The following is a 144,179-nucleotide window of genomic DNA, read 5'->3' on the forward strand; positions in this document are numbered from 1 at the left end:
CAGAGCAGTGTGTGGTACGTGTGACATTTCCTAATATCCAGCAATCAATACTGTACCTTGGTCTGGAATGCAAAGTCTGCGTGGACAAGGAAGGGGCTCCCAGATGCCAGCTGTAAAACCCGTCGCTCCACCATCACACGCTCATCACCTTCAGCAAGCAGGGCTCTTTTGCCGATGATCTTAACAGCAAAATGTTTGCGGGTAGATGAATCTTCCGCCAGCAGGACCGTCCCAAAACTTCCCTGGCCAAGCACATGATGGAATAATAATCTCCTCTTGATGGTATCAGTATCAGAGACTGTGCTTTTGGAGCCGGTTGGCCGAACACCGCTGCTTCCTTCAGCTTCTTCAGCTTTCTGGTTTAGATCCATGGCTTTCTGTCCTGATGTAATCCTTCTTCTTTTCTTCTCCTTTCTGTCCCCCGATGAGATGAAGATGGCTCCTCTCTTCTTGGCTCCCATCATCTGACTTTCTACCTCCTCCTTTTCTTCCACTTCCTCTTTCTTCTGGACTGGTTGTTTGACTGAAGACTTCCTCTCATCATCAGATGTGTCATGGGAAGGTCTTCCAGTCTTCAGTCCTTCTCTCCTCACCACGTTCTCCTCTACTTCTTCTTTCTTCTGGACTGGTGGTTTTGTCCTGTTGACTGAAGACTTCCTCTCATCATCAGATGTGTCATGGGAAGGTCTTCCAGTCTTCACTCCTTCTCTCCTCACCACAATCTCCTCCTCTTTTGCATCCATATTATTGCTTTGCTTTGGGTCAGACGACATCTCCTCCACTGTCGCTGGGCAATTCCAACTGTCTCTTCCAACTGTCACTCAGTGCAATTCATATGGAATCATCATGCATGCACCACCGCTGGTCATGTGATCACACACTGATGGCACACTGATCACACACTATGGCACACTGATGACAGTAATGGCACACTGATAACACACTGATAACATTAATGGCACACTGATTACACACTAATGATACTGATGACACACTGATCACACACTATGGCACACTGATGACAGTAATGGCACACTGATAACACACTGATAACATTAATGGCACACTGATTACACACTAATGATACTGATGACACACTGATCACACACTATGGCACACTGATGACATTAATGGTACACTGATCACACTCTAATGATACTGATGACACACTGATCACACACTGATCGCACACTGATGGCACACTGATCACACACTATGGCACACTGATCACATACCAATGACATTAATGGCACACTGATGGCACACTGATCACACACGGATGACACACTGATCACACACTGATTACACACTGATGACACACTGATGGCACACTGATCACACACTGATGACACACTGATGACATTAATGGCACACTGATCACACACTGATGACACTCTGGTCGCACACTGATCACACACTGATGGCACACTGATCACACACTATGGTACACTGATGACAGTAATATCACACTGATCGCACACTGATGACACACTGATGACATTAATTGCACACTGATTACACACTAATGATACTGATGACACACTGATGGCACACTGATCACACACTGATGACACACTGATGGCACACTGATGACATTAATGGCTCACTGATCACACACTAATGATACTGATGACACACTGATGGCACACTGATCACACACTGATGACACACTGATGACATTAATGTCACACTGATTACACACTAATGATACTGATGACACACTGATGGCACACTGATCACACACTGATGACACACTGATGGCACACTGATGACATTAATGGCTCACTGATCACACACTAATGATACTGATGACACACTGATGGCACACTGATCACACACTGATGGCACACTGATCACGCACTATGACACACTGATGACATTAATGGCACACTGATCACACACTGATGACACATTGATCGTACACTGATGGCACACTGATCATACACTATGACACACTGATCGCACACTGATGACACACTGATGACATTAATGGCACACTGATCACACACTGATGGCACACTGATCACACACCAATGATATTAATGGCACACTGATGGCACACTGATCACACACGGATGACACACTGATCACACACGGATGACACACTGATCACACACTGATGGCACACTGATCACACACTGATGACTTTAATGGCACACTGATCACACACTGATCACACACTGATGGCACACTGATCGCACAGTGATGGCACACTGATGACATTAATGGCACACTGATCACACACTGATGGCACACTGATCACACACCAATGATATTAATGGCACACTGATGGCACACTGATCACACACGGATGACACACTGATCACACACGGATGACACACTGATCACACACTGATGGCACACTGATCACACACTGATGACTTTAATGGCACACTGATCACACACTGATCACACACTGATCATACCCTATGACACACTAATGACACTGGTGACACACTGATCGCACACTGATGGCACACTGATCATACACTATGACACAATAATGACACTGGTGACACACTGATCGCACACTGATTGCAAACTGATCACACACTGATGGCTCACTGATGACATTAATGGCACACTGATCACATACTGATGGCACACTGATCACACACCAATGACATTAATGGCACACTGATGGCACACTGATCACACATGGATGACACACTGATTACACACTGATGACACACTGATCACACACTGATGACACACCAATGACATTAATGGCACAGTGATGGCACACTGATCACACACGGATGACACACTGATGACACACTGATGACACACTGATGGCACACTGATGGCACGCTGATCACACTATGGCACACTGATCACACACTGATGACACATTGATCACACACTGATCACACACTGATGACACACTGATCACACACTGATGACACACGGATGGCACACTGATCACACACGGATGACACACTGATCACACACTGATGACACACTGATCACACACTATGGCACACTGATCGCACACTGATGGCACACTGATCGCACACTGATCACACACTGATTGCACACTGATGACACACTGATGGCACACTGATCGCACACTGATGGCACACTGATCACACTATGGTACACTGATCACACACTGATGACACACTGATCGCACACTGATCACACACTGATTGCACACTGATGTCATTAATGGCCTAAGTGCAAGAACCCCAACAAGGACCTGTGATGACTTTGATTTGGATGTCAGAATTGATAGAATCCCTTTAATTTAACTTCTAAATTCCAAATTCCAATAATGTTTTGCAGGATAATCTCCACCAGCTTTGATCTTACTTTGCCTGTCACTTTACTTGCCAACACATTATACTGTGCCACTTACGGCTGGACTTATATTTTGTGACTTGTAAAGTGTATAATACCTCGGTGATGATTCGGGGGGCCGGCTCCATGCTGTTTTATAAGGACTGTGTGCAATCATTTAACACTCTGGCATTGTTGCTATTGACCTGTTGACCCATGGGTGATCGTGACTCATTAGGAAGCATCTGACTTTAATGAACAACTATAACTACGCATGACCTGTTACGCCCAATGTGGTTTCCTACCTGATGGCTTCCCTCTTCCCAACATACCAAGGGATCCCATGATCCCGTCCCTGAAATAAAGACTCTACAACCTGTTATTCGTTGAATAAATTTGGCCACAGCGGCCGTTTATTAACAAACAACAAATAACAAACAAAATAACAATGGAATATATATATATATATATATATATATATATATATATATATATATATATATATATATATATATATATGGAGGGAGGGTTCTTGGAGCTAATAGATCTGGCTTTAAATTAACTTAAAAAATCAACCGCCATGTTACCCTCAGCCGTTCAGCACCAGCTCAAGGGCACCAAAAACTTCCACATTCCGTGAAAGACCAACCAACTAAATGCTCCCGAGGTAAAACCCCGTCCAGAGCCCAGAACCGACTGCCAGATCACCCCCCACTCAATTTAAACGACCTGGAATTTTCCCAATTCCTTCCACCGACAATTCGGTACCAACTCCAAGAACCCCACCCCCCGCCAACCACAAACAGCCCTGAAACCTTAGGCTCGTGAGTGCCCCAAAGCTACCAACACCCTTCAATCCCCTCCTGTATTGCAAGGGCCCAAAGATCAATACCGATATCATTGAGATGAACACCGTCCTTCAACCAAAAATTACCAACCCCCGATTCCAACTCAAAGTGCCTAAAACTTATCCCACCATTCCTTGACACAAAGCTAGACACGGCCCTATTTAATTTCACTCTTGCTCTATTTATACCTTTTTCTGATCTGACCACCCGCCATTTCTTCCTGGGCTCTATATCTGACCAAACCGTCAGAACCCCCGGGAACGAAGTCCACAATCTCAAAAAATCAAAACGGATATCCCGAATTAACTCTCTCACGGGCCTTGCCCCCAAATCGTTCCCTCACAACTGCACAACCAGAATATCCGGTGTTCTGTCCAATCTGGCCGCTTTATGAAACTCCGACAAAAAACGGCTCCATACCATCCCTCTAAAACCTAGCCCCCTTATAACCACTTGTACCCTCGGAAAGCCCAACTGCCTACCGTCACGCCTTACGTCAGCATGCAGCGCCCCCCAATGCACGTACGAATGTCCGAAAATCCAAGCTAACACGGGGAAGCCACCTAAAAGAATAATAAACAAGCATATTCAACAACTCACAAATGAACAAAGTCCTGCGTTATTTAACGGCGAACATACGTCAAATAACGGTCCGAACTCCACCTTCCAATCCGCTTTATCACCTCCGCCCCCAAACCGCGCCTATCAGCCTCATACACTGCGCCAATCCTAAAGGAATGTGAACCATAAACACCCGGGCTAAGGCCCAACTCCTGCACCCCCTTTTTTAGGACCACTATACACTGGAAACGGGAAAGAAATGACCCGTTGCAATGACGTAACAGTAGGCCGGATCTACACGACCACACTTGCCAATAAACCTCCAAGCACCTTCTTGGACACATCAGAGCCCCGTCCACTCTACCTCAAACGACGCGCTTACCTCTACCCAACTGATCAGTTTTTGCGCGTCTAATCCAAAAATCGATACCCCAGGCCCAGCAACTCGTGTCTTCGGCTAATAAACCTCCCGCCCTATTCCTGCTGGGGGCGACCAACTCGCCTACTCTCATCGCCCCAAAAAAAGCTAAGGAAAAGGCTAACGTAAACAGAGCCGCCTCAAAAGTAGAACAACAAATCCTTTCCAAAACCAGACCTAACCTTTCCAACATACTAAACGTGACTGGCCTACGCTTATCCAAACTCTTGCTACCTTTTCGAAAACCTCTAAGTGCCTGATTGACCAAAAAGGATTTAGTAACATCAGTCAAACCCTGTAACTTGAAATTGAATGCGAGCCCAGCAACAAATTTACTAATTCTAGATGCCGACCACCCTAAGTCCGCAGCCTTACCAACCAAAAACAAGACTGCCAACGTCCTATCCTCGTCACTCTCTATCACCCCCCAATGCGACACCCAAGTTACCACAGACAAACGAATCTGGGGGACCTATGAACAAAAAATCATCCAGGTAATGAATAACGGACTGCACACCTGCAACATCCCTGACCACCCATTCCAGAAAAGTACTGAAAGTTTCAAACAATGAACATGAAATAGAACAACCCATAGGCAAACACCTATCTAGGTAATAACCTTTGTTCCAAAAACAACCCAATAGCGGAATGCTAGCCGGGTGAACCGGAAGTAGCCTAAAAGCTGATTCAATGTCAGTTTTCACTAACAGTGACCCAGGCCCGTACCTACGAACCCATGACACAGCCGCATCAAATGATGTGTATTCAACTGAACATAATTCCGGCGCTATACCGTCATTGACCGAACAACCTTTTGGGTACGACAAATGCCGGATCAGGCGAAATTTATTTGGCTCCTTCTTAGGCACTACCCCCAAAGGAGAAATGATCACGCCTTCAACCGGTAGACTATCAAAAGGCCCTGCCATACGACCTAACTCAACTTCCTTTACTAACTTAACACCGACAACCTCTGAATGCAACAAAGCAGACCTCAAATTCTTAACAGAAAAAGGAACCGTATGGTCAGGAGGCGGGATCCTGAAACCCTCCAAAAAACCATCATTAATAATCCTGGCCTTCGATTGATCGGGATATCTACTTAGAAAGGGGGCCATCCCTAGCAGATTCACTGGAGTCACCCCCTTGACCGGTACCCACGACATCCTTCCTTTTCCTTTTTTGAAGCATTTTGCAGCCCCATGGGAGCTCCAGTTGCAATGGGAACAAACGTGCTTGAACTTACAGCCGTTCTCTTATTTGCACTAGCCATCATTAAATTGCCAGAACGTTCCCGACTTTTCTTTTCCTCCCTGTGCTCCCTGACTACCTCCCCCCTGTCCCGACGATTGACTCCCGCTTCCCCCGCTCCGGTGAAAGGACTGCCCGTATCTAGCAGGGGCCATCACTTTTAACCAAAGGCCAATATCTTTCTGGTCCCACTTAATCTCAGGCCGCACCGCCTTCCTGTGCCTGAATTGCTCGTCGTACCTCAGCCATGTTTGTCCCCTGTAAGTACGATGCGCTTCCCCAATCGCTTCTAAGTAACAGAATAGACAATTTTCAGGAAACTTTTCCCCAATGACACCAGCCAATATAGCGAATGCTTGAAGCCAATTTGCAAAAGTCTGAGGGATCAAGCGCCACCTGCGCTTCTCCTCCTCTTCCTTTTTGCTATTATCCTTCCTCCCCTTGTCTAAATTAAACTTCTCCAAGGGAAGGAGGGAGAAAATTTCGACATATTCATCACGCCAAATTTTCTCCTTCACCTCTTTTTTTAAATGTGCCCCCAGTGGCCCCTCGAAGCACACATACACCTCACCCTTTGCCCTATCATCCAGCTTCACCGTATCGCCCTTGTCCTTTTCCGTCTGAACCGATACTGAAACGCCCGTAGATGCTACCTCTGTGCCCGCCGCAGACCCTACCGTAACGCAACTGGGTTGCAGCAACACCTCCTGGCCTGGTAACCAAGCTCCTACGGGGGATGGACTTGCCCCACCCGCTGCACCGCTCTCCATTCTAAGCAAAATCTGTGACATGCTATGCAAGATATCCCTAATCCCCGATACCTCTGCACCCCCGGGACCACCTAAACTCCTCCCCCCTGGCCCTAGAAACTGACCGCTACCTCCCCTTAGCAAAACAGCCCCTGCGGGCGACAAACAAGACATAGAATCATACTCACGCAGTTGCGCAGGTGCTGTGTCCCCGCCAGCCGGAATTCCTGAGTCCTGACGATCACCTCTTCCGTCACGATCACTCCTGGAATCGGATCCTTCTGTGTCCATTCGCCACTCAAGGCCCGCGCCCCTGGCCTCCGCGTCACCAGGGGGACCTGAATGGTCACGGATGCTGCAGACTGGCTTCTCCCTGACGATCGCCTCCCGCCAGACCGTCTTGCACTCCTGGATGCAGCTCTGGGCCTCCTCCGGCAACCAGACCCAGACGCACAGGCCTGGACGCTGCCAGGCAGAGCGGTGTCGCTACCCGCCGCTCCTTCCCTTCCGCGTCGTCCATGTGAGCCAGGCAGCAGTGGTTCCCTGGACTGCTGCCTGCCCGCAGATGCTTGCCTCCCTGGTGTCATGGCGACGTCTCTGAGCTGGCCCACCAGGGATTCGACGGACGCCATTTCTGGGTAAATCACTCTGCTGCTCCTCAGGGAATGGCGGTTTTCCCACACTTTTCCCTATATATGCGCCTCTCCCACTACCCACCCCCCAACTTCCCATTATCCAATCCCCAAGGCTGCCTCATTCAAAAGGGGGGGGGGGGGTGAAACCTCTAGACCAATCCCAGTCATGGGTGGCTTCCCCCTAGCTGTGCTGTCTCCAGCCCCCTCCTTGCTGATAGTTTTTGGTTTGCTTTCTTATTGCCTGTAGCATTTTACAAGATATGGGTATATTCTGTGAAACAGGACAAGTTTATCTTGGGATATGAGTTTTTGAATGCAAGATTGTTGTAGATATGTGAAAGCTGACATTGATTTTGAATTTAAGGCTGCATTCACACTTTGCTTTTGCAGGGTTTTCTTCGTTTTTTTGTTGCTGCAATCGAGATAGAAATGGCAAAAAAATGCAATGCAGCTGCAACATGTGAACTTTTTTTTTATTTTACTTATAGAGCGTCATTAATTCCACAGCTCTTTACAGACATTATCAACACTATCCACATTGGGGGCTAGCAATCTAGATCCCCTATCAATATGTCTTTGGGGTGTGGGAGGAAACCCATGCGAACACGGGGATGTGGCGCCCCTGAGGGTTCGACCGCCACAGGAATGCTGCACTTCTCTAATGGAGTGTAGTGTTCCTCCTCTGAGGTAAGAACAGTGTGATGGTCAGGACCCTTCCTTCACATCCAACACCACACTTCTCCCACCAGAGGGGGCTAGAATGCACTATGTGCTGCCCTCCTGGTTACAGGGAGATTGGGGAACCAAGAGTTAGGGGAACCATTTAGTGGGTGAGGGTGGAGGACTCACATTTTAGTGACACTTTAAATTTCATATTTAATAAAAAGCCATCTTGGTTCATGGTCTTTTGGGAGGTCCTTTGGTCTTTGATCAGTCTTGGAACTGTGAACACTGTGATCTCCCACCCTGAGTGTGGATCCTGTGTGGACCTGCAGCGGATGGAGACACAGCCCTCGTACCTTGGCCTTGGGACGAGGGGCTGGCTGGAGATGATGAACGTCTCAGCCCGGTCAAGGACCATGACCAAGAAGGCCCGGAGCTTAAGAGTGTAGCTCCATAGCAAATGGATCCTAGGGAGGATGCAGACGGAGCGGTAGATGCCACCTGTCCTCGCCCACCTGATATTTTCAGAGGGATTCCGGCTGCAAGAGGGGTACCGGCCCCCGACACCCGACCTTGCTACTCCACGTCCTGGTCGGTAAGCCCGGTAGGCCCTGAGGATCCCACCGGGTATCAGAAGGAGCGGAGCTGCCACCCGTACCCTTTTTCTGAGAGGAGCTCAGAGGGAGACCCGGCCTATCCACACACACACAGACGGGAAAGGACCCGGTCTGAAGTCTAGGAAAACTCTGGTGCAGAATCCTGATTTAACACTGGACTTGCTCGGAGGTTGTCGGACCCCCGTCCCTGGTGGCCGCAGAACTCCGCGAGGAGCAGGGAGTCGCCTTCCTTCTGCCATCTCTTATGTGAGTAAAGCCTTGGAAGTTCACCCCTATGGCCTCCGGACTTTCTTTAATCGGCGCTACACCGCACGACACAGACTTTCTAGACTACTACCCCGCCTCCGTCCTGTCTCTCTGCCCTGAGGCCTTGCTCCGCCTGTGGGGAGTAGTAACAACGCCAGCTGCCCTAACACCAGGCCTCAGCGGACTGCGGTAGCGCTGGTGGCCTTCACCAGGTGCCACAGGTGGCGTAGTTGTAATCAGCCACTCAACCCGGATAAGCCCATACCATCCCTTTTAAATTGTGACGGCCCTGAGCACGGAGCGGGTCCGGGCCACGGCTGCACCCCATCTCTCCATCTTAGGACCCGACTCCGAGTCCCCCATCTCCCAGGGTAAAGAAAAGGGCTTCCGAGAAGAGGCGTCACAGGGAGAACATACAAAATCCTACATTCATGCAATAATGAACCCTTTAAAAATGTTTTAAAATATAGCATCAACCACAAGTATTAACTTCTATCTATTTTAAGGGTTATTCCCATCTTCAAAGTCAGGTATAATTGGAAAGCGCTTGTAAAAACAAGCAACTTTCTAATTTACTATTTATTTAATGCGGCTCAAGCTGACAATATAAACTTAGCACATAGACGGGTAGATATATTTAGTGGTACAAATCACTGCCTCTTTTCTTGAGAAACTGAAGTTTAAAGGGAATCTGTCACCTGTTTTTGCTCTGTAATTTGAGAGCAGTATGATGTAGGGGCTGAGAGCCTGATTCCAACGATGTGTCACTGTCACGGGTGTGTTGCCACGAAGATCGTCACGAGTACACAACCTAACTTCTCGCAGCTGACTTGTTGGTGCTTTGTGTTTCTCGGCAGTGAGGGAGTTAATTCTCTCTCTCTCTCTGGGCTAGATGAGGTCCAGCCTCGCCCAGCTGCAATCAATACTTCTGTAGTGAGACTCCTTCATATACCTGCTGGTCTGTTTGGGAGGTGTCGGTGAAAGCATTTCATTCAGACTGACAGAGCGGATCGTGGTGTTTGGAGTTGCTGAGATAAGTGTATTTGGAAGTGTTTTTTCCCTTTCCTCGCTTTATCATTTATCTCCTTTCCCGTTGGTTTTCCCTCTGTTGTAGTTGAGTAGTTGTTTGTATGCAAGGTGGTTTTGGTTTTTCCCTTGTACTGTCTCGTTCGTCTAAATACTGTGTTTGGGCATATTATTTCTTGTTCCCTTTGGTTGTGATCGGGGTCCTTCTCAGGACTAGATTACTGAGGTGCAGGGATCTTCAGGAGGTAGGGGTTACGCTGGCGGCCTGGACCTCTGTACCTTTAACAGTACCTCCAGGTTGAGGGATTAGTCAGGGCCCCAGCTTAGGGTCAGCTTAGGCCCCCTACCTCCAGTATACAGAGACAGCGTGACATTTTCACCGACCCACTTAGTTTTTCTCCAGCTACTATGGATCCAGTAGCCGGTCTAGCTCGGCAATTGCAGAGTTTGTCCATGGAGCTGGCGGATGTTAGGTCCAAGGTTTGGCATCCTCAGGAGCAAGCCGGACCAGAACCTAAAGTAGCTCTCCCTGATAGGTTCACTGGGGGGCGGGACAAGTTTTTTGTTTTCCGGGAGGCATGTAAATTGTACTTTCGGCTGCGGCCTCGGTCATCGGGGAGTGAAGAACAAAGGGTGGGAATTGTCATCTCGCTCCTACAAGGGGACCCACAATCTTGGGCGTTCTCTCTTCCCCCGGGTTCCCCGGCTCTCCAGTCAGTGGATAGGTTTTTCGCTGCCCTGGGACTCGTATATGATGACCCAGATCGGATCTCCCTTGCTGAGTCTAAGTTACGTAGGATCCAGCAGGGAGATCGTCCGGCAGAGGAATTCTGTTCGGAGTTCCGTAGGTGGGCCACGGACACCCAGTGGAATGACCCGGCTCTTAGGAGCCAGTTTTGTCATGGTTTATCCGACAAATTACAGGATGTGTTGGCACAGTATGACTCTCCCGTGTCTCTGGAAGCCGCTATGGCCCTCGCTATTCGCGTGGACAGACGGCTTCGGGAGAGGTGCGGGATAACTCTACCCCCTGTGATGACTCCACCTCCTACAAGGTCCCCTCATATGGTGGTTCCCCTGGTCAGTCCAGAGGAGCCTATGCAATTAGGAGGGACATCATTTCGGGGGAGGGGACCGGTGGTGCGCCATAAGGCAGGAAGGTGTTTCTTCTGCGGGAGAAAGGGACATTTTATTGGGGGGTGTCCATCCCGTCCCTTGCAGAGTGAAGAGTCGTCGGAAAACTGTTGATCCCAGGTTGTGTGGTGGACGGCAATCTGGGAGTAGGTATTTCGTCCCTAGGTTCGTCTCAGTTTCTCGTACCGGCGGAGGTGGTGGTGGGTACGAGAACTGAGAGGATATCTGTTCTTCTGGATAGTGGGGCCGGGGCTAATCTGGTTGATGCTCGGTTTGCCCGGGTTCAAGGTATGCGGTTGAGTGAGTTGGCTAAACCCATCCCCATATTCTCGATCGATGCCAGGCCTCTCGGGCAGGGAAGTTTTTTGCAAGTTGTGCATGACGTAAAACTTCAAGTGGGGGCAATACATAAAGAACTGTTGTCTTGCTACGTGTTGGAGGGTCTTCCCACTCCTATTGTGTTGGGCCTTCCTTGGTTAGCTAAGCATAACCCGGTTATTAATTGGCAAACCAGGGAGATAAGCCAATGGAGTAAATTCTGTAATAAAAACTGCATGAACACGGTCATTGGTGCGGTTACTCCTTGGGTCTTACCTCCATTTCTGGCGGACTTTGAGGATGTATTCTCGGAGAAAGGGTGTCAGGAACTACCTCCTCATCGCGTGTATGACTGTTCTGTAAAACTGCTCCCTGAGGCCAAGTTACCTAAAGCTAGGTTGTATAACCTTTCTGGTCCTGAGAGGCAGGCCATGAAGGATTATATCTCAGAAAGTCTGGCTAAGGGGCATATTAGACCTTCATCTTCACCGGTGGCTGCGGGGTTCTTCTTTGTTAAGAAGAAAGATGGAGGCCTACGCCCTTGCCTGGATTTCCGTGAACTTAATCGGATTACGGTCCGAGATCCATATCCGCTCCCACTTATTCCCGATCTCTTTAATCAGATCGTGGGCGCCAAATGGTTTTCTAAGTTGGATCTCAGGGGGGCGTACAATCTGATTAGGATGAAGGAGGGGGATGAGTGGAAGACGGCGTTTAACACTCCGGAGGGGCATTATGAGAACCTTGTCATGCCATTCGGTCTGACTAATGCCCCGGCGGTGTTTCAACACTTTGTTAATGACATTTTTCGCCGCTTGGTGGGACAGTTTGTTGTCATATATCTGGATGATATCCTAATTTACTCGCCGGATCTGGTGTCTCATCAGGAGCACGTTAGGCAGGTGTTACAGATCTTGCGGGATAATAAACTGTATGCCAAGTGGGAAAAGTGTGTGTTCGCCGTACAGGAACTCCAGTTTTTAGGCTTCCTGGTTTCAGCGTCCGGTTTTCGTATGGACCCTGGGAAAGTGCGGGCAGTTCTTGAGTGGGATCGGCCAGAGAATCTTAAGGCACTACAACGTTTCCTGGGGTTTGCTAATTATTACCGGAAGTTCATTCGTAATTTCTCGTCCATGGTTAAGCCTCTCACTGACATGACTAAAAAGGGGACGGATTTTTCTAGGTGGTCTGACAAGGCTTGTCAAGCATTCTCCTCTTTGAAAAAATGTTTTGCCTCGGCGCCCATACTCATTCAACCTGATGCGTCTCAGCCATTCATTGTAGAGGTAGACGCTTCCGAGGTAGGGGTGGGAGCAGTATTGTCACAGGGTTCGTCCCCTGGTAAGTGGCATCCGTGCGCCTTTTTCTCTAAAAAATTGTCGTCCGCTGAGAGGAATTACGATGTCGGCAATAGGGAACTCTTGGCCATTAAGTTAGCTTTTGAGGAGTGGCGCCATTTTCTGGAGGGGGCTGTTCATCCGGTCACCGTCATCACCGATCACAAGAACCTGCTATATCTGGAGTCCGCGAAACGTCTGAATCCCAGACAAGCTAGGTGGTCATTGTTTTTTACCAGGTTTAATTTTGTCGTTACATATCGTCCTGGGTCAAAAAATGTAAAGGCGGATGCCTTATCTCGTAGTTTCCCGGGGGCCGGGAATACGGACGACCCGATTCCTATCCTTCAGGAGGGGGTGGTGGTTTCGGCAGTATGCTCTGAGCTGGAGGAGGAGGTATTGGAGGCTCAGGGGGACGCCCCTGTTGGACCTCCAGGGAGATTGTTTGTTCCAGATCAGTTGCGACAAAAGGTGATCGAGGCACACCATAACTCAGTTTTTGCAGGACACCCGGGGAGTAAAGCTACTGTGGATCTCCTCTCGCGTCGGTTTTGGTGGCCTAATTTACATAAGGAGGTGGTAACTTTTGTCTCGTCCTGTGGGGTTTGTGCGCGCTCTAAGACCTCACATACCCGTCCGTCTGGGGCCCTCTTACCTTTGAAGATCCCGGAGCGTCCTTGGACTCATCTGTCTATGGACTTTATTACGGACCTCCCTCCGTCTTCGGGTAAAACGGTCATACTCGTTGTAGTGGACAGGTTCAGCAAGATGGCACATTTTATCGCTCTTCCGGCTCTCCCTAATGCTAAAACTCTTGCGCAAGTGTTCATTGGGGAGATTGTGAGGCTTCACGGGGTACCCTCCGAGGTGGTGTCTGATCGGGGGTCTCAGTTTGTGTCTAAGTTCTGGAAGGCGTTTTGTGCACGGCGGGGGATGCAGTTGTCATTCTCATCGGCTTTTCATCCTCAGACCAATGGTCAGACGGAACGTATGAACCAGAGCTTGGAGACATATCTCCGGTGTTTTGTGTCAGAGAACCAGGAGGACTGGGCTTCTTTCTTACCTCTGGCAGAGTTTGCTCTTAATAATAGGCGGAGCGAGTCCACTGGTAAGTCCCCGTTTTTTGGGGCATATGGTTTTCACCCCCAGTTTTGTACTTTCAGTGGGGGGGGCTCTTCGGGGGTTCCTGAGGAGGAACGATTTTCCTCATCACTCGCTTCAGTATGGAGAGGGGTGCTGAAGAATCTGAATACTATGGGGAACCGATACAAACGTATGGCTGATAGGAGGAGAGTGTCTGGTCCGGACCTAAGTGTGAACGATCGGGTATGGTTGTCTACCAGGAATATAAAACTTAAGGTTCCCTCCTGGAAACTGGGTCCCAGGTTCATCGGGCCGTACAGAATCAGTTCTATTATTAATCCGGTGGCATTCCGTCTTGACCTCCCCCCTACGTTTAAAATTCACAACGTGTTTCACAGATCATTGCTTAAGAGGTATGTGGCGCCGGTGGTACCGTCACTTTTACCTCCCACTCCAGTGGTTGTCAATGGTAACTTGGAGTTCCAGGTATCGAGGGTCATTGATTCACGCTTTAATCGCCGGTCCCTTCAGTACCTGGTTCATTGGAAGGGGTATGGTCCTGAGGAGAGGATGTGGGTTCCTGCGTCGGATATCAACGCAGACCGATTAGTTCGGGCCTTCCACACGACTCACCCGGATAAACCTGGCCCTGAGGGTCCGGAGGCCCCTCGTAGAAGGGGGGGTACTGTCACGGGTGTGTTGCCACGAAGATCGTCACGAGTACACAACCTGACTTCTCGCAGCTGACTTGTTGGTGCTTTGTGTTTCTCGGCAGTGAGGGAGTTAATTCTCTCTCTCTCTCTGGGCTAGATGAGGTCCAGCCTCGCCCAGCTGCAATCAATACTTCTGTAGTGAGACTCCTTCATATACCTGCTGGTCTGTTTGGGAGGTGTCGGTGAAAGCATTTCATTCAGACTGACAGAGCGGATCGTGGTGTTTGGAGTTGCTGAGATAAGTGTATTTGGAAGTGTTTTTTCCCTTTCCTCGCTTTATCATTTATCTCCTTTCCCGTTGGTTTTCCCTCTGTTGTAGTTGAGTAGTTGTTTGTATGCAAGGTGGTTTTGGTTTTTCCCTTGTACTGTCTCGTTCGTCTAAATACTGTGTTTGGGCATATTATTTCTTGTTCCCTTTGGTTGTGATCGGGGTCCTTCTCAGGACTAGATTACTGAGGTGCAGGGATCTTCAGGAGGTAGGGGTTACGCTGGCGGCCTGGACCTCTGTACCTTTAACAGTACCTCCAGGTTGAGGGATTAGTCAGACAGCGTGACAGTCACTTACTGGACTGTGTTTTGCTGTTTCAGTACAGAGTTTTATCAGCAGGAGATTATCACTATAGGACAAGCTGCCCGCATGCCTCCTAGGCCATCCACACACCCCAACATTGAATGGCAGCTTTTTGTCAATATACATTGGCAGCTTTCTGTGTACAATCAGTGGTATGGGCTGGATTACATAGGGCTCAACATTTCAAGGTCTGCTAGACCTTTAGCAGAGAAAATTGTGACTCTATCATAAGTGCTGGACCCAGTAACTAAGTTATACATTGCTGGAATCAGGGTCTCTGTTCCTACATCATGCGGCTGTCACATTACGTAGCAAAAACCTGCTGATAGATTCTCTGTAATCATATATGCTTATTATAGTTCACTGTGCACCCTTAGAGTGGTCTAGAGGCTCAGTGCACCGTTCCGTACACTGGTTTTGCATGCCCCGCCTCCCTCATTAGTGATCGACAGCGCTGCCTTGCCTGGAGCTAGAACTGTCTGCAGAAAAAGCTCAGGCTGACAGTCACCAGTGAGGGTGCAAAATCAGTGGGAGATCGGTTTGCAGAGCCTCTTGGTCACACTAAGGATGCATCAAGCTTCCTAATTTGCTTATTTGATTAAGCTTCAATTACTGCAGAATAGAGGCAGGATTTGGAACTATAGGTGTAATTTTTCGAGTGACTATATCCAGTACAGGGTTTTGTTTTATAATGTCAGATTGGGCTGACAGATTCCCTTTAATACCTGCCCCCTGATAATTAAAATTGCATTTTTTTATTGTTTACTGTTCATAGCCTAGACAGTAGCAGTGGCTAAAGATGCATTTACAAGCTCTTACATAGTGAGCTTGCAAGCACTGCACTGAAACTGGACAGGATCTTTGGAACTTGCTATTAGTTCCGATTCTGGCCAGCTTCAGTACCACTGCACTTCTTTAATGCTGCCTCATATAACATCAGGGAGCGCTAGATTCACATCTGGCCTGAACTGTCAATCAAGCAGGAGCGCACTGCTTCTTAGCAAGTAGGTAGCTGTGAGCCTGGAGAGCGGTGCGCTCCTGAAAATAAATCACGGGACAAGCCCTTTAATTCAATTTATGTTGTGCACCATTTTATTTGACCAATAAATAACAGATTAGCAGAATTTCGGGTGCTGCTAACACACCCTCCAGGAATGCATTAGGGCAAGCATAACTAGCGGATTGCCAGATATAGTGGTGCTCATCTTGAGATAAAACAGTACAAAATTATGAGCAAAAACAGCATGAAAAACTGAATGAGAGCGACACTCACAATTGATACGTGAAAATACAGCACAGTATTGTGGTCGTCATATGAGGAGACATAAAGACAGTGTCGGACTGGGGTGCCAAAGGCCCACCAGTAACATTGACTTTGGGGGACCCACTTTTCAACTGCATGCAAATATTACACTACCCTTGTTCACAAATTTCCCTATACCTCTATATAATAATAAACTGTGTATTTTGGTGAATGAATGATGGTATGCTGCTTTTTTTTCTGTTCCAAGTGAATTATGCCTAGTACTGCCCATATAGTGGAGTTGGGGCCCACCAGAGGATTTCCCTGCTGCCCTATGGGCCAGTCCGAGCCTGAATAAAGAGGAATGTAAGCGACAGCTGTTTCGCATAAACTACACTTCTTTAGGCTCAGCCGGAAAAAGCGTAGTTTACGTGAAACAGCTGTCGCTTATTTATGTCTTTATGTCTCCTCATGTGACAACCACAATAAAGTGCTGTACTTTCATGTACTAGTGGTGAGTGCCGCTCTCATTCAGTTTCAATCTGTTTTTGCTCACCATTTTATTTGCAAATTCTTATGAATGGCAGTAAATCACGTCTTATAAAAGTGCTTTGTGGTTTTTAGCCCACTGAAATTGGCATCAGAAACTGTTGGCCAAATGTAAAATTCTGCCTTTTTTTACCATCCTTGGCCATTTATTGGCTGTGTTCTTTTGTGCAAAGAACTGGGTAGATGGGACAGATAATAAGTTGAAATTTCGGCATGTGATGTATTTTAGTCTGTGTTGGTCATCGGTAGCCCAGCAGTTATAGATTAACGTACATCATTACAACTAGAAATCCTATTTATACAAGCAATACATATAAAAACCCAGGATACAATGATTAGAATAGTGTAGAAGCTTCATGGCAGTAGATCACTACGTTGTGGGAAACCTCTGCTCCTGAATGGAGTAAATCTATAACACGAGGCCGATCTCATCATAGAACAGAAGTTCCTCCTGGTTCTTTATATTTCTGGGGAAGTCGACTGAGTACTTATAATACTGATGAAAAGAATAAATGGCCGTGTATAAGACAGAGAAGCTGTTTGACCGTATCCAACTTGAAGAGAAAGAGATGTCACTTAGTTGATAGATTTGTTGCCATATCTGTATTTTATCTTTTAGATGTTGAAGGCTTTGATTCCCTTGTGTCAACTGGAGAGAAACTTAGTCCTCCTACTGCTTCAAGGCCTAAATCCAGCGGGAGACGTCCACCTTCCCAGTCTCTGACGTCGTATGTATGTGCCGCAATTCATGCTCCACACAACTAAATGCTGCTCATGACTAAGGGACGGCCTATAATGCAATCTACAGAAGTGTCCTACAGAATAGGAGACCTGAGCGGCAGGGATCACTTTACACCACTGACAGACCCAGCCTTACACATTCTTCTCATTATTCTGTTTGTCCTGGTTATAAGTCGTCACTCTCCTGAACCCAGCTGGTAAATGTATAGACACGTGCAATTTTCAAGGAGTGTAAAGACTTCTCATGAGTACAGATGCCTTAAAGGGAAGGTGCCATCAAAAAAAAATGTTTTCAAAATTTGCGAAAACGTAAAGTATTATTGTTTTAATTCGTTTCTCCAATATTATCATATTTTTTTAATGGAGTAAAATATGAAAAATAATTTAAAAAGTTTGACATGTTCCACTTTGAAACACTAGGGGGAGCCGCTACTGAAATTTGGCATGAAAACCTTGTGTAGAGCTGGCATGCATTACGACTGCTGAAAATCTGGGCTGGATTTGCTCCATGTCTGATGTCTCTTCCTCCCCCCTCCCTTTCTGGGTGTTTACAAATGGATAAGAGACAATGAAGTTTAGGAATTAGGATCTCTCACAGTGAGGAGCCATTTTGTTGTAGACACAAAGTGATACCAACACACAACTACATGCAGATCCTTATGCAGCAAGGTCTGATATTAGGCTATGTGCCCACTTTGCGTAAATTAAGCAGAAATTTCTGCATCATGTCCGCATCCCCCTGCTGCGGGAAAGCACAAGCCTAATTCACATGCGTTTTCCCGCAAAACACAAGCGCAAATCCAGCGTTTTTGCATGCATTTTAGCATGCACATTGTCAAGAGCTTTCCAAGCGATATTAGCATCACTTGGAAAAGTGCTTGACAGGTTGGTCACACTGCATAGTGCTTGACAAGTGTGACCAACTTTTTACTATTGATGCTGCATATGCATGTAAAAAATAATAAGTCTCCTCACCGCTCCTCCCCGGTAGCTTTGTTCCCATAGATACAGAGCGGCAGGACCTGTGAGGACCTCACGGTCACATGACCGCAGCGTCATTGCAGGCCGTTGCCGCAATGCATCTCTGGGTCCGGAGGCAGCGGCGGTGAGGAGATTGTGGGCTGACAGAGGGTAAGTATATTGATATTTATTATTTTCATTATTTTTTTACAACAGGTTTTATGGTACCTGGGCCTGGAGGTGAGTCTCCTCTCCTCCAGACCCGGGTACCATACACATATTGAAGCGCACAATATACACATGGTGGGCATGGACATACGCATAAGGCGGCGATTACACCGCGTAACCGCAAAATTAATGGACATGCTACGTGTTTTTACGCAGCGATAATACGCAGCATGTGCTCATGACTTGCGTTCTCACATAGGGGACCATGGGGGGCATATATACTAGCGTTTTTCAAGTGTTTGCGCTGCGTAATTTACGCGGAAAAAACTCTTAAGCGCTATGTGGGCGCACAGCCGTAGACACATAGTGATACCAACACACAACTACATGCAGATCCTTATGCAGCAAGGTCTGATATTAGAGCGTCAGCTCTGCGGCCCAGGCCTGGATATACAGGAGTATATAGTACAGAGCGGTCACTGAGGTCTGATATTAGAGCGTCAGCTCTGCGGCCCAGGCCTGGATATACAGGAGTATATAGTACAGAGCGGTCACTGAGGTCTGATATTAGAGCGTCAGCTCTGCGGCCCAGGCCTGGATATACAGGAGTATATAGTACAGAGCGGTCACTGAGGTCTGATATTAGAGCGTCAGCTCTGCGGCCCAGGCCTGGATATATAGGAGTATATAGTACAGAGCGGTCACTGAGGTCTGATATTAGAGCGTCAGCTCTGCGGCCCAGGCCTGGACTGAATATTGTCCTTGTGTTCTTACTATTTATTTTGTATATAATGTATTTAAATGTTTCAGTTTTATTTAGTAATTTCTATTTTCATTATTAATGCAAATATAAAGGGACCTCTCATGTTATGGATTAGGTACCAGTGACAAGTAACAGTAGAATAGTGACTGCAGCTCTGGAGGTGACTAGAGAATAAGACGTGCTGTCTTATTCTTCAGTCACCTCCAGATCAGAATTTACTATTCTGTTACATGATGACACAGAATAGTGAGCGCAGCTCTGGAGGTGACTGGAGGATAAGACCAGATGTAACAGCAGAATAGTGACCGCAGCTCTGGAGGATAAAACCAGATGTAACAGCAGAATAGTGATCGCAGCTCTGGCAGATAAAACCACATGTAACAGCAGAATAGTGACCGCAGCTCTGGAGGATAAAACCAGATGTAACAGCAGAATAGTGACCACAGCTCTGGCAGATAAAACCAGATGTAAGAGCAGAATAGTGACCGCAGCTCTGGAGGTGACTGGAAGATAAGACCAGATGTAACAGCAGAATAGTGACCGCAGCTCTGGAGGATAAGACAAGATGTAACAGCAGAATAGTGAGTGCAGTTCTGGAGGTGACTGAAGGATAAGACCAGATGTAACAAAAAATGAATACAAAAAAAACAAAACTGCGGCACCTTCACTTTAATGCTGTGAAAATAAGAAGGAAGCTGGGGATGGAGGAAACTCAAATGGTCCCAAAGGGTAGACTATAATAAAAAGCGCAACACAGCACTTAGCTAACATATTAGTGTTGTTCTCTAGTCAATTCATTTTCACTAAAGAAGGGGGCTGGAGGCAAGGAACCTAGATGGAAGCCCCACATGACCGGGAGGGGACAGGAGGGTGTAATTTGAACTTAAAAGGATAGGGATTGGATATAGGTTGAAGGGCGGGCATTTGAGGGGGGGGGATAGATAAAGCAGAAAGGGTGGGGTGAGAAACGGTCAGTTCAGAGAAGAAAGCATTGGAAAAGTCCCAGAGACAAGAACATTGGAGAAAGTCCTTTTGTGTGAAGACACTTACCAAGAATATGGAAACTGTAGATTCCTTGATCGCCAGACTGAGGGAGGCTGCAAGATCCAGAAGTGGAGGGTGGCTGGAGTCCCAGCTGTCTGGATTGCTGGGGAGTGATGGGGCAGAAGTACCTCCATCGAGATCTGGAAGGGCCAGCAGGAGGACGAGGCCCCCCGTTAGGATTTCTCCGGACACGGTTAGTGCGGGCAGCAGGCGCAGGCCGCGGAGCCCCTCAGGGGACCCTGCGTCCGGTGAGCGTGTTGTCGGAACTCCCCGTCAGCATGCCCGCCGCGGCAGGAATCCGCCTAGCCGCCCTGCGGGCTCCATCTGCAGTGTATCGCAGTCCTCAACTGAAAGAACCCCGTCGGCTGTGGTGCGGCCTGCTCCGGTGTCACGCCGCAATACCAGGGCCCGGGCCGCGCTGGAAGCAATGCCCACGATACAGCCACGTCAGCTTCCGGTGGGCGGGACAACACCGGAAGTGCTAGCAACGTCACTTCCGGAACCGGCATCACGTGACGGGGCTACTCAGGAAGTCTTCGACGGAGATATGCACACGCCCCCCAGTTCAAGAAAAGGCGCCAATTCAAAGCGCCGTGACCACAGAGGACGCAGAGCGGGGGGGAGCAGCAGAAGGACCATTTGCACGGCAGGTACGCCTGGCGATGCTCCAGTCGGGGTGCCTGCTAGAAACAACGGGACAGGGATGCAGCAGCGGAATTTCACAGGCAGGCAGCGGCAATTTGAAGATCTGCTGCCTGGCTCGATGCAACACATTCAAGGCGGTGGAGCGGCGGGCATTAGCACTGGGATGCCTGGCAGTCAAACTTGGAACACGACAGGCCGGACACGAGAGTCGGGGTCTGGAAATCAAGGAAGGTCACGGACGGCAGGAAGGACCAGAGCCAGGATTGACAGAGGACGAGCAGCGGAGACGGCAGCGAGTGCTCAGGTCCCCCTGGTGACGAGGAGGCCAGGGGCGCGGGCCTTGCGCTGCAGCAGGAGTCGGACGGATCGGAGAGTGGGGAGGATAGAGGTGAATCCAGGCCTTGGCAGGACACAGGAATTTCGGCTGTCAGGGACACAGCACCTGCGCAGCTGGGTGAGTTTGCTTCTATGTCTTGTTTGTCGCCCGCTGGGTCATTACTGTATGAGGGAGTTGATAGGCAGTCGGCGGGGCCCAGCGGGCAAAATATTAGGGGAGGTTGCGGGTCAATTTTTGGCTAGAATAGATAGTGGGGGGAGTTAATCAGGGTGGATTGGCACCCGCGGCAGCGACGTGGGTGCCTAGTCAACCGGTGTCTTTGCAGGTGGGAAGCTAGATGGGCAGGTCGGGGGTCAGTGCAGACATTATACCTTCTGGGGTATCGGTTTGTGTGCAGACAGAGAAGGACAAGGCGGATAATGTAAGACTGGACGATAGGGCAAAAGGGGAAGTTTATGTGTGCTTTGAGGGGCCGTTGGGGGCACACCTAAAAAAAGAGGTAAAGGAAAAAATTTGGCGGAATGAGTACGTAGAGATTTTTTTCTTCTTCCATTGGAAAAGTTTAACCTGGATAAGGGAAAAAGGGATGAGAGTAGAAAAGAGGAGGAGGAGAAGCGTAGGTGGAGGTTGATTCCTCAGACGTTTGTAAATTGGTTACAGGCTTTCGCAATATTGGCTAGTGTTATTGGGGAGAAAACTCCTGATAATTGCTCAGGCTTATTCTGCTACCTTGATGCTATCGGGGAGGCCCAGAGGACTTACGGGGGTCAGGCGTGGTTAAGATATGATGAGCAATTTCGGCAGAGAAAAGCAGTCCGACCGGAGATCAGATGGGATCAGAAAGACATTGGGTTGTGGTTGAGGGTTATGGCTCCAGTGAGGTATGGGCAGTCCTTTCACGGGAACAACAGTAGCGGGAATCAATCAGCGGGACATGGGGAAGGTAGTCAGGGGGCGCAAAACATTAAAAAGGAAGCGGGAACCTGCTGGCAACTTAATGATGGCCAATGCAAGTACGGGAACTCCTGTAAATTCAAGTATGTGTGCTCCCATTGTAATGGAAGTTCACATAGAGCATCAAAATGCTTTAAGAGAGGAAAAGGAAAGCCGTCGGTGGTTACCAGTCAAGGGGGTTACTCCGGTGAGGGTTCACGCGATGGCCCCCTTTCTAAATAGGTATCCGGATCAGTTGAAGGCTAAAGTTATTGAGGATGGGTTTTTGGATGGTTTTAGAATACCAGCTCCTGATCATGTAGTCCCTTTTTCGGTTAAAAATTTAATGTCGGCTCACCGTTATCCAGAGGTGGTTAAGACGAAGTTAGCTAAAGAGGTTGAATTGGGCAGGATGGCGGGACCGTTTCAGGAATTGCCTAGCAACAAGGTGATTATTTCACCGTTAGGAGTTGTGCCTAAGAAAGAGGTGAATAAGTTTCGCTTGATTCAGCATTTGTCATACCCTAAAGGGCTTTCAGTGAATGATGGCATTGCGCAGGAGTTGTGTTCGGTCCAATATACATCTTTTGATGCGGCGGCACAATGGGTACGGAGGTATGGGCCAGGCTCGTTGCTAGCTAAGACTGATATTGAGTCTGCTTTTAGGTTGTTGCCAGTTCACCCAGATAGCATCCCGTTGTTGGGATGTTTTTGGGAAGGGGAGTACTATGTTGATAGATGTTTGCCAATGGGTTGTTCAATTTCGTGTTCTTTGTTTGAAACTTTCAGTAGTTTTTGGAATGGGTAGTGAAGGACCTGGCTTCTGTGAAGTCGGTCATTCATTATTTGGACGACTTCTTGTTTATAGGTCCCCCGCAATCATTGTTGTGTAGGAATTTGTTAGGTACTATGGAGTGGGTGGCACAGCATTTTGGCGTACCTTTGGCAGTAGAAAAGACGGAAGGCCCTTGCACAACCCTAAGTTTCCTGGACATTGTAATTGATACTGAAAGGATGGAGTGTCGGTTACCAGATGATAAATTGATTTTGCTTAAACAGGAGGTCGATAGGATCGGGAGATTGCGCAAGGTGACACTGAAGGAGTTACAGTCACTGTTAGGGCGTTTGAATTTTGCGGGCAGGATTATGCCAATGGGCAGAATATTTTGTCGCAGGTTGGCTGGAGCGACAGCAGGAGTGCGGGCTCCGCATCATTTTATTCGCTTAAATAAAGAACACAAGGAGGATCTGAAAGTTTGGAAGTTGTTTCTGCAAAATTATAACGGAAGATCGTTAATACAGGAGGAGTTTTTGAACAGTTATGATTGTCAGATATTTACAGATGCTGCAGGAGGTGCTGGTTATGGGGCATACTGGAAAGGACGATGGAGTGTAGGTGAGTGGGCGAATATGTGGAAAGAGAGGGGTCTTACGAGGAACTTGGCATTTTTGGAGTTGTTTCCTATTTTTGTGGCGGTGAATATTTGGGGGGAGTGTTTTGCCAACAGGAGAATTCGGTTTCACTGCGATAACATGGGAGTGGTATCGGTCATCAACAGTTTGTCGGCCTCGTCGCCGCCTGTGATTAGGTTGCTGAGGGAACTTGTACTTTGTTGTCTTAAGTTGAACGCTTGGATTACAGCAGTCCATGTGCCAGGTGTAAAAAATTCCATAGCAGATGCCTTGTCTCGTTTTCAGTGGGATCGTTTTCGGGCACTAGCACCAGAGGCAGAGGACGTGGGTCAAGAATGCCCTTCACGGTTGTGGCAGATGGTTATGGAGGAGCGGGACGGTTAATACAAGAGTCTATCACAAGGCAGACCTGGGCATCATACGAGGCATCGTGGCGAGTATGGCAAAGTTGGATTCGGGAGTGGGGTGGAGTGGAGAGTGAGGTAGATAGAGAGACGGCTGTGTTGTTTCTGCTGGGAAGGGCGGCAGAGAGCGGATGGTCGGTTTCAAAAGTTGGCAAGTTTGTGGCAGGATTAGCATTTTGTTTTAAATTGCTGGGTACGAAGGATGTTACGAAGGCCTTTTTGGTGAAGCAAGCTTTGAAGGGCTTTAGGAGAGGAGGTAAAGTGTTGGATAAATGTAGGCCGGTAACCTTTAGTATCTTGGAACGTTTGGGTTTGGTAATGGATAGGATTTGTTGTTCATTTTTTGAGGCCACATTGTTTAGATTGGCTTTTGCATTGGCATTTTTTGGTGCACTAAGGGTGAGTGAATTGGTGGCACCAAGCAGGAATAAGATTGGGGGTTTGTTTGCTGAGGATATGAGCGGTCGATATGGGGCATTGAATTTTGGATAAGACGGGGGAAGACAGATCAATTGGGCAGAGGAAAACGTGTGGTCTTAGGTGAGGTTAAGGGATCTTTGGTTTGTCCTAGGACATGTTTAATGGCTTACTGGCAGGTTTGGTCAGGGAGGAAGGGCCCATTATTGTGTCATGAAAATGGTGAATGTTTATCGCATTTCCAGTTTATAGCAGTGTTTAAGAAGGGTATTGCTGAGTTGGGCCTTGGCCCTGAGGTATATGGGTCACATTCTTTCAGAATTGGCGCGTCGTCGGAAGCGGATGGTTTGGGGTTAGGCAAGGAAGTGATAAAACGCATTGGGAGATGGAGTTCCGATCGATACCTGTCTTATGTAAGGAATTAGGCATTCGGTCTAATGTAATTATCTTTTGGATTTAAATATTTTTGGTTGTCTTGTTGCAGGTGGAGTCCCGTTGTTAGTGTGGATTATGGGGCACTCTTTTGTCCACTGGGGGGCGCTGCGGGCGGACGTGAGGCCCGACGGTAGGCAATTGGGCTTCAGCCGAGAGCAAGCCGTGGTTCAGTGGTTGGGTTTCCGAGGGATGGTGTGGAGAAGAGTACTGCCAGAGTTCCATAAAGCAGCTCATTTGGATCGGGCACCAGATATTTTAGTGCTGCACATGGGAGGGAATGATTTGGGGGCTCGACCGGTCAGGGAATTGATGAGGGACATTAAAATTGATCTTTTAAGGCTATGGACATCGTTTCCTGAGGTGTTGACTGTTTGGTCTGAGGTGGTGCCCAGAAAAACATGGAGGGAGGCGAGATCATTGAAGGGAATTAATAGGACACGTATAAAGTTGAACAGAGCCATATCAGCTTTTGTTAACAGGAATGGGGGAGTAAGCGTACGGCATCTTGATCTGGAAGCGGGAGTTGGAGAATTTTGGGCAAAGGATGGCGTGCATTTGAATGATATAGGCATCGATTTATGGGCACTGGCCATACAGGGGGGGATTGAAAGGGCTTTGGCGGCGTTGGGACGCTCACGAGCCTGAGGTGGTCAGGTCTGTTCGTTTTGTGGCGGGGGGGGGGTTGTGGCCAAATTTATCCAAAGAGAAAATTACTGGTGCAGTGTTTTATTTGGCATGGGTGAAAAGGGGAGGGGGAATGTGAACAATGGAACCCGGGTTGGCCGTACACGGTCAAGAAGGGGGCTGGAGGCAAGGAACCTAGATGGAAGCCCCACATGACCGGGAGGGGACAGGAGGGTGTAATTTGAACTTAAAAGGATAGGGATTGGATATAGGTTGAAGGGCGGGCATTTGAGGGGGGGGGATAGATAAAGCAGAAAGGGTGGGGTGAGAAACGGTCAGTTCAGAGAAGAAAGCATTGGAAAAGTCCCACCCACCCCTTTTTTCGGTTGTTTGTTAGTTTCTTTTAAATTGCATTGGAAAAGGGCGGCTTTTGTAGGAAGAAGAACAGGAAGGTCTAATTAATAGGGTGTATTAGGAGGGGTTATATATATGTATATTAAAAAAAAAATTTTTTAGTGATGTGTTAAGATGTCTTTGTCGCAGTGGCTGGTGGGGGGGGGGTTGGGGTTCTTGGAGTTGGCACGGAAGTGTCGGTAAAAAAGGAGATTATCAAGTTACAGGCATTGGCTTGATTAAGGGGGGTGATCTGGCATTTTGGTTTTGGGGGCTCTGGACGGGGTTTTACCCTGGGAGCTTTTGGTGCCTTTAAGCTGGTGTGGTACGGCTGAGGGTATCATGGTGGTTCAAGTACTGTTTGGTTTATGCCAGATCAATTTTTTAACTCCAAGAACCCTTACCCTTGTTATTATAATGTTTATATGTTTAATATTGTTGTTTGTTAATAAAACGGCCGCTGTGGCCAAATTTATCCAAAGAGAAAATTACAGGTGCAGTGTTTTATTTGGTATGGGTGAAAAGGGGAGGGGGAATGTGAACAATGGAACCCGGGTTGGCCGTACACGGTCAAGAGTCTCTTTATAGCTGTGCTGGTAATAATGGAGATGGCTGGCTTATTACGCATCTTCTTGTCATGTAGGAAATATTGCTACATTCAGTATACTTTTATTCACTACGATCTTTTGTAGTCCTCCCTTTCCAGTCCTGATTTCTTTGACTCTCCAAGTCCAGAAGATGACAAGGATGATATCAATCACCTGTCACAGAGACCTATAGACTCATCCAAGAAAGCCCCACGTAGTCTTACATCACAGGTAAGTAAGGGGAGCGTGCTCTCTGTTGTGGATCAATACAATTAGGACTGGGAGGGTTAAAAGTCAATCTGTAATCTTACCATGGAGGAAAGGTGTAGATGATCCATGCTTATCGGGGAGTATAGCAATATAGCTGCCTACTGTAGCTGCTCTATTTCCTGCTGCGCTGATGGTCCCTAATGTCACGGGTGTACTCTCTTCCCTTATAAAAGCTAAATAAGTAATTGTGGGAAAACCTTTTTCTAGAAGTAGATTTTTACCAGTTTATCATAGATTGCATCCTTTAAGGTATTGTCCAACTTGACTAAGTTATTACCCATACATAGAATGGTGATAATTTGTTGATTAGAAATTATCAAAAAGATTTGTAGGACCCTAGTCCAGCTGCCATATTGGTAGTCCATGACTGCCAGAGCAGAGCCCTGTGAACCTCCTCCTACCTGCTGGTGTTCCCAGTGTCTCTTCTGATCCGTAGACCTGGCTCACTGTCATTGTTCTGGTGCAACGCACACATGACGCTTAGCCAGGCCTGCCAATCAGAACAAGGAGGTTCACAGAGCTCTGCTCCGGCGGCCATTGACTACTGAAGTAGTCGTTGAATAAGGATCCCGCAAATCTTTTTGATCATCTCTATTGCAGATTGCTTGAGGTCCCACTGCTGTGATTACCACACTCTCAAGATATGAGCACAGCACCACTCCATTCATTGTCTGTGGAACTCTGGCAGGCCATAGAAATTGAATGGAGCAGCAGTGCACATGCACAGCCATCACTCAAATCCTGTACATAGGTGGTAACTTGCTACTTGGGACAACTCCTTCAAAGGAATTATCCTACAAACAAGGTGCGGACATATCATTGGTGCAACCAATGGGGCCGCACAGGGGCCCAAGAGATAAGGTGGCCCATTTCTACCTCCAAAGCAGGTGCAATTTTGCATTCTTAGGAGCTCTTGGACTGCAAAGGGCCCATATATTGTTCTTGTACCCGGGCCCTTTTCTGTCTGTATACACCAGTGCTACAAACAACAGGTGATTATATGATGATACAGGGTCCAACTGCTGGGAGTCCCACCAATCCTGAGGACTGTATTTCACATGTGAATGGAGCATTAGGGCATATGCATGACCGCTGCTCTGTTGACTGCCTATGGCACAGGTGGTCACACATACTGCTGTTCCACAAAACCATAGAAGTGAATGGAGCTGTGGTCACACACTGTGGTGCACTGCTGCTCCATATTGCAGAAATAAGACCCCTGTTCTCATGACTGGTGGAGGTCCCAGCGAACAGACCCCCAGTAATCTTACATTTATCCCCTATCTAATAGATAGCTTATGCTGCATTAGCCAAGTCAGCTCTGTACCATCTATGGGGGTCACTGTATACATTAGAATATTAAATGAAAGTGTTTTTTTTGTGTTTTTTTTCTCGTTAATCAGAGCATTGCCTATGACTGAGCTGTAATTGTGGCTGCAGTTGTGCCTGCATTTTCTTAATATCTTTCAATAATGAAGACCACCTAATAGCACATATAATACCGCTGTATTTAGGCAATGATTTACCAGCATATGGGAAATATTCATTTATGATTACTACATGTGTCCTTTTAATAATAATAGTTTTCTGTACATATTCAGTTTATTCCTGTCTTGTAGGTACCAGAGAACAGAGCTGCATTGCCCCCCAAACCAGGAGGCTTGATTTCAAGTGTTAGTTTCTCACACGGCGCTCCTGGAGCCCCATCAGCATTTCACATTGTCACCTCAAGTAGTCACAGGTCAAACTCTCCGTCCTTTGGTAGCTCCGATGCAAGACACACAGTTGAGCATGGCCAGTCATCACTAGAAGAGCTGCAGGCACAAGTCAAGGAGCTTCGAAGCATCATTGAGACAATGAAGGACCAGCAAAAGTAAGCTTTATTATACCAGATGCCGGCAGCCGGGAATTAAAGGACTTGTTCTGATTTAATATTTTTGTGTAAAGTTTCAAAAATGTCATGGATGACTTTTTTATAATGTGCAAACCAAATGAATGGCTATCATGTCATACATAGATAGCCCGAGTCCACAAGATGGAGAGCCACTGCTTGTCAGGGCTCAAAAAAGAGGTTCCCTGGAGGTTGTCCTCTCTAACAGGTTTTCCTGATGAAAGAAACTCTTAAAATGTCATGATACATTGTATTATTTATGGAGTATTTGTTTATTAATAATTAATCCATACCATTTTTTCCCTCAGCGTGAATTCAGTCGGAGCTTATTTTCATCAGATCGGTGCTAAGAGACACTATAATTGTCACAGTCAGTGATTTCCATCTGGCTAAAAGAAGAATGTGCAAAAGACCAAAAACAAATCTGCAATTATGTTCAAAATATCAATTTAGCAGAGAATAGGAAGTAATTAACACAAACTATTCACACTCATCTAATAACAGCCTGTAATGGATGTTATAAGACTTCATTCAGCACATTGGAAGCAGACAATTTTGCTATACGTTCAGAAAATGGACCTTTTCTCTAGATGGATCTAAAGGTGCAGTGAGCAAATGTACAGCCATATACTTAGGTCCATTTACTATTAGCTTCCAGCATTAAAAGAAATGAGTTGAGATGCTGTTTATGACAGGGCAGAATAAAGCCTCAGACTGTGTGACTATATGACTATATTTTTGCTATAGTTTTTCATACTTTTTTACATTTAGTACATCACAGTTTGCAAGTTCCGTGAATGTACCTATCTTTCTTCTGCTTGTATATAGTGAGATCCACTGGGAATCTAAAACATTGGGACAATGCTCTAAGAGGAGAAAAAGAAAAATTACATCTTGTACAGTACAAGGTGTAGAAAAGGGCTCCCCAACCTGTGGCTCGCAGACCTATAATGTGTGGCTCGCGGCTGTGTGTCAGCTTGTTGCCTTAGCACCATGTCTAACAAACAGATATGAAGAGCAGGTCTCTAGTTCCTGACGTTTGTGAATAGCCCCATACAGAAGAGCAGGTCTAGATGCTCATATATAAGAGGTTGTCCACTACTAGGACAACCCTTTATCACTCTGAATGTTTGCCCTCGTTAAAATAAAAACCCCTGTCCTCACCTCCCGTGCTGGCGCAGTTCCAGTGGTGTCGGCACTCACGTTCTGGGGCTCTCGTGCGGTTATGTCACGTGAGCCCTGCACCATATCAATACTGGTGTCCTAGTCCTAGTAGTGGACAACCCCTTTAAGAGTTGGAGAGATAAATGAAGTCTGGAGATGAGACTGGAGATAAGATGATACTGCTAGTTAAAGGGTTGCTTGAAGTTGGATGCAATAATGTGGTGGGAGTGCCTGCTGCGAGAATACCGAATATGAGTGCGGTGAGAACCCCTGTATGTAAGCACACTGCCTTGGTTTTATTTCTATGGGGAAGTTCTGGCTGTTATTATACCAGTAATGGGGCTCTGGATGTAACTACTGTGGGATAGGGAGCGGGATCTGGATGTCACTAGTCGGGGGGCTCTGGATGTTGCTCTTGACCCTCTCTCAGAGCTGAATGCGATTCCCAAGGTAAGAAATGTTGGGGATCACTGATCTAGAATTACTCAGGCCTGAGTGCAAAGGGGGGGTAGATTTCTTGATGGTAGTGACTGTAGACGTCCCTATGGTGGAGCATTTGGGACAGACTAGTTCTTTCTTGGTAGTGAAACTCTGGGATGCATGATATATTATAATCTATGCAATCTGTGAGTTCTATTTGCCAACGATAGGTAGCACCAAAGTAATTAATTTCAATAATTTAAATGGATGGTCAGTGGAACAAAAACGTCTTTATATTTAGTGCCATATTAAAAATGCGAGAAGGATGGAGTAAATTGAAATATAAGACAGTGGAGTCTCTTGGCTAATGTGATGTAGTGTCTGAAGCAGGTCGTATAGTCACTGAGCATATCACCAGAGCAGCAATAAGGAGCCTGGTGTATCTGGCAGCAGAGTAGAGGAGATGATAGGGTAGCACATGTAACTATGGCACAGCAGGGATTGACCTAGGTGTGATTATAGTGGACGCACATAAATACATAACTGATTGGTTCAGTTGATTCTCACTTGGTTGTCTGAGTCTCTCCTGGAGATGAATACTGTGTCGCATCTCCTCCTAGGGATCCAGTACAATCATCATAGTGGGTAATCCTTTTGTGGACTGTCACTGCCATGTCTCCTCAGAACCTGCCCCCTTGGGTATTTCCAGCCTCAGAGGTCTCGCAAGCCAAACAAACCAAACTCCAACCCAAAGATGAAGGGTTTTTTAGGTGGTAGGTGTAGGTTGTACCACTGGTATCTTGCAATGGGGTGAGAGCTCAACTATGAATTTGAGGCTTCAGCATCAGAATTATTCAGATCCTGTCCAGACTAGGCTTGAAACATTGGTCCATGCGTAAGCAGTAAATTCATGGGCTCTATGCTTAAACATATGTAGGCCTAGGATTATTAAGAGGCTCGATGTGGAACCCAGGATGATGTGTCCACATCAGCTGACTGTTTTTTTTTATATATATTTGTTTTTTTTTGCAAATGAGCATTTGTCATCTGAACATTTGTTGCTTTTCTGGTAAACATTTGTCTGTGTCCAATATAAGCACAGGGTGATATATTAGATGAAAATTATCTGAAAATAAGATGCTTCTCCCTATGTATTATTCAGTATATGCAAAGAAGACTGTGAAATAGATAATCTGTGGAGCACATATCATCTCAGATCTCAGCACAGCTTACCCCAAGCAGTATTTCAGGAGTCAGATTCCTACTCAAACTATTTGGTTATTCGGATTCTCCACATGTTTCATTGTCCTTGTTCTTCACTTTGCTGCCTTTTAAAGTATAGTTTAGTATACTCGAGGTTACCCCAGAAAATTAATTCCATCGTTCTTGTATTTTTATTTTAGAAAAGAAATAAAACAATTACTGTCCGAGCTGGATGAAGAAAAGAAGATTCGTCTTCGATTACAGGTACACAATATTTGACTTGAAGCCCTTCCGAAATAGTAGTTTGGAAATGTATGCTGTAGTTGTGCTCTGACCACAGGTTCCAGTGATATGATAAAAGTCTGAAATTCTCAGAGTCCTGTTAGTACATCATCAATCATAGGCTTACTCATTAAAACGGTGTAAAGAAAATCCAGTTGTCTTTTTTCAATAATATACTTTTTATTAAGGGATGTTTTACAAAAGAAGGGAAAGGGAAAATAAAATATCATAAAGACAGTATAGTAGTATTACAACAGTTACATCATCCTAACAAAACTTTTAACTTGGAGGAAAAATCTGGAAAAGGATAGCTGGAGAGGAAGAAAGGAAAGAAAGGAAGGAAAGGGAGAGAGGAATGGGATGGGGAAAAAAGGGAAGGATGAATGAGGAAAACAGGGGAAAGGAAGGTGAAAACAAAATAGATCATCTATAGTATAAATCCTTGTTATGGCATCACAGGATTTCAGTTTAATTATGTTAAAATAATAAATGATTTGTATACTTTCTGGCTAAAAGATGTTATTTGTTTGGAGACGTATTCTTATTCAGGGAAAAGTATCCAGTATCCAGATCCAGAAAGACCATATAGAATAGTATTTCTTAAGAGAGCTGTTTCTTAACGCATAGGAATGTTCTAAAGAATTGTGAACTAACATTTTATCTATAATTTCTGAGATAGTAGGAACATTAACTGACTTCCATTTAGATTCAATAAGTAGCTTTGTTATAGCCAATATATGAATGGAAATATGTTTTATCTTCTGTGGGAGTAAATTTGAGTCAAGAGATAGAAGGGCTAGTTGTGGTGAAATATTAACTGTAGAGTTGTTGATTTTATTCAACAATTTAAAGATCTCTTTCCATATTAATGCAGCTTTAGAACATGTCCAAAAGATATGAAATACCGTATTTTTCGGACTATAAGACGCACCGGACCATAAGATGCACCTAGGTTTTAGAGGAGGAAAAAAAAAAAAATTAAGCAAAAAATGTGTTCATGATGCACTTTTAAGGGGGAGGGGGTCTTCTGCTGACACTGGTATAGGGGTAATGTTCCCCAATTCTGACAATATCCCCCATCCTGGTATATATGTCTCTCCCCTTCCTTTTATACGTGGTCCCCATCCCCATCCTGGTATGCCTGGCATCCCTCCATCCTGGTATGCATGGCACCCCTCATCCTTATCCTGGTATGCATGGCACCCCTCATCCCTGTCCTGGTATGCATGGCACCCCTCATCCCTGTCCTGGTATGCATGGCACCCCTCATCCCCATCCTGGTATGCCTGGCATCCCTCCATCCTGGTATGCATGGCATCCCTCCATCCTGGTATGCATGGCACCCTTCATCCCTATCCTGGTATGCATGGCACCCCTCATCCCTGTCCTGGTATGCATGGCACCCCTCATCCCTGTCCTGGTATGCATGGCACCCCTCATCCCTGTCCTGGTATGCATGGCACCCCTAATCCCTATCCTGGTATGCATGGCACCCCTAATCCCTATCCTGGTATGAATGGCACAGCAATCCCCATCCTGATATGCATGGCACCACTAATCCCTATCCTGGTATGCATGGCACCCCTCATCCTTATTGTGGTATGTATGGCCCCTCATTCTAATCCTGGTATGTATGGCCCCCTCATCTTTATCCTGTTATGTATGCCGCCCTCAGCGTTATCCTGGTATGTATGGCCCCCTCATATTTATCTTGTTATGTATGGCCCCCTCATATTTATCCTGTTATGTATGCCCCCCTCATCCTTACCCTGGTATGTATGGCCCCCTCATCCTTACCCTGGTATGTATGGCCCCCTCATCCTTACCCTGGTATGTATGGCCCCCTCATCCTTATCCTAGTATGCATGGTACCCCTAATCCCTATCATGCTGCACATTAAAAAAAAAACACTCCTACTCACCTTTCTTCTCTCCTCCAGCGCTTCGTCCTGCCTGCCCACACTGATCTCTCCATGTGAGCCGCGCATGGCGTCACTACCATGCGCAAGGAGAGATCAGCTGCCGGAAGTCACTGCTCCCAATGCCGGTACTGTGTGCACGGGGAGCAGTGACTTCATACTCCTTCATAGCCGACACACAGCGTAGCCGTGCTGCGGCTCCTGCTGCTGCCGGGCTACCGCGTGATCCTGCTTATTAAAGGGCATGAATATTCACCCCCTCTCATGCCCATGGGCGTGGAGAGAGGTTGAATATTCATGCCCTTTAACAGCGGGCACAGGCGATTCCGGCAACAGCAGGAGCAGCGCTGCGTCTATACTGTGTGCTGCTATTAAGGAGCGTGGGGAGCACTGAATATTCATTTTCTTTAGCAGCCGGGACAATGTAGGCTGCAGCGGGCGGCTGCTGCCTCCTGTTCCCCGCTCATCCACCGCTACTGCTCCCCCCACACCCCACATATATATACAACCCCCCTCCTCCAACATTCGGACTATAAGACGCACCCCCCATTTTCCTCCAAAAGTTTGGAGGAAAAAAGGGCTTCTTATAGTCCGAAAAATACGGTAAGTTGGCTTTTTGTCCACAGTATCTCCAACATGAATCAGAGTAGTCCACAAAGGCTTTCTTTAGTCTGGCTGTACAATTCCTCTTCTGGAAGATTATGAAAAGTTTTTAGGGAGAGGAAGTCTATAATTGATTCGTTTTCTGCTATTTTCTGCTTTGAATAATAATATTCGCTTCAGAAGAAGCCTGTATATTTGGTAGGGCAATTCCCCCTTTTATTTTTGAATAGTAACATTTTTGCAATTCTCTGAAACTTTTTTTGCCATCTATAATTTGACAGTTGTTTATGAAGAGATTTAATCCATATTTCTGGGACTAGGATAGGAATTGTTCTGAAAATATATTGTAATTTTGGTAGTATAATCATTTTGTAGATAGTAATCCTACTCATCCACGAAGTGTTAGATTTATCATAGTTGCCAATGTTTATTTGGATTTGCTTTTGCAATATTTTTAAGTTCTCATCTAGGATTTTATGTAAAAGGTTAGTGAATTTGATTCCAAAATAGCGATTATGGGATTTTTCCATTAATTTTGTAAATTGATAATCTAAGAAAAAAATTAACATTTTAGATTTTTTTGGCATTTATTTTATAATTGGAAGCCGCTGAAATTTCTTTGATATTTGGGGTAATAACTCTTAGAGAGTTGATAGGGTCAGTAATGGAAATGAACGTGTCAACCGCAAATAAACTAATTTTATGTTGTCTAAAATTAAGTGGGATTCCCTTTATGAGGTCGTTGGTTCTGGTAATTTCAGCAAAGGGTTCCATTATGAGATCAAATAAGGGTGGAGATAATGGACTTCCCTGACGTTTACCATTAGTAATAGTAAAGGTTTTAGAGAGTAAATTGTTAATTTGGATCTTTGCTGAAGGGCATGAATAAAGAGCAGTAATAGTTTTAAGAATTTGTTCTTGAAATCCAAATTCGTTTAAAGTGGCGACCATGAAATCCCAGTTGAGGCGAACAAATGCCTTTTCGGCTTCTAAAGATAGTAGTATGGAAGACAATTTTTGTTTTTCCACATATATAAGTAAATTTAAAAGTCTTCTTGTGTCATCTGAGGCTTGTCTTCCCTTAATAAAACCCTACTTTATCAGAATGAATTAGTATAGGCATAATTGTAATGAATCTTTCAGATATTAGCTTAGCGTATATTTTCAATGTCTGTATTTAGAAGAGATATCGGCCTTTGGTTCGACATCTCCTCAGAATTACTATTTTGTTTAGGTATAACAACAATGGTGGCTATTAGGGATTCATTTGAGAATAGGCCATTGTTGGTCGCTTGATATAACAGAAGTTAGGGGGTTAGAGAGATGATGTCTAAATAATTTATAATATTCGGTGGGTATTCATCAAGTCCGGGGGATTTATTTTCCTGCAATTTCTTGATGTCAATATCAGTTTTGTTAGTAGAGAAAGGGGAATTTAATCATTTAATTTGCTCTGAGTTAAATTGCGGGAGTTCTTCTGAAAGGAAATTATTTATTCATTTAATATTTAATTGGGTAGTTTCTTTGTCGTCTTTCAGATTGTATAGAGAAGAATAAAATGTAGCAAATTGTTCCACTATAGCTTGCGGGTGTATGTAGTTGATTCCATCTTGGATTTAAGTTCAGCTCTAAGACTTATTATGGCAAAGTGAGTTTTTTTCCGTCGGATTTTGTTGTTGTTTTGCCACTGCCTTGCTAATCTTTTGGGTGATTTTTTTTATATATTTTCTTTTGTTTTCCTTTTGTGTTGTGCATTGAGTTGGATAAGGATCCCTCTAAGTACTGCCTTATGGACATCTCAAATACTAGTATTTGCGCAATAAAATAATGATGTAGCCACTTATGGTTAGACCTTTAAAATGAATTTACTCTGAGGGTCTACTTTTCTTCCTTGTTCTGGATTGTGACCATTCTCGGACATATTCCGTCCGTCCTTTGGGTCTTGAATAAGGTTGGCTTTTCCATTGAAGAAGACTATGAGTCTAGCAGAAAAACACCACTATACGAAATGTTATTCGCTCTTAAGATGCTAGTTATGCCAGCAAAGGATTTTCCTAGCATATCTCTTTTGAGAAGTCCAGAAATATTTTTATTGACTGGTAAGGAGGAGGTAGATATTAATTTTTCTTTAGATAGTCCAGAAGGCGACCGGTCCTTAGTCTGGAAGAAATGTATTCTCGCAATCGCTTCTCTTGAAGTGTCTCCTGACAGAAAACTAGGTTTTGGTAGCCTATGGGCTCTGTCTGTTGTCAGTTCTGCATTAGGAACCGATGGTAGTGTTTTATATATTAAGTCTTTAATATATGGAGCCATTTGTGACGGGGAAACATTCTCAAGTATTCCCCTACATTTCAGATTGTTCCGCCTGTTGCGGTCCTCTAAATCTGTAAGTTTTAATTTTAATGTTTTAACTTTGCTTTTAAGTAAACAATGATCCTTTTCCAAAGCGTATTGTGTGCCAGATATGGGGATTTTACTTTTTTATTTGTGTCATTGATTTTCTGATTAATATCTTTTCAGTATTGTATTTAGGCTTTGGAATCCATTGACCATAATTATGTTCAGTTGTTGAATGAAAGATGAATGGAGGTCTAGCAAGTATTTTTCTGATGGAGAAAGATTAACAGGTTTCTCTTTTATTAAAATTGTGTTTGTGTTGTCACTATATCTATTAATGGGTATCAGAATAGGAGACATATCAGGAGAAGTTGTATGGTCCCTTTTAGCTCTATGTTTAGAGGGGGTCAAATTGGGAGATATGTCCTCTGAACCATCATCTGTTTCAGATGAGTGTAAGTCCTTTTTATTATCATTGTTACCCTTTATGCCACTTGCCTGCTTCTTTCTTTTATTCCTTGTATGAGATCCACCTAATGAGAACGATGTGTCCATATTAATAGGGGCAGTACTGGAAGTATATGTAATAATATTATCAGACAGTTCCTCATCTTTGCCTGTCATCATTTATCTTGGAGCTGCGCTGTATGCTCAGTATCCAGAAGCTCTGCTATTAAACAGCGTGATTGCGGCGCGTTGCTAGTGTCTGTCAAGAGGGGATTCTCCAAGTGCAGGGACTTCTCCTGAGCTGGTAAGTAGCCCGGCTTCTGAATGACATTGGCGCTGCCCGCTCTGTTGCTGGCACGGCGCTCCGTGTCATTAGTGAGGCGTGCGGTGCTGCTCCGGGGTAGAGGGAGTTTACTCACTGCTGCTCTTCAGTGATTCCTGTCAGCGCTGGGCTTTTGCTTCCCACGGTGAGTTCCTTTCTTTTTACCTCAGGTGGAGGTAGTGGTCCCATTGGATCTTGATGGTGGGCCTCAGAGGTGGGTCCAGGACTATCTTGAAGGTCCAGGGGGTTCTTCTTTTCTTTGTACAAGAAACAGTTGTTGCTCTAAACATTCTCTATCCATTTTTATTCCAGATGGATGTCAATGAAATTAAGAAATCTCTACAATCCAAATGAGAACAATGGACATGTCACAGCCCACATCAGAAGTCCTACAATCATGAACTTTTCTTCCCTCCAAGGCCAAAATACGTTTGGTGCCAAACGATCTAAAATTTGCCTCAAACGCGACAAGCACAACAGCCGTTCACCTACCAAGGACGCCCTGGTGACTTTTCTAGCTCTCACCCACGTGAATATCGGTGGACTCCACGTTGTGCTCAAGTGTTCCTCCTCGAAACTGCGCATGAAGGAAACTCCGGCAGTTTTACTTCAGAGTGGTACTTTTTTATGATATTTTTCCATGAATAAAGAGTATTTCCAATTGTCTGTTTACAAGCTTTATAATTTTATGGTTGTTTTTTCTTTCCTTTTTTATTACGTCTTATATCTTGGATTTTCTGAAATCTCTGTGCAGCTGAGTAACCCTTTCCTGTCCTTTCTGTTACCTTCTGAGACATACTATATGGGTTTGGATCTCTGACTGGAAACGTTCATGTGTAAAGTACTGTTCATACAATGTGATGAAACGCTTTGCTTTTCACTGTACTTTACGAATGTGTTCCCTAAGAGAGAAAAGTATGGCGTTTACAGATAATTTGTGCCTTTTTTAATTCTTGATTCCTGCAGAAACATAGTAGTTACAAGTTGGCCCTAACTACACTGGTGATCGGACCGGCCAGACGAAGCTTGTAGGGTAAGAACGCCCTTCTCCGGACGTCACCTGAGACAGGAGGTTCATAGGACTATTATAATAATAGAAAATGCAATAAAATAACTTAAAAATAAACTTTATCATTTAGGAAGTACGGTTACATTTATTTTAAAGAGACAGGATGCAAATTAAAAATACAAAAAAAAACGATTATCATTCTAGTAATGGAGGAAGAATTATAGATTTATGCTAAAAGTAAAATAAAGATGCAAATGGTTGGTGAGAAATAAGTGACCACATTGAATATTTCTTTAGATTCAGTAGTAATGGAATTCTAATTGGACAATACTTTACAATAGTTAAGTATGCATTACAAGGGATAGTAAATGTATTTTAGGATAGGGCTTTGGATTAGTTTACATTATCTTTCCAAGTAATGAAATAATAAGAAGCAATGAAGAAAGACAATGATTGTGAAAGCCAAGGCGTCCCTTGTTTACAAGCAGCTGAGATTTCTGAATTTCACTCTAGTGGTGACGTTTGGTACTGCGTGCAGCGTATTTGAAGCCACTGGATAGAGTACAACAGAGACCTCTAGTGGTACAAATTGTAAAAGACATGTTATACGAATGACTATATTTTTAATTGCATGGTGCGCAAATGTTTAAATCAAAAACCGCAATATAAGTATATACTGTATTGATGTCCAACATGTTATAGAAAAAATGTATAACAAAGCCCAAAAATAAGCATTAATAATCATATTCGTAGACAAACTGGTTAAGATTCTACTCAAAATAGCTTCTTGTGTTGGAGGCGACAATTGTGTGGATTATCGGTGTTGCCATGAGGTCGGTTGCTGCACTTGTATTATTAGACTTGCCTCTTTAGGTTGCAAGAATGAAGAAGATGCTGAATATGTCTCATTTTCTGTCATCCTCGAGTGAACGCAAGTGGGAAAGTATAGAAGACAAATCTAATGTGACATGTCCCTCCCATATTTATATGTGACGTTGCCCTTTCTCAAGCTGCACCCCACATGGGGTCTAAGAATCAAGACAAACCCCTAGAAATCTGGGTGCTTGAGTGTTGTATGTATATATACAATAAAATGTCTTTAATTCAGCTTTGATGGGACCTGAGAGGTGACAGATGAACTAATACACTGGATTATTGGACTGCCATGTATATGTTGTGGATGAACTCTACCTAGAGAATCTCTAGGAAGAAAGTCCAATGTACAGGTCAGATGCCAGATAATCAGAACTTCTGAACTATCGGATGCCCGATTAAAGGGATTTTGTTGTATGTATATATTTAATAATTTGTATGTAAAGTTAATGTGCAACCAAGTGATCTCAGTGAGAGCAGTGCATGGGGTTATAAGGAATTGGTGACATTTATATAGATGTGACCCATTTTGTATATCACGGTATAACGACGCACTGGTTTTTGCCGTCACTCGCTGTTTCCGTAATTGGCAAATACCACAAGTCAGTGCAGACGATGTGAAGAGGTGGAAGATGACATTACTGCTGAGAGAGTTACGCTAGTTTGTCATAGCATGGAATGAATGTCCCATCATTACAACATGTTATACTTACAGGAACGTCATTGTGTTACCAGTGTATGTTCCTTATTATAAGTTACCACTTCACTGGAATTTATACTCATCACCCAAAACTAAGTGTGAATTATGTTTTACATTTTTTGCTCCCCTTCTCCTATTTTGAGCAAATAAAAATACAGTCTCTTGGCTCGTACAATCGATTCCCTGCATATTTAGTGATGCTGTTTTTAACTTGGATTTTGATAATATCTCTGGTATTTATGTCTTGTCACTTGCCACTCTGTTGTAAGCTTCATAATGAAACAGAATGTTTTTATATGGATGTGCTGTCATTGTGTGATTTATTTCTTCCATGAGCCGTGATGTGTCCAAATAGAATATCCAAACTATTCAGAAAGTGGCCGGACAAGGGGATTTGGAGGATGGTTACTAATGCAAAATGTAGATGATAGATAGATTAACAAAAAAAGGAGCTGGAAAAGCCTAAAGAAAGGCTCCAGCACACAGACTGCAACCCACCAAGCTATGGCACATAAGTCAGCGAAAAAGAGGGTAGCACTTTATAGAAAATTACATCAAAAATGGTGTATTTATTGGCCCGTGTGAACAGGTGGAAATGCTTCAGCTCAAAAGCAAGTGGATTTTCAACGTAACTAAACAAGCCTCATCGGGTCTAAGAAATCTATGTAATAATGTGAACAGCTTGTATTGTGGAGTCTGCTCCACTTCAGAGTTATCACATATATTGGGAATAACCCTTTCCCGTCTAAGGTAGTTTTCACCTTCCTGACCAGGCCAAATTTTTTAAACCAATGTGCTATTTTATGTGGTAATAATTTTTTTCTTGACACGTTGTATTTTATGTTAGTGGTAGATTTAGGTTAATATGATTGGCATTTATATTAAAGAAATAGAAATTTGATGCATATATTTTGAAAAAATCTCCATTTTTGAACTTTGAAATTTTTATGTCCCTAAAAACTTTATTTTTGTGCCATACTGCAGAATTTTTTTAAATAAATAACATTTACCATATGTCTACATTAAATACGCTCTATTTTTAATTGATATTTTTTTGTTAGGATTTATTATAAGGGTTAAAAGTTTAGCAGTAATTTTTCTTTTTCTCAATGAGATTTCCAAATTCTCTTTTTTTAGGGGCCCTTTACACATTTGAAGTGATTTTGAGGGGCCTATGTCACGTGTACCCCTCAAGATATTCAAAACTGTATTGAGAAATTTTGTATACCCCACAGGGCTTCATGCTGTTAAATGAAAAATTACTTTTTATGCACAAAAATGTTACTTTAGCTCCCAATATTGTCATTTCAGTAACGGAGCAGAAGAAAATAGACAATTAATTTTGGGCCAACACCCCACATGTGGCTGGAAGATACTTTTTGGATAAACGGCAGGGCTTGAAAGGCAAGAAGCAAAATTTTACATTGGAGCACAATTTTGGCTGGAATAGATTCCATATGCCATGTCACATTTGCAGAGCTCCTGAGGTGCCCAAAGAACGGAAAGTCTCTAGAAAAGGCCCCATGTTAGTTACTGCATTCCTCAAGGAATTCAACTAAGGGTATGCTGGCCATTTTAGATCCAAAGATGCTTCACAAAAGTTTATAACATTGGAACAAGAAAAATGTTTTCTATGAAAATGTTACTTTAGCCCCAAATGTCTCAGTACACTGAAATCCCATAAGAGGCTGAAACCTATTTTTGGGGCCCATAGCTGGGTTCAGAAGGAAAGGAGCGCTATTTGGCCTTTGTTAAGCTATTTTGGAAGAGATAGACTATAAACATCATGTTACATTTGCGGAGCTCCTGAAGTGCTAAAATCCAAAACCTCCCACAATTACCCAAATTATAAAAACTACACCCACTATGAATTCATTTAGGGGTGGGGTGAGCATCTTGAACCCACAGGCATTTCAGAGAATTTTATAACACTAGGCCTTGAAAAAGAAAAAAAAAATTTTTTTCCACTAAGATGTTGAAGAAGCCACAAATTTTCATTTTTACAAGGGTAACGTTGAGTACATCAATACTCCATATGTGGTCGGAGACTACTCTTTGGGCTCAGAAGGGAAGAAGCGCTATAAAACTTTTGGCTCACAATTTTACCTGGAATAGATTGCAGATGACATGTCACATTTCAAGAGCCCATAAGGTGAGAAACCCACAAAAACTCCCATAATTGAACCCATTTTGGAAACTGTATCCCTCAAGGAATTCATTTCTGGGTGTAGTGAGCATCTTAAGCCAGGTGACAAGTCACTAAACACTTGGAGGTGAAATTGAAGGATGACATTTTTTCAACCAAAATGTTGGTTTAGCCCCAACGTTTTGCAAGGATAACAAGAAAAATTGGACCCTATAAATCATAATACAATTTTCTCCTGAAAATACAAATCTCCAGTATGTGGCCAGAATGGTTTGGGGTGCCATGTCACATCAGCAGAACGCCTGATGTACCAGAAAAGCAGAAACCCCCAAAGTGACCACATTTAAAAAAAAAAGTGTACCCTTCAATGAATTTAGAGGTATAGTGCACATGTTGACACCATATGTGTTTCACTGAATTTTATTAATTTATCAGCAGGAGATTATCACAGCCTGACTAGGTCTCATGTGCAGGCCAGTCAGGTTAATCTGTGTAACCCCGCCCCTACCACTGATTGGCAGTTTTCTGAAACTGTACAGTGTACATAGGAAGCTGCCAATCAGCGGTGGGGGAGGGGTTACATCGAGCTCAGCATTTATAGCGCTGCTATATCAACAGCAGATAAAGCATGGATTATATCAAAACTGTACCAAGCAGTCCAGTCAGTGATACATTGCTTGAATCAGGCTTTCTAGCTCTATATTATGCTGCTTTCAGATTACATAGCAAAAACCTGCCGTCAGATTCCCTTTAATAGTGTATATAAGTAATAAGTTGCTTGTAAACTAAAATTTGGTTATACTTTTTTGTTGGTGCCTTAAGTTTTATTCAGTTGAGGTTTCTCTGTGTACATTTAGAATCACATTCATTTAGACTGGCGTTACGCACATAAGTTTTAATGAAGGGGCTTGCTGGAGTACAATGTGCCTTATTCATTAAGTAGAGTATGACTCTTCATGGACTAGGTGTATCTGATAACCAGCATGCGCTGTAGCCAAACGTGTCCTCCAATTAGTGACTGGAGTACACTTCTGGAGTAAGTTACACCACTAGAGTGGCATAATGTATCATGATTTGAGTAGCCACGCCCCGTCCATATCCTGCACATTCTATCTCATAATAGTGGAGCTGGCGTTTATGCTAAACATTGCAACTTATTAAGGAGTAGTGATGAGCGAGCACTAAAATGCTCGGGTTCTAGTTGCTCGAATCAAGCAAATTGGAATGCTCGAGTGCTCGACCCCAGCAACGAGCCTAATTTAAGTCTATGGGAAACTCAAGCATTTTTTCGGCGGCACCCCCTCCACCCCGGAGGTCTGCAGGGGGCCAAAAACTGTCCATGCTCAAATGGCATGGGAACAGCATGGGGAAGACCCCTGGAAGCATCTCTGACTCCCAGGTCACTGCTGTGAACAATGTTGTCAGAGTATTACCCCACTTTTACGGATTCACAATGAAACATACAAAAACTAAACCAAAATGGATTTTCGTGGGAAAAATGTCAAGGAACATCCTTTCCAAGGTAATGACTTGTATATAAAGCAAAATAAATAACCAAAAACAAAAATGCTCCTCAATGCGCCCTTGTGAAGAGCTTCACTGACACACTGCTACAAACTGTAAATGGAAGACAATATTTTACACGATCGCTACAAATGGCTGGATTTGTACCGCAGTTATATGTGATATGTCTGATGGACGCCTACTGTTTTAAATAGCGGGCTTGTAGTTTCCTATTATTCACAGCGACCACGTGTGAATAGCTTCACTGACAAACTGCTACAAACTGTAAATGAAGGATAATATTTTCCACGTTCACTACACATTTCTGAATTTTTATCGCTGTAATATGGGATCACGTCTGATGATGGAAAAGATCTGGCTGTATTCTGCAGTGCTAACAAGCAAATGGAGAAGTAAAATGGTGTACTCTGGATTGCTTTTTTAAGCAAATGATCAGGATTAACATAAAAAAAAATAGCTCTGGCCCCTGATATCTGGGGCTATGTCTACGGATATCTGTAACAGCAGGAGCAGACAGAACGTGCAGTGGACCCTCTTGTGCTGTGTACACTGCCACAAACCCTGCCTGCCTGCCTAACTCGTGCTATCAGGATTAATATATGCAGCTGGATTAGTCCTCAGAAGAACTGTTAGTTCAGATGGATATATATATATACATACTCCTGGAGTACCACTACCTATATGTAACTATTACACCGCCAATTCTCTCCCTCACACAGCAGGACCTCTCCTTACTCTGCCTGTTTCCGGGATAGGCTTTGATGAGCATAGCGGCGCCCGGTCTTATATAGACTCGATGACGCTATTCGGCCAGCCAATCACTGTAATGCCACAACCAACATGGCTACGACATTACAGTGTGTGGCAAACAATCCCTGCATGGTCATTGGCTCTCTAAAGAGAGCCAAACATGCATGGCGGGGAACAGAGCTCCCGCCCGAGCAACCCCGAAAATACTCGCCGAGCATGTCGAGCAGGGTGATGCTCAGGCGAGTACCGAGCAGTGGTGAGCACGCTCGCTCATCACTGTTAAGGAGTTTTACACAATTCCAACATAAATCCCTTAATGAATCAAGCCCTTAGTCTATATAAGGGTTGTCCACTACTAGGACCAACCCTTCTCAATTACTGTTTCCACGAAGTAAAGTAATAGCAGCTATACTCACCTCCGGTGGTGGCGCCATTCCAGCTGGATCACTGAGGGGCTCCTGCAGGAACTGAGCAGTCGATGTCTTTGATCCTAGCTGTAATCTTTAATTTACCTCTTTGATGCCACAACCTATAGTAACAGTGGCATCTAGGTTGCTAAATAAAGTTAGGGGGCTTTCTTAGTCAATAAACCTACACAATGGCCCCCACAGCTGCAATGTTAAATCATGCCTCGCAGCATCGCGCAATGAAGCAACCAGGTTCACGTTCTGTATAGGGACTACAATAAAAAAAGTAAAACAATAAAATAAAATGTTTATAAAAAAAATAACATACATCCCTGTTCTTTGATGTGGACTTGGGAACTGAGCTGGCAGATGACGGCTGTGTTATTCAGCTATCATCTGCTTCTAACAGTAGTGAATGGAGGGAAGCTCCACCTGCGGCTGCTACACCCCCCCAGCATCTTAGTGCACGCTGCCTTAGATCTTATCTTTATGGCACAAGGTAATGGAAATCTTTGACAATGACGATATCTTTTATAATGTAACCTCTGAATCTATTGTCTATTATTACCTTTTCTTGTTACATGTTATACCTACTATTGTCACTGACTTACCTTATAAGGTTATTACCTTGAAAGCCACATGTTATACCTACCTTTGCTATCAATGCTCCTTATGTGAAGGTACCTTTTGATACGATCTATGCTGGGTTTTTTACCATTATATTACCTGGCCGGCAGCTTACACTCACATTTGTGATACAATCTATGCTGGTTTAGGGATGTTAGTCTCCTTGCAGGATCTTTACCATCTCATCCTGCCTCTGTAGCTGTCCTCTCCTATCCCCAACCCCTCCCCTCCTTTCCTTATTTATTGTCTTTGTATAACTTTAAATATCATTCAATAAAATTTATATTTTATGATACAAAATCCCTTTTATGTCATTTTGGGTCTACCAACAGGCGGATTAAGATACAAATAGGGGAGATTCTCCCCCTATATTTAACCTCTTCTTCCCAAAATAGATGACACATAGGGTTGCCTTGACAGCCTTGGGTCTGCTGAACACGCCAGTGCTTGTCATGACAGTACTCCTTTGAACACCAGCCTATGGAGAGTAGGAGACTGTGATTTTTGATATATAAAGAAGCAGGGCTGTCATCAGGAATTTCAGCACCCCATTCTGGCAAAATTTTCGAGCCCCCTTGAAACTCCACCCCAGCTCCGCCTCCATCTCTTGAATCTTCCACACTCCCACCACCCAATCTTGGAAAAACTCCACTTCTGCACCACGTCCTTACCAATCACACATTAACAGTTCCCATCAAACACTATATCACATACATAGCCAGCAGCTTTTGTTTTGGCCAAAAGATTTTTTAAGCCTGCCACCACGACAAGGTAGACTCCTTTGGCAGGGCCCTACTCTACTCTAACCTATTAAACATTTCTTAAAATATCCAATACTCTGTTTAGTGATATTTTTCTTTATTTTTCTTTAAGGGAATGTGTCACATACATTTTTAAACTAACTGAAATCAGATTGTGATAATTTTTTATAATCTGTATTTCTGATTGCAGATTATTGTATTTTGTTTTCTGTACATTTATGGAAGCTGCTCTCTTGCCTATTTGGAGATATGGACATTAGACATTATAGGGGACTCTATGTATTTCCTTGGGACAGTTTTCTTTACATGTTCTTATATTTAGTGACATGCAGATGTTATTGTGCAGGAAAGGGGAAGAGGTGAGCTGTGACACTACCTAATGTGAATGGTGGATTCTGTTATCTCTCATTGTAATCCTGCTTGTTATAATAATGAGGTGACTGATGAAAAGGGATCTCTTCTGGATGTGTCAGTCTATTAGAAAAGCAGTTTCTGGATATTTATTATTTTGTGATATAAGGGGTGACAAACTTTAAAGTAAATTCTTCCAAAACTTTAAGCTATGATTAAAAGGATTGGCCATTTTCTGGTTATTGTTGACCAATGTGTTTGAGAGGATGATAAGGCACTTACTAATCTGGCCTTTCTTGAATTTTGGCACTAAACATGAGATATGGGAAATAGAAATATAGTCTATGTTGAATTTTGTCACTAAGTGCCTTTTATTCCTCTCACAAACACATTGGTTAACAATAACCAGAGAGTGGTCAATGCCCTTAACATAAAAGCTTCGGAACACATTCCCACTAAACATTTCGCTCTTTTTCATAAGAGTCATTTAGTTAAATCCTTTGGTCAATTATGTAAAGTGCAAATTATAGTGTCAGTAACAAAACAAACAGAAAACAAAACAATGACAAGATGTATAACCAATTAATACAATGAAAATAAGGTCATTTTGTGAGGTCAGGAAAATGCAATATAAAAACAACAAACTGAACCATAATAATAAAGATGTATTTCCATAAATCTAAGAACAACAGACAATAGTGCACTCTATCCTTAGAACTGAGCCCTAATAATAAATGGGTATTCCCATCTGGGGCACTGATAGTACATCGCTGGGTCAGTCAGGTGCAGGTCCCACAACTGAAACATTACTAACTGATCTGTTACATCTCTCTAATACTAGGACTTTGGGTCAGTAATCCGGCAGTCAGGCTAGGATACTCATCCATAATACAGGGGAACATTCATGGCATAAATACACTAATGTAAAACTGGCTGCAATGTGGAAGATGTGAAGATGCAAATTGACATATGTGGAACAGGCAGTCGTCTTACCTTCTGGTTAGCAAAATCATTAATCAGGTCTTTAATATTCAGGCGTCTGGAGAGCTCATGCTCAATTGATAGAAGGGCTAGGCTGTTCAACCGTTATTCTGTCATTGTAGGACGCAGATAGTTCTTTACCAATGAGAGATTGCTAAATGCTATCTGTACTTCTGCTACTGAAAGTGGTAGGATGCTAAAAATTCTGAGTGCAATACACACCTCTCCATATATTCCTTGAAGCTTGAATTTGTAGATGGCGTTTAGTAAATCCAGTGGACCCATATTTTCTGTAAATGTACCTTCATAAACTTTCCGAAGATGTTGCAGCTCAGAAAGTAACGATGATGTTTAGATCCTTAGGGTATGCAGAGATCAATTCTTCAGTGGATGCCACCAGATTTTTTTTCACTAATTGTCCTCACCTTAAGAGCTGGAGCAAACAACTTGCAGACATATTCCATTGATCTGAGGCGCTGGTGAAAATGAGAAATTATAGTGTCCATTGCCACAAGAAGGCCATTAGCTTTGAAGTGCTCTTCAGGATTTGCAGCTTCATGATGCTTTGACTTTCTTTGGCACTATTGTTGAGCATTCAATAGGTCCTTTGCAATCTGGAATCTGCTACCAAACCAGCTTCAGAAAGCAGAGTGGGACACTTTTCCCTGAGTAATATCGTTTCTTCAGAGAGAGGTTTAAGGTTGGCAGCTCCAACTTCCAAAAGAGACAGATCTAGATTGTAGTATTTTTTTTCTCTCCTCAAAAGTCGTAAGAACTTTTACCCAAAATGTTGCTAAAATCACTGCCCTGAAAGACAAAAAATAGTCTTGGACATCTTCAGCTTCTGAATGTGCATCATTTGTAAGTTTTCCGTAAGAAAGAACTTCATCAAGAAACTTCAAAATGCTTGGCAGCCTCTATTCTTGAGCTCCACCGGGTGTCACTTAGACCATGTAAAGGCCTTCCAACTGCATCAAGTTGGAAGACCGTTGCTAAACAGAATGTATAGCCGGTTTAGGCTTCCAAAAAAGTCTTCATTTCAGGACAGCTTGCAACAGCATGAACACCCACAAAGTTTATACAATGGGCAGTACAAAGACAAAAGAGAGCCCTTGGAAATTTCACTAGAATTTTGGCCCTTACACCTTTAATCCTACCAGACATGTTTGCTCCTTTATCATATACCTGGCCTCTGCAGTTTTTAGGTCAATGGCATGCTCATTCAGTCTTGATATAACCATGTCCTCAATTTCTTCTCGTGTCTTCTGAAAAAAAAATGTATGTCTCTCTGGAGACATACCTCAAAAGTACAACGCTCTGTTCAGTGCGTGAGACATCTGAAGTAGCATCACAAATAAAAATAAATAGCTTCTTTCCTATCTGAAAATATGGCATCCAGGACATGTTTTCTATAAATATTTATAAATTTATTTTGTATTGTCCAAGATAGATAATGAGCTGGAATTTTTTTGCTTTTCTTGACTAAACTTGAATTTTCTAGATGCTCTTTTAGTACACTGTCATATTGTGATTTCCAAAGTTCCAAGAAAATTGCCGTTATGTAGATCTCAAATTCTCTGCAATATTCCCCTGAAAGCCATGTTGCATTAACCTAATTGCAGTGTCGCATCCAAAAGTCTTTCTAGAAGAGTCACGAGCTTCTCCACTTCCTTCGCTAAACTTCATTGCATCTCAAAGTCAACAGCATGGCCACCTAGGGCATTTTGGAGGGTTCTCCAACTCCAGTAGTGCTTCCTGTTCTGTGCAATATGTTCATGCTCTGGTAACTTGAGGTACAGGCGATTTCATTTGAAAACCAAAGGATTAAAACCTTCTTTCCGATAAAGTCTGCTCCCAGTCTTGATTCTCTGATCAACAGAAAATGCCATGCACGCTACACAATACATTGCTTTCTTACTTGGGCTCCATGTTAGCCAATCCCTGAAAAAATGTTCATGCCCATTAGATGACTTGGCATATAGGAGAAAGTCACTAAAAGAACGGTCATCAACATCCTTAGGCAGAGATTGTACTATCTGCTTCAATACTTCGTTATTAGAAAGCCCTGAAAATACAATCTTCTCCCTTTCCTTGTCCATGATGACATCTGGCCACATTGCTGGGTCTTTCCAATCGATTTCTTCTCCTTGTAATGTTACATGAATGCACTCCTCTGAAGAAAACGACTCTGTGTAGTAGAGGCGAGAGAGCCTTTAAGAGAACTCTTACATGATGCTTCAAAGATGGAGAGAGATTGCCATCTGCTGTCCAGACACAGTCAAGCGGAACCAAGATATACAAGAGAAGTTGAAGAGAGAGCAGATTTAGATGCTGGACCCGGTCAGGTGACTTCCAGGAAGGAGTTCCTGGAGATAAGAGGCCAGCGCGCCAAGCCTGAGGAGTTTTTGGCGCCAAGCAGCAGAGAGGAGCAGACGTGCTCCCTGCATGCTGAGAAGACCTGCGTGGCAGGCCTAAGCCGGAGGCCTGCCAGGTGCCATAGCCGGGCAGCGGTGGATGAGCTCCGGATCCCTCACAGATGTGACCCAAGTGCTGTACCTACTGAGGAGAGTCGGAACCTGCTTGCGGTGCTGAGTGAGTTCGCGGAACCCGACGTCGCCCGCCGACAGACGAGATCTGGACCCCCCTATCCCCGGCTTGAGAGACTGCCTCCAACGGCCAGGAAGAGAGGAGTTGAGAGACTGCTGAGCCAGGAAAGTCACGCCAGTAAAAGCAGAAGAGCTGCATACGTGAACAGGGCCGTCACTTCTTCTGTTCACTCACGGTACCGGGGCCAGTTGGGTTTAGGTACTCAGGTTGGGAGGGGAACAGTTGGGGTGGAAGAAGCTAAACTTGCTTTAATTGATTTTGTCCGGAAAAGACTTGCGGCCTAGCGGGAATAACCGGTGACCCCCACTAGAGCCATATACAGAGATAAAGAACTGACGTGGTGACTCCCCTGACTGGGTGCACTACATTACTTTGAGAGACTTCGTATTTTGCTAATATTTCAAATTACCGTTCAATACCCTTGTTGCTATCCCCTTGCTCAAAATACCTGTTTTATATATACATAAACTGTTTATAATCATCTCTGACTGTCCCTGCCTTGTGTCTCTGTGCGTTGCATTCCGGCAACTGCATTACATCTGCACTTTGGCAGCAAGATTGTCCTTCATATACATGTTCTAAAATGGAACATGACCATGAAGGCATTGGCTCTTCTTCCATCTCCATAAAAACAGTGGGAGGGAGTATTTTGTGAGAAGGACTCTTTGGTGACATGGTACTGGACCGTGTTTCCGCAGATTCTTCTGTTACTGCACCAGTTGGCATAGCTGCACCCTCTTTTTACAAGTGGGTGTGTGCGTGCACCTCATCACTTTGGGGCTCTCAACTCCTATTGTGCCGCAAGAACCAGGGTGCGCCGGCAGCTTGGGAACAAAGAGCGGGTCGGCAGTGTCTGACGTCACTGATGTCAGATGAGGCCAGCCCACTCTGCTGCGGCCATACAGTGTAAGTAGCTGCGGCTGTGAGTGACTGGGGCCCAGATCTTAATAAAGCCGACGCGGCTTCAGTCACTGCTCAGTACATAGTAATCGGCTGCTCTAACCGCGCACTGGCACTGACTGACAGTGTAAAATGTTCTGCGTATAGCTATGATTATAATGGAGTGCAGATATTGTGGTGCATATACTTACCGCCAGTTTATGAGTAGATCTGCTGACTCCTTTATCTTCGATGTCTTCCATTGGGATCCGCTGTCAACTTGATGCTCAGCTGCATAAAAAAAAAATCCGGCCTCCTTCCTCCCCTTAATAGCCGGCCATCACACACCTTTTCCCAACACCCATGACAGCTTTTTCATGAGTGTGAGGAAATCTTACTACCGGTAATGGTAAAAATGATCATAGACATGTGCAATGATGTTTGTTTAAAAAAAAAAATCCGGCCTCCTCCTCCCCTTAATAGCCGGCCATCGCACACCATGTTATTTCTTCTCAGCCCAAGACAGCACCGAAAGATGGAGCTGTCATGAGCAAGAAGAAACCCAATTACCGATTAGTGTAAAAAGTTCTGCACATGTCTATGATTATAGTGAAGTGCAGGTGTTGTGGCGCTTATACTTACCGCCAGCATATGAGTAGATCTGCTGGCATCTCTTTCTTCCACTGGGATCCACTGTCATCTTTATGCTCACCTGTAAAAAAAAAAAAAAAAAAAAAATCCGGCCTCCTTCCTCCCCTTAATAGCCGGCCATCACACACCTTTTCCCAACACCCATGACAGCTTTTTCATGAGTGTGAGGAAATCTTACTACCGGTAATGGTAAAAATGATCATAGACATGTGCAATGATGTTTGTTTAAAAAAAAAATCCGGCCTCCTTCCTCCCCTTAATAGCCGGCCATCGCACACCATGTAATTTCTTCTCAGCCCAAGACAGCACCGAAAGATGGAGCTGTCATGAGCAAGAAGAAACCCAATTACCGGTTAGTGTAAAAAGTTCTGCACATGTCTATGATTATAGTGAAGCGCAGGTGTTGTGGCGCTTATACTTACCGCCAGCATATGATTACAATATCTGTCTTCTCCATGTTTAGAGTCTGTCTTTGGGGTCCCTCAGTGTTGTGTCCATGGTTATCTTCATTCCAGCAGTTTTTCCAGATGATCAGTGATGTTCACTCTTCGGTTCTTCAAGGTCTTCTGGAGGCTGAGGAAGACAGCTCGCTCTGGTGACTATGGAGCTGGTGTCTTGTCAAGGGTTTCCATGTTGACAAAAGAAAATCCCTTGAACATGGCCTGGTCCTTTGCTGATAGAGGTGACTTTTTGGCCTCCGCTGCTTCTAATTTCTCCAGATGGTGTGGTCGAGAACGGTGATGAGCTTTAGTTGGCTATAAAACAAAAAAAGAATCATAACATTAAGAATATGACTTTTTATCACATTCCTGGTTTTAAACTGCACTAAAATTACCAAAATCTTAATCCTTCTGGAGAAGGATGATGTCCACATTAACTTGAAAGTGAAAAGTGAAATGATCTGAACCATCAGACCAGGACCAGCAGCTCTGGATGATGTTGGTTTAACAATGTTAGTGTCAGCGGTAAATAATACTCAACAGAAAGTCAACACCAAAAAATGATAGAAACAACTATCAGCTTTCAATAAGTGTTCTCTACCCATCATTGTTTCCCCTATGCAGAGATGATGGTGCAATGTGATCTGGACATATACTTACTACAGGGATGTGTGGTGGAGGCACTTTCAGGGCTTCCACAGAGACCCAGTCAATACACTGGAAAAACACCTGCTCTCTGATGTTACCATGGACTCCTAAGCGTCTGGCTGGATCTTTCTGTAGGAGCTAAAAACAATAAATTAAAACCCATGAAGGTAAGTGGTAGAGACAATAAAACATTCTCACGACATCACCATTTAAATGAATATTATACAACCCCTAGTACTAATAACTTGGAGTTATACTGACCTGTTTAATGATGTCATCAATGCCGGAGGATGCCTCATCGAGTGTCAGATGGAACGTACACTCACTGGTAACCATATCTTTTAAGATGACACCAAAAGAATACCAGTCTACTCCGGCGTTATACTCCTTGCCAGGAAAAATCTATCATGGAAGAGAGAACAGAAAGGTCAAAATGTTAACACCCCATGGACTATAATTTTTGTGAAAATTAAATAGGAAAGCACTATTGTCTGCACCTCAGGAGCCATGTAGCCCGGTGTTCCAGCGTATTCGGTGGCTGTTCGGTCTCCATGCATGTTGTCAATTGCGAGACCGAAATCTGTGATCTTAATATGGCCCGTTTCAGCCACCAGGATGTTCTCGGGCTTGAGGTCTCTGTGGATGACGCCCTTGGAGTGGAGGTACTGGATTCCACAGACCAGTTCAGCGGCATAGAATCTGACAAAAAGACATGAATGAGTGTAGCTTCCCGAGGAGAAGACAAGAAACACCAAGATCCAGCCAATATTATCCACATGATCAACCAAAACAAGATGACTATATACAGGACATACAACAAATCCTGCCAGATCCCACTGATGAATAATGAAGCCACTCAGGTTTCTGTCGCTGCAGTCTACAATATTTTTGATATAAAAAGCACCAGAACCCAAAGGCATATAATACAGCACCGAAGTGAACAGAACCAACCCTAGACATTTATGTACAGTTATAATCAGGATTGTAGGTAACATAAAATGTACCTTGCGCTGTGTATGTCAAGCCGCCCCTTCGTCAGTAGGAAGGTGTTAAAGTCCCCGCAGCTCACGTATTCCAGACCAAGCAGCACATAGCGCTGTAGCACAGAAAAACGTATAAGTATATTTATATGCAGGTAAAGTTGCCAAAAGATTACAATATCTACACACATACTACAGAATAGGTCAGTATAACTATAGGCAACAGGATAAATGGAAGGTTGATAGTATACATTTCCCATTTAAGAGGGATTACATTTCAGATGTCCCAACATTTTTTCAATGTTCTAGCTGACGACCATATGAGGCACCTCTAATGACAAATGACACCTTAGGGATCATAATTGTGCTCCTGTGGAGGGTTATTTAAATATGCGGTTATGTATAATGATTTTCTTTAGAGTGGCATACGGAGATTTAAAGGACTGCTGTACATTTTGTTTAATTAATATTCAATGTAATTTTATTTCAGACATTTACAGGGGATGCCCTGTTATTACTGAGGCTCGGGTCAAGCATGGTGCCAGTCAAAGGTTTACTGCCTCAGAGGGGTTTTACTGCAGGGGGATATTTACTGCCTGGGGGGTGTATTTACTGCTTGTAGGGGGGGTATTTGCTGTGTGTGTGAGGGCATTTACTGTGTGTGTGAGTGCATTTACTGTGTGTGGGGTTGGTGCAGACACAGTATGGTTAGTGGGGGGATGAGTGTGGACATAGTATGAGGAGCAAGGGGAAAATGTATGCGGACACAGTATTGGGAGCGAGTGTCATGGGTGTGTCAGAGGTGACAGACAGTCGCCCTGCAGTTGGTTGCAGGAGATCTCTACATTTGGCATTACAGACAACTTGCTAGAGGCTGGCTGTCTCTAGGACCCAGCGGCTACCTCCCTCTGGCTAATTATCTCCCTCGTGTGGGTGTATAATTAACTGCTGTGTCTGAGAGGGAGGTGCCGGCGATATTCATTACTACTTGTGAGGCTTTAGCAAGAGCAGTACTTCATCCTCTCTGGAGCTTGAGGCCGTGTGTTCATTTGTCTGGAGTCGTCTAAAGCTAAGAATCTGGGCTCCCTTTTCCTTTTGTGTTGCACTAGTCTTTCCCACACCAGGCACGACATTATCACCGGCCGAGCACGTTTTGAAAAGGAAAAAAAAAATCTGCCTTTTTTTTTTCTTTCTCTGTGTGTTTTTGGGCGTGGACCTTTTTTTTTTCCTTTCTCCCTACGTACGGGTTCAGTTGCAGAGCTCGCAGAGCAGTTTCACAGTCTGCCTCTGGAGGTGAATGACTTCCGCTGTGAGGTTTAGCAGCAGCATCAGCGGTTACAGGTCGCCAATCTGAAGGTCTCTGCAGGTAGGCCGGTCCAGCCTGAACCCAAGGTTGTCCTCCTGGACAGGTTTTCAGGAGGTAGGGATACGTTTTTTTGTATTTAAGGAGGCATGCAAATTATACTTTAAACTTCATCCTTACTCCACTAGTAATGAGGAGCTACGGATTGATATTGTGATATCTCTATTACAGGGAGATCCTCAGTCATGGGCGTTTTCTTTACCGCAGGACTCTGTTTGTGTCCAGTCTGTGGAGGGGTTTTTCGAGGCTCTGGCCCTCATTTATGATGACCTTGACCGAGTCGCCTTGGCTGAGTCTAGGCTACGTCGCCTTAAGCAGGGAAATAGGTCAGTGGAAACATTGAGTTCGGAATTCCGCAGATGGGCAACGGATTCCAAATGGAATGACTCAGCCCTTAGAAGTCAATTTTGTAAGGAGCTTACTGAAAGGTTGAAAGATGCCTTGGCAGTATATGAAACCCCTCAGTCCTTGGAGGCTGCCATGTCTTTGGCCATACGTCTTGATAAACGCCTTCGGGATTGACAGGTGAGACCACCTTCTCCGGGGCCTTCTTGTTGGGGTTGTGTATCTCTGCCAGGGGAGCGGTCTGGGGGTGAACCAGTATTGGGGGAGGTGGAAGAACCCATGCAGTAAGGGGGTGTATCTGCATCATACATCTCCCCGGAGATTCACAAGAAAAAAGGCATGTTTTTTTTTGTGGGGAAAAAATTTCTCTGTTTGCTGACAGTGGAGCCGGAGTCATCATTTTGGATGCTGAGTTTGTGAAAACTCATGGTCTTGTTTGCTGTACTTTAGATAAACCTATTTCCATTTTCGCCATCAACTCGATGACCCTTGCAGAGAGAGCATTTACTCAGATTGTACATAATGTAAAAGTGAGTGTGGGGTCAGTTCATTGTGAAATCATCCCTTGCTATGTTCTGGACAATCTTCCCACACTGATTGTCTTGGGTATCCCTTGGCTTGTTAAACATAATCCGTTGGTTGATTGGAAAACTGGGGAGATTATTGAATGGGGAGATTACTGCCATGACAACTGTCTAGATATTTCCCTTGCTACTGTCTCTACGGAAATATTACCTGCTTTTCTGTCTGGTTTTGAGGATGTTTTTTCTGAGAGGGGATGTCAGGATTTGCCCCCTCATCTTGCTTATGACTGTCCTATTAACCTGACCCCCGGAGCTAAACTACCGAAGTCCAGACTGTATAATCTTTCTGGCCCTGAGAGACAAGCCATGAAGGATTTCATTGCGGAAAGTCTGGAGAAGGGACATATCAGACCCTCATCTTAGCCCGTGGCTACAGGTTTCTTTGTGAAGAAAAAAGATGGCGGTCTACGTCCCTGTTTAGATTTCCAGGAATTAAATCAAATTACCATCCATGATCCATACCCTCTTCCTCTGATTCCTGATTTGTTCAGCCAGGTTGTGGGAACTAAGGTATTCTCCAAGTTGGATTTAAGGGGAGCCTACAACCTGGTTAGAATCAGAGAAGGGGACGGATGGAAAACAGCGTTCAATACCCCGGAAGGACATTTCGAGAGTCTGGTTATGCCTTTTGGTTTGGCCAATGCACCTGCGGTATTCCAGAATTTCATAAATGATATTTTCCATCATTTGATAGGGAGGTTTGTGGTGGTCTATCTGGACGATATTTTGCTTTACTCCACTGATTTTGAGACTCATCAAGGGCATGTTAAGCAGGTACTCCAGATATTAAGGGATAGCAAACTTTAAGCCAGACTAGAAAAATGTGTTTTCGCTGTTCAGGAGGTGCAGTTTTTGGGGTACTTGTTGTCATCTTCGGATTTTCGGATGGATCCGGAGAAGATCCGTGCAGTCCTTGACTGGGAACGTCCCGAGAACCTGAAGGCTCTACAACGTTTTCTGGGCTTTACTAATTTTTACCGGAAATTCATCCAGAATCACTCTGTTACTGTGAAACCCCTTACTGACATGACTAAGAAGGGGTCTGATTTTTCCAAATGGTCGGATTCTTCCATCCAGGCTTTTTCTTCCTTAAAGAATCATTTTGCCACTGCACCTATACTCATTCAACCCGATGTTTCTCAACTCTTTATTGATGTGTCTGATGTCGGGGTTGGGGCTGTGTTGTCTCAGGATTCGTCCCCTGGTAAATGGCGTCCATGCGCCTTCTTTTCTAAAAAAAAAGTCTTCGGCTGAGAGAAATTATGACGTGGGTAATAGGGAACTTTTGGCGATCAAACTGGCGTTCGATGAATAGCGACATTGGATGGAGGGGGCTGTCCATCCTATTACTGTTATTACTGACCATAAGAACGTGTCATATATCCAGTCAGCTAAACGTCTCAACCGTAGGCAAGCCAGATGGTCCATGTTTTTTACTAGGTTCAATTTTGTTGTCACTTTTCATCCAGAGGTCAAAAATGTTAAGGCTGATGCTTTGTCCCAGAGTTTCACTGGTGGTGGTGACCATGAGAACCCTGCCGCGATATTATAGAAAGGTGTATTCATTTCGGCACTTTATCCTGAACTGGAGGGTGAGGTGCTGGAGGCACAGGGGGACGCCCCTGCCTCCTGCCCTTCAGGAAAGTTATTTGTACCATCCAATCTGCGCTGCAAAGTAATTAAGGAACATCATAACTCTGTGCTTTCTGGGCATCTAGGTGGTAAGGCAACGGTAGACCTCCTCGCTAGTAGTTTTTGGTGGCCGGGGTTGCATCAGGATGTAATTGAACACGTAGCTGCTAGTAGTATTTGCACGCGTTCTAAGGTTTCGCATACCCATCCGTCTGGTACTCTTCTTCCGCTACCTATCCCTAGTAGGCCATGGACACAATTGTCCATGGATTTTATTACTGACCTACTGGTTTCTGCAGGCAAAACGGTGGATTTGGTGGTAGTAGATAGGTTCAGTAAAATGGTTTATTTTGTCGCATTGCCTGCACTTCCAAATGCCAATACACTTGTTCAGGTGTTCATAAATGAGATTGTGATGCTTCATGGGGTTTCCTCCCATGTGGTGTCAGATCGGGGGACCCAGTTTGTTTCCATGTTCTGGAGGGCATTCTGTTCTCGACTGGTGGTGCAGCTGTCCTTTTCCTCTGCCTTCCACCCTTAGTCGAATGGACAGACCGAGCGTGTCAGTCAGAATTTGGAGACCTACCTCAGGTGTTTCGTTTCCGAAAATCAGGAGGATTGGGCATCCTACCTACCGCTGGCAGAATTTGCCATTAATAATCATCGTCAAGAATCCACTGGCATGTCACTGTTCTTCGGTGCATACGGTTATCGCCCACAGTTTGATACCTTTAGTGGGGGAGAAGCTTCAGGAGTTCCTAAGGAGGAACGGTTTGCCTCATCGCTCTCCTCAGTATGGCAGGGTGTGCTGAGTAATTTAAAGATCATGGGAGACAGGTATAAATGTATGGCTAACAGAAAAAGCATGCAAGGTCCGGACCTGAATGTGAATGACTTTGTGTGGTTGCCTACCAGGAATATAAGATTGAAAGTTCCTTCTTGGAAGCTGGGACCTAGGTTTATTGGTCCCTATAAAATAACCGCCGTCATTAACCCAGCAGCGTTTCGTCTTGAACTTCCTCAGGCCCTTAAATTCCACAACGTGTTCCATAGGCCCTTACTTAAAAAACATGTGGAACTTCTTGAACCCTCGCCTCTACCACCGCCCCCAGTAATGGTTGATGTTAATTTGGAGTTCCAGATTTCGAGGATTGTAGATTCTCGTGTCCAACGTCATTCTATACAATACTTGGTGCACTGGAAAGGCTATGGTCCAGAGGAGAGGATGTGGGTTTCAGCATCAGAGGTGAACGCTCCCAGATTGGTTCGCTCATTTCACACCTCTTTTCCTGAGAAACTCGGTCCTGAGTGCCAGGAGGCCACTCGTAGAGGGGGGGGTACTGTCACGGGTGTGTCAGAGGTGACAGACAGTCGCCCTGCAGTTGGTTGCAGGAGATCTCTACGTTTGGCATTACAGACATCTTGTTAGAGGCTGGCTGTCTCTAGGACCCAGCGACTACCTCCCTCTGGCTAATTAGCTCCCTGGGCTGGGTGTATAAATACCTGGTGTGTCTGAGAGGGAGGTGCCAGCGATATTCATTACGACTTGTGAGGCTTTAGCAAGAGCAGTACTTCGTCCTCTCTGGAGCTTGAGGCCATGTGTGCATTTGTCTGGAGTCGTCAAAAGCTAAGCAATATCCCCCTGTTTGACTACCCTTGTTGTCTATAGAGTTTAGTGGAGATCTACTAGTGCTCATCTCCTCCCGTCCCTAGCCTTAGCCATACGCCAGGGAAAGTCAGGGCGAGGCACCCGTGTAGCGATTGATGAAGAGCCAATATAGGGAGGGTAGTTGAGACAGGGTGACACTAGACCAGACTAGCAGGTCTCCCCTTCCCCCTTTTCCCTAGAGTCTGGACTCCCTTTCCCTTTTCCCTTTGTGTTGCACTAGACTTTCCCACACCTGGCGTGACAGTGAGGGTGATGGGATGGGTTCAGACACAGTTTGGGGAGTTGAGGAGATGTGTGAGGAGGCAGTATTGTTTAGTGGGAGGGTAAATGTATGAGGAGGAAGGGGTAAATGTGTGAGGAGACTATTGAGGGGAATAGTGCGAGGAGACAGTAAGGGGGGGATAAAAGTGTGAGTGGGCACAGAATAGAGACTGAGTAGTGTAGGGGGTACCATAGGGGGACAGTGTAAGAGCACAGCCAGGTGGGGACAGTATACCAAGGAGGGGATGAGCAGTGTGATGAGAAGGCACAGAATAGAGATTGAGTAGTTGGGGGTAAGCATTGGGGAACAGTGTAAGGACATAGCCAGGAAGAGATAGTAAGCCAAGGAGGGGGAGAGTATGGTGCAGGGGCATAGTATAGACACTGGGCCCTATAAGGGGGACACAGTGTGAGAGGACAGTGTGAAGAAGGGGCCCAGTATGGAAAGGAGAGTGCAGTGTACAGAGCATGTACCATAGGAGGGACAGTGTGGGGGTGATAATTCATGCCGGGAATATAGTGAGGGGCAATTATTTATTCAGGGGTTCAGCATAGGACACATATTTTTATTCAGGAGCATTATAATGCCATTGTTATCTTTAAGGGCATCGTGTGGGATGTGCTGCAGAAGATCAGAGAAGATAGAAGTCTGCAGAGACGAGCTTTGGATGAGAAAACTCATCATGGAGTCTGGACAAGATGAAGAAGAAAAGAAAGAGAACGACTAGAAACAACATCATCTATAAGGTACCTGGATGTAAATGTTATTTGTGATACTAACTCAGTACTGATTCTCATATTTTTATTTATGTTAGAAGCATTAAAAGGATTGTCCAAGTTTGTGGTGAGTCAGCAGTCACTCTATGTGACTGCAGGCTTCTGAATTCTAACAGTGCACTGCACACTGTCAGGATTTTCTTGTGCTGGCGATTTTCATACATGCGGTCACATGCCGACTAGACATGTGTGGCCTAACTCAATGAAAATGAATTGAGTGAGGATGGATACGTCTAGTCAGAATGTGGCCAGAAGTATACAAATCGCATACTTGTGCAAGGGAGACTCCTAAAAGTGTGTACTGCATGTGCTGTGACTGCAGACTTTCATCTCAAACCTGAACAAACCCTTTAATTATAAAATGAAGCCCTGTAGCATGCCAATCCTAACAGTGTGTAATATACTCACTGTCAGGATTCAGCTCTGCTTGCAGGTTCCAGCAGTCATCACACAGTCACTTCACTCATATGTGAGCAGGGGAGGGCTGGGTCAGGGGGTAGAGGGGCATATGCCCCCTGGGCCGGTCATTAAGCAGCTGATTAAGGCCACTGGTGGGTTGATGCTGTTGTATACAGTAAGTGCAGACCGGTCGCATCACAGTGGAGCAAACACGTCCACTGAATGGTGTGTGCGTCCGTCTGCTGAAGTAGAGGGAGCGTGGCTGCATCTTCTTACTGATGGAGAGGAGCATGTGGGCGGGACAGACAGGGGGCATCTGTGAGTAGGAACTTCAGCTCTCTGTGTGGTGAGGAGATGGCAGGACGCTGCTCACCTGCTGATAAATACAGGGCCGGGACCTGTATTGTGTGGGGTCCTGGATTGAGTCTGTGGCCGCTCTGATGATTTCCCCTGAGATTTATTGCAGGAGTCTGAACCCTCAGGGTCGCTCTGTCAGTGCCAGCTCATCGGCTCCAGCGTCATCAGATCCACAGGAAAGTTCAGTCTGCTGCAATAAATCTGTGTCCCTATACCTCAGAGTGACCAGAGACACAATACAGAATCCTGCACTGGACTGATCAACCCTGAGTATGGACACTGGACATCACATGTTATATACAGGTGCTTCTCACAAAATTAAAATATCATCAAAAATGTAATTTATTTCAGTTTTTCAATGCAAAAAGTGAAACTCATATATTAAATAGAGTCATTGCAAACAGAGTGATCTATTTCAAGTGTTTATTTCTGTTAATGTTGATGATTATGGATTACAGCCAATGAAACACAACAGTCATTATCTCAGTAAATTAGAATAATTAACAAAAAAACACCTGCAAAGGCTTCCTAAGCGTTTAAAAAGATCCCTTAGTCTGTTTCAGTAGGCTCCACAATCATGCGGAAGACTGCAGACTTGACAGATGTCCAGAAGGCAGTCATTGACACACTCCACAAGGAGGGTAAGCCATAAACGGTCATTGCTAAAGAAGCTGGCTGTTCACAGAGTGCTGTATCCAAGTATATTAATGGAAAGTTGAGTGGAAGGAAAAAGTGTGGTAGAAAAAGGTGCACAAACAACCGAGATAACCACAGCCTTGAAAGGATTGTTAAAAAAAGGCCATTCAAAAATTTGGGTGAGATTCACAAGGAGTGGACTGCTGCTGGAGTCATTGCTTCAAGAGCCACCACACACAGACGTATCCAGGACATGGGCTACAAGTGTCGCATTCCTTGTGTCAAGCCACTCATGACCAATAGACAACGCCAGAAGCATCTTACCTGGGCCAAGGAAAAAAAGACCTGGACTGTTGCTCAGTGGTCCAAGGTATAGTTTTCAGATTAAAGTAAATTTTGCATTTCTTTTGGAAATCAAGGTCCCAGAGTCTGGAGGAAGAGTGGAGAGGCCACAATCCAAGCTGCTTGAGGTCTAGTGTGAAGTCTCCACAATCAGTGATGGTTTGGGGAGCCATGTCATCTGCTGGTGTAGGTCCACTGTGTTTTATCAAGACCAAAGTCAGCGCAGCCGTCTACCAGGACATTTTACAGCACTTCATGCTTCCCTCTGCTTTTTGGAGAAGGAAATGTCATTCTCCAGCAGGACTTGGCCCCTGTCCACACTGCCAAAAGTACCAATACCTGGTTTAAAAACAACAGTATCACTGTGCTTGATTGACCAGCAAACTCGCCTGACCTTAACCCCATAGAGAATCTATTATAGAGAATCTATGGGGTATTGTCAAGAGGAAGATGAGACACCAGACCCGACAATGCAGACGAGCTGTAGGCTGCTATCAGCACAACCTGGGCTTCCATAACACCTCAGCAGTACCAGAGGCTGATCGCCTCCATGCCACATTGCCGCATTGATGCAGTAATTGATGCCAAAGGAGCCCCGACCAAGTATTGTGTGCATTTACTGAACATACATTTCAGTAGGCCAATATTTCAGATTTTAAAAACATTAAAACATTTTTCAAGCTGGTGTTATATAGTATTCTAATTAACTGAGATAATGACTTTTGTGTTTTCATCGGCTGTAAGCCATAATCATCAACATTAACATAAATAAACACTTGCAATAGATCACTCTGTGTGTAATGACTCTATATAATATATGAGTTTCACTTTTTGTATTGAAGAACTGAAGTAAATTAAATTTTTGATGATATTCTAATTTTGTGAGAAGCACTTGTACAGTATATCCTGTGCCAGGTGCAGGAATGATCAGTCCAGTGCATAGTTCATTGTATATCTTTGCACATAGTATACCACTATAGTATAAAGAATAATACAGACATCAGCTGTTATACAGTATACACATTGTGATATATCTGTATAAACATGCAGCAATGTATATACTGTATAAGTCATATATTATCCTGTGTGTTAGGACCTGTGCACACATTGCAAAATTATGACAGATTTTTCTTAACATATTTGTCACAAAACTTGAAGGGCAAAATATCTGCAGCATGTAAATTTTTTAAGTATTTTTGCTGCAGATTTCACCCATACTAATGAGTGTTGAAAAATCTGCAATAAAAACGCAAGTAAAAAAAACACATCAAAAACGTGTCTACTATATGCAGCATTTTTTCTGCCAAGAGATGCAGAAAGGGTGCAGAAGTTTCTGCACCAAATACTTAAAGCACCACTCCAGCATTTTTTTATTGCATTGCTGGAGTGGTGCTTTAAATGTAAGTCCCCTGCCCCCTGTCTGATACCCACCTGTAGCCTTCATCAGTTTTCGACACCGCACCCGTTTGTTTCCTGTGAAAAGTGACCTGCTTGCAGCTCCTGTATTTCAAGGAGTGCGCTGGAGGTCACAACTTAATACAAGTCTATGTGAGCCTCGTTCTGGCTCTCATAGACCTGTATTGAGAGCTTGTGACGTAACTTCTGACTTCCGGACACTCAGAAGCTGCACTCACAAGATGGCGCCGCTGGACCGGAGCGGTGTTGAAAACCGGGGAAGATGCTGGAGGATGAGTATATGACCAGGGGCAGGGGGCTTACACTTAAAGCGCCACTCCAGTGCTGAGAACAAGCAAACGCTGGAGTGGTGCTTAAACGTGTGCACATACCCTTATACTTTGTGTACAGACATGAGATGTTATACAGTATACAGTATCCGTGGCCGGACCAATTAGCGACGCGGGATTTCCTGGACAGACAGACAGACGGGATAAGCCGATTATATAGTAGATGGATCCTCTGTCCATGTCATGGAAATTAAGTAGTGCACTTTAAGATTTATCCTTCTATGTGGCATGATTTCGAGCAAGCAAAAAAGATTTTAAAAATGGATCCATGTTATGCGCTTTGATGATATTCATGCAGCCTTCTGTATCTGTGGTCAAATTGTACTGATCAGGGCTACAGATATATAAAAACTTTTTGAGTATTTTTTGCATTGTTTCTATTTGTCACAAGAAACTGTGTGTTCTCCACTAAGAATCCCTGTACCCCACTGGCCGTCAATATAGGGTGTTATAGGGATCCCAGGGAGAGTCATCGTTGAGCGGGGGCGCCATTGCACAGGAAAATAGGGTGCCAACCTCCGCGGCAAGGTAGGGTGAGATAGGGCCTAAATAGGGTGAGGCACTATCCCCTCCTCTTATTGTGCACTGATGTTGTGGTTTGTTATTTTATGGCTGTCAATATTTTAATACAGATATTAAAAGTTATATTTTATAATTTGTATGGAAGAGGTACGAGCTCTAAAAACACATTATACTCACTACTCACCTGTCCAAAGTTGAAATAATCCAGTGTCCCACGCTGTAATCCATCTGACCAACATTTCTTCATCAGTGTGATCGGTAGCTTGAGGCGACCGCACGCGCTGAGGAGCAGAGGAGAATGACTCTCTGCAGCGAGCGGACCCCTGAACTGCGCTGAGCTTAGTGAGTGACAGGACACTGGTCAGTGAACTCAGCGCAGTTCAGGGGCCCGCTCGCTGCAGCGAGTCATTCTCCTCTGCTCCTCAGCTTGTGTGATCGCCTTAAGCCATCGATCACGCTGATGAACAAATGTCGGTTAGATGGATTATATCATGGAACACTGGATTATTTCAACTTCGGACAGGTGAGTATAATGTGTTTTTTATTTTATTCTTATTTTTACACTTGTTGGAGACAGAAGGAGCAGAATACTACTCTTAACATTGTCCCCTGCTGGCTGATCTCAGCGCAAGCAGGGGACAATGATGAGAGATGCCTCCAGCATCCGGCACTTCGTAACAGCGCTAACTGTACGCTGATTCCCAGGCGCCGGTACGTGTCATACTTATGACACACAGATGTGTGCGAGTGTGTTGGACATCTTCGACCCGTACGGTGTGCAAAAAATGGACATTTCAGCATGTTTTGCCTATGGACACATGGTCCGTGGAAACACACTGACATGTGCACAGGCACATTCATTTAATGGGTCTACATGTGTAAGTGTCTCCAGTTCGTGTGAAAACTGTCACCACACATACCGGACACACGTGTGAATGAGGCCTTATACTTTGCGTACAGACATATGGTGTCTGTTCACATTGTGTATCACACACCAGTCACATATTCCTCTGTATACTGTATGCAACATACTAAGTGAACAGACATTAGATATTATATATAGATAATATGTGATAGTGTAATATCTGATGTCTGTTGTCATACTATAATATATACCAGACATATATCCTGTATACTGTATGTGCAATACTGATATATACTGGTATATACAGCATAATAAGTTAGTCATATATAATATACTTTTACCCGTTTCATGTTGTTGAGTTCAATTGTGACTTGCTTGAGTGTGTAGATTTGCAAAAAAACACAAACAAAAAAAAAGCGACATTTCTAGGTAACTCTGTAGTACCCCTATACTTGTGTGACCACCATTACTCCTGGCATAGGTTTTTCTCAGGGGTGTAGAACAGCACAGCGTACCTTGCTTTACTGCACCTCTAAAAGCGTGTGCGCTGCCTAAAGCTAGTCATACATAAGGCTAGGTAACACTGACTAGTGCAGTGTATGGCTCTGCAGAGCGCAGCCTCTCAATTCCTTCTGTGGTTTTTCTAATGTGCACTCGTTTAGCTAATGCTTAGATTTTAACAAGAACAACCACCTTAAGGTATGTGCACACGTTGCCTTTGTGCTGCGGTTTCCCCACTTTTTTGCTGCAAAAAACGCAGCAAAGTGATTGAGATATCTGAAATCTCATGCACACGTTGCTTATTTCTTAATTGCAGATTTGAAGTAGTTTCATATCTGCTGCATGTCCATTCTTTCAGTGTTTTCCCCCATTCCAATGAGTGGAGAAAAACGCATAAAAAACTTCAGCAAAAACGTGTGGATTTTATGCAGCGGTTTTCCTGCCAATGGACACATTTTTGGTGCAGAAACATCTGCAGCAAATACTTAACGTGTGCATATAACCTTAAGTTCTGTGCAAACATTCAGGATTTGCAGCAGAAAATTCTGTTGCAAATCCTGATGTCTTGGCAGGGAAAACTCTTCATAAAATACACCTGTTTTTGCCTCGTTTTTTACTTGCATTTTTGTTGCGTATTTTTCCTCACTCATTAGCATGGGTGAAAAAAGCTGCAAGAATTGACATGCTTCAGGTTTGAATCTGATGCAAATCTGCTAGGAAAAAATAAGCGATGTCTGCATTCACTTTGCTGGGACAGCAAAACGTTGCATATTTTCAGTGCCAAATTTGTGCTGAAAAAGATGCATCAAACATGCAACATTTGCACATGACCTTAAACAAAATTTGCACCACATTTTTAAATGTATCTAGGTCTACTACAAAGAAAGGACATAACCAGAGGTGAGCGGATCGATATGTGGGACTCTGGTCCAGCATTCAGTTAATTGATACCTGGCTGCTGAATCTCTAATCTGACATCACTTGTGGGGGCGACACTTGTCTAATTTTTTACTTACAATGTGTAATGACAGTGCACTCTGTTACCGTCTCATTACTTCTGACCACAGCTGGTGAGAGAGCGCATTGTCACTGTGCACTGAGAAGATGGCTGACTCTAACCGCATGCTAAGTGCATAGTGGGTGTATATAGATTGGACTAGGACTACGTTTCCTAGCATACACTGCATCCTTGAACTTCCTGTTTCCCTAGATGTGGTTTTATGTGGCTGCCGGGGAATACAGTTTCGTACTTGACAGGGAGATGTGGGAGACAGAAGTGTAATATTGTTATTACATAGGGGTGTGGTGAAGATTAGGGGTGGAGAGCAGAGCTACAAGTCCCAGCATGCAGGCAGCTCTGTCATCATGCAAGTACAGTAGGAAGGGGTTAGTATATAGAGAGGGGCTATAATGTGCTGTTATTTACCGGGTAGGATCGGGCACTACAAGTCCCAGCAGCTCTGTCATCAGGCAAATGGAAGTAGGAAAGGGTATGGCACTACAAGTACTATTACTTTTTTGTCATCATTAGTATTAACATAGTCTTAGTGAGGAATAAGGATTACAAGTCTCAGCATTTGGGGGCTTGCACAGGGTAGGAGGTCATGTTGGGGGCTTTCAAAGGGAAGGGGGTCATGTTGAGAGACTTGCACAGGGTAGGATGTAATGTTGGGGGCTTGCACAGGAAAAGGGTCATTTGGGGGCTTGCACAGGGATTTCTCTGCCATATCTGTGGGTCACGTATCATGGTATGTGTTAAAGGAGCCCACTGAGACTCTTTGGCCCGGGACCTGCGAAAACCTGGAGCCAGCCCTGGGAATAAGAAATGGTAAATGGGTGTGGCCAGGGGCACGGCCAAATTTGCCGATCTGTCCTTCTTTCTCTTCTTCCAAAGTTGGGAGGTATGCCTGTACACACCTGTTTTCTGTTTGGAAGTGACGGTCAGTCTTTTGATAGTCATATTTCTATATTGTGCACTGACATTAGATCATATATGCCCTGGACTGATCCTGCACCGACTACAAGACATCACTTTGTAGAGATGGCGGTATATATATATATAATCTGTGTTGTCCTGTAGTCGGTGCAGGATCAGTCTGGGGCAGGGGTCTTTATAGTCAGGTCTGCAGGGTCTCTATCTCGGGTCCGATGTGATTTGAACATTCATACAGATGAGGGGCGATAACCTCACACTGACAGCGCGACCCCAACCTGCATGAAGGGTCCATCTGCTACAATAAATCTTTCTGATCATCAGCAGAACGTCCATAGATCACATTCAGGATCCGGCCTCTGGACTTGTCAGGAGGTGAACAGCGTCCTGCCACTTCCACACTCTACAAAAAGCATAAATCTCCTGTCCCAGCGCTATCCGGAGCTCAGACTTATAGGAATCAAAGATGTCTGCTCTCCGGTACTGCTCAGCGGCTGAAGCTTCTCTCCGGCAGGCAGAAGAATGTGAGCAGTGCCTGCTGTGCTGCGCTGCAGACGCCCGGCCGGCACATGTACACATTTACATATACAGGGCCGCCCTGCGTTCTCTAAAGCAGCAGATGGCTGGGCGGCCCTCAACAGCTGCTTGGTGGCCGGCCCGGTGAGCATGTGCCCCTCTGCCCCCTGGCCCAGCCCGCCCCTGCTCAATATAATACCATTTTTTCCATTAGTTGGTTAAGTTAGAAGAAGTTTCACTCAAAGACAGTGGATTTGGTACTTTATTACAGTATATTCATACATAGAAAACATGGTGACGGAAAAAAAAGTGACCCCAAGTACATAACATTGTCCCACCATTAATTAAAAAAACTTTATTAAGATACAGATAATACTTGTATACAAAAATAACACATTTTCAAATTGTATATAAAGTGCACAAAAGTCAATAGCCCTGACATATAGTGTACACAGGGTCCCCCACATGGTATACACAAAATGCAATGCCATCCAGGAAATAACAAACATTAAATACATTTAATCTATTCTGAAATCCCATGTCTATACAAGATAATAATATGCAAAATTATAGTGTCAAAGAAATGGCATAGAGTCCAAAAAAAACATATAAACACATTTTACTTTATACAAAAAATTTCCTTCAGAGCAATGTATAAGTCATATCAAGAAGGTGATGACGGCAGGAAGAGGTTCTGCAGCAGCAGGTTGAATATTACAAAGAATATCGAGCCTCTTTTGTAACAGCCCTGATCACAGAGTGGATATAAATGTCCATAGACTACTACATGGCATTGATGCCTACGAACGAGATAATGCCCAGCTAATACTGTAAATGATACAAATATTACCAGTCACCCAATTAGAATCATGAGGTCCGGGGGAAGTGAATTTTTACAGGTCATTGACCTCTGTGATAACATCTGATATTTTCAATAATTTATAGTGTGGGGTACATTGGGCCTCATTAATAAATCTGCCTACTAGAAAACTAGTTACCCATACTAACCAATTAGAGATCAGCTAAGATTGTTTTAACTGACCTGGAAAAGTAAAAGCTTTTAATAAATGATTCCCAATGTACCGCGCCCCACAATGAATTATATTAATAACAGTAGGGGCCACAATATCCCATGTGTATAAGTGTCACATTAACCTTATATTCTGTGGTTACCTTGGGACATGCTACATTGAGATGTAAGAAGATGATATCAGTGGGGTCCATGAGGCAGAGCAGTGTGTGGTACGTGTGACATTTCCTAATATCCAGCAATCGATACTGTACCTTGGTCTGGAATGCAAAGTCTGCGTGGACAAGGAAGGGGCTCCCAGATGCCAGCTGTAAAACCCGTCGCTCCACCATCACACGCTCATCACCTTCAGCAAGCAGGGCTCTTTTGCCGATGATCTTAACAGCAAAATGTTTGCGGGTAGATGAATCTTCCGCCAGCAGGACCGTCCCAAAACTTCCCTGGCCAAGCACATGATGGAATAATAATCTCCTCTTGATGGTATCAGTATCAGAGACTGTGCTTTTGGAGCCGGTTGGCCGAACACCGCTGCTTCCTTCAGCTTCTTCAGCTTTCTGGTTTAGATCCATGGCTTTCTGTCCTGATGTAATCCTTCTTCTTTTCTTCTCCTTTTTGTCCCCCGATGAGATGAAGATGGCTCCTCTCTTCTTGGCTCCCATCATCTGACTTTCTACCTCCTCCTTTTCTTCCACTTCCTCTTTCTTCTGGACTGGTTGTTTGACTGAAGACTTCCTCTCATCATCAGATGTGTCATGGGAAGGTCTTCCAGTCTTCAGTCCTTCTCTCCTCACCATGTTCTCCTCTACTTCTTCTTTCTTCTGGACTGGTGGTTTTGTCCTGTTGACTGAAGACTTCCTCTCATCATCAGATGTGTCATGGGAAGGTCTTCCAGTCTTCACTCCATCTCTCCTCACCACAATCTCCTCCTCTTTTGCATCCATATTATTGCTTTGCTTTGGGTCAGACGACATCTCCTCCACTGTCGCTGGGCAATTCCAACTGTCTCTTCCAACTGTCACTCAGTGCAATTCATATGGAATCATCATGCATGCACCACCGCTGGTCATGTGATCACACACTGATGGCACACTGATCACACACTATGGCACACTGATGACAGTAATGGCACACTGATAACACACTGATAACATTAATGGCACACTGATTACACACTAATGATACTGATGACACACTGATCACACACTATGGCACACTGATGACATTAATGGTACACTGATCACACTCTAATGATACTGATGACACACTGATCACACACTGATCGCACACTGATGGCACACTGATCACACACTATGGCACACTGATGACATTAATGGTACACTGATCACACTCTAATGATATTGATGACACACTGATCACACACTGATGACACACTGATCGCACACTGATGGCACACTGATCACACACTATGGCACACTGATGACAGTAATGGCACACTGATAACACACTGATAACATTAATGGCACACTGATTACACACTAATGATACTGATGACACACTGATCACACACTATGGCACACTGATGACATTAATGGTACACTGATCACACTCTAATGATACTGATGACACACTGATCACACAGTGATCGCACACTGATGGCACACTGATCACACACTATGGCACACTGATGACATTAATGGTACACTGATCACACTCTAATGATATTGATGACACACTGATCACACACTGATGACACACTGATCGCACACTGATGGCACACTGATCACACACTATGGCACACTGATCACACACTGATGGCACACTGATCACACACTATGGCACACTGATGACAGTAATGGCACACTGATAACACACTGATAACATTAATGGCACACTGATTACACACTAATGATACTGATGACACACTGATCACACACTATGGCACACTGATGACACACTGATGACATTAATGGCACACTGATCACACTCTAATGATACTGATGACACACTGATGACACACTGATCACACACTGATCGCACACTGATCACACACTGATGACATTAATGGCACACTGATCACACTCTAATGATACTGATGACACACTGATGACACACTGATGACACACTGATCACACACTGATCGCACACTGATGGCACACTGATGACATTAATGGCACACTGATCACACTCTAATGATACTGATGACACACTGATCACACACTGATGGCACACTGATCACACACTATGACACACTGATGACATTAATGGCACACTGATCACACACTGATGACACACTGATCACACACTGATGGCACACTGATCACACACTGATGACACACTGATCGCACACTGATGACACACTGATCATAAACTGATGGCACACTGATCATACACTATGACAAACTAATGACACTGATGACACACTGATCGCACAGTGATGGCACACTGATCGCACACTGATGGCACACTGATGACATTAATGGCACACTGATCACACACTGATGGCACACTGATCACACACCAATGATATTAATGGCACACTGATGGCACACTGATCACACACGGATGACACACTGATCACACACTGATGACACACTGATGACATACTGATAGTACACTGATCACACACTGATGGCACACTGATCACAAACTGATGACATTAATGGCACACTGATCACACACTGATGACACACTGATCGCACACTGATGGCACACTGATCATACACTATGACACACTAATGACACTGGTGACACACTGATCGTACACTGATTGCAAACTGATCACACACTGATGGCACACTGATGACATTAATGGCACACTGATCACACACTGATGGCACACTGATCACACACCAATGACATTAATGGCACACTGATGGCACACTGATCACACACGGATGACACACTGATCACACACTGATGACACACTGATCACACACTGATGACACACCAATGACATTAATGGCACAGTGATGGCACACTGATCACACACCAATGACATTAATGGCACACTGATGGCACACTGATCACACACTGATGGCACACTGATCACACACCAATGACATTAATGGCACACTGATGGCACACTGATCACACACGGATGACACACTGATCACACACTGATCACACACTGATGACATACTGATAGCACATTGATCACACACTGATAACACACTGATGACATTAATGGCACACTGATCACACACTGATCACACACTGATCACACACTGATGACACACTGATGACATACTGATAGCACACTCATCACACACTGATAACACACTGATCACACACTGATGACATTAATGGCACACTGATCACACACTGATGACACATTGATCGTACACTGATGGCACACTGATCCTACACTATGACACACTAATGACACTGGTGACACACTGATGACACATTGATCGCACACTGATGGCACACTGATCACACACTGATGGCACACTGATGACATTAATGGCACACTGATCACACACTGATGGCACACTGATCACACACCAATGACATTAATGGCACACTGATGGCACACTGATCACACACGGATGACACACTGATCACACACGGATGACACACTGATGACACACTGATGGCACACTGATCACACACTGATGACACACTGATCACACACTGATGGCACACTGATCACACACTGATGACACACTGATGGCACACTGATCACACACTGATGACACACTGATCACACACTGATCACACACTGATGACATACTGATAGCACATTGATCACACACTGATAACACACTGATGACATTAATGGCACACTGATCACACACTGATCACACACTGATGACACACTGATGACATACTGATAGCACACTCATCACACACTGATAACACACTGATCACACACTGATGACATTAATGGCACACTGATCACACACTGATGACACATTGATCGTACACTGATGGCACACTGATCCTACACTATGACACACTAATGACACTGGTGACACACTGATGACACATTGATCGCACACTGATGGCACACTGATCACACACTGATGGCACACTGATGACATTAATGGCACACTGATCACACACTGATGGCACACTGATCACACACCAATGACATTAATGGCACACTGATGGCACACTGATCACACACGGATGACACACTGATCACACACTGATCACACACTGATGACACACTGATGGCACACTGATCACACAGTGATGACACACTGATGACATTAATGGCACACTGATCACACACTGATGACACTCTGGTCGCACAATGATCACACACTGATGGCACACTGATCACACACTATGGTACACTGATGACAGTAATATCACACTGATCGCACACTGATGACACACTGATGACATTAATTGCACACTGATTACACACTAATGATACTGATGACACACTGATGGCACACTGATCACACACTGATGACACACTGATGGCACACTGATGACATTAATGGCTCACTGATCACACACTAATGATACTGATGACACACTGATGGCACACTGATCACACACTGATGACACACTGATGACATTAATGTCACACTGATTACACACTAATGATACTGATGACACACTGATGGCACACTGATCACACACTGATGACACACTGATGGCACACTGATGACATTAATGGCTCACTGATCACACACTAATGATACTGATGACACACTGATGGCACACTGATCACACACTGATGGCACACTGATCACGCACTATGACACACTGATGACATTAATGGCACACTGATCACACACTGATGACACATTGATCGTACACTGATGGCACACTGATCATACACTATGACACACTAATGACACTGATGACACACTGATCGCACACTGATGGCACACTGATGACATTAATGGCACACTGATCACACACTGATGGCACACTGATCACACACCAATGATATTAATGGCACACTGATGGCACACTGATCACACACGGATGACACACTGATCACACACTGATGGCACACTGATCACACACTGATGACTTTAATGGCACACTGATCACACACTGATCACACACTGATGGCACACTGATCGCACAGTGATGGCACACTGATGACATTAATGGCACACTGATCACACACTGATGGCACACTGATCACACACCAATGATATTAATGGCACACTGATGGCACACGGATGACACACTGATCACACACGGATGACACACTGATCACACACTGATGGCACACTGATCACACACCAATGATATTAATGGCACACTGATCACACACGGATGACACACTGATCACACACGGATGACACACTGATCACACACTGATGGCACACTGATCACACACTGATGACTTTAATGGCACACTGATCACACACTGATCACACACTGATGGCACACTGATCGCACACTGATCATACCCTATGACACACTAATGACACTGGTGACACACTGATCGCACACTGATGGCACACTGATCATACACTATGACACAATAATGACACTGGTGACACACTGATCGCACACTGATTGCAAACTGATCACACACTGATGGCTCACTGATGACATTAATGGCACACTGATCACATACTGATGGCACACTGATCACACACCAATGACATTAATGGCACACTGATGGCACACTGATCACACATGGATGACACACTGATTACACACTGATGACACACTGATCACACACTGATGACACACCAATGACATTAATGGCACAGTGATGGCACACTGATCACACACGGATGACACACTGATGACACACTGATGACACACTGATGGCACACTGATGGCACGCTGATCACACTATGGCACACTGATCACACACTGATCACACACTGATGACACACTGATCACACACTGATGACACACGGATGGCACACTGATCACACACGGATGACACACTGATCACACACTGATGACACACTGATCACACACTATGGCACACTGATCGCACACTGATGGCACACTGATCGCACACTGATCGCACACTGATCACACACTGATTGCACACTGATGTCATTAATGGCCTAAGTGCAAGAACCCCAACAAGGACCTGTGATGACTTTGATTTGGATGTCAGAATTGATAGAATCCCTTTAATTTAACTTCTAAATTCCAATAATGTTTTGCAGGATAATCTCCACCAGCTTTGATCTTACTTTGCCTGTCACTTTACTTGCCAACACATTATACTGTGCCACTTACGGCTGGACTTATATTTTGTGACTTGTAAAGTGTATAATACCTCGGTGATGATTCGGGGGGCCGGCTCCATGCTGTTTTATAAGGACTGTGTGCAATCATTTAACACTCTGGCATTGTTGCTATTGACCTGTTGACCCATGGGTGATCGTGACTCATTAGGAAGCATCTGACTTTAATGAACAACTATAACTACGCATGACCTGTTACGCCCAATGTGGTTTCCTACCTGATGGCTTCCCTCTTCCCAACATACCAAGGGATCCCATGATCCCGTCCCTGAAATAAAGACGCTACAACCTGTTATTCGTTGAATAAATTTGGCCACAGCGGCCGTTTATTAACAAACAACAAATAACAAACAAAATAACAATGGAATATATATATATATATATATGGAGGGAGGGTTCTTGGAGCTAATAGATCTGGCTTTAAATTAACTTAAAAAATCAACCGCCATGTTACCCTCAGCCGTTCAGCACCAGCTCAAGGGCACCAAAAACTTCCACATTCCGTGAAAGACCAACCAACTAAATGCTCTCGAGGTAAAGCCCCGTCCAGAGCCCAGAACCGACTGCCAGATCACCCCCCACTCAATTTAAACGACCTGGAATTTTCCCAATTCCTTCCACCGACAATTCGGTACCAACTCCAAGAACCCCACCCCCCGCCAACCACAAACAGCCCTGAAACCTTAGGCTCATGAGTGCCCCAAAGCTACCAACACCCTTCAATCCCCTCCTGTATTGCAAGGGCCCAAAGATCAATACCGATATCATTGAGATGAACACCGTCCTTCAACCAAAAATTACCAACCCCCGATTCCAACTCAAAGTGCCTAAAACTTATCCCACCATTCCTTGACACAAAGCTAGACACGGCCCTATTTAATTTCACTCTTGCTCTATTTATACCTTTTTCTGATCTGACCACCCGCCATTTCTTCCTGGGCTCTATATCTGACCAAACCGTCAGAACCCCCGGGAACGAAGTCCACAATCTCAAAAAATCAAAACGGATATCCCGAATTAACTCTCTCACGGGCCTTGCCCCCAAATCGTTCCCTCACAACTGCACAACCAGAATATCCGGTGTTCTGTCCAATCTGGCCGCTTTATGAAACTCCGACAAAAAACGGCTCCATACCATCCCTCTAAAACCTAGCCCCCTTATAACCACTTGTACCCTCGGAAAGCCCAACTGCCTACCGTCACGCCTTACGTCAGCATGCAGCGCCCCCCAATGCACGTACGAATGTCCGAAAATCCAAGCTAACACGGGGAAGCCACCTAAAAGAATAATAAACAAGCATATTCAACAACTCACAAATGAACAAAGTCCTGCGTTATTTAACGGCGAACATACGTCAAATAACGGTCCGAACTCCACCTTCCAATCCGCTTTATCACCTCCGCCCCCAAACCGCGCCTATCAGCCTCATACACTGCGCCAATCCTAAAGGAATGTGAACCATAAACACCCGGGCTAAGGCCCAACTCCTGCACCCCCTTTTTTAGGACCACTATACACTGGAAGCGGGAAAGAAATGACCCGTTGCAATGACGTAACAGTAGGCCGGATCTACACGACCACACTTGCCAATAAACCTCCAAGCACCTTCTTGGACACATCAGAGCCCCGTCCACTCTACCTCAAACGACGCGCTTACCTCTACCCAACTGATCAGTTTTTGCGCGTCTAATCCAAAAATCGATACCCCAGGCCCAGCAACTCGTGTCTTCGGCTAATAAACCTCCCGCCCTATTCCTGCTGGGGGCGACCAACTCGCCTACTCTCATCGCCCCAAAAAAAGCTAAGGAAAAGGCTAACGTAAACAGAGCCGCCTCAAAAGTAGAACAACAAATCCTTTCCAAAACCAGACCTAACCTTTCCAACATACTAAACGTGACTGGCCTACGCTTATCCAAACTCTTGCTACCTTTTCGAAAACCTCTAAGTGCCTGATTGACCAAAAAGGATTTAGTAACATCAGTCAAACCCTGTAACTTGAAATTGAATGCGAGCCCATCAACAAATTTACTAATTCTAGATGCCGACCACCCTAAGTCCGCAGCCTTACCAACCAAAAACAAGACTGCCAACGTCCTATCCTCGTCACTCTCTATCGCCCCCCAATGCGACACCCAAGTTACCACAGACAAACGAATCTGGGGGACCTATGAACAAAAAATCATCCAGGTAATGAATAACGGACTGCACACCTGCAACATCCCTGACCACCCATTCCAGAAAAGTACTGAAAGTTTCAAACAATGAACATGAAATAGAACAACCCATAGGCAAACACCTATCTAGGTAATAACCTTTGTTCCAAAAACAACCCAATAGCGGAATGCTAGCCGGGTGAACCGGAAGTAGCCTAAAAGCTGATTCAATGTCAGTTTTCACTAACAGTGACCCATGCCCGTACCTACGAACCCATGACACAGCCGCATCAAATGATGTGTATTCAACTGAACATAATTCCGGCGCTATACCGTCATTGACCGAACAACCTTTTGGGTACGACAAATGCCGGATCAGGCGAAATTTATTTGGCTCCTTCTTAGGCACTACCCCCAAAGGAGAAATGATCACGCCTTCAACCGGTAGACTATCAAAGGCCCTGCCATACGACCTAACTCAACTTCCTTTACTAACTTAACACCGACAACCTCTGAATGCAACAAAGCAGACCTCAAATTCTTAACAGAAAAAGGAACCGTATGGTCAGGAGGCGGGATCCTGAAACCCTCCAAAAAACCATCATTAATAATCCTGGCCTTCGATTGATCGGGATATCTACTTAGAAAGGGGGCCATCCCTAGCAGATTCACTGGAGTCACCCCCTTGACCGGTACCCACGACATCCTTCCTTTTCCTTTTTTGAAGCATTTTGCAGCCCCATGGGAGCTCCAGTTGCAATGGGAACAAACGTGCTTGAACTTACAGCCGTTCTCTTATTTGCACTAGCCATCATTAAATTGCCAGAACGTTCCCGACTTTTCTTTTCCTCCCTGTGCTCCCTGACTACCTCCCCCCTGTCCCGACGATTGACTCCCGCTTCCCCCGCTCCGGTGAAAGGACTGCCCGTATCTAGCAGGGGCCATCACTTTTAACCAAAGGCCAATATCTTTCTGGTCCCACTTAATCTCAGGCCGCACCGCCTTCCTGTGCCTGAATTGCTCGTCGTACCTCAGCCATGTTTGTCCCCCGTAAGTACGATGCGCTTCCCCAATCGCTTCTAAGTAACAGAATAGACAATTTTCAGGAAACTTTTCCCCAATGACACCAGCCAATATAGCGAATGCTTGAAGCCAATTTGCAAAAGTCTGAGGGATCAAGCGCCACCTGCGCTTCTCCTCCTCTTCCTTTTTGCTATTATCCTTCCTCCCCTTGTCTAAATTAAACTTCTCCAAGGGAAGGAGGGAGAAAATTTCGACATATTCATCACGCCAAATTTTCTCCTTCACCTCTTTTTTTAAATGTGCCCCCAGTGGCCCCTCGAAGCACACATACACCTCACCCTTTGCCCTATCATCCAGCTTCACCGTATCGCCCTTGTCCTTTTCCGTCTGAACCGATACTGAAACGCCCGTAGATGCTACCTCTGTGCCCGCCGCAGACCCTACCGTAACGCAACTGGGTTGCAGCAACACCTCCTGGCCTGGTAACCAAGCTCCTACGGGGGATGGACTTGCCCCACCCGCTGCACCGCTCTCCATTCTAAGCAAAATCTGTGACATGCTATGCAAGATATCCCTAATCCCCGATACCTCTGCACCCCCGGGACCACCTAAACTCCTCCCCCCTGGCCCTACAAACTGACCGCTACCTCCCCTTAGCAAAACAGCCCCTGCGGGCGACAAACAAGACATAGAATCATACTCACGCAGTTGCGCAGGTGCTGTGTCCCCGCCAGCCGGAATTCCTGAGTCCTGACGATCACCTCTTCCGTCACGATCACTCCTGGAATCGGATCCTTCTGTGTCCATTCGCCACTCAAGGCCCGCGCCCCTGGCCTCCGCGTCACCAGGGGGACCTGAATGGTCACGGATGCTGCAGACTGGCTTCTCCCTGACGATCGCCTCCCGCCAGACCGTCTTGCACTCCTGGATGCAGCTCTGGGCCTCCTCCGGCAACCAGACCCAGACGCACAGGCCTGGACGCTGCCAGGCAGAGCGGTGTCGCTACCCGCCGCTCCTTCCCTTCCGCGTCGTCCATGTGAGCCAGGCAGCAGTGGTTCCCTGGACTGCTGCCTGCCCGCAGATGCTTGCCTCCCTGGTGTCATGGCGACGTCTCTGAGCTGGCCCACCAGGGATTCGACGGACGCCATTTCTGGGTAAATCACTCTGCTGCTCCTCAGGGAATGGCGGTTTTCCCACACTTTTCCCTATATATGCGCCTCTCCCACTACCCACCCCCCAACTTCCCATTATCCAATCCCCAAGGCTGCCTCATTCAAAAGGGGGGGGGGGGTGAAACCTCTAGACCAATCCCAGTCATGGGTGGCTTCCCCCTAGCTGTGCTGTCTCCAGCCCCCTCCTTGCTGATAGTTTTTGGTTTGCTTTCTTATTGCCTGTAGCATTTTACAAGATATGGGTATATTCTGTGAAACAGGAGAAGTTTATCTTGGGATATGAGTTTTTGAATGCAAGATTGTTGTAGATATGTGAAAGCTGACATTGATTTTGAATTTAAGGCTGCATTCACACTTTGCTTTTGCAGGGTTTTCTTCGTTTTTTTGTTGCTGCAATCGAGATAGAAATGGCAAAAAAATGCAATGCAGCTGCAACATGTGAACTTTTTTTTTATTTTACTTATAGAGCGTCATTAATTCCACAGCTCTTTACAGACATTATCAACACTATCCACATTGGGGGCTAGCAATCTAGATCCCCTATCAATATGTCTTTGGGGTGTGGGAGGAAACCCATGCGAACACGGGGATGTGGCGCCCCTGAGGGTTCGACCGCCACAGGAATGCTGCACTTCTCTAATGGAGTGTAGTGTTCCTCCTCTGAGGTAAGAACAGTGTGATGGTCAGGACCCTTCCTTCACATCCAACACCACACTTCTCCCACCAGAGGGGGCTAGAATGCACTATGTGCTGCCCTCCTGGTTACAGGGAGATTGGGGAACCAAGAGTTAGGGGAACCATTTAGTGGGTGAGGGTGGAGGACTCACATTTTAGTGACACTTTAAATTTCATATTTAATAAAAAGCCATCTTGGTTCATGGTCTTTTGGGAGGTCCTTTGGTCTTTGATCAGTCTTGGAACTGTGAACACTGTGATCTCCCACCCTGAGTGTGGATCCTGTGTGGACCTGCAGCGGATGGAGACACAGCCCTCGTACCTTGGCCTTGGGACGAGGGGCTGGCTGGAGATGATGAACGTCTCAGCCCGGTCAAGGACCATGACCAAGAAGGCCCGGAGCTTAAGAGTGTAGCTCCATAGCAAATGGATCCTAGGGAGGATGCAGACGGAGCGGTAGACGCCACCTGTCCTCGCCCACCTGATATTTTCAGAGGGATTCCGGCTGCAAGAGGGGTACCGGCCCCCGACACCCGACCTTGCTACTCCACGTCCTGGTCGGTAAGCCCGGTAGGCCCTGAGGATCCCACCGGGTATCGGAAGGAGCGGAGCTGCCACCCGTACCCTTTTTCTGAGAGGAGCTCAGAGGGAGACCCGGCCTATCCACACACACACAGACGGGAAAGGACCCGGTCTGAAGTCTAGGAAAACTCTGGTGCAGAATCCTGATTTAACACTGGACTTGCTCGGAGGTTGTCGGACCCCCGTCCCTGGTGGCCGCAGAACTCCGCGAGGAGCAGGGAGTCGCCTTCCTTCTGCCATCTCTTATGTGAGTAAAGCCTTGGAAGTTCACCCCTATGGCCTCCGGACTTTCTTTAATCGGCGCTACACCGCACGACACAGACTTTCTAGACTACTACCCCGCCTCCGTCCTGTCTCTCTGCCCTGAGGCCTTGCTCCGCCTGTGGGGAGTAGTAACAACGCCAGCTGCCCTAACACCAGGCCTCAGCGGACTGCGGTAGCGCTGGTGGCCTTCACCAGGTGCCACAGGTGGCGTAGTTGTAATCAGCCACTCAACCCGGATGAGCCCATACCATCCCTTTTAAATTGTGACGGCCCTGAGCACGGAGCGGGTCCGGGCCACGGCTGCACCCCATCTCTCCATCTTAGGACCCGACTCCGAGTCCCCCATCTCCCAGGGTAAAGAAAAGGGCTTCCGAGAAGAGGCGTCACAGGGAGAACATACAAAATCCTACATTCATGCAATAATGAACCCTTTAAAAATGTTTTAAAATATAGCATCAACCACAAGTATTAACTTCTATCTATTTTAAGGGTTATTCCCATCTTCAAAGTCAGGTATAATTGGAAAGCGCTTGTAAAAACAAGCAACTTTCTAATTTACTATTTATTTAATGCGGCTCAAGCTGACAATATAAACTTAGCACATAGACGGGTAGATATATTTAGTGGTACAAATCACTGCCTCTTTTCTTGAGAAACTGAAGTTTAAAGGGAATCTGTCACCTGTTTTTGCTCTGTAATTTGAGAGCAGTATGATGTAGGGGCTGAGAGCCTGATTCCAACGATGTGTCACTTACTGGACTGTGTTTTGCTGTTTCAGTACAGAGTTTTATCAGCAGGAGATTATCACTATAGGACAAGCTGCCCGCATGCCTCCTAGGCCATCCACACACCCCAACATTGAATAGCAGCTTTTTGTCAATATACATTGGCAGCTTTCTGTGTACAATCAGTGGTATGGGCTGGATTACATAGGGCTCAACATTTCAAGGTCTGCTAGACCTTCAGCAGAGAAAATTGTGACTCTATCATAAGTGCTGGACCCAGTAACTAAGTTATACATTGCTGGAATCAGGGTCTCTGTTCCTACATCATGCGGCTGTCACATTACGTAGCAAAAACCTGCTGATAGATTCTCTGTAATCATATATGCTTATTATAGTTCACTGTGCACCCTTAGAGTGGTCTAGAGGCTCAGTGCACCGTTCCGTACACTGGTTTTGCATGCCCCGCCTCCCTCATTAGTGATCGACAGCGCTGCCTTGCCTGGAGCTAGAACTGTCTGCAGAAAAAGCTCAGGCTGACAGTCACCAGTGAGGGTGCAAAATCAGTGGGAGATCGGTTTGCAGAGCCTCTTGGTCACACTAAGGATGCATCAAGCTTCCTAATTTGCTTATTTGATTAAGCTTCAATTACTGCAGAATAGAGGCAGGATTTGGAACTATAGGTGTAATTTTTCGAGTGACTATATCCCCTACAGGGTTTTGTTTTATAATGTCAGATTGGGCTGACAGATTCCCTTTAATACCTGCCCCCTGATAATTAAAATTGCATTTTTTTATTGTTTACTGTTCATAGCCTAGACAGTAGCAGTGGCTAAAGATGCATTTACAAGCTCTTACATAGTGAGCTTGCAAGCACTGCACTGAAACTGGACAGGATCTTTGGAACTTGCTATTAGTTCCGATTCTGGCCAGCCTCAGTACCACTGCACTTCTTTAATGCTGCCTCATATAACATCAGGGAGCGCTAGATTCACATCTGGCCTGAACTGTCAATCAAGCAGGAGCGCACTGCTTCTTAGCAAGTAGGTAGCTGTGAGCCTGGAGAGCGGTGCGCTCCTGAAAATAAATCACGGGACAAGCCCTTTAATTCAATTTATGTTGTGCACCATTTTATTTGACCAATAAATAACAGATTAGCAGAATTTCGGGTGCTGCTAACACACTCTCCAGGAATGCATTAGGGCAAGCATAACTAGCGGATTGCCAGATATAGTGGTGCTCATCTTGAGATAAAACAGTACAAAATTATGAGCAAAAACAGCATGAAAAACTGAATGAGAGCGACACTCACAATTGATACGTGAAAATACAGCACAGTATTGTGGTCGTCATATGAGGAGACATAAAGACAGTGCCGGACTGGGGTGCCAAAGGCCCACCAGTAACATTGACTTTGGGGGACCCACTTTTCAACTGCATGCAAATATTACACTACCCTTGTTCACAAATTTACCTATACCTCTATATAATAATAAACTGGGTATTTTGGTGAATGAATGATGGTATGCTGCTTTTTTTCTGTTCCAAGTGAATTATGCCAAGTACTGCCCATATAGTGGAGTTGGGGCCCACCAGAGGATTTCCCTGCTGCCCTATGGGCCAGTCCGAGCCTGAATAAAGAGGAATGTAAGCGACAGCTGTTTCACATAAACTACACTTCTTCAGGCTCAGCCGGAAAAAGCATAGTTTACGTGAAACAGCTGTCGCTTATTTATGTCTTTATGTCTCCTCATGTGACAACCACAATAAAGTGCTGTATTTTCATGTACTAGTGGTGAGTGCCGCTCTCATTCAGTTTCAATCTGTTTTTGCTCACCATTTTATTTGCAAATTCTTATGAATGACAGTAAATCACGTCTTATAAAAGCGCTTTGTGTTTTTCAGCCCACTGAAATTGGCATCAGAAACTGTTGGCCAAATGTAAAATTCTGCCTTTTTTTACCATCCTTGGCCATTTATTGGCTGTGTTCTTTTGTGCAAAGAACTGGGTAGATGGGACAGATAATAAGTTGAAATTTCGGCATGTGATGTATTTTAGTCTGTGTTGGTCATCGGTAGCCCAGCAGTTATAGATTAACGTACATCATTACAACTAGAAATCCTATTTATACAAGCAATACATATAAAAACCCAGGATACAATGATTAGAATAGTGTAGAAGCTTCATGGCAGTAGATCACTACGTTGTGGGAAACCTCTGCTCCTGAATGGAGTAAATCTATAACACGAGGCCGATCTCATCATAGAACAGAAGTTCCTCCTGGTTCTTTATATTTCTGGGGAAGTCGACTGAGTACTTATAATACTGATGAAAAGAATAAATGGCCGTGTATAAGACAGAGAAGCTGTTTGACCGTATCCAACTTGAAGAGAAAGAGATGTCACTTAGTTGATAGATTTGTTGCCATATCTGTATTTTATCTGTTAGATGTTGAAGGCTTTGATTCCCTTGTGTCAACTGGAGAGAAACTTAGTCCTCCTACTGCTTCAAGGCCTAAATCCAGCGGGAGACGTCCACCTTCCCAGTCTCTGACGTCGCTTTGTATGTGACGCACCCCTGGGCCTGTGTCGCACAGCGTTGCGCATGCAGGAGCTTACCCGGATCCGGATCAGATGGGGGTAGTAGTCTCGTGGCGGTGACCCGGTCCGTGCCCAGGGAGTCAGACTAAGTGGCGTTGTATTAGCGGTAGGTGTTGGACGACTACGCCACCCGTTGAATGCAGCGAAGGAGCTGCCGCTGCAGGGCAGACCGCTGAGGCCGGTGGTAGGATTGTGCAGCGTGATAGTATCACCCCCAACGGGAGGGGTATGGCCTCAGGGCAGCCGACGTGGATGATGGGGGAGCAGGAATCACTCAGAGACGATGCGGTCTAGTTCAGGGTCTTTACTGGTGATAAAGATAGACCCTCCCGGAGTACTGGCTAGCGGTCGGGGCCTGGTCAGTCCTTGAGCAGATGGGATCCCCCTTGGCCAGGCGGAGTTGTAGGCCTCCCCAACTAATTATACTCTTCTGGCTTCCTTGCTAGAGGCGGGTAAAGGTAGCCCACGTCCCTGAGTGTACCGTGTGGTGCTCACCCGTATGGCCGGTGACTCGGGGCCTTCTAGTGGCTTCCGCTCCACGACGGCGGTGCTGGTCCCACGCGTGTGACCGTGCCTTCGGGTTTCTTGGCCAGAGGACCTGAAATCCCCTGCCGGTCGGTTTCTGCTGCTGGGTCAAGGTTAATCCCCACAGCCTCGGACTCCGGGTCCGGTGGTAACTCTTCAATCAGGGCGAGCTCTTCAGCTGCCAGCCCCTGATTCCTTTTAGCACTGCTCCCACTGAGCTCCTGATCTTTATTTCCTAAGCTGCTCCTCTTCTCTCTACTCTTCTTCTCCCTAACCCTGCCTCAGCCCCAGTTTTATATAGGGGAAGTCCTTCCCCTCCCAGGACCGGGCAGGAGGTGTGGCATGCATAGGATTCCTGACCAAGAGACCTCCCACCTGCTCTCAGACATAACATTGCTATTACTGTGGAGACCAGACCCCTGGGGTGCCACATTATGGATTAGGTACCAGTGACAAGTAACAGTAGAATAGTGACTGCAGCTCTGGAGGTGACTGGAGGATAAGACGTGCTGTCTTATTCTTCAGTCACCTCCAGATCAGAATTCACTATTCTGTTACATGATGACACAGAATAGTGAGCGCAGCTCTGGAGGTGACTGGAGGATAAGACCAGATGTAACAGCAGAATAGGGAGTGCAGCTCTGGAGGATAAAACCAGATGTAAAACCAGATGTAACAGCAGAATAGTGACCGCAGCTCTGGCAGATAAAACCAGATGTAACAGCAGAATAGTGACCGCAGCTCTGGAGGTGACTGGAGAATAAGACCAGATGTAACAGCAGAATAGTGACCGCAGCTCTGGAGGATAAGACAAGATGTAACAGCAGAATAGTGAGTGCAGTTCTGGAGGTGACTGAAGGATAAGACCAGATGAAACAAAAAATGAATACAAAAAAAAAACCAACTGCGGCAATCTTCACTTTAATGCTGTGAAAATAAGAAGGAAGCTGGGGATGGAGGAAACTCAAATGGTCCCAAAGGGTAGACTATAATAAAAAGCGCAACACAGCACTTAGCTAACATATTAGTGTTGTTCTCTAGTCAATTCATTTTCACTAAAGAAGGGGGCTGGAGGCAAGGAACCTAGATGGAAGCCCCACATGACCGGGAGGGGACAGGAGGGTGTAATTTGAACTTAAAAGGATAGGGATTGGATATAGGTTGAAGGGCGGGCATTTGAGGGGGGGGGGATAGATAAAGCAGAAAGGGTGGGGTGAGAAACGGTCAGTTCAGAGAAGAAAGCATTGGAAAAGTCCCAGAGACAAGAACATTGGAGAAAGTCCTTTTGTGTGAAGACACTTACCAAGAATATGGAAACTGTAGATTCCTTGAGCGCAAGACTGAGGGAGGCTGCAAGATCCAGAAGTGGAGGGTGGCTGGAGTCCCAGCTGTCTGGATTGCTGGGGAGTGATGGGGCAGAAGCACCTCCATCAAGATCTGGAAGGGCCAGCAGGAGGACGAGGCCCCCCGTTAGGATTTCTCCGGACACGGTTAGTGCGGGCAGCAGGCGCAGGCCGCGGAGCCCCTCAGGGGACCCTGCGTCCGGTGAGCGTGTTGTTGGAACTCCCCGTCAGCGTGCCCGCCGCGGCAGGAATCCGCCTAGCCGCCCTGCGGGCTCCATCTGCAGTGTATCGCAGTCCTCAACTGAAAGAACCCGGTCGGCTGTGCTGCGGCCTGCTCCGGTGTCACGCCGCAATACCAGGGCCCGGGCCGCGCCAAAAGCAATGCCCACGATACAGCCACGTCAGCTTCCGGTGGGCGGGACATCACCGGAAGTGCTAGCAACGTCACTTCCGGAACCGGCATCACGTGACGGGGCTACTCAGGAAGTCTTCGACGGAGATATGCACACGCCCCCCAGTTCAAGAAAAGGCACCAATTCAAAGCGCCGTGACCACAGAGGACGCGTAGCGGGGGGAGCAGCAGAAGGATCATTTGCAGGGCAGGTACAAGTGGCGATGCTCCAGTCGGGGTGCCTGCTAGAAACAATGGGACAGGGATGCAGCAGCAGAATTTCACGGGCAGGCAGCGGCAATTTGAAGATCTGCTGCCTGGCTCGATGCAACACATTCAAGGCGGTGGAGCGGCGGGCATTAGCACTGGGATGCCTGGCAGTCAAACTTGGAACACGACAGGCCGGACACGAGAGTCGGGGTCTGGAAATCAAGGAAGGTCACGGACGGCAGGAAGGACCAGAGCCAGGATTGACTGAGGATGAGCAGCGGAGACGGCGGCGAGTGCTCAGGTCCCCCCTGGTGACGAGGAGGCCAGGGGCGCGGGCCTTGCGCTGCAGCAGGAGTCGGACGGATCGGAGAGTGGGGAGGATACAGGTGAATCCAGGCGTCGGCAGGACACAGGAATTTCGGCTGGCAGGGACACAGCACCTGCGCAGCTGGGTGAGTTTGCTTCTATGTCTTGTTTGTCGCCCGCTGGGTCATTACCGTATGAGGGAGTTGATAGGCAGTCGGCGGGGCCCAGCGGGCAAAATATTAGGGGAGGTTGCGGGTCTGATATAATGGGTCTTAGAGACATTTTGTTTAATATGTCGCAATTTTTGGCTAGAATAGATAGTGGGGGGAGTTAATCAGGGTGGATTGGCATCCGCGGCAGCGACGTGGGTGCCTAGTCAACCGGTGTCTTTGCAGGTGGGAAGCGAGATGGGCAGGTCGGGGGTCAGTGCAGACATTATACCTTCTGGGGTATCGGTTTGTGTGCAGACAGAAAAGGACAAGGCGGATAATGTAAGACTGGGCGATAGGGCAAAAGGGGAAGTTTATGTGTGCTTTGAGGGGCCGTTGGGGGCACACCTAAAAAAAGAGGTAAAGGAAAAAATTTGGCGGGATGAGTACGTAGAGATTTTTTCCCTTCTTCCATTGGAAAAGTTTAACCTGGATAAGGGAAAAAGGGATGAGAGTAGAAAAGAGGAGGAGGAGAAGCGTAGGTGGAGGTTGATTCCTCAGACGTTTGTAAATTGGTTACAGGCTTTCGCAATATTGGCTAGTGTTATTGGGGAGAAAGCTCCTGATAATTGCTCAGGCTTATTCTGCTAGCTTGATGCTATCGGGGAGGCCCAGAGGACTTACGGGGGTCAGGCGTGGTTAAGATATGATGAGCAATTTCGACAGAGAAAAGCAGTCCGACCGGAGATCAAATGGGATCAGAAAGACATTGTGTTGTGGTTGAGGGTTATGGCTCCAGTGAGGTATGGGCAGTCCTTTCACGGGAACAACAGTTGCGGGAATCAATCAGCGGGACATGGGGGAGCTAGTAAGGGGGCGCAAAACATTAAAAAGGAAGCGGGAACTTGCTGGCAATTTAATGATGGCCAATGCAAGTACGGGAACTCCTGTAAATTCAAGCATGTGTGCTCCCATTGTAATGGAAGCTCACATAGAGCATCAAAATGCTTTAAGAGAGGAAAAGGAAAGCCGTCGGTGGTTACCGGTCAAGGGGGTTACTCCGGTGAGGGTTCACGCGATGGCCCCCTTTCTAAATAGGTATCCAGATCAGTTGAAGGCTAAAGTTATTGAGGATGGGTTTTTGGATGGTTTTAGAATACCAGCTCCTGATCATGTAGTCCCTTTTTCGGTTAAAAATTTAATGTCGGCTCACCGTTATCCAGAGGTGGTTAAGACGAAGTTAGCTAAAGAGGTTGAATTGGGCAGGATGGCGGGACCGTTTCAGGAATTGCCTAGCAACAAGGTGATTATTTCATCGTTAGGAGTTGTGCCCAAGAAAGAGGTGAATAAGTTTCGCTTGATTCAGCATTTGTCATACCCTAAAGGGCTTTCAGTGAATGATGGCATTGCGCAGGAGTTGTGTTCGGTCCAATATACATCTTTCGATGCGGCGGCACAATGGGTACGGAGGTATGGGCCAGGCTCGTTGCTAGCTAAGACTGATATTGAGTCTGCTTTTAGGTTGTTGCCAGTTCACCCGGATAGCATCCCGTTGTTGGGATGTTTTTGGGAAGGGGAGTATTATGTTGATAGATGTTTGCCAATGGGTTGTTCAATTTCGTGTTCTTTGTTTGAAACTTTCAGTAGTTTTTTGGAATGGGTAGTGAAGGACCTGGCTTCTGTGAAGTCGGTCATTCATTATTTGGACGACTTCTTGTTTATAGGTCCCCCGCAATCATTGTTGTGTAGGAATTTGTTAGGTACTATGGAGTGGGAGGCAGAGCATTTTGGCGTACCTTTGGCAGTAGAAAAGACGGAAGGCCCTTGCACAACCCTAAGTTTCCTGGACATTGTAATTGATACTGAAAGGATGGAGTGTCGGTTACCAGATGATAAATTGATTTTGCTTAAACAGGAGGTCGATAGGATCGGGAGATTGCGCAAGGTGACACTGAAGGAGTTACAGTCACTGTTAGGGCGTTTGAATTTTGCAGGCAGGATTTTGCCAATGGGTAGAATATTTTGTCGCAGGTTGGCTGGAGCAACAGCAGGAGTGCAGGCTCCGCATCATTTTATTCGCTTAAATAAAGAACACAAGGAGGATCTGAAAGTTTGGAAGTTGTTGCTGCAAAATTATAACGGAAGATCGTTAATACAGGAGGAGTTTTTGAACAGTTATGATTGTGAGATATTTACGGATGCTGCAGGAGGTGCTGGTTATGGGGAATACTGGAAAGGGCGGTGCAGTGTAGGTGAGTGGCCGAATTTGTGGAAAGAGAGGGGTCTTACGAGGAACTTGGCATTTTTGGAGTTGTTTCCTATTGTTGTGGCGGTGAATATTTGGGGGGAGTGTTTTGCCAACAGGAGAATTCGGTTTCACTGCGATAACATGGGAGTTGTATCGGTCATCAACAGTTTGTCGGCCTTGTCGCCGCCTGTGATTAGGTTGCTGAGGGAACTTGTACTTTGTTGTCTTAAGTTGAATGCTTGGATTACAGCAGTCCATGTGCCAGGTGTAAAAAATTCCATAGCAGATGCCTTGTCTCGTTTTCAGTGGGATCGTTTTCGGGCACTAGCACCAGAGGCAGAGGACGTGGGTCAAGAATGCCCTTCGCGGTTGTGGCAGATGGTTATGGAGGAGTGGGACGGTTAATACAAGAGTCTATCACAAGGCAGACCTGGGCATCATACGAGGCATCGTTGCGAGTATGGCAAAGTTGGATTCGGGAGTGGGGTGGAGTGGAGAGTGAGGTAGATAGAGAGACGGCTGTGTTGTTTCTGCTGGGAAAAGGCGGCAAAGAGCGGATAGTCGATTTCAAAAGTTGGCAAGTTTGTGGCAGGATTAGCATTTGGTTTTAAATTGCTGGGTACGAAGGATGTTACGAAGGCCTTTTTGGTGAAGCAAGCTTTGAAGGGCTTTAGGAAAGGAGGTAAAGTGTTGGATAAACGTAGGCCGGTAACCTTTAGTATCTTGGAACGTTTGGGTTTGGTAATGGATAGGATTTGTTGTTCATTTTTCGAGGCCACATTGTTTAGATTGGCTTTTGCTTTGGCATTTTTTGGTGCACTAAGGGTAGGTGAATTGGTGGCACCAAGCAAGAATAAGGTTGGGGGTTTGTTTGCTGAGGATATGAGCGGTCGAGATGGGGGCATTGAATTTTGGATAAGACGGGGGATGACAGATCAATTGGGCAGAGGAAAACGTGTGGTCTTAGGTGAGGTTAAGAGATCTTTGGTTTGTCCTAGGACATGTTTAATGGCTTACTGGCAGGTTTGGTCAGGGAGGAAGGGCCCATTATTGTGTCATGAAAATGGTGAATTTTTATCGCGTTTCCAGTTTATAGCAGTGTTTAAGAAGGGTATTGCTGAGTTGGGCCTTAGCCCTGAGGTATATGGGTCACATTCCTTCAGAATTGGCGCGTCATCGGAAGCGGATGGTTTGGGGTTAGGCAAGGAAGTGATAAAACGCATTGGGAGATGGAGTTCCGATCGATACCTGTCTTATGTAAGGAATTAGGCATTCGGTCTAATGTAATTATCTTTTGGTTTTAAATATTTTTGGTTGTCTTGTTGCAGGTGGAGTCCCGTTGTTAGTGTGGATTATGGGGCACTCTTTTGTCCACTGGGGGGCACTGCGGGCGGACGTGAGGCCCGACGGTAGGCAATTGGGCTTCAGCCGAGAGCAAGCCGTGGTTCGGTGGTTGGGTTTCCGAGGGATGGTGTGGAGAAGAGTACTGCCAGAGTTCCATAAAGCAGCTCATTTGGATCGGGCACCGGATATTTTAGTGCTGCACATGGGAGGGAATGATTTGGGGGCTCGACCGGTCAGGGAATTGATGAGGGACATTAAAATTGATCTTTTAAGGCTATGGAGATCGTTTCCTGAGGTGTTGACTGTTTGGTCTGAGGTGGTGCCCAGAAAAACATGGAGGGAGGCCAGATCATTGAAGGGAATTAATAGGGCACGTATAAAGTTGAACAGAGCCATATCAGCTTTTGTTAACAGGAATGGGGGAGTAAGCGTACGGCATCTTGATCTGGAAGCGGGAGTTGGAGAATTTTGGGCAAAGGATGGCGTGCATTTGAATGATATACGCATCGATTTATGGGCATTGGCCATACAAGGCGGGATTGAAAGGGCTTTGGCGGTGTTGGGGCGCTCACGAGCCTGAGGTGGTCAGGGCTGTTCGTTTGTGGCGGGGGGGGGGGGGGGGGTTGTGGCCAAATTCATCCAAAGAGAAAATTACAGGTGCAGTGTTTTATTTGGTATGGGTGAAAAGGGGAGGGGGAATGTGAACCATGGAACCCGGGTTGGCCGTACACGGTCAAGAAGGGGGCTGGAGGCAAGGAACCTAGATGGAAGCCCCACATGACCGGGAGGGGACAGGAGGGTGTAATTTGAACTTAAAAGAATAAGGATTGGATATAGGTTGAGGGGCGGGCATTTGAGGGGGGCGTAGATAAAGCAGAAAGGGTGGGGTGAGAAACGGTCAGTTCAGAGAAGAAAGCATTGGAAAAGTCCCACCCACCCCTTTTTTCGGTTGTTTGTTAGTTTCTTTTAAATTGCATTGGAAAAGGGCGGGTTTTGTAGGAAGAAGAACAGGAAGGTCTAATAATTAGGGTGTATTAGGAGGGGTTTTATATATATATATATATATATATATATATATATATATATATAAAAAAAAAATTTTAGTGATGTGTTAAGATGTCTTTATCGCAGTGGCTGGTGGGGGGGGTTGGGGTTCTTGGAGTTGGCACGGAAGTGTCGGTAAAAAAGGAGATTATCAAGTTACAGGCATTGGCTTGATTAAGGGGGGTGATCTGGCATTTTGGTTTTGGGGGCTCTGGACGGGGTTTTACCCTGGGAGCTTTTGGTGCCCTTGAGCTGGCGTGGTACGGCTGAGGGTAACATGGTGGTTCAAGTACTGTTTGGTTTATGCCAGATCAATTTTTTAACTCCAAGAACCCTTACCCTTGTTATTATAATGTTTATATGTTTAATATTGTTGTTTGTTAATAAAACGGCCGCTGTGGCCAAATTTATCCAAAGAGAAAATTACAGGTGCTGTTTTATTTGGTATGGGTGAAAAGGGGAGGGGGAATGTGAACAATGGAACCCGGGTTGGCCGTACACGGTCAAGAGTCTCTTTATAGCTGTGCTGGTAAGAATGGAGATGGCTGGCTTATTACGCATCTTCTTGTCATGTAGGAAATATTGTTACATTCAGTATACTTTTATTCACTACGATCTTTTGTAGTCCTCCCTTTCCAGTCCTGATTTCTTTGACTCTCCAAGTCCAGAAGATGACAAGGATGATATCAATCACCTGTCACAGAGACCTATAGACTCATCCAAGAAAGCCCCACGTAGTCTTACATCACAGGTAAGTAAGGGGAGCGTGCTCTCTGTTGTGGATCAATACAATTAGGACTGGGAGGGTTAAAAGTCAATCTGTAATCTTACCATGGAGGAAAGGCGTAGATGATCCATGCTTATCGGGGAGTATAGCAATATAGCTGCCTACTGTAGCTGCTCTATTTCCTGCTGCGCTGATGGTCCCTAATGTCACGGGTGTACTCTCTTCCCTTATAAGTAATTGTGGGAAAACCTTTTTCTAGAAGTAGATTTTTACCAGTTTATCATAGATTGCATGCTTTAAGGCATTGTCCAACTTGACTAAGTTATTACCCATACATGGAATGGTGATAATTTGTTGATTAGAAATTATCAAAAAGATTTGTAGGACCCTAGTCCAGCTGCCATATTGGTAGTCCATGGCTGCCAGAGCAGAGCCCTGTGAACCTCCTCCTACCTGCTGGTGTTCCCAGTGTCTCTTCTGATCCGTAGGCCTGGCTCACTGTCATTGTTCTGGTACAACGCACACATGACACTTAGCCAGGCCTGCCGATCAGAACAAGCACCAGGGATCCTGGCCGTTAAAAGGAGGTTCACAGAGCTCTGCTCCGGCGGCCATTGACTACTGAAGTAGTCGTTGAACAAGGATCCCGCAAATCTTTTTGATCATCTCTATTGCAGATTGCTTGAGGTCCCACTGCTGTGATTACCACACTCTCAAGATATGAGCACAGCACCACTCCATTCATTGTCTGTGGAACTCTGGCAGGCCATAGAAATTGAATGGAGCAGCAGTGCACATGCACAGCCATCACTCAAATCCTGTACATAGGTGGTAACTTGCTACTTGGGACAACTCCTTCAAAGGAATTATCCTACAAACGAGGTGCGGACATATCATTGGTGCAACCTATGGGGCCGCACAGGGGCCCAAGAGATAAGGGGGCCCATTTCTACCTCCAAAGCAGGTGCAATTTTGCATTCTTAGGAGCTCTTGGACTGCAAAGGGCCCATATATTGTTCTTGTACCCGGGCCCTTTTCTGTCTGTATACACCAGTGCTACAAACAACAGGTGATTATATGATGATGCAGGGTCCAACTGCTGGGAGTCCCACCAATCCTGAGGACTGTATTTCACATGTGAATGGAGCATTAGGGCATATGCATGACCGCCGCTCTGTTGACTGCCTATGGCACAGGTGGTCACACATACTGCTGTTCCACAAAACCATAGAAGTGAATGGAGCTGTGGTCACACACTGTGGTGCACTGCTGCTCCATATTGCAGAAATAAGACCCCTGTTCTCATGACTGGTGGAGGTCCCAGCGAACAGACCCCCAGTAATCTTACATTTATCCCCTATCTAATAGATAGCTTATGCTGCATTAGCCAAGTCAGCTCTGTACCATCTATGGGGGTCACTGTATACATTAGAATATTAAATGAAAGTGTTTTTTTTGTGTTTTTTTTCTCGTTAATCAGAGCATTGCCTATGACTGAGCTGTAATTGTGGCTGCAGTTGTGCCTGCGTTTTCTTAATATCTTTCAATAATGAAGACCACCTAATAGCACATATAATACCGCTGTATTTAGGCAATGATTTACCAGCATATGGGAAATATTCATTTATGATTACTACATGTGTTCTTTTAATAATAATAGTGTTCTGTACATATTCAGTGTATTCCTGTCTTGTAGGTACCAGAGAACAGAGCTGCATTGCCCCCCAAACCAGGAGGCTTGATTCCAAGTGTCAGTTTCTCACACGGCGCTCCTGGAGCCCCATCAGCATTTCACATTGTCACCTCAAGTAGTCACAGGTCAAACTCTCCGTCCTTTGGTAGCTCCGATGCAAGACACACAGTTGAGCATGGCCAGTCATCACTAGAAGAGCTGCAGGCACAAGTCAAGGAGCTTCGAAGCATCATTGAGACAATGAAGGACCAGCAAAAGTAAGCTTTATTATACCAGATGCCGGCAGCCGGGAATTAAAGGACTTGTTCTGATTTAATATTTTTGTGTAAAGTTTCAAAAATGTCATGGATGACTTTTTTATAATGTACAAACCAAATGAATGGCTATCATGTCATACATAGATAGCCCGAGTCCACAAGATGGAGAGCCACTGCTTGTCAGGGCTCAAAAAAGAGGTTCCCTGGAGGTTGTCCTCTCTAACAGGTTTTCCTGATGAAAGAAACTCTTAAAATGTCATGATACATTGTATTATTTATGGAGTATTTGTTTATTAATAATTAATCCATACCATTTTTTCTCTGAGCGTGAATTCAGTCGGAGCTTATTTTCATCAGATCGGTGCTAAGAGACACTATAATTGTCACAGTCAGTGATTTCCATCTGGCTAAAAGAAGAATGTGCAAAAGACGAAAAACAAATCTGCAATTATGTTCCAAAATATCAATTTAGCAGAGAATAGGAAGTAATTAACACAAACTATTCACACTCATCTAATAACAGCCTGTAATGGATGTTATAAGACTTCATTCAGCACATTGGAAGCAGACAATTTTGCTATACGTTCAGAAAATGGACCTTTTCTCTAGATGGATCTAAAGGTGCAGTGAGCAAATGTACAGCCATATACTTAGGTCCATTTACTATTAGCTTCCAGCATTAAAAGAAATGAGTTGAGATGCTGTTTATGACAGGGCAGAATAAAGCCTCAGACTGTGTGACTATATGATTATATTTTTGCTATAGTTTTTCATACTTTTTTACATTTAGTACATCCCAGTTTGCAAGTTCCGTGAATGTACCTATCTTTCTTCTGCTGGTATATAGTGAGATCCACTGGGAATCTAAAACATTGGGACAATGCTCTAAGAGGAGAAAAAGAAAAAATGAGATCTTGTACAGTACAAGGTGTAGAAAAGGGCTCCCCAACCTGTGGCTCGCAGACCTATAATGTGTGGCTCGCGGCTGTGTGTCAGCTTGTTGCCTTAGCACCATGTCTAACAAACAGATATGAAGAGCAGGTCTCTAGTTCCTGACGTTTGTGAATAACCCCATACAGAAGAGCAGGTCTAGATGCACATATATAAGAGGTTGTCCACTACTAGGACAACCCTTTATCACTCTGAATGTTTGCCCTCGTTAAAATAAAAACCCCTGTCCTCACCTCCCGTGCTGGCGCAGTTCCAGTGGTGTCGGCACTCACGTTCTGGGGCTCTCGTGCGGTTATGTCACGTGAGCCCTGCACCATATCAATACTGGTGTCCTAGTCCTAGTAGTGGACAACCCCTTTAAGAGTTGGAGAGATAAATGAAGTCTGGAGATGAGACTGGAGATAAGATGATACTGCTAGTTAAAGGGTTGCTTGAAGTTGGATGCAATAATGTGGTGGGAGTGCCTGCTGCGAGAATACCGAATATGAGTGCGGTGAGAACCCCTGTATGTAAGCACACTGCCTTGGTTTTATTTCTATGGGGAAGTTCTGGCTGTTATTATACCAGTAATGGGGCTCTGGGTGTAACTACTGTGGGATAGGGAGCGGGATCTGGATGTCACTAGTCGGGGGGCTCTGGATGTTGCTCATGACCCTCTCTCAGAGCTGAATGCGATTCCCAAGGTAAGAAATGTTGGGGATCACTGATCTAGAATAACTCAGGCCTGAGTACAAAGGGGGGGTAGATTTCTTGATGGTAGTGACTGTAGACGTCCCTATGGTGGAGCATTTGGGACAGACTAGTTCTTTCTTGGTAGTGAAATTCTGGGATGCATGATATATTATAATCTATACAATCTGTGAGTTCTATTTGCCAACGATAGGTAGCACCAAAGTAATTAATTTCAATAATTTAAATGGATGGTCAGTGGAACAAAAACGTCTTTATATTTAGTGCCATATTAAAATGCGAGAAGGATGGAGTAAATTGAAATATAAGACAGTGGAGTCTCTTGGCTAATGTGATGTAGTGTCTGAAGCAGGTCGTATAGTCACTGAGCATATCACCAGAGCAGCAATAAGGAGCCTGGTGTATCTGGCAGAGTAGAGGAGATGATAGGGTAGCACATGTAACTATGGCACAGCAGGGATTGACCTAGGTGTGATTATAGTGGACGCACATAAATACATAACTGATTGGTTCAGTTGATTCTCACTTGGTTGCCTGAGTCTCTCCTGGAGATGAATACTGTGTCGCATCTCCTCCTAGGGATCCAGTACAATCATCGTAGAGGGTAATCCTTTTGTGGACTGTCACTGCCATGTCTTCTCAGAATCCGCCCCCTTGGGTATTTCCAGCCTCAGAGGTCTCGCAAGCCAAACAAACCAAACTCCAACCCAAAGATTAAGGGTTTTTTAGGTGGTAGGTATAGGTTGTACCACTGGTATCTTGCAATGGGGTGAGAGCTCAACTATGAATTTGAGGCTTCAGCATCAGAATTATTCAGATCCTGTCCAGACTAGGCTTGAAACATTGGTCCATGCGTAAGCAGTAAATTCATGGGCTCTATGCTTAAACATATGTAGGCCTAGGATTATTAAGAGGCTCGATGTGGAACCCAGGATGATGTGTCCACATCAGCTGACTGTTTTTTTTTATATATATTTGTTTTTTTTTGCAAATGAGCATTTGTCATCTGAACATTTGTTGCTTTTCTGGTGAACATTTGTCTGTGTCCAATATAAGCACAGGGTGATATATTAGATGAAAATTATCTGAAAATAAGATGCTTCTCCCTATGTATTTGACGCGCCCCTGGGCCTGTGTCGCGCTGCGTTGCGCACGCGGGAGCTTACCCGGAGCCGGATCTCTTGAGGGTTGTAGTCTCGTGGCGGTGACCCGGTCCGTGCCCAGGGAGTCAAACTGAGCGGCGATGTATCAGCGGTAGATGTTGTACGACTACGCCACCCGTTGAATGCAGCTATGGAGCTGCCGCTGCAGGACAGTCCGCTGAGGCCGGTGGATGGATGGTGCAGCGTAGATGGTATAACCCCCAACGGGAGGGGTATGGCCTCAGGGCAGCAGATGTGGATGATGGGGGTAGCAGGAACCACTCGGAGACGGTACGGTGTAGTTCAGGGTCTTTACTGGTAACAACGATAGACCCTCCCGGAGTACTTGCTAGTGAACAGGGCCTGGTCAGTCCTTGAGCAGATGGGATCTCCCCTGGCCAGGCGGAGTTGTAGGCCTCCCAAACTGACTGTACTCTTCTGGCTACCTTGCTAGAAGCGGATATAAGTAGCCCACGTCCCTGAGTGTACCGTATGGCCGGTGACTCGGGGCCTTCTAATGGCTTCCGCTCCACGATGGCGGTGCTGGTCCCACGCGTGTGACCGTGCCTTCGGGTTTCTGGGCCTGAGGACCTGAAATCCCCTGCCGGTCGGCTTCTGCTGCTGGGTAAGAGTTAGTCCCCACAGCCTCGGACGCCGGGTCCGGTAAGAAAGCTTCTCAGTCAGGGCGAGCTCTGCAGCTGCCAGCCCCTGACTCGTAGTAGTATTGCTTCTGCTGTTTCTGGTCTCTACTCTCCTTGACTGACTAACCCTGCTTCAGCCCCGGGTTTATATAGGGGAAGTTCTTCCCCTCCCAAGACTGGGCAGGAGGTGTGGCATGCACAGGATCCCTGACCAAAGGACCTCCCACCTGCTCTCAGACATAACATTACATTACTGTGGAAACCAGACCCCTGGGGTGCCACATTCCCCCCTAGTAAAATTTAGTACTCCGGGACTAAACACATTTTTATAAACATAACAGAGTACAACCAAACATTATAATAAAGAGACACATAACAATGGTCACGGCGTGTCCGCAACCGGGTGCAGTCTTTGAGGGGAAGCAAGGTGTCCATTTCACCAAAACAGTGAGACGTAACCAGGTAGGGGTCTGTCCTACCCCGAGTCCTTAACAGTCTCTAGTCCATCCTGGGTTACGCTCCAACTATGTACAAGGATTCCCGGTAAATCCACCAAGGATTCCTAAAAATAACTGGAAACACAAAATTATACACAAGCAACAATACACAGGTAAACATAAATAAAACAATTTATACACTTCAAATCCTCCAACGTGCGGGTAACTGGCCTCTAGTGGCTCTAGTGGACCTACGGAGCTGACTGTCTGGCCCCGAACTACAGGGTGTAGGAGCTGTCAAGGGTAAACTGGGCAGCTGTCTACGAGTTCCCTGGCTCACTAGGGATATGGCAGGCTCACTGCAAGCAGAGGGTTGACCCTCCTGGTCTGCGGGTGCGGGGTCTTCTGCCTCCTGGACCGGCTGTTCTTCCAGCTCTACTTGTTGCTCCGTAGGTGCTTGGGATGCTGGTTGGAGGAAGGTGAGTACGGGTACCACAACTGCACCATTGACTTGAGTCCAAGACCGAGGGAAGTCCCCGAGCACAGTACTAACCATATCTTCCCTTTCCTCTACGGGTCGATGGTCTTCTTGTTCCTCTTCAGGGTTCCTCAGTTGTTCGGGACACTTCTTCAGGTGGTCCCGGGATACGATGGCTGTGGTTTCCCCTCCGTCTTTACTGATGGTACAAACCTTCGGGTTCTCGTGGCTTGAGGGCAGTACGGTGTACGGGTCCTTCTCCCACTGGTCGTCCAACTTGTGGAGCCGTCTCTTCCTCTTCAAGACCTGCTCTCCGGGTACCAGGGGAACAGCGGGAGCATACTGGTTGTAAGTTTTCTCTTGTCTTTCCCTAGCCTGACAGAGACTTTGCTCCACGCTCTCCTGTACTCTACGGTACTGCTGCTGCCTCTCTGTGTCCCAGTCTGTTTCTGGTGAAGTGTCCTCGGGTGTCAGGACTCCCATTTCCAGGTCAACAGGTAACTTACCAGGTCTTGCCCTCATTAGGTAAGCCGGGGTACAGTTGGTGGAACCTACCGGGATGTGGTTGTATAGGTCCACCAGATCGGGCAACTTCTCAAGCCACAGACTGCGTTCTTCCAGGGGCAACGTTTTTAGAAGATCCATTACCACCTGGTTCATTTTCTCACAAAGTCCATTAGTTTGCGGATGGTAGGGTGTCGTCCTTATCTTCCGGCAGCCATACAGATTGCAGAATTCCTGGAAGACCTCCGCTTCAAAGGCAGGTCCCTGGTCCGTCAGCACTTGGTCCGGGTACCCGTGTGGACGGCAAAAGTGCTGCTGGAAGGCTCTAGCTGCTGTTTGAGCCGTTAAGTCCTTGACGGGGACGACAACCAGAAACCGGGAGTAATGATCCACGATGGTTAACGCGTAGACGTAGCCACTTCTGCTTGGGGTCAGTTTTACATGATCCAAGGCTACCAGTTCCAATGGTTGCCGGGTGACGATGGACTGCAGGGGAGTCTTCTGGCTGGCACGGTCGTTCCTTCTCAGGTTGCACGGGCCACAGTCTCTGCACCACTTCTCAATGGTTCCCCTCATGCCTACCCAGTGGAACCGCTCGCGCAGCAGGAACTCCAGCTTCTTCCACCCGAAGTGCCCAGCTCCGTCGTGGTATGCCTCCATCACCATGGCTGCGTCCGTTCGTGGCACCACTACTTGCCAGAGTAATTCATGCGTCCGGGAGTTAACCATTCTGCGGCACAACTTCCCTTTGTAAAGGAACAGTCGACTCTTCTCTGCCCATAGTTGTTTGGCTTCCTCCGGAGCGTCTGGTTCAAGGCGAGCCTCCGGCCGAGTCAGCATCTCCTTCACCAGTCGGACGGCAGGGTCGCTGTCTTGCGTTTCCGCCCAGTTGTAGTGGGGTAAGGGGTTCAACGTAGCAGTCTGCTTACTCCTTACCTGGTGGGAATACTGAATAGTCCCATGACGGTGGAACGCAGGGAGTTCAACTTCTTCCAGTCCCTCCGGATCTTCTCCTCCGTCCGGCAGGTTGGGCATCCTGGACAGGGCGTCCGCGTTGGTATTGGAGCGTCCTGCCCGGTATTTGATTGTGAACTCGTAGTTGGACAGACGGGCCATCCACCTCTGCTCCAGGGCACCGAGTCTTGCCGTGTCCAGGTGTGTCAGCGGGTTGTTATCCGTGTACACGGTGAACCGGGAAGAAGCGAGGTAATGCTTAAAGCGCTCGGTGACTGCCCATACCACGGCCAGGAACTCTAGCTTAAATGAGCTGTAATTCTCGGGGTTCCTTTCGGTGGGTCGCAGTTTTCGGCTGGCGTAGGCGATTACTCGTTCTTTCCCTTGCTGAATCTGGGACAGTATGGCTCCTAGCCCGATGTTACTGGCGTCGGTGTAGAGGATAAAGGGCTGGCTATAATCCGGGTACGCCAGGATTTCATCCCCCGTGAGGGCCATCTTCAGCTGGCGGAAGGACTCTTCTTCCAGCTCCTCCCATTTGAAGGGCGGCTTCTGGTTCTTGGCCTTCCGGGACTGGCCTATCAGGAGGTCCTGCATAGGTGCTGCCTTTTTGGTGAAACCGGGGATGAATCTGCGGTAATAGCCTACCAACCCGAGGAACTGCCGCACTTCCTTTACACTGGAGGGACTTGGCCATTCCTTAATTGCGGTGATCTTATCAGGGTCGGGAGCCACTCCGTCAGCACTCACCACGTGTCCCAGGTACTGCACCTTTGGCTTCAGGAGGTGACACTTAGAGGGCTTCACCTTCAGGCCGTAACTTGCCAGGGCATCGAACACTTCCGCCAGATGTTTCAGGTGGTCCTCATAAGTCTTGGAATATACGATGACATCGTCCAGGTACAACAGGACCGTCTCGAAGTTTTTGTGTCCCAGACAGCACTCCATTAATCGTTGGAAGGTTCCTGGTGCGTTACAAAGTCCAAACGGCATGCAGGTAAACTCACTAAGTCCCATCGGGGTGGTGAATGCGGTCTTCTCCCGGTCCGCCTCTGCTACAGGAACCTGCCAGTACCCGCTAGTGAGATCCAAGGTGGAGAAGAAGTTAGCAGATCTTAAAGCAGCCAAAGACTCCTCTATCCTTGGTAAAGGGTACGCATCCTTGTGTGTGATACGGTTGATTTTCCGGTAATCTACACACATCCTCATAGTGTTGTCTTTCTTTTTGACTAAAACTAGTGGGGCTGCCCAGGGGCTACAGCTATCCCGGATTACCCCAGCCTCCTTCATGTCTCTAAGCATCCCCTTGGCGTGTTGGTAATGTGCAGGGGGTACGGGTCGATACCTCTCTTTTATGGGAGGATGATCTCCCGTGGGGATGCGGTGTTCTACCCCCTTGACTCGCCCGAAGTCTAACGGGTGTTTACTAAACACTCTCTCATACTCTTGAACCACCCGGTAGACTCCCTGTTTCTGGTGGGAGGGAGTGGAGTCAGTTCCCAAGTGTAGTTGCTGACACCAATCCTCCATTACTTTCTTAGAGCCGTTACCTTCCTCCGGGTGAGATGGAGGCAAGGGTTCCACAGACTGTATAGAGTTTTGGTTGATGGTATATAATTTGGCTAGCGTGGCATACCGGGGCAGGTACACTTCCCCGATATTGATTATGCGAACGGGCACCCTCCCATGGCGTACATTGACCACCCCCCGTGCTGTCAAAATGGTGGGCCTACTGTCTGAGTAAACTGGTTCTACCATTGCCTGGTAATCTCTACCTCTCGGACCAATAGCTGCCCGGCACCAAATCATCATTTCACTTTTTGGGGGCATGGCAATAGGGAAAGGGTCACACATTCTTACGCTACCAATCTCACCGCCGGAGAGTTCCACCTGTTGCCGTCGCATCAGTGCCCGGATCTCTTTCTGGAGCACCCGCTGCTCGCCGGAGCTGGCGTTCTTGGCAACCTGCTGTAGAAGGAAAATCACCTCTGCAAGACAATTTTCAATTACATTAGTTCCTAGAGTTATTTTTGGGTGACTCATGTTTGTCAATATCTACAACGATCAGTCCCTGGGCTGCCAGTTCGACTCTACCGATTTTGATGGTCACCTCTTTAAATCCGATCTGTGGCACGGGCTGGCCATTGCTGGCGATGATACTCAAGTCGTCGTCAGGGTAGCGGGTAATATCCGAGTCATTCCAGTACTGCTTAAAGAGCACGTACGGGATGGTGGTGACCTGTGACCCGGTGTCCAGTAGAGCACTCATGGGAATGCCATCCAGTACCACAGGCAAGACTGGACGTCCTCCCACATATCTGTCGCGCCAGTTCGATGGGCCTGGTGATCTTTTTCCTGGGGGTTGGCCCTCTACCCCAGGTTGTGCCCGTTTAAAGAACAGTACCTTGCCATATGTCCGGGTTGATTGCAGCGGCGGCAGATGGGTCGTCCGTCTTCGCTGTATCGGTCACTGGGTCTTCCTCTGGCCGGTGGGGTCCTCCTTGGTCGACGCCACGGGATGTCCTCCGGTCCGGATGCCAGCTGGATCTTCCCTGGGATGGAAGCCTGTAAAGACTGCACAGTTCGGGTTAACGCAGCAACGCTCTTAGCTAGCTCTTGGACCTGACGGTGTAGGTCTGGAGCCGGGTCATTGTCCAAAGCCTGCGCATCAGCTCCCACAGGCCCTGCCGACAAGGGCGCCGCCTCCTGGTGGTAAGTGATAGCAGGGCGCCTGTGGGTCACAACGCCACCCGGTGCCGGTTCTCGGAGCACCCGGATGGCTCTGTCCTTGAACTGTGCAAAGCCCAGATGGGGATCCTGTAAGGCCATTGCCCGCAACTGGGTTCGGTGGGTATTACAATACAGTCCCTCTATAAACTGTTCGGTCAACAGCCTGTCCTCGTTTCCCACTCCATCAGGGTCGGTCTGCTTAATGGCCCTCAGGGCCTCTTGTAGGTTTAGTGCATAGTCCCTTATACTCTCATGCGCTCGCTGCTTGCACCCGTAGAATCTAAGCTTAATCTCGGCTGAGGTGCGGGTATCAAAGGTGTCCTTCAGCCGGGTTAGTATCCCTGCGACAGTCTTCCTCCCAGGTGGCCAGGATTTTACTTCCCTTTTGGCTGCCCCGGTTAGTTGGGCCACCAGGATGCTCACTTTTTGCTCTTCTGTGAGGGGGTACACCTGGAAGAGGCTATCCAGCTTTTCTCTAAAGTCATGCAGGGTATGTGACTCCCCTGAGTACTGGGGTAGCCAAGCTGCTCCCGGGATATAGGGCATGGTGAAGGGCATAACTGCAGCAGCGGTAGCGCTGGCGGGGGTTGAGGCAGTGAAGCTCTCCTCCGTATCCGACATCTTCCTCCCCCCTAGTGGACAGTGGCCTACCTTGCGATGATCCTCTTCCGTGGGGCGCGGCTCCGCAGTGGATCGTCAGGGTTGAGGACCTTCCGTCGCGCTCCTGTGACGTCGGCGTCTGCTGGGCTCCTTCCAGGACCTTACGCAACGTCCGGACGTGAGGCGGGGCTTCAGTTCTCGCGCGCTTTCGGAGTCCACGCCCCTCTTCTTCCCGCGCGGCGTCCTCAAGATGGCGTCCAATGGCGGGAAACTTCACCGATGGCGGGAAGAAGGCTGAAGATGGCGCCGGATGGCGGGAATCTTCACCACAGGTAAGTTTGAAAAGTCTCTTTTTCAGGCACGCAGTACCCGGTGGTTGCGGGCACGAAATCCTGCCGACTACGCCAAAGTTGACGCGCCCCTGGGCCTGTGTCGCGCTGCGTTGCGCACGCGGGAGCTTACCCGGAGCCGGATCTCTTGAGGGTTGTAGTCTCGTGGCGGTGACCCGGTCCGTGCCCAGGGAGTCAAACTGAGCGGCGATGTATCAGCGGTAGATGTTGTACGACTACGCCACCCGTTGAATGCAGCTATGGAGCTGCCGCTGCAGGACAGTCCGCTGAGGCCGGTGGATGGATGGTGCAGCGTAGATGGTATAACCCCCAACGGGAGGGGTATGGCCTCAGGGCAGCAGATGTGGATGATGGGGGTAGCAGGAACCACTCGGAGACGGTACGGTGTAGTTCAGGGTCTTTACTGGTAACAACGATAGACCTTCCCGGAGTACTTGCTAGTGAACGGGGCCTGGTCAGTCCTTGAGCAGATGGGATCTCCCCTGGCCAGGCGGAGTTGTAGGCCTCCCAAACTGACTGTACTCTTCTGGCTACCTTGCTAGAAGCGGATATAAGTAGCCCACGTCCCTGAGTGTACCGTGTGGTGCTCACCCGTATGGCCGGTGACTCGGGGCCTTCTAATGGCTTCCGCTCCACGATGGCGGTGCTGGTCCCACGCGTGTGACCGTGCCTTCGGGTTTCTGGGCCTGAGGACCTGAAATCCCCTGCCGGTCGGCTTCTGCTGCTGGGTAAGAGTTAGTCCCCACAGCCTCGGACGCCGGGTCCGGTAAGAAAGCTTCTCAGTCAGGGCGAGCTCTGCAGCTGCCAGCCCCTGACTCGTAGTAGTATTGCTTCTGCTGTTTCTTGTCTCTACTCTCCTTGACTGACTAACCCTGCTTCAGCCCCGGGTTTATATAGGGGAAGTTCTTCCCCTCCCAAGACTGGGCAGGAGGTGTGGCATGCACAGGATCCCTGACCAAAGGACCTCCCACCTGCTCTCAGACATAACATTACATTACTGTGGAAACCAGACCCCTGGGGTGCCACATATTATTCAGTATATGCAAAGAAGACTGTGAAATAGATAATCTGTGGAGCACATATCATCTCAGATCTCAGCACAGCTTACCCCAAGCAGTATTTCAGGAGTCAGATTCCTACTCAAACTATTTGGTTATTCGGATTCTCCACATGTTTCATTGTCCTTGTTCTTCACTTTGCTGCCTTTTAAAGTATAGTTTAGTATACTCGAGGTTACCCCAGAAAATTAATTCCATCGTTCTTGTATTTTTATTTTAGAAAAGAAATAAAACAATTACTGTCCGAGCTGGATGAAGAAAAGAAGATTCGTCTTCGATTACAGGTACACAATATTTGACTTGAAGCCCTTCCGAAATAGTAGTTTGGAAATGTATGCTGTAGTTGTGCTCTGACCACAGGTTCCAGTGATATGATAAAAGTCTGAAATTCTCAGAGTCCTGTTAGTACATCATCAATCATAGGCTTACTCATTAAAACGGTGTAAAGAAAATCCAGTTGTCTTTCTTCAATAATATACTTTTTATTAAGGGATGTTTTACAAAAGAAGGGAAAGGGAAAATAAAATATGATAAAGACAGTATAGTAGTATTACAACAGTTACATCATCCTAACAAAACTTTTAACTTGGAGGAAAAATCTGGAAAAGGATAGCCGGAGAGGAAGAAAGGAAAGAAAGGAAGGAAAGGGAGAGAGGAATGGGATGGGGAAAAAAGGGAAGGACGAATGAGGAAAACAGGGGAAAGGGAGGTGAAAACAAAATAGATCATCTATAGTATAAATCCTTGTTATGGCATCACAGGATTTCAGTTTAATTATGTTAAAATAATAAATGATTTGTATACTTTCTGGCTAAAAGATGTTATTTGTTTGGAGAGGTATTCTTATTCAGGGAAAAGTATCCAGTATCCAGATCCAGAAAGACCATATAGAATAGTATTTCTTAAGAGAGCTGTTTCTTAACGCATAGGAATGTTCTAAAGAATTGTGAACTAACATTTTATCTATAATTTCTGAGATAGTAGGAACATTAACTGACTTCCATTTAGATTCAATAAGTAGCTTTGTTATAGCCAATATATGAATGGAAATATGTTTTATCTTCTGTGGGAGTAAATTTGAGTCAAGAGATAGACGGGCTAGTTGTGGTGAAATATTAACTGTAGAGTTGTTGATTTTATTCAACAATTTAAAGATCTCTTTCCATATTAATGCAGCTTTAGAACATGTCCAAAAGATATGAAATACCGTATTTTTCGGACTATAAGACGCACCAGACCATAAGACGCACCTAGGTTTTAGAGGAGGAAAAAAAAAAATTTAAGCAAAAAATGTGTTCATGATGCACTTTTAAGGGGGAGGGGGTCTTCTGCTGACACTGGTATAGGGGTAATGTCCCCCAATTCTGACAATATCCCCCATCCTGGTATATATGTCTCTCCCCTTTTATATGTGGTCCCCATCCTCATCCTGGTATGCCTGGCATCCCTCCATCCTGGTATGCATGGCATCCCTCATCCCTATCCTGGTATGCATGGCACCCCTCATCCCTGTCCTGGTATGCATGGCACCCCTAATCCCTATCCTGGTATGCATGGCACCCCTCATCCCTATCCTGGTATGCATGGCACCCCTCATCCCTATCCTGGTATGCATGGCACCCCTAATCCCTATCCTGGTATGCATGGCACCCCTAATCCCTATCCTGGTATGAATGGCACAGCAATCCCCATCCGGGTATGCATGGCACAGCAATCCCCATCCTGGTATGCATGGCACCCCTAATCCCTATCCTGGTATGCATGGCACCCCTCATCCTTATCGTGGTATGTATGGCCCCTCATTCTAATCCTGGTATGTATGGCCCCCTCATCTTTATCCTGTTATGTATGCCGCCCTCAGCGTTATCCTGGTATGTATGGCCCCCTCATCTTTATCTTGTTATGTATGGCCCCCTCATCTTTATCCTGTTATGTATGCCCCCCTCAGCATTACCCTGGTATGTATGGCCCCCTCATCCTTACCCTGGTATGTATGGCCCCCTCATCCTTACCCTGGTATGTATGGCCCCCTCATCCTTACCCTGGTATGTATGGCCCCCTCATCCTAGTATGCATGGTCCCCCTAATTCCTATCATGCTGCACATTAAAAAAAACACTCCTACTCACCTTTCTTCTCTCCTCCAGCGCTTCGTCCTGCCTGCCCACTCTGATCTCTCCATGTGAGCCGCGCATGGCGTCTCTACCATGTGCAAGGAGAGATCAGCTGCCGGAAGTCACTGCTCCCCACGCCGGTACTGTGTGCACGGGGAGCAGTGACTTCATGCTCCTTCATAGCCGACACACAGCGTAGCCGCGCTGCGGCTCCTGCTGCTGCCGGGCTACCGCGTGTGCCCGCTTATTAAAGGGCATGAATATTCACCCCCTCTCCATGCCCATGGGCGTGGAGAGAGGTTGAATATTCATGCCCTTTAATAAGCGGGCACAGGCGATTCCGGCAACAGCAGGAGCAGCGCTGCGTCTACACTGTGTGCTGCTATTAAGGAGCGTGGGGAGCACTGAATATTCATTTTCTTTAGCAGCTGGGACAATGTAGGCTGCAGCGGGCGGCTGCTGACTCCTGTTCCCCGCTCCTTCACCGCTACTGCTCCCCCCACACCCCACATATATATACACCCCCCCCCTCCAACATTCGGACTATAAGACGCACCCCCCATTTTCCTCCAAAACTTTGGAGGAAAAAAGGGCTTCTTATAGTCCGAAAAATACGGTAAGTTGGCTTTTTGTCCACAGTATCTCCAACATGAATCAGAGTAGTCCACAAAGGCTTTCTTTAGTCTGGCTGTACAATTCCTCTTCTGGAAGATTATGAAAAGTTTTTAGGGAGAGGAAGTTTATAATTGATTCGTTTTCTGCTATTTTCTGCTTTGAATAATAATATTAGCTTCAGAAGAAGCCTGGATATTTGGTAGGGCAATTCCCCCTTTTATTTTTGAATAGTAACATTTTTGCAATTCTCTGAAACTTTTTTTGCCATCTATAATTTGACAGTTGTTTATGAAGAGATTTAATCCATATTTCTGGGACTAGGATAGGAATTGTTCTGAAAATATACTGTAATTTAGGTAGTACTATCTTTTACCCGCGGCTTCGCTCGCGTGGAATTTGGTCTGCCACATTAAGTTTCGTGACAGATCATTTTAATAGTAAAAAAAAATAATCTTAATAGTAAAAAAAAATAATCTTATTTAGTTACTCGCACATCCAAAATTTCAGATGTCTAACTTCAAAACTGACGGATTCCATACAATCTTTGAACCCCTATAATATTAAGAGGGAAACTCTTGAGGGTGGAATTATCAAATTTCCTTTCTTAGTGCTCATTTAAGCTATAATAGAACCTATCTGCAAATTTCAAGATGCTAAGTTCAGTGGTTTCGGCTGTGCGCTGACCGCTAGGTGTGTCAGTCAATCAGGCTTACAGTTTTATATAATCTTCGCCTGTATGGTGTGTTTATAAAAAGTAGCCCTATGTCCTTCCCCAGGCTTGAAATTATCCATATCAAATTTCATCACAAACGGATTACTAAACACTGATTAATAAACAGGACGGACTGAAGTTACTTGCGTTTAATATTGTTCGTGTTAGTAAAGAATTAGTATGTAATTGGAATAATGGACATCTGCAGGTAATTTATCTATGTGTTTTTACTGCAATATACTCCTGTAAACTATGTTATTTGATTTCTTTCGTTCAGCGAAAATATGTAGATTTTGCGATTTAGAAACACGTGAGCAAGCTACGTATAGCTGACCGTGGGAAAACCAGGGCGTGCCTAAATGTATCCCCGCTACCTTCAAAGTTTGCCCTTGCGATTTATTGATGGTCATTGAAAATGCAACTTTAAGTGGGAACTGCAAACGTTTGAAATTAAAGGGTAAGTTATTGGGTATTATTGGGATGCGTGGTATAAGAATATTTTCACCCTTAGCTTCTCCAGTTAAAATTGTGGCCTTTACAATGTGCCTGCCTAGTTCAGTGACTCGCAATCTAGTGCCATTACATAATCTCGGGGCGTCCAAGTTGCGCATTAACAAAACGGGTATACCGACCTTTAATTCGAGCTTATGAGATGGGACCCCGGATAGCTCCAAAGAGTTAAGAAACTCCACGGGGTAGCTCGTAGAGTCTTCAGATGACATGACTGTGTCGATGGAGTTGTAGGTTGTTGCATCGCTGGTTACTTGGTCCAAGATAATTTTATTGATTTTCGCAACTGTTTCATTTCTTGGTGCTAGTATAGTTCTTTCACATAGCCAATTTTCATCGTGGATGTTTTGTTGCAAATTTGGAAAAACTTGAGCAATAAGTGCGTCTTCCGAATCCACAACATGACAAAATTGGTTAGTGAATAGAACCATACCTTCTTCGTCAGTTTCGATTCGACCTTCACCGATCTCGAGCAGTTTCTCAGCGTACGCGCCCGACTCTAGATCACTGAATAACTGGACACGCATGTTGGTGGTGAGGTGCAGCTTTTCAACTTTGGTCCATAAATATGAGGATTTCAGACATGCGTTAATTTCGTCTGCTGCAGTGCCTCGCTCGATGACAGGCAAAGTTTGCCTAAAGTCCCCAGCCAATAAAACAACCACACCACCCATTATTGTTTGTTTACTGTGTGAGTCTTGTAGACAACGATCAAGAGCTTCGATGGCGCGTTTGTGTGACATTGTGCACTCGTCCCATACGATTAGTTTGCACTGTTGCAACAGGAGGCCACGGGCGCTGCTCTTGCTGATATTACACGATGGGGTTTCTTCGTTCACCAGATTAAGAGGTAATTTAAAGACTGAATGTGCCGTCCGTCCACCGCTTAGCAATGTTGCAGCAATTCCAGAGGAAGCCACAGCTAATGCAACGTTATGACCGCTACGAATTTTTGCTAAAAGTAAATTAAGCAAGAAAGTTTTTCCTGTACCACCCAGGGCATCAAGGAAAAAAAGTCCGCCTTCACCATTCTCAACTCATCCTACTATTTTGTGATAAATCTCTCTTTGATCAGGTAGCAAACGTGGCTCAGTTTCGCAAACGTGAGCGTCCAACTGGTTGGTATCATAGCTTAGCTCTTTTATCAACTCGTTCGACAGCTCTCCTCTACGCCGCGGTGAGGGTAGACCAAAATCGGACAATTTCTTTCCAGAAATTATTAATATTTTGTCCTCGATAAGCCCCAACGCCTCATTGAAACAGAGATCATCGTTAACGTGATCCATTCTTTCAAATCTGTGCATGATATCCTCTGATAACGCAGTTTTATACTTGTGCCAGAGTTGTAGAGGATTGGATAAACCGCAAGTGCATATCAATATGGCAAACAGCTCTCTTATTTGCGCCGGGGAGCGACATAGCACGGCCTCTTCTAAGGTGGTATCCCAGTGGTTATCATCTTCCAACAACCCCATCTTCTCACACACCTGCCGAAAAGTTGCAAGTTCTTGACTTTCAAATGTTTTTAAATCCGAGAAGTTGGTTGGACCCCTTATTACATTCAGCAGCATACGCAAGCAATAACATTCAAAATTGCTAACGTGCACCGTGTAAATGCGACCTGGAGCGTCTCCTGCCTTTACACCTGGCCAGCCATCGACAGGTGTTCCTTGTAGACGACGTTTCCATTGCTTCCGTGCCACATTCCAAGTATAGTAGCGAGGCACGTCAATGTAAAGTAATGTTTTTGCAAACGTATCACTTTGGCACAACAGGAAAAATGCCGTTAGTGTAGTTTTAGGTGGTGCTTCTAATCTCTCTCTAAAATTATTTTCCGTAAAGTAAACCCTCTCGCTATTGGGTAAATGAATCGCGAGATGAGTGACGGTTGGGTGTCTCTCGTGCAGAGGCAGACCTAAGATCCGCCACGCTGCTTCGTTACTACTAACATATCGGCCGGTTCTAAAGGTCTGCACCTCATCTCTTGGGTCAATGTTAACATTCCCTTGCTGGCGGATGTTAAAAATAGCCTGGTCGCTACCCTTATTAATATATTTACAAATATATTTTATCGCCTGTACCGTATTACAGAACTCTACATTTAAATGAGAATTAAAATTTTTTGATAAGAGTGGAGAATATGGGACCACCCAGCTATTGTCCACCAATATTTCCTGTGTTCCTCTACGGGTTTTTATAATCGTCGTGCGTCCACCATTCTCTGGTGCTCTGCGCCTGTACAAAGGATAACCTTTGTCATTGGTTTGAGTATCTTTTAAAAGCTTCCTCGGATATTTTTTGGTACATTTTCCTTCCTTCATGCATGGCGATGAAGAATTGAATGTACCACATGGCCCGTGAATCATATTCTTTGTCACTGTATCATAGAGCTTTTGATCGGTTTCTGGGTTTGGTATCTCAGCACATATGATTTCGTCAATTTGGTTCGGATGCAATTTTTCCTTTAACCACAGCAGTAAGTGCACATGAGGCAAACCTCGCTTTTGCCACTCGATCGAGTACATGAAGCATTGCATATCACCAAATATGTTACCTTTTGTAAGTAGAGCTACCAATTTCTGTACTTTTATTCTAAATACTCGAGCTGTTAAGTCATGTCTGTCCGTTGAATTTTGACCAGCCATAAGCTCTTTGGTGATTTCTGGCCAAGCGGGGTTGCAAGTCATTGTAATAAATAAATCAGGCCTCCCATAATTACGTACGTATGTGAACGCATCTTGTTTGTATTCGTGTAGGTATCTCGGGCTATTTAGAAATGATGACGGGAGAATCACCATCTGACCTAAGTTATTTGGATCCAAATCCGCATCATTTCTTATTGCATCTTGCAAGTGAATATAATTTTCTGCGCGCAGTTTTTTTTTATTTAAAGAAATGAACCTTAAGCGCTCACTTTCCATCTTTACATACATGTCGACCAGAAACTAATGAAGTAGGAGCCTACACTTAAGCATCAAATTAAAATGGCTGCGACGGACCATCAAGTGAAAGGCATAAAAATCTTTGCAGGACACCTTTTTGCTTGGCATTGCTTGTTTGGTAATTGGATTTATCTGAGGAATATCAATGCTGTACCCCTCTTGTCCTTTCCAAAAAATCATTGGGTACTCGAGAGCGTCATAAAATCTATGTGTATCGGGAACCCTAGTGAGCATGCCATCGCGCGGCTGCACAACGATGTCCCGAGACATAGTTTGTTCGCTACTAACTATTACAGCAGCTATTTCATTTGTAGTAGGGGCATTGAATCGTCTCTCATGTTGACCACGTGGTACAAGGTCTAGGTGAATCACTACTTTGAAATGATCGTCATTGATCATTCTGTCTCTAGCCGTTTTAAATTCATGCACCAAAATGTTGTGGTCGTGAAGTACTCGTTGTAATTTTTTAACTATGTTTCTATCTACGCTTTGCACGCACTCAGTACGCCTGTTGATTTGTTCTTCTTCGTCACCTATGAAATAAACTTGTAAAAATTGTGGTTGCGAAATGGACGCAGGAATTAAAGAACCGATACGGTGGTATACTTGTCCTTGTATTGTAAAGGTCGGGCAAAACCCAGGCATTGAGACAATTTGATCTGCTCCAAAAGACGCCATATGAAAGCACATGTTGTATTTTCTTATATTATTTAGAAAAAGGTGAGATTCATCAGTGTCATTAGAGAAAAGCTCTTTTAAAGGTTGAACTGGCTCTTCTATATAAGGAAGAGCTACTTTCCCGCCCAAACAACACATACCTGCTGCTTCCTCTTTCCACTTAAGAGCTCTGCAATATTTGCAATCTATGGTCATTGCTTCTATTTTTATAAGCTTGTGAGTTTCATAATCAAGAGTCTCGTCATACTCAAATGCAGCTTTATGAAACAATATCCATGTATTTCTTGTAAATGTTTGACGTCACTGTGCTGCCCTTTCAGCAACAGTGCGTCTGCGAGATTCGGCCATTTCATAAGTTTCAGTGGCTCTTTGGGACGCCATGTAAGTCGCTTGCTGCTGACGTCGAGCTTGGGACTGTTCTGGAGTTTCAGCAGCCCGTTGAGACGCCAGATACTCCGCATGCTGTTCACGTCGGGCTTGGGACTGTTCTGGAGTTTCAGCAGCCGGTTGAGACGCCAGATACTCCGCATGCTGTTCACGTCGAGCTTGGGACTGTTCTGGAGTTTCAGCAGCCCGTTGAGACGCCAGATACTCCGCATGCTGTTCACGTCAGGCTTGGGACTGTTCTGGAGTTTCAGCAGCCCGTTGAGACGCCAGATACTCCGCATGCTGTTCACATCGGGCTTGGGACTGTTCTTGAGTTTCAGCAGCCCGTTGAGACGCCAGATACTCCGCGTTCCGTTCACGTCGGGCTTGGGATTGTTCTGGAGTCTCTGCAGCTCTATGTGCCGCACAACGCACCGCCTGCTCAAGCCTTCGTTGCTGGGCTTGTTGAGACGTCTCATCACGTCTAATTATTTTCATAGCTCGGGCTTTATTAGAGCTTTGCGAAATGTTACACTTACGCTTTCGCGGCATTTTTATAAGTACTAATTACAAAATAGGTACTTAGTAAAGTTCAAACAAAATACTAAAACAATCTAATTAGTTATATTACGATCGCTGTACAGACGATATCAGTTGTATATGACTGGTCTATGAGGAGCAGCTGTGGCGCGGTTACCCATAGCAACCATTCCCAGTGCTCTGTGGGAGCTGAGCGCAGCCTGCTGGTGCTGTGGGTGACATGCTGCGCTGCACACACACAGGGCTGTGCTGCACACAGGAGGGGAGGATGCCATTTGTGTAGCGCTGCTGCCGGTGCTGTCAGGCTGCAGTGTGTGCATCCTCCATGGAGCCGCGCTCAGGTTACTGCCCCTCCCCGTGTGTGAGTCACTTCCCCTCCGCCCAGGTGAGGCGCTCGGAACTTTCCCGGCTGCAGCAGCTGGCGCAGGTGAGCGCATGTTTTATTATACGGTGTTATGTGGAGGGACAATGGCGGCGGGGACCCCCTGTGTGAGGACAATGACGGCCCGGTGCCCCCGGGCAACCTGCAGGAGGAAGCCTCACACTCCCCCCGGGCTGTGGGCGCGGGAAGGCCGTGCTGGGACGTGTAGTTCCCTAGTAACCTGTTCCTGACATATGGGCTGTTTTCTGGCCTATTTTTTTTTTTTTTTTTTTTTTTTTTTTTAAGTCTGAGAAAATGTCATAAATTATCCTTCTCCCCTTAGCTGTTTCCAGAGTGTAATGTATCAGGGTGAGCTCATGACTGACAGCTGCCAAAGTTTCTAGGAAATGTCAGTCCCTGGGGGTCGTGTGTGAACCCCCTGTGCCACACTTGTACCTGGCCACGGTATATGATCACCCCTGTATTCTGACTGTGGACAGGCGGCAACTGTGACCTCACTATACAATGATCCACTATGGGCAAATTATTGTATTATCAATCTCTTCTGACTGCTGTAAATCAGCCATTTAAATATCACCTGTGTATGTGTGTATATAAGAGTTTGATAAATATACTAAAAAGTTTGATAAATATACTAAAATGTGCATTGTAAAATAGTATCTAATTTAATTAAATTTATGGTTCACAATTTTGGTCATAGTGGCTTTAGTATCTAATTTAATTAAATTTATGGTTCACAATTTTGGTCATAGTGGCTTCCACATAAAAGGGAGATATATGCTGTCGCGGACTTTTATTTAGAACTATTCAAGACAAACAATTCTACGGTACATCATCTTTGTGTAACTCCAACCGTTTAGGCAGCGTACGCCAAGATAGCTCTCAGAGGCCAGATTTTTTTCCGACTTAATTGACATGTATCGTTATATTACGACCAAAATTACATAAAATCATTACAAATTGTAGCCTATATGTTATTCCGATGTATAATCTATATTACTGTAAAGTTTCATGCAAATCCGTCCAGTAGTTTTTTCGTGAAAGAGTAACAAACATACATACTCACAAACTTTCGCATTTATAATATTAGTAGGATAAAGACATTATTATATAATGTCAAATTAATGTGGGAATTCACTTACTTCATTCAAAATAAATTACAATATGACCAATTAAATTTCAATATCTCATATACAGTTGAAACCAGAAGTTTCCATACACTATATAAAAAGACACACAGTATCTGCATGTTTCTCTCCATATCTGACATGAAATCAGAATAAACCTTTCCTGTTTTAGGTCAATTAGGATTACCATCATTTGTAATATTTGCCAAATGCCAGAATAATGAGAGAGCGAGAATGCAGTAAGTAATAAAAATGCTTAAAACAAAGTCAAAACTTTCCATCCATTTCATTAGTATTTGGTACCATTGTCCTTAAAGTGAATGACTTGGGTGAAACATTTGGGATTTCCTCCCACAAGCTTCTCACAATATAAGGCTATGTGCCCACGCTGCGGAAATGAAGCAGAAAATTTCTGCTTCATTTCCGCATGTCCTCTCCCGGAAAAACGCATGCGGAATTCCACGCGGGTTTATCCTGCGTTTATCGCGCTTTTTCCACATGCGGAATTCCACGCGCGTTTATCCTGCGTTTATCGCGCTTTTTCCACATGCGGAATTCCACGCGGGTTTATCCTGCGTTTATCGCGCGTTTTCCACATGCGGAATTCCACGCGCGTCTATCCTGCGTTTATTGCGCGTTTTCCACATGCGGAATTCCACGTGGGTTTATCCTGCGTTTATCGCGCGTTTTCCACATGCGGAATTCCACGCGCGTTTATCCTGCGTTTATCGCGCGTTTTCCACATGCCGAATTGTCTTGCGTTTTTTATTGCACTGCAAAGGCAATTCCGCTTGCGGAAACGCAAAATTAATTGACATGCTGTGGATTATTGCGCGCATCAAAAACGCTGCGGAAAAATCCGCAGCATGGGCATAGAACTTGCGGATTCCCCTTGGGGACCATGGGGGGCAGATTACCTAGCGTTTCACAAGCGTTTACCCTGAGGACAGTCCGCAGCATATACGCTTGTAAAACGCTACGTGGGCACATACTCTTAGGTCGGAATTTGGGCCCATTTCTCCTGACACAACTGGTGTAACTGATCCAGGTTTGTAGGTCGTCTTGCTCGCAGCCTTTTCAGCTTTGCCCATACATTTTCAATAGGACTAAGATCAGGGCTTTGTGATGGCCGCTCCAAAACATTGACTTTGTTATCCTTAACCCCTTATTGACCAATAGACGTCTTTTTACTGATCTGCAATATAAGAGACTAGCGTTCCCCGACAGGTGACTATCCTGTAGCTGTCACCTGTACATTATAGCTGACAACTTGCTGCATCAGCCATGATCAGTGTTGGCACAGACCATGGACGTTTAACCCCTCTGATTCTGTTGTCAATAGTGATTATAAAATCTAAATAGTTAACAGTGTGGGGGCTTCATTTTAACTTTATCGGCACCTTGATATCTTGATTGTGTGGTCCTGATGTTTGCCTTGGCAGTTCATGGCCAAATAACTACCTTTAAAGTATGCCGGCTATAATTGCCTGTTCAGAAGTTATCAAAATCTAGATTGTAAAAATAAACTTTTTCATTCTTGTCATTCCACTTTCCATTACTTCCTGAAAAGAACCAGAAGGGTTAATGAACTATATCAAAGCAATTTTAAATACGTTGAGGGGTGCAGTGTTTAACCCCTTTACAACCCAAGGTGGTTTGCACGTTAATGACCAGGCCAATTTTTTCAATTCTGACCACTGTCAGTTTATGAAGTAATTACTCTGGAACGCTTCAACGGATTCCCCTGATTCTGAGATTGTTTTTTCGTGACATATTGTACTTCATGATTGTGGTAAAATTTCTTCGATATCACTTGCGTTTATTTGTGAAAAAAATGGAAATTTGGCGAAAATTTTGAAAATTTAGCAATTTTCAAAATTTGAATTTTTATGCCCTTAAATCAGAGAGATATGTCACACAAAAGAGTTAATAAATAACATTTCCCACATGTCTACTTTACATCAGCACAATTTTGGAACCAAATTTTTTTTTTTTTCGTTAGGGAGCTATAAGGGTTAAAAGTTGACCCACGATTTCTCATTTTTCCAACAAAATTTACAAAACCATTTTTTTAGGGACCACATCACATTTGAAGTCACTTTGAGGCGTCTTTATGACAGAAAATACCCAAAAGTGACACCATTCTAAAAACTGCACCCCTCAAGGTACTCAAAACCACATTCAAGAACTTTATTAACCCTTCAGGTGCTTCACAGGAATTTTTGGAATGTGTAAGAAAAAAATGAACATTTAACTTTTTTCACAAAAATGTTACTTTAGACCCAATTTTTTTTATTTTCGCAGGGGTAACAGGAAAAAATGGACCCCAAAATTTGTTGTGCAATTTCCCCTGGGCACGCAGATACCCCATATGTGGGGAAAAACCACTGTTTGGGCGCACGGCAGGGCTCGGAAGGGAAGGAGCGCCATTTGACTTTTTGATTGTAAAATTTGCTTGAATAATTAGCGGACGCCATGTTGCGTTTGGAGAGCCCCTGATGTGCCTAAACAGTGGAGCTCCCCCACAAGTGACCCCATTTTGGAAACTAGACCTCCCAAGGCACCTATCTAGATGCATAGTGAGAACTTGGAACCCCTAGGTGCTTCACAAATTGATTTGTAAAAATGAAAAAGTATTTTTTTTTCCACTTTTTCATTTTTACGAATCAATTTGTGAAGCACTTGAGGGTTCCAAGACTCGAACACCCGCGATACTCAATGCATACCCGAGCACCCGATGCAAACTCAAGTAGCGAGCACTTGCGCTCAACACTAGTTGCCATATCGTCATCTTTTTTTTTTTTCTTTACTTTTGAAAAAAAAACAACCCCAACCCTAACATTAGCACAGCCCCAACCCCAGCCCTAGCGTTTATTTTTTACGCCGTTCCTCGTGCGGTATAAGTGATGAGATTACTTTATTCTTCGGGTCGGTGCGATTACAGCGATACCAGAATCATATTGGGTTTTTATGATTGACAGCTGTCACACACTAAAAGACACATATTTTGTAAAATCTAGTTTCTGCATTGCCATATTTTGGCCGACAGAGTCATGTGATGGCTTGTTTTTTGCGGGATGAGTTGGCGTTTTTATTGGTGCCATTTTCAGGCACGTGACATTTTTTGATTGCTTTCTATTCCAGCTTTTGGGAGACAGAATAAACAAAAACCAACAATTCAGGAGTTGTTTTTTTTTTTTTTTTTATTATTCTGCTCCGGGTGTGGTAAAATTGATAAGGCAGCTTTATTCTTTGGGTCAGTACGTTTACAGCGGTACCACATTTATATCGTTTTTTATGTTTTGGCGCTTTTACACAAAAGCTATTTTATTTTATAGAAAAATTATTTTTTTGCATTGCTTTATTCTGAGAGCTGTAACTTTTTGATTTTTCGGATGATGGAGCTGTATGGCAGCTTGCTTTTTGCGGGACGAGATGATGTTTTCAGCGGTACCATTTTTATTTATATTCGTCTGTTTGATCGCGTGTAATTCCATTTTTTGTTTGGCGGTATGATGATAAAGCATTGTTTTTTGCTTTGTTTTTTATTTTTATTTTTTACCGTGTTCACTGAAGGGGTTAACTAGTGGAACAGTTTTATAGGCCAGGTCGTTACGGACGTGTACTTTTATTGTTTGTTTGTTTTTTCATAATAATATTTATTGATGGGTACATTATATTTTTATTTTTAGTGGATTATTTTTTTTATTTTTTTTCAATATTTTTACAATTTTTTTTTTCACTTTCTGGGAGTTTTTACACTTTTTTTATTCTGATCGCCTGCACAGCATAGGGATGGAGCACCATCCCTGTGCCATGCAGGCTGTCAGCGCTGGACAGGGAGAAGATAGTTTGGAGATGCACTGCGCATGTCCAAACAATCTTACTGCTGTCTGGTGACCCGGATGTTGTCATGACGACATCGGGGAGTCATGGCAACACCCGGGAAGCCGCGGCAGACAGTGCTGGAGGCCGGAAGAGGAGGTGAGTATACCGATCACCTCCCCTTGCCTCCGCAATGCTGCGATCGACTTCGATCGCAGCATTGTGGGGGTTAATGTGCTGGGAGCGGTGCGGGACCACTCCTTGCACATAGTACCGGGTGTCAGCTGTGACAATCAGCTGACACCCGGCGGCGATCGCGCCCGCACAGCCTGTGTGCGCGCGCGATCGCGATGACGTACTAATACGGGTCAGGCTCTTAAAGCCCAGGGCACAGACGCGTATTAGTACGTCATGGGCTTTAAAGGGATTAAAATGGTAACACTTTTGGGTGGTTTACAACATATAAGACTCGCAGGCTAAGTGCCCACGAAGCAAAAATGCTCTGGATTTTTTCTGTATCTCCCTGGCAGGAAAAATGCATGCGGATTTTACATGCGCTTTTCCCGCCAGGTAGAAGCGTTTGTCAAGCGTTTTTGCATGCATTTTTGCATGCGGGTTGTCAAGCGCTTTTCCAAGCGATTTTAGCATCACTTGGAAAAGTGCTTGACAACTTGGTCACACTATATAAATCCATGCAACCGGCATGGATTTATATAGTGTGACCAAGTTAATAGTTAAAAAAAGAATAAAAATGGTAAACAAAAAAAACATTCTACTCGCCTTCCGATAGCCCCCGGTCTCCTTCTCCGGTGCGTCCGGTGTCTTGGGTGGCTCGCGATGGTGTAAAAGGACTTTCCATGACGTCATTTAGTCATGTGACAGGTCAAGCGACCGTCGACATCAACGGTCACGTGACCTGTCACATGACTAAATGACGTCATGGAAGGTCCTTTTACACCACCACGAGCCGCCGAAGACATCGGACGCACCATACAGGAGACCGGGGGCCATGAGAAGGTAAGTATAATGTTATTTTTTATTTTATTCTTTTTTAACTACAGGTACTATGGTACCCGGGTCTGGAGGAGAGTCTCCTCTTCTCCAGACCTGGGTACCATCCGCACATTGAATCACTTAATATTCACATGTGTACATGTAGTCATTAAGATATTATGCAATTCAATGGAAGTCAATGGCGACAATTACGCTGCGTTTCCGCAAAATTAATGGATATGCTTCAGATTTTTCCGCAATGATAATTCGCAGTGTAAATTTCCGCAGCATGTGCACAGTGTTGCACAGCTTATGGATACCCACAGTTGCAGTATAAAACTTCACAGAGCAGATTACAGGGGATAACAAGCTTTTACTTCTCAGAACATGAGGTAAAGGAAAAAACGCACAGTCACACAGTACTGCATCAGGAAGTAAGAAAAAATAGAAAATACAAGAGAGACTTTTTTTCTTTTACAATACAGTAAACAAGAAAACTTTACACAACATCGCCATCTACTGTCAGATCAGCATAAAGTCCTCCTTCACACAAAGAAGTCCACAACTGTTGCATATACCAACACACAGCACATGCGGGTTATCATTGAGGACCATGGGGCACGCATTACCAAGCGTTTAAGCGTTTTCGCTTCGAAAACTCCGCAGCAAAAACGCTTGAAAAACGCACAGTGGGCACGCAGCCTCAAAGTCACTTCAAAACTGAACAGGTCCCTATAAAAATAAGTTTTGTAAATTTCCTTGAAAAAAATGAAAAATAACTGCTACATTTTTAAATCTTCTAAAATGCTAATAAAATAAAACAACATTTTACAAATGGTGCTGATGTAAAGCAGACATGAGGGAAATGTTATTTATTACTGTTTTTGTGTGGTATGACTATTGGGATTAAAGGCATAATCAATCATAGTTTGAAAAGTGCAATTTTTAAGACATTTATGCCAAGTTTCTGATATTTTTATAAATAAACGCAAACCATATCAGCCTAAATTTACCATTATTATAAAGTATCATGTGTCACAAAAAACAGTCTCAAAAGCTATGTGATATGTTATTCCAGAGTTATTACTACATAAAGTGACACTGGTCAGATTTAAAAAAATTGGTTTGGTCACGAAGCATAGGAAGGGGTTCTTTACGGTAAGAGCAGTGAGAATATGGAATTCACTGAGTGAGGAGACGGTAATGTCGGATTCACTACACCAGTTCAAGCGGGGACTGGATGCTTTTCTAGATACCAGGCAGATTTCTGCATATACTTAAAAATAGAATAAAATAGTAGGTTGATACAGGGATTTATTCTGACTGCTGGTTTCAGAGTCGGGAGGGAATTTTTCCTCAGGTGAAGATTGGCTAAATCATTTGGGGTTTTTGCCCTCCTCTGGATCAACTTTAGCAACTACAGAACTTACAGGTCGAACTTGATGGACGCAAGTCTTTATTCGGCTTTACAAACTATGTACTATGTACGAAGGGGTTAAGCCACTTTGTTACCATTTTGGCAGTATGCTTCGGGTCATTGCTCTTGGAGGACCCATTTCTGCTCAAGTTTTAACTTCCTGGCTGATGTCTTGAGATGTTGCTTCAGTATTGCCACATAATCTTCTTTTCTCATGAAGCCATCTACGTATTTCGTGATGTGCACCAAGTACCTCTTGCAGCAAAGCAACCCCACAACATGATGCTACCACCCCCATGTTTCACAGTTGGGATGGTGTTCTTAGGCTTCTAAGCTTCTCCCTTTTTCCTCCAAACTTAACGATGGTCATTATGCACAAAAAGATCAATTCTAGTTTCATCAGACCACAGGACATGTCTCCAAAAATTAAGGTCTTTGTTCCTGTGTGCATTTGCAAACATTAATCTGGATTTTTTATGTTTCTTTTGGAGTAATGGCTTCTTCCTGGCAGAGTGGTCTTTCAGCCCATGTTGATACAGTACTCGTTTGACTGTGAATTGTCACTCTGACAATCTTTCTAGCTTCTGCCATCCTCTTCACAAGGTCTTTTGCTTTTGTCCTGGGGTTGATATGCGCATGTCGGACCAAAGCACATTCATCTCTGGGACACAGAACCCGTCTCCTTCCTGAGTGGTATGATGGCTGGATATTCCAATCTTGTTTGTACTTGCATATAATTGTTTGTACAGATGAACGAGGCACCTTCAGATATCTTGAAATTGTACCCAAGGATGAGCCAGACTTGTGCAAGTCCACAATTCTCTTCCTGATATCTTGGCTGATTTATTTACACTTTCCCATGATGCTACACAAAGAAGCAGTGTGTTTCAGGTGTGCATTAAAATACATCCACAGGTGTGTCTCTAATTAACTCAGATGTTGCCCAAAAAACTATTAGAAGCTTCCAAACACATGGCATCATCATATGGGCAGTCGAGAATTGTTTAACCACTTCGCTCCAGAGCCTGTTTTTGACTTCGTGACCGGACCAATTCTTTAAATTCTGACCACTGTCAATTTATGAAGTAATTACTCTGGAACGCTTCAACGGATCCCGCTGATTCTGAGACTGTTTTTTCGTGACATATTGTACTTCATGATAGTGGTAAAATTTCTTCGATATTACTTGCGTTTATTTGTGAAAAAATCAGAAATTTGGTGAAAATTGTGAAAATTTTGCAATTTTCAAACTTTGAATTTTCATGCCCTTAAATCAGAGAGATATGTCACACAAAAGAGTTAATAAATAACATTTCCCACATGTCTACTTTACATCAGCACAATTTTGGAACCAAAATTTTTTTGTTAGGGAGCTATAAGGGTTAAAAGTTGACCAGCGATTTCTCATTTTTCCAACAAAATTTACAAAAACATTTTTTTAGGGACCACATCACATTTGAAGTCACTTTGAGGGGTATTTATGACAGAAAATACCCAAAAGTGACACCATTCTAAAACTGCACCCCTCAAGGTGCTCAAAACCACATTCAAGAACTTTATTAACCCTTCAGGTGCTTCACAGGAATTTTTGGAATGTGGAAGAAAAAAATTAACATTTAACTTTTTTCACAAAAATGTTACTTTAGACCCAATTTTTTTTATTTTCGCAGGGGTAACAGGAAAAAGTGAACCCCAAAATTTTTTGTGCAATTTCTCTTGAGAGCTGATACCCCATATGTGAGGGAAAACCACTGTTTGGGCGCACTGCAGGGTTTGGAAGGGAAGGAGCGCCATTAGACTTTTTGAATGCAAAATTTGTTTGAATAATTAGCAGACACTATGTTGCGTTTGGAGAGCTCCTGATGTGCCTAAACAGTGGCAACCCCCCACAAGTGACACAATTTTGGAAACTAGACCCCTTAGGGAACTTATCTAGATGTGTGGTGAGCACCTTGAACCCCAAGGTGATTCACAGAAGTTTATAATATTGAGCTGTAAAAATAAAATGTTCACATTTTTCCTACAAAAATGTTTTTCATCCCCTAATTTTGCATTATTATAAGGGTAGTAGAATAAATTGCACCATGAAATTTGTTGTGCAATTTCTCCTGAACACGCCGATACCCCATATGTGGGGGAAAACCACTGTTTGGGCGCACGGCAGGGTTTGGAAGGGAAGGAGCGCCATTTGACTTTTTGAATGTAAAATTTGCTTGAATAATTAGCGGACGCCATGTTGCATTTGGGGAGCCCCTGATGTGCCTAAACAGTGGAAACTCCCCACAAGTGACCCCATTTTCGAAACTAGACCCCTTAGAGAACTTATCTAGATGTGTGGTGAGCACATTGGGAGACAAAATAAACAAATCAGTAGCAGGTGAAGAATTGGTTTTATTTATTTTTTACGCCGTTCCTCGTGCGCTATAAGTGATGAGATTACTTTATTCTTCGGGTCGGTGCGATTACAGAGATACCAGAATCATATCGGGTTTTTATGATTGACAGCTGTCACACACTAAGAGACCCTTTTTTTTTGCAATTTAATCTAGTTTTTGCATCACCATATTTTGAGAGCTATAATTTTTCCATATTTTGGCTGACAGAGTCATGTGACTGCTTGTTTTTTGCGGGACAAGTTGACATTTTTATTCGTACCATTTTTGGGTACGTGACATTTTTTGATCGCTTTCTATTCTGTTTTTTGGGAGGTAAAATTAACAAAAACCAACAATTCAGGAATTGTTTTTTGGGGTTTTTTTTATGCCGTTCTGCGTGTGGTAAAAGTGATCAGGCAGCGTTATTCTTCAGGTCAGTACGTTTACAGCGATACTACACTTACTGTATATTTTTTTATGTTTTGGCGCTTTTACACAATAAAACAATTTTATAGAAAAAATATTTTTTTTGCATTGCTTTATTCTGAGAGCTATAACTTTTTTATTTTTCGGCTGATGGAGCTCTATGGCAGCTTGTTTTTTGCGGAACAAGATGACGTTTTCAGCGTTACCATTTTTATTTCCATTTTGCTTTTTGATCGCATTTTTTTCCACTTTTTGTTTGGCGATATGAGGAAAAAGCATAGTTTTTTGCTCCATTTTTTATTTATTTTTATTACGTGTGCACAGAAGGAGTTAATTAGTGTGACAGTTTTATAGCTCGGGTTGTTTCGGATGCGGCGATACCAAATATGTGTACTTTTTTTGTTTTTGCATAAATACACGGATTTATCGGTTTAATATTTTATTTATTTTTATTTATTTTGTGATTTTTTTTTAGTAGTGTGAAAACATTTTTTTTACATTTTTACTTAATCCCTGTATGGGACATTAATTTTTATTTTTCTGATCACTGATCTCATGTAATGTAATAGACATATATTACATTACATGAGATCTTTGCTGACTGTTTCACAGTCAGTGTCTCCTGCCAGGCTTCAGCTGCAGGCTGAGCCTGGCAGGACACCGTATATGGCAGATCTGGAGGCGGTCATGTGACCTCCAGCTGCCATAGCAACGCCAGGTCCTGGAAGGTATCGGGGGTCGTCGCAGAGGTAAGTAGACGACCCCCTCTCCTCCTGCTGTCTTCTATATGCCGCGATCACTATAGATCGTGGCATATAGAAGACAGCAAAGGGTTAACATCACTGGGACCTGATCCAATCAGGTCCAGATGATGTTCCCTGTCAGAGCTATCTCTCTGCACGGCACCCGCAGCGCTTGCAGGACCCTCGGGGTCCACCGTTTTTAAGCGTCCGCGCTGCCTGGGCTCTGTAGTTTATCTACAGTGGGCGGTCGGGAAGCAGTTAAATAAAAAAAAGTTTTCACAAAGTAAAATAGAGAGTTACCTTTTTATTATCATCTAGGACTGTGTTCATACTTTCTATCCCTAGCGTATCAATAGGTCCATCAAAGATAACCCATTTTCTTTCCGGGGTCTCAGATAACGCAAACTCCCGGAAAGTATTAGCGACTATCCCATCTGTCCACTGCAAATGAAGAGAGGCATCAATAAAATTGCTCTTCCAATAAAATCCAATACAATCCCACAATTGAAAGGATTATTAAAGGGAATGCCTGGGATTATGATATTGATGATACACATGTATTGACTACACGTGGCCCCTATTGAAGTGAACGTGCCGGCACCGGGAGAGACCGCAAGTAAGTGATTTGCATATATGCGGTCACATGCCAACTAGAAGTGCGTGACCTCACTCAAAGCAAGTGTATTGAGGGAGGCCAGACACAGTCTAGTCAGAATGTGGCTGGAAGTATGCAAACTTATGCTAATTTCTGGCATAAATAATACAATTTGTTGTTTCCATGTCTGATGGGGAAAATAAAACAGTTTCCAATTTTTGTGCAAACAGGGAGTAAGTCATAATAAAATGATTGCCCAGCAATGTATGGCTGGGGTCTATGTCTCTGAAGGAACCCCTTCTACCATGTCCATAAGCCATAAAAGGGGAGATTTTCCCATTTTCAGCAAAGATATTAGAATTATCTATATATATATAATCGTCTTATCCCGTCTGTCTGTCTTTGTCCAGGAAATCCCGCGTCGCTGATTGGTCCGGCTGCGGCCAATCAGCGACGCGGGATTTGAGAAAAAGATGGCGGCCGTTAGCGGCTCATCTGCAGGACGGAGGTCAGCGGCGATGCAGCAGGGAGATGACCGGCGCAAGGCGCTCATCTCCCGGCCGCTAGCTGAACCGAGGACCGGGGAGCGGCGCCGCCGGTCGGGATGCTTCTGCTGCGAGCAGCCGCGCATCTCCCAGCTTCTCGCAGCGGAAGTAGCCGCACAAGCAGCGCCGCTCCCCGGTCCTCACTAATACGACGCTGATTGGTCAGCGATATGGAAGGAAAATTTAAACGCCGCTCTGCTGCTTGGTCGCGGTGGCCGGCCGCGACCAATCAGCATTATTGGCGCCACATTTAAACCCCGCTCTGCTGATTGGTCGCGGTGGCCGGCCACGACCAATCAGCGATATGGGCGGCAAATTTAAAAGTCGCTCTGCTGATTGGCCAATTTAAACACCGCTCTGCTGATTGGTCACGACCGCCGGCCGCGACCAATCAGCATTATTGGCGCCAAATTTAAACCCCGCTCTGCTGATTGGTCACGACCGCCGGCCGCGACCAATCAGCGATTTTGGCGCCAAATTTAAACACCCCTCTGCAGATTGGTCGCATTTGCAGGCCGCGACCAATCAGCATTATTGGCGGCAAATTTAAACACCGCTTTGCTGATTGGTCGCGGTCGCGACTAATCAGCGATTTTGGCGACAAATTTAAACACGCTCTCCAGTCCTCACTAACACGGTTCGCTGATTTGTCGTGGCCGCCGCCCGCGACCAATCACCGATGTTGCTGCCAAATTTAAACACCGCTTTGCTGATTGGTCGCGGTTGCCGGCTGCGACCAATCAGCGATTTTGGCGCCAAATTTAAACACTGCTCTGCTAATTGCGCCTGGTCGGCCGCATACATATTCTAGAATACCCGATGCGTTAGAATCGGGCCACCATCTAGTAAACAATAATTCCAATCATAGACGAACCTCATGTGACACTGGATCAAACTGCCCGAACAGCTGCCCCATGGTGATGGCTTTAGGGTTCACTGTCCGGTAAATCACTTTTTCTTCTTCGCACCCTCGCTCATTCATAAGAGACAGCGTATCAGCGAGGACGTGGAGGACCTTCGTTTTTCCAGAGAACGGCTCTCCAACCAACATACAACTGTACGGGATAAACAAAATGCAGCATGGTCCATTGTATAAAATGGAAACAGCGAAGAATAAATCCCCCGTCCCATGGACTTCTGTAGTTACAGCTTACCCGTGTCTGACAATCATCATCTCATACGTCTGGATCATGTCCTCCAGGAAGACCTTCTCGGGCTGGATGTTGTGTCCAGCACAGCTCTCCTGTGCGCATTCCAGTAAATCCTGAGCAAAAGGAAGGTAAAATATTTCATCAGTCTGTTTACAGTGGATCCAATTAGAGGTGGGAGAATACATTTTCAGGACCCAGATCAGTATTCTGTGGCCGCTGGACGGGACCCCTGAGAGCCGCCTCTTAGCTGCCGGCATCCCCGACTCCTCTTCTGATTATATGGCCTGGTGTACATCATGCTGCAACCATAACGTCATGCCAGGCCGGCTAATCTGAAGAAGAGCCGGGGGGCAGGAAGAAATAAGGTGGCTCTCAGGGGTCTCATTCAGTGCCCACCACTGACCTGATGTCACGCACAGTGTAGGAAAGACAAAGTGCGACACAAAGGGATGAGGGGAAGGGAGCCCAGATACTAGGGAAAGGGGAAAATGGAGATCTGCAATCACCCTGTCTCCCCTACCGACTCTATATTGGTTCCTCACCAATTGCCGCACAGGAACCTATCCCTGTATTTCCTTAGCGCTTGACCCTGGATAGGGAAGGGGGGTGAGCACTAGTCGATCCCCACTGACAACTAAAGACAGCAAGGGGAGACAGACATAGGGGAAGTAGCTTAGCTTGAGTCGACTTCAGAGAGATGGCACACACATCCTCTTAGCACCAGAGAGGAAGTAAGAACTGCACTTGCTCCAAGCCTTCACAAGGGGTCATGTGAATATCACTGGCACCTCTGTGTAGCAACCTGGAAGTATTTAAACACCCAGGCCTGATTGTCAATTAGAACAGGAGGGAGGTAGCCGCTGGGTCCTACAGTGAGACCGCTAAGAAGATGTCTGTAATGCCAAACGAAGGGATCTCCTGCAACCAACTGCAGGGCGACTGTCTGTCACATCTGACGCACCCATGACACCTGGCCATTGGATCAGTCTCCTGCGAATCGATTCATTCATCTAAAAAAAAAGTCTCCACAACCTACAACTAAACTAGTGATAAATCACTCACAGATGTTTTAAACATTTTTTTTCTACATCAAATCATCCTGCATTGGAGGTATAAGTGAGCCCCCTTACCTCTGGTGCCCCTGTGCAGCTGCCCAGGTTGCACTAATGGGACCGGACGATGAGTGACAAGGTCATGTAACCCAATTCCAAAGCAGTGGCTCAGGATCGGGTGATTTCAATGGGATTGGTCTACCATCTACTGTGTATGGGGGCCTCATGACAGATTATGTTGGGTGACATAAAAATCGGGCGGTTGGAATTTAATCACCCGATCCTTACTTTCTGACCCTGAAATTAGCAGCTGCCATAAGATTCTGGCAGCGACTCTGTCATAGAGAAAACAGGAGCGAGCATTCCTGAATATGGGGGAGCCGGGAAATATAACTGTCATCCAAATGATAGCTGGCCAGCTATATAGGACCTATCACTTGCCATTAATATGCAATTTTATTACCTGGTGTAAATGCCGCTGTTCTCCTGAATCCGGTGTTGTTTTTCTTTTGCTCCTGCGCCTCTCCATTCCTGAGATATAGCCTCTTTATAGAAATCTAGTTCATAATTTTTAATAGCCAAGTGGGCGTGGTCATCAAGTCCTCTCTGTGGGAGTCTTCAGGAAGGCCTTGCCCAGTTGGCTTAAAGGGCTAGAGGAGAGCGACAGATGTCAGGAACGGAGAGGAGCAGGAAGAAAAGAAAAACAATGCCGGAGTCAGGAGAACAGCGGCATTTACATATTTATGGCGAGGGACAAGTCCTCTTTAAGTCTTGGAAAACCCCTTTAAGACACTATTATATTTTAATACCTTATAGTCGGCTTCCGGAAGTTGAATGCCAGGGAACAGGTCGCTGGTAATCCCATTGAACAGAGGAATATCATGAGACAAAAATTTGGGTTCGTTTACATCCTTAATTGACCGCAAGAGCTAAATAGAATGAAAAAGGATTAAATGATAAAATAATTCATATACAATATGACATGAAACAATATTAAAAGTGAGGAACCCCATTACAAAGGAGCAGTCAGTTCTTGTGGTATGTCTGTATTAGTAAAGAATAGTATTCTCCAAAAAATAAGGATGAAACCTCTTTTCCTAAAACTCTACATTGTATCGTCCCTCTGTTATACCTCCTGGAAATGTATGTGTAAATGATATATAATGTATATATAATCTATATAGGGGACAACCCTATACAATCTGACTGTGCCCAAACAGTGGTGACATTGTCAGACTGTGTAGGGGACTCGTTATTGACAGATTTCAATTAATTCCTACATTTCCAGGATGATAAAAGAGGAATGGAACGCTGCTGAGTTGCACTAAAATATGCTGCAGAATTGTTTTTCCATAGGGAATACATGTGGCCTCTGTGTTGCACTGTTAATTGCCGGCTGCAGAATGAGTTAAGTGAGATACTGTCAGTGAACTCGTTTTTGCTGGCTGACGGGGAGTTTGTAAATGTTTTATCTGTCTTTTTCTGAGCTCCTCTCAGTTTATTTATGACCACAGACCTTATCAAAATTGAATGTGCAGGGAATCAAAAAGCCGGTGAAAGCCAAGCGATGCAACATTTTTAATAAAACCCAATTGTTAAAATGATTTTTAGCCTAAAATACATGTGTTTAAGTTAAAAATCAAAACTGTCCCATAAGATGAACAAGCTACGTGTTTAACAACTATAGTTTTGACACTTTTGCACAGATGAGATCTAACAAGCCAGGAACAGTAATGTGCAGAAATTATTTGCAAGTCTCTGTCTGCTACTATAAAATCATACAGATCTAATTTTTGTGATCCAAATGCTTCTCGGTAAGATGGTAATGCTATCCTATACGAGATGTAAAGCGACCAACAGTTCAGAACTTACAAGAATCTCTTCATTTTCATGGGGGAATTTCAGCTTCAGATTGCCAGCAGCGATCAGCACAGCCTTTACTGCACGCATCCCATAATCATAATGGAACTGGGACGAGAGCGGCTCCGAGCACAGCCGGTAAGTCATTACCATCTTCACCGAGAGAGGTTTAGCGTGCAGAAAACCGTAAGAATAAAGGCAGATCTCCGCAATCAGAGCATAGTTGGGGACCATCATTGCTACAGTCCGGAAAAGAACCTGAAATGCGCAAACCAGATGGGTCAGTCAACAAATGAAACTAAATTACTGTAAACCAGGCATAGAGCCGGGGAACCCATTATGTCCATTTACACTATCCTCCACCCCAGACCTAAAAGTGATGTGTCTATTCCACATCAGAGGAAAGTCAGTCAAAGTGTGGTTAAAGGGGTATTCCCATCTCCAAGATCCTGTCCCAATATGTAATAGGTATAATAACAATAATGTTTGCAAATATCTCCAATTAGAAATGTAGTATAGTTCTTCTGATTAGCTATGTTTCTTACCCCCATGTGCAGGACATTGCAGTAGCTTAGGTATCCATGGTTATGACCACTCATAGTAACAGTTAGTTACTTGCTAGTGGTCGTAACCATGGATACCTAAGCTACTGCTATGCCCTGCAAATGGGTTAAGCAACATAGCTAATCAGAAGAAATATACTACATTTCCAATTGGAGGTATTTGCTATTAATATTATTATTACACCTATTACATATTGGGATAGAATCTTGGAGATGGGAATACTCCTTTAACACTTTCCAAATCTCTCTCCACACCTCTACTGTGTCCATTTTGGAAAATAGGAGAATGGGACATCAATATTAAGGAGCTGGCAGAAATGAGGGCATCAGGTGTTGTGATTATACATAGGAAATGTACAATCTCATATAGGTTTGGGGGAGAATAATCCCTTTGATGAAATCTTATGTTTCTTTTGTAAACCTAGTATTTACTTGAAAGTTTGTGAACCCCTCAAAAAATTCTGTATTTCTGCATAAATTTGACTTAAAGCTACATCAGTCTGTGAGGTCACAAAGGAACTCAAGGTAACCTCTAAGCAACTAAAGGCCTCTCCTCACATTAGCTAATGTAATTGTTCATGAGTCCACCATCAGAAGGACAATCAACAACAATGGCGAGCATGGCAGGATTGCAAGGAGAAAGGCAATGCGATTTAAAATGCCACTGCTAAAACTCACCTGGGCACATCAATAGGTAACTGGAATAATGCTTTGTGGAAGGATGAGGCCAAGATAGAGATTTTAAGTGAGAAGCTATATGTTTGCAGAAAGAAAATACTGCATTACAGCATAAGAACCTCCTATCATCTATGAAACACAAAGATGGTAATCGTAACATGCTTTTGGCCTGTTTTGCTGCACTTGGCCAAGGACGGCTGCCATCATTGATGGAACAATGAATTCTAAAATCTATCAGAAAATGCTAAAGGAAAATATCAGGATATCAGTTCATGTACTGAATCTCAAGAAAACGTGGGTCATGCAGCAAGACAATGGCCCAAAGACACAAGTCGTTCTACAAAAGAATGGTTGAATAAACATAAAGTTTTGGAATGGCCGAGTCATAGTCCTGAGCTGAATCCTATAGAAATGTTGTGGAAGGGCCCGATGCAAGGCACTGGGACTCTTTACCTTGAGGTTATCCGGCAGCTCAGAACGTCCTGCATAGCCAGGATTCATGGTAATGGCTACGAAGCAATTTGGGTTAAGCTTCAGTTCTGTTCCTTCGAAGTTGAACATGTCCATCTTCGTCTGGATGGCTCTCTGGATGCGGAGAATCTGTTGGGCCACCACGGACAACACCTCCAGCTCAATATGGTTAAACTCATCAAAACACGCCCATGCTCCCGATGATGCCAGCCCTTGGAAAAACTAAAAAAAAGTATATACAGTACAGACCAAAAGTTTGGACACACCTTCTCATTTAAAGATTTTCTGTATTTTCATGACTATGAAAATTGTACATTCACACTGAAGGCATTAAATTATTAATTAACACATGTGGAATTATAAACTTAACAAAAAAGTGTGAAAGAACTGAAAATATATCTTATATTCTAGGTTCTTCAAAGTAGCCACCTTTGGCTTTGATGACTGCTTTGCACACTCTTGGCATTCTCTTGATGAGCTTCAAGAGGTAGTCACCAGAAATGGTCTTCCAACAATCTTGAAGGAGTTCCCAGAGATGCTTAGCACTTGTTGGCCCTTTTGCCTTCACTCTGCGGTCCAGCTCACCCCAAACCATCTCGATTGGATTCAGGTCTGGTGACTGTGGAGGCCAGGTCATCTGGCGTAGCCCCCCATCACTCTCCTTCTTGGTCAAATAGCCCTTACACAGCATGGAGGTGTGTTTGGGGTCATTGTCCTTTTGAAAAATAAATGATGGTCCAACTAAACACAAACCGGATGGAATAGCATGCCGCAGCAAGATGCTGTGGTAGCCATGCTGGTTCAGTATGCCTTCAATTTTGAATAAATCCCAAACAGTGTCACCAGCAAAGCACCCCCACACCATCACACCTCCTCCTCCATGCTTCACGGTGGGAACCAGGCATGTAGAGTCCATCCGTTCACCTTTTCTGCGTCGCACAAAGACACGGTGGCTGGAACCAAAGATCTCAAATTTGGACTCATCAGACCAAAGCACAGATTTCCACTGGTCTAATGTCCATTCCTTGTGTTCTTTAGCCCAAACAAGTCTCTTCTGCTTGTTGCCTGTCCTTAGCAGTGGTTTCCTAGCAGCTATTTTACCATGGAGGCCTGCTGCACAAAGTCTCCTCTTAACAGTTGTTGTAGAGATGTGTCTGCTGATAGAACTCTGTGTGGCATTGACCTGGTCTCTAATCTGAGCTGCTGTTAACCTGCGACTTTTAAGAAACAAGAATATAAGACATATTTTCAGTTGTTTCACACTTTTTTGTTAAGTATATAATTCCACATGTGTTAATTCATAGTTTTGATGCCTTCAGTGCGAATGTACAATTTTCATAGTCATGAAAATACAGAAAAATCTTTAAATGAGAAGGTGTGTCCAACTTTTGGTCTGTACTATACAATCAAAAGATGTCAGCAGAACATCGGTTGGAGTCAGTTTATTATCTGCAATGGAGCAGCTTAACATTGTATGTACCTTTGACATTGCTATGTAGTCCAAACCATCAGAGCAGTTAAAGACCACACACTGCACGGCCAGCGCCTTGGCCAAATCTTTGGTGGCCTCAGTTTTTCCTGTGCCGGCCGGACCTTCTGGAGCTCCACCAAGATTTAGATAAAAAGCACCGATCTACCAATGAAACATGAAAGAACTGGTATGAAATATCAATAAACTTTCTAATAAGTTTCATGCATCATACAAAAGTCAAAAAGATTTCTGAGCATAACCCATCACATCATAGCAGAGTCCGCTAGCATCTGTCAGTGAGCGGAGTGATGACCAGGCGTGGGGAGCTGCCCAGGTACTCATAGGTGGACTTCACATTGCAGTTGATGATTCGCACTCTCGCATTCTCATTCTCCCAGTAATAGCGGAGTTGGGCAAGCCACTGGAAGTCTGTTCATGAGAAACTCCTGAGCAATGTAGGAAAAGATAGTCAACCTCTAAGACACTGCAGAATCACAAGGGAGAGTTTCTAAAGGGAAGGCAAATGCCCATACATTATAGGACAAAACTCCTAGTCACCGAATTCTGCTTTTTTCATTTAGTCCCATTGCCCACGGTGTATAACATCCGGACTCTCAGCCCCCAGTTTATAAAATCCGGCCTCTCGCCTCCCCCGGTGTATAACATCCGACCCTCGCCCCTAGTTTAGTATAACATCCGTCCCCTCGCCCCCCCGCCAGTGTATAAAATCCATCCCCTCAACCCCACTGTATAACATCCAACCCCAGCCCCGGTGTATAACATCTGTACCCTCGCTCCCTCCCCCTGGTGTATAACATCCGGCCTCTCGCCCCCCGGTGTATAATATCCGTCCCCTCGCTCCCAGTGTATAACAACCATCCCCTCGCCCACGGTGTATAATATCCGTCCCCTCGCCCCTGGTGTATAATATCCGTCCCCTCGCCCCGGTGTATAATATTCGTCCCCTCGCCCCTGGTGTATAATATCCGTCCCCTCGCCCCTGGTGTATAATATCCATCCCCTCGCCCCTCAGTGTATAACATCCAGCCCTCGGACTTGTATAACATCTAGCCCCTTGTACCCCCAGTGTATAACATCTGGCCCCTCGGCCTTGTTGTATAACATTAAGACTCTCGCCCCCCACCAGTGTATAACATCAATCCCCTCACCCCTGGTGTATAATATCCGTCCCCTCGCCCCTGGTGTATAATATCCGTCCCCTCACCCCTGGTGTATAATATCCGTCCCCTCGCCCCTGGTGTATAATATCCGTCCCCTCGCCCCTGGTGTATAATATCCGTCCCCTTGCCCCTCAGTGTATAACATCCAGCCCTCAGACATGTATAACATCTAGCCCCTCGTACCCCCAGTGTATAACATCTGGCCCCTCGGCCTTGTATAACATTAAGACTCTCGCCCCCCACCAGTGTATAACATCAATCCCCACGCCCCCCGGTGTATAACATCCGCCCTCCCATGCTGTGTGCTGTTACTAACATATGACAGAACGGCTGGTGGTGCAGAGCTCTCTGATACCAGCGCGGTCCTGTAATAGGAGCCACCGGGGTAACAAGTCTGGATATTACATTTCTTCCCTCCTAAATCTTCCCCCATCACATGTGAGTGATATTATTAAGGAGTAGAAGGAACTGCAGCAACTCAGGAGACCCCGGAACATTACAGAGCGGGGTCACTGAGTGCTGAGGAGCAGAGGGCAGAACGCTCTCCTGACTCCATTGGTAACAACATCACCGCAAACACTGCGTCCCCGCCAGGAGCTTTATGGCCGAGCAGCTGCATGCAGCCTTACATCACCAAGCACGATGCCGAGCGTCAGATGGAGTGGTGTGAAGCCGCCACCACAGGACTCTGGAGGAGACCTGTTCTGTGCAGTGACGGATCACACTTCTCTATCTGGCATCTGATGGACGAGTCTGGATTTGGTGAATGCCAGGAGAACGTTACCCTATTAACTGCATTGTGCCCGCTGTACAGTTCGGTGGTGGGGGTATGGCCTTGTTTTTAGGGGTTGGTCTAGGCCCCTTAGATCCAGTGAAAAGATATCTTAATGCTTCAGCACAAGACATTTTAAACAATTGTAGCTTCCAACCCTAAGGGAATAGAAGAGCAGAACTGTTTCACACACGTTCTCAACCTCAACCCCACTAAACACCTTTAGGATGATTAATTAGAACAAATACTGCACAATGGCAGCATAAATATGTCACCGCAACATAGGGAAGAACAATGTCAGTCACACATCAATTACATTGCCATATGTCTGCTCAGGCTTAGAATGGCTGACCATTCGGAGAATTACATAATACCTACAAAGAAACCGAACAAAAGGTCATTAAAGGAATTGAAATAAAAACCCTTTATTAGTACATCCATGGTTATGGAAGGACACCGCACAGAGGAGGGCACACACACCATTGATAGAAAATATTACACACCGCACCTAGGCCATCCAAAACACTGACTATAAAGAATATCAATTGTGGCAATGAGTCATATACAGGGGACGCCGACACCTACAGATGCAAAAACATTCCTATATAGGGACCACCATCTCAATATGCAGAAATGACTACTGCCCCATAGACGTCATTGTAAGTACACCCCAAGATTGCTTTACTGTGACAAGATCAATTGTGTCCTATGAAAACTCAAAGAAAAGAGGGGGGAATATAACATAGATATGGAAAGAACATAGGAATGGGGTGAAATGTATGAAGGTGCTCGGCATATGGAGCTGTGATATCTGTAGAGGGACGGACTCCATATTAACATCCTGTATATGGATTTAGAATAGGAGGCCATAAAAGCCCCTGTAGGTGTAATGTGGAGGGGGCACAATACCTTTCTCCATGTAGTGTATAATAAATAGAACATGGTATTGGAAAGTTTGGTGCCAGCCATGATGTTTGCACAAACCTGTTTGGATCATTTCCATGCCCACGTCACGAGCGTGCCCCTCTATGGTGACGAGAGCCCCCAATGTGCTGCGAGTCTGCTGGGACAATTTGCCTCCTCGCACAAGCTCCACAATATCATTTAGCTGGAGCTGCAGATTATCATAGGAGTTTTTCAGGCCCTACAAGAAGGATGTAACGGTGAAATCATCTGCAGAAACATTCATAGAACATACATATTGCAAGGGGGCTGAAATCTATACAGATTATAAGCTGCAGACTAGATTGAGAACTCCACAATATGCAGGCACTTTATAATGTACACAACAATTTTACAACATATCTTTATAGAAGTTGGAGATCTGGATGAACCCAGAGCTCCAAATACCCAGATGTACCTCTATAAAACCCTGCCACAAACAGCATGGAAAACTCAATGCTAATGGATTCATTTTATGCTGGTATTATGGGAAATCCCATACAATGTCTTCCCTTATTGGTAGATATGACGAGAGTAGAGATGAGCGAATGGATTTGCAGGACTCTGGTCCAACAGTCGGGTCAGTATTCCACGGCCGCAGGACCGGAGCCCCATGAACCGGCATCTCCGGCTCCTCTTTTGATGTCGATGTCATAGTTGTGGTATGAGGCACAAATGACATCACGCCTGGCCGGCTAATCAAAAGAGGAGCCAGGGATGCCGGCATGTAAGAGGCGGTTAGCAAGGCTCCCATCCAACAGCCACAGTCTACTAACCTGCTCTCTTAGACCAAGGTCCTGCAAATTTAGTTGCTCATCTCTAGACAAGATGCATGAATCAATGCAAAATCCCAACTATCAAATACTATGGAGCCTTTTGGGTACCTTCAAGATATTGAGCCGCTGTACAACTGCAACCCCAGGAGAAGACCCCTGGGCAAGAACAGTACATGGGCTCTTTGCAGTCTAATAACATGCTGTGAAAGAAGCTACTTGCATCTTTTGATGTGAATGTGGGTCCCCTTACCTCTGTTGCACCAATGGTATTTCCGCCCCTGGAAACTCCTATAAGCTGCGTCCCTGGATATGACAGTCTATTAGCAGGAGAACACCTGAAGTCTGTCTATGAATGTATATATATGTATTTCTCCCAGAAAATTATTACAATTACACATGTTTTGTTGTTCACATGTTTATTTAATTTGTGTGTATTGGAACAACACAAAAAAGAAGATATTGGTCAACAATTTTGGTTCTCAAGTCCTCAGACAGTTCTCTTTTCCTCTTTCTGTTCTCCCTACTTAGTGTGGCACGTAACAACGCAAAGATTGAGTCAACTTTTCCCCTTTGTATCGGGTTTCAGGTGTGACTTTCATATTGCCCACACCTTTTACTTGCCACAGGTGAGTTTGAACGAGCATCACATGCTTGAAACAAAATTGTTTACCCACAATTTTGGAAAGATGCCAACAATTTTGTCCGGCCCATTTTTGGGGTTTTGTGTGAAATTATATCCAATTTGCCTTTTTTACTCTGTTTTTTTTTTGTGTTGTTCCAATACACACAAAGGAAATAAACATGTGTATAACAAAAAATACACATGCAATTGCAATAATTTTATGGAAAAATACTTCAAGGGTGCCAACACTTCCGGCCATGACTGTTTCTAGTGAAGCAACCTTGATCAGTAAAGGAGCTTATGCCGTACCTCTGGGCCACTGCCGATAGCTTCATGCCCTTCACTGGTCCAGAACATCTGAGACACACAGAGCACGACCTGTCCCGGCCATTCCCTCACCCAGTCTTTTCTTGCAGTTTCGGGGTATGCCTTTTAAAAAACAAAGTTAAATTACGTTGACAGAAGCATTTAAGAGAGGGACAACCTTACTAGTATTATCTAGCAAATTCATTTCTACCGATTGCAGGTAGAAGATCTGCTACCTGGCTCTATAGCAAGAGATACATCATCCACAAATCATTCACTGCTGCCAAATAATCTTATACAAATATAAAAGTACTAGATTAGTTCCAATTAATGCTTTTGGTCTGTAGGTAGATCCGTACCATTCGTGACCGAGCAATAACATCATGCACGCTCCTTAACATGACATCTTCCCCTTGGATGAGCCACTTCTCCACGGCCCCCCGAGCCTCGGAGGTGGAGATGGTCTGAATGAGCTCTACGCGTTCCCCCTCGTGCTGTACATGGCTTTGATGTCCAGGTTAGGAAGGAACTCCAGCTTTGCGATGCCTTCAAAGCCCTTCTTTAGATGTGGTTGGACCCGCAGAGGATCTTTAGTCTCAGAGAGAATTTCTAGCATTTCGTCGTTGGACAGGAAGAAAATTTGTATTAGTGTCTATGTGAGAAAATAGAAAAGCAAAGCTTTCAAGTAAAGATTCAGTCCCCATACACATTGGATTAAAATAGTTTAAACCTGACGATTGCAGCAGGACCGGCCTACCCACTGATGTGTATGGGGGTCTCCTGACTCTCCCCCGATAGAGGATGTCAGGGCCAGAAGGATCGGGCAGATGGGATTTCAATACCCGGTCTTTTGGTTCTCAGGGGAGATAACCCGCTGCCGGAGGTGTCCAGTACCGACTTTCTCCTCTCTCCCCATTAAAAACACATGACTGTTCAGCAGAATATGTGGGAGTCAGGAGAAGTAGCCAAATAACCATTCAGACGACGGGTATCTCATATCTCATGCGTATGGCTAGCTTAAAGGGGCTATCCAGTTTTGGGAACTTTTTTTATTTAACTGAAATGGGTATTCCCATCTCCAGGATTCTACCCCAATATGTAGTAGGTGTAATAATAATAATATTAGCAAATACCTCCAATTAGAAGTGTAGTATAGTTCTTCTGATTTGCTTTGTCGCTTACCCAATATGCAGGGCATTGCAGTAGCTTAGGTTACGACCACTAGCAAATAACTGTCACTATATGAGTGGTCGTAACCATGGATACCGAAGCTGGGGAAAGCGACATAGCGAATCAGAAGAACTATACTACATTTCTAATTGGAGGTTTTTGCTAATATTATTATTATTACTACGCCTACTACATATTGGGATAGGATCTTGGAGATGGGAATACCCATTTAATTGCGAGTATTTGCGACAATTCAGTTTCATTAAAAATGTTGCACCGTTAGGCTTTTTGTTTCCTGCACATTCAGCTTTGATGTGATCTGTGGTCATAAATCGGCTAAGAGGAGCTGAAAAAAGACAGATTAAAAATAAGTCCAATAGCCAGCGCAACACAGAGCCAATAGAAGGCAAACAGTGCAAAATTATTAATGAAATCCAATTACAAAAAATGATTTCAATGCGTTTAAATAAGAAAAAAAAAAATTCTTTAAGTAGTATATAGAATCATTGCAACAAGTGATAGGACTATACCGTGGGGAAAAAGCCTCTTCTTCTCCAGATAGGCATTCAGCCCTTTCATGATTTTATCCAGAAGCACATTGCTGTCCTGAAGTTTTTCCAGAAGTCCGGTCAGAGAAGTGGCGCTTATAACCTAAAACAAAGTAGATAGCCCATAAGTAAGATTCCATTATATAGTTATAGAGACTGAAAAAAGGTCACATTCATTGACTATTGTGCCAATAGTTCATATTAAAAAAAAATTAGAACCTATTTGGATAGAAAATAGAAGATGCGGGAGGCTGGAGTCCAGGCAGTGCGGAGCCCCATAACCCGGGATCCTTGTGATGGAAGCATCAGGACACGGACTCTTGGAAAACATCAATCCTGGATGCAAGATGACCGTGCTTTCTTGTATCAGTCCACCATGAAGCATCCATTTACCTTCGGGTCTTTAACGCGAAGTTTCATGATCTCTCTCCAGTTTCTGTCCACAGTCTGGAATAAGCGTCCTTCTTCAGGCATTTGCTGCATGATGTCCTCAGAAGAGAAGATGGGGTCTAGATAAAGCCACTGGGCCTGCACCTTCAGCCATTGCTTAAAGGAGGAGAGCAAAAAGTTAATTACACATAAAATGAAAATGATAGAAAAAAATGCTATCATTTTAGAAGATAAATTATCAATGGATATGAATTCTGAATTGTTGGATATTTGTAGGGAAAGTTTGGTGAGACTCCTTGATACCATCCCCTTTACATGTAAGCTGGAGCCGCATGTAACTTTAGCCTCGGAGATCCTAATGAAACCTTAGCTTCTGCTAATAAGCAAGTGAATATTTTATACCTTGATTTCTTTCTCATAGGGCTTGATGAAAGGCGATCCCCTCATTGTCTGAGTCTTCACAATTTGGTCATCCAGAGTGGTTTGGATTTCATCCACTGCTGATAGAATAGAAACGCCAGATTCTCGATAGGGACTGGTATTAAAGGATATGGAGTCCCACATTTCTTCCATGGTATGCATCGCCTTCTACAGGGAAAACTCCTAATAAGAAAACACAGAAACTTTTCACTAGTAGCAGATTCCTCTTTGTTCCGACAAGGATGGGGGAGAAGCATATATACAAGGATGGGGGGCAGCATATATACAAGGATGGGGGAGCAGCATATATACAAGGATGGGGGAGCAGCATATATACAAGGATGGGAGAGCAGCATATATACAAGGATGGGGGAGCAACATATATACAAGGATGGGAGAGCAGCATATATACAAGGATGGGGGAGCAGCATATATACAAGGATGGGGTAGCAGGATATATACAAGGATGGGGGGCAGCATATATACAAGGATGGGGGGCAGCATATATACAAGGATGGGGGAGCAGCATATATACAAGGATGAGGAAGCAGCATGTATACAAGGATGGGGGAGCAGCATATATACAAGGATGGGGGAGCAACATATCTAGAAGGATGGGGGAGCAACATATCTAGAAGGATGGGGGAGCAACATATATACAAGGATGCGGGGAGCACATACAAGGATGGGGGAGCAACATATCTACAAGGATGGGGGAGCAGCATATATACAAGGATGGGGGAGCAACATATCTACAAGGATGGGGGAGCAACATATATACAAGGATGGGGGAGAAACATATACAAGGATGGGGGAGCAACATACATACAAGGATGGGGGAGCAACATATCTACAAGGATGGGGGAGCAACATATATAAAAGGATGGGGGAGCAACATATCTACAAGGATGGGGGAGCAACATATATACAAGGATGGGGGAGCAGCATATATACAAGGATGAGGGGCAGCATATATACAAGGCTGGGGAAGCAGGATATATACAAGGATGGGGGAGCAGCATATATACAAGGATGGGGGAGCAGCATATATACAAGGATGGGGGAGCAACATATATACAAGGATGGGGGAGCAACATATATACAAGAATGGGGGAGCAGCATATATACAAGGATAGGGGAGCAACATATATGTAACGGGTCTGGGAGGCGGAACCTCTGAGCTACTATACAAGGGGGCGGTCCTTGTAAGGGAGCGGGTGGCGACCAGGCAGGCAGTCACAGCAGGAGACCGGGACAGTCTCTGGGTGTACGGGCAGGAGGTCACGGCAAGTGACCGGGACAGTCTCTGGATGAACGGGCTGGAGGTCACGGCAAGTGACCGGGGCAGTCTCTGGGTGAACGGGCTGGAGGTCACGGCAAGTGACCGGGGCAGTCTCTGGGTGAACGGGCTGGAGGTCACGGCAAGTGACCGGGGCAGTCTCTAGGTAAAGGGTAGGTACGACCTGTGATGGCTGAACCTCCAGGTAGGCTAGCAAGGCAGATGGCGGAGAAGCGCTCCCAGGTGAGCGGGCAAGAGTCTCTGGAATAGCTGGTGGTCACAGCACGTGACGGCGGAGCCTCCGGGCAGGCAAGCAGGCAGGTAGCGGAGAAGCGCTCCCAGGTGAGCGGGCAAGAGTCTCTGGAATAGCTGGTGGTCACAGCACGTGACGGCGGAGCCTCCGGGCAGGCAAGCAGGTAGGTAGTGGAGGAGCGCTCCCAGGTGAGCGGGCAAGCTGGTCCATAGACAGACTGACAGGAGTAGAAAGGCAGACCGTCGGACCTCAGGCTAGCAAGCAGGCAGGTAGCTGATGTGCGCTCCCAGGTGAGCGGGCAAGCTGGTCCTTAGACAGACTGACAGGAGTAGAAAGGCAGGCCGTCGGACCTCAGGCTAGCAAGCAGGTAGCAGGAATAACAGGCAGGAAACAGACAGAAAACTGGCAGGAATCAGGCAGGTAACTGGCAACGGGACCTGAGGGCTGAAGGGCTGAAGCAGAGTAGAACAGTGCAACAACATTGCTCGGGCACCTCCATTTTGGAGGAGGTGCCTTATATATGGTGAAGTCCTCCGGCCATTGGCCGGGGACTCCTTAGGACGGCGCGCGCGGCCCCTTTAAGAGGAAGGGAGAGCGCGCGCCCTAAGCACAGTGGCCGGGAAGGAGCGCGCGCTGCCAGCAGAGCGGGAGGAGGACGCCGGGCACGGAGCAGGGAGGTGAGGGGAACAGCGTCCCTGCCTAGCAGAGGGCAGGGACGCCGGCGCTACAGTACCCCCCCCTTTAGGCCCCCCCTTTTTTAGGCCAGACAGAAATTTAGCAAGGATAAGAGGGGCATGGATGTTCTCCCGGGGCTCCCACGTTCTCTCCTCAGGACCAAACCCCTTCCAATCTACTAGAAAAAAGGTCTTTCCTCTTACCCTTTTGGTGGCAAGAATGTTCTCTACCTCAAACTCGTCTTCAGCAGAAACCGGAGCAGGAGGCGTACCTGTAGACTTGGAAAAAGAGTTAAGTACCACAGGTTTGAGGAGAGATACATGGAAGGAGTTAGGGATCCGTAAGTTGGCCGGGAGTTTCAATTTATAGGCCACCGGGTTGATCTGACTGATGACCTCCAGGGGGCCGATGAACCGAGGCCCTAACTTGTAAGAAGGTATCTTGAGTCGGACATATTTAGATGAGAGCCAGACTTTATCTCCGGGACGAAATTGTGGAGGATCCAGGCGTTTTTTGTCAGCGTGTCTTTTCATCCGTTCGGACGACTGAAGGAGTGCGGATCGGGTACTCTCCCAAATGGAGGAAAATTTGCCAACGAGAGATTCCGCAGCCGGGTTGTCCACAGAGGTGGAGACAGGAAAAGGAATCCGAGGATGCTGACCGAAGACTACAAAAAACGGGGATTTGGAGGAGGATTCGCTCTCGTGATTGTTATAAGAGAACTCGGCCCATGGTAGGAGATCCACCCAGTCTGAATGATGGGCATTAACGAAGTGCCGGAGGTAACTGGTCAGGTTCTGATTGATCC

General features: G+C 45.3%; 2 protein-coding genes across 2 annotated transcripts; both read left to right on the forward strand.

Annotated features, from left to right (window-relative positions):
- The first annotated feature begins 17,753 nt into the window (after window positions 1-17,753).
- Window positions 17,754-38,316, forward strand: LOC141220810 (SH3 domain-containing kinase-binding protein 1-like). The gene is made up of 6 exons (XM_073666412.1): window positions 17,754-17,787; window positions 17,861-17,973; window positions 27,211-27,336; window positions 28,995-29,248; window positions 32,254-32,317; window positions 38,275-38,316. Exons 1-6 carry the CDS (start codon window positions 17,754-17,756, stop codon window positions 38,314-38,316), a joined length of 633 nt encoding a protein of 210 aa, XP_073522513.1.
- Window positions 38,317-38,359: 43 nt separating this feature from the next.
- On the forward strand, window positions 38,360-106,500 carry LOC141220811 (SH3 domain-containing kinase-binding protein 1-like). The gene is made up of 7 exons (XM_073666413.1): window positions 38,360-38,579; window positions 84,964-85,069; window positions 88,574-88,577; window positions 93,301-93,426; window positions 95,099-95,352; window positions 106,108-106,171; window positions 106,378-106,500. The coding sequence occupies exons 1-7, from the start codon at window positions 38,360-38,362 to the stop codon at window positions 106,498-106,500; spliced, it is 897 nt and encodes a 298-aa protein (XP_073522514.1).
- Window positions 106,501-144,179: the final 37,679 nt, after the last annotated feature.

This window comes from Phyllobates terribilis, unplaced genomic scaffold, assembly GCF_046119375.1.
Source record: "Phyllobates terribilis strain yellow unplaced genomic scaffold, ASM4611937v1 Scaffold_304__1_contigs__length_2301189, whole genome shotgun sequence".
NCBI lineage: Eukaryota > Metazoa > Chordata > Amphibia > Anura > Dendrobatidae > Phyllobates > Phyllobates terribilis.

Bases quoted from the DNA above. Each gene is read 5' to 3' on its own strand.
- LOC141220810 (XM_073666412.1), top strand. From the start codon at position 17,754: ATGGCCGTGTATAAGACAGAGAAGCTGTTTGACC. The intron at 17,788-17,860 runs GTATCCAACTTG...TTTATCTTTTAG, and splicing joins GACAGAGAAGCTGTTTGACC to ATGTTGAAGGCTTTGATTCC. The intron at 27,337-28,994 runs GTAAGTAAGGGG...CCTGTCTTGTAG, and splicing joins CACGTAGTCTTACATCACAG to GTACCAGAGAACAGAGCTGC.
- LOC141220811 (XM_073666413.1), top strand. From the start codon at position 38,360: ATGAACTTTTCTTCCCTCCAAGGCCAAAATACGTTTGGTGCCAAACGA. The intron at 93,427-95,098 runs GTAAGTAAGGGG...CCTGTCTTGTAG, and splicing joins CACGTAGTCTTACATCACAG to GTACCAGAGAACAGAGCTGC. The intron at 106,172-106,377 runs GTACACAATATT...CTTTTTATTAAG, and splicing joins AGATTCGTCTTCGATTACAG to GGATGTTTTACAAAAGAAGG.